Source organism: Ixodes scapularis, unplaced genomic scaffold (genome assembly GCF_016920785.2).
Source record: "Ixodes scapularis isolate PalLabHiFi unplaced genomic scaffold, ASM1692078v2 PGA_scaffold3__209_contigs__length_174095766, whole genome shotgun sequence".
In the NCBI taxonomy this organism is placed as follows: domain Eukaryota; kingdom Metazoa; phylum Arthropoda; class Arachnida; order Ixodida; family Ixodidae; genus Ixodes; species Ixodes scapularis.
In genome coordinates, this window is record NW_024609868.1 from 34,636,047 (window position 1) to 34,780,225 (window position 144,179).

Genomic DNA, 144,179 nt, shown 5'->3' on the forward strand with positions numbered 1-144,179 from the left:
CAGCACGCACGCCACCAGGGCCACCATCAAATAGACGACCTGGATCGGCAAGAAACACCCGTCACTTGCTTCTCCCGCGACACGCGCACTTCGATAAAGTGCCGCACTCGTTCGTGCGTTTGAACCGTTTACAATTGGCATTGGAGTCCTTCACCGCTTGTCATCCTAGAATATTTTTTTTTCTTTTCAACAACACAAATAAAATACATACACTGAACAAAATCCATAGCCAATGGCTATACCTTGAAGGATAAGGAATAGAAACAAGTAGAAGGAAGATGCCCCCTTTCCGACGAAATATAGTTCTGATTTGTTTTTCGCTCATTTGAACCAAAAAAATATACATTCCAACCGATTAATTTTTTTTTGTTGTTGTTGAAATTTAGAACCTTATACAAATTCGGTTTCACTCGATATAATACCAATTACCCCTCTAAGTTTCTTCATTCAGCCTGAACATGAGGTCAAGGTAAACATCGGGTTCCAAAGTCATGAAGATTGAAGAATTCGTATAAGCAAGCAATTCTGCATAAATCCCATGGATTTGTTTGCGCTTGTCTTTAAAGTAGCGTCAAATGCACCAGTGCACGAGGTCCCTGTCTCGAGTGGTCCTTGGAAGCAAATGGCGGCGCAGCCCTGAAGTGAGCGGCCCTTGGAAGAGCGAATGGCAGCGGTGCACAGGCTCGTGGCGTTTCCACAACAATGATTTGCGCGTTTCCACAACAATAATTGGCGATACTTGAAAGCGTGAATTTTATCAAGGGACTTTACTTGTGCATAGTATTCTTATGCTTCCACGGTCGTGTTTCAAGCGTTTATGACCTTGGTGTTCTTCGGTATTGCAGTGTTCAAGCTTCTGGTTTCCTTCATCCATTGATTTCCTTAGGTGGCAGCATCGTGCGTGGGGAATGGTTGCAATACAGGGTACGTTACCGAGTTAGGCTTTCCATTTTTTTAGTATCACTCGAGTCGTGTAGAACCCCGCTCGAAGTGCTTCAAGAAATGAAACAATTCCTAGTGTAGTTCCACCTACATTTAATAAAACAATATAGGTAATATCAGTCAAGTTATATGAGTCAAGACACAGCCCGCACAAAAATAAGAACAAAGACAACGACGGAAACCAGCTGTCGTGTCAGCCCTGTGCTTTTTGGTAATACTCTATGCCATTTTGTTGTTGTTGTTGTTGTTGTTGTTTTGTTTTTGTTTTTTGCGTTCGCTGACGAGCTGAACATACAGGGTGCGGCCGTAAAAACTTTCACATTTGGCACGCCTAGCAAAAATCGAATTTCAAACGTACATACCTGAAATTGGGCACACGAACGTCGTTGATTCCAAAGATATTTGCCTATTTTTTTCAGATGTCAACTCGGGAGTAGCGAATTATTAGAAAGATAACAAAAATGGCAGACGTGCATTTCCTATGGCCTATACCCGCCCGTTCGCCGTCTGCTATCTAATTCGCGACGCCGCTCCCAGGTGGCGCACTGAACGCAAAAATGCGGGAAACGCCGCACGAAAAGCTGGTGTCGGGCGAGATAATCGCGATAAAAAGTGATTTTACCGAAATATGTGAACGATTATGCCCTTTTATATGAAATTTAGAAACTGGCGGACGCCCTCGTTTAATAAAAATATGTTCTAAAGCAGACGAACGTGTGTCTTCCTTTGTCGTCTGCTTATCTGTTGACGGGTCCGTTCCCGGTGAAAGCTCAACTTTGGAATCAAGAGTGCCGCTGCTGAGGCATCTTTATTGTTCCTATTTATTGTTTTGGTTGCACTATCTTCTGGAGTTATTATCAAAATATTTTCCGCGCCGCCCTGCGATGCCGCAATACTCGGCAAGTGAGTGTGTCCAGGCAGTTAAGTAGTACGTGGAGCGAAACTCGGTGGTCACTGCAGAACGAAAATTTCGCACTGCATTTCATAAACGCCCGCCTTCACGCCCGACTATTTTGACTTGGGCGGATTGTGTTGTGAGTGGAGAAGACTTTAAAAAGAAGAATCCAGTCAGTGAACGTGAGAGCCTGCTGAAAAATGAGGAGCTCATTGAAGCGGTGCTTGCTGTCTTCGAGAGCGACCCGTAATTATCAAAACGACGAGCAGCCAGGTTGTTTGGAATTTCGGAAAAAAAAACGTACGACGGATTCTGCGGAAAAATAATTTGCGCCCGTACAAGATGCAAGTTGTTCAAGCCCTGCACGACGGCGACAACGTCCGACGTTTAGAATTTTGCAAGGCAGAGTTGTTGCGAATTAAGAGCAACCCGGGGCACCTGCAATTTCTTTTATTTAGTGACGAAGCAAACTTTTACCTAGATGGACGTGTGAACCGCCAGAACAGCAGGATATGAACTCGCGATAACCCTCATGCCGTGGACGAACTGCATCTCCATTCACCGGAGGTGACAGTGTGGAGTGGGATTTGGCGTGAAGGCATAGTGCGCCCCTTTTTTTTCGATGGCACCGTTAACGCAGATGCCTACTTGGAGATGCTGAAAACGGAAATGCTCCCTGAGCTTGAAAGGTACCGCATGACAAAAGAAAACTGCATATTCATGCAGGAAGGGGCGGCTCCCCATTACGCAGAGAGTGTGAGGGCATGGCTCAATAACACGTTCCTTCGGCGGTGGATGGGTCGGGGATCAGATTATATGGACTGGCCTCCACGATCCCCCGACTTAAATATATGCGATTTTTTCGTATAGGGATTTACAAAAGGACTTGTCTACAAGAAGAGGATCCCCAGCATCGAAGAGCTGAAAGAAAAAATTGAGGGCGCGTTCCTCGAGATCGACGATGGGATGCGCGAAAGGGCTTTCTTGGCGTACGAAGCTCGACTTCGGCTTTGCGTGTCTGTAAACGGCGGGCACATCGAATCGGCCGAACCCTAGTCGTTTAAAGGACTGCTGCAGCATCAACATTATTTCAAATCGCCGTAACAGAAGAGGCGTTTCAGAAGATGTATTTTTCAATAATAAACAATTAAATAAAGGCACAACTTCCACTTCCTGACGGAATTTAAACTATTAGTTTCCCTCTTACTTTCTCTCGTGCTGCTCGCCGCACGCGGACAGCAGAGGCTGCTGATAGAGGTACCAATGGGAAACCAGCAAAAAGACGACTATCTCTCTCAAATACCAGCCATTTTATCACCGGCCCACCGAAATGACTCCAGTGCCGTAAATATTGCTCCAATTAATTTTTTTTTTACAAATATGTCTGGCGAGATGCGTGTTAATTATACCCAAGCTGTTAATTATACCCAATTATACCCAAAATACTTTATGTGTTACAGCGGCCCTGTAAAATTCAGAATGAGATGATAACTCAAAACGAAATTGTCTGCAACGGTAGCAGCACCACTTGCTATTCCAGGCTGTAAATAAATGATCTCGTCGCATCATGGTGTCTTCTTGCTTGCATGACGATCTGTCAAAACTTGACTTGAAACAGGTAATTCCAACAATCGTTCATATATTTCGTTCAAATCACTTTTTATTGCGATTATCTCGCCCGACACCTGCAGCCTTTCGTGCGGCGTTTCCCGCGTTTTTTAGCGTTTTTTGTGTTCAGTGCGCCACCTGGGAGCGGCGTCGCGAACCAGGTAGCAGACGGCGAACGGGCGGGTATAGGCCATAGGAAATGCACGTCTGCCATTTTTGTTATCTTTCTAATAATTCGCTACTCCCAAGTTGACGTCTGAAAAAAATAGGCAAAAAACTTTGGAATCAACGACGTTCGTGTGCCCGATTTCAGGTATGTACGTTTGAAATTCGATTTTTGCTAGGCGTGCCAAATGTGAAAGGTTTTACGGCCGCACCCTGTATGTCACAATGCCTCTGTGGTGCTTTGCTCAAGCTCTTGTGCTTACGCTGAATGGTCGCTGCACAACGATGCCCTCATTAAGACAGGCTCTGGGCTTCATCTTATCATTTCAGCCAATGAGACGGGATATCATTAGATGTCCGTTTCACTGTTAACGCAGTTTAAATGGCAAAAAGTGACGGACGCCTCTGTATGACCATGGAGGTGGTACGATACGCATCACGCCTTCTCACTCGCTAATCTGGTCAAACAAAGACCAGTGATTTGCGTTACGAGTGCGTCACGAAGCACTACACATCTGCGGGAATGTCTAAGAATGCAGAGCTTTGATACCGACTTTTTTGTCTTTTTACATGTTTACTTGGCCGCGCGCCGGCGGCTACTTCCATGCAACCAACCGGTAGGCGACCCAATTCGGTGGCAGCGCGATGCTCCGGTTACGCAATGCGTAATGAGTGTAAGCGCTGCAGCGTTCGTGGCGCTCCTCTTGGCTCGCGCGGAGGCTTCCTTGACTGTATGGGTGGGTGAGGCTCGCTTCGGATATTTTTTTGGGAACGAACTGCGTGGTGCGTGGTGCGTGTTGGTAGCAGCAGCCGCGGCGGCGCCAAGATTTCTCAAAGCCGGCTTAGCTTCTTGTTCAGCGAGGGTTCGCTTCTTATAGGGGATGCTGTGTCGACGACGCGTCTCCGGGGGAAGAAGAGACCAGTCTGGAATGTTGTTGGCGTGTACCCATAAAAAAAAAGAGAGAGAAAAAAAAGAGGAGGAATTGAGGTTAGCGCGTAACAACGAGTCGCTGTCGCTGAAATTAGCGTGTTTTTGTGTGTGTGTGTGTGTATTATGTATGTCACATTTTGTTGTCGCTGCGGATGGTATGCTCTTTTTGAGACGTTTGTTTTCCCTTTTCCTTGTCATCGGTGTGATGTCATCGGTGAGCACGGACTTGGTCCTGAATTATATGCCCTCCTTGACATCCAACGCGTATTGCGTTCACAATTCATTAAATCACCCTTTACAAGCACCCAAACATTTGATAAAGGTTCGGGGTATATATTTTCGCGGTTGCTCTTGAAGTCAGGGTTGTATGCAGCGAGTTGCCCTGTTCCTGAACGTACGACTTTCTGAGTGCTTAAAATTGGCAGGTGTGATTCATAAGAAAATAAAAAAGACAAAGGCTAGAAGCGCCTAAAACAACCCATCAATAGCAAAACAAGTGTGCCAACCTTGGTATCCACGAACTCATCTCTGTTACGTGACGGCGAGGTGGTGGCGCGTCGGGTGCACTTCCGGTCTGGTGCTGTGGGCGGAAGCCGCCATGGGACACGTGCATTCCTGCGTTACTTCGGAAGAAACCGGACAAAAACCTGCCTTCTCCTCAAAAGGCCGCGACTGGGGCTTTACCAAAAGACTCTGGATAGGTTTGAAGGTCAGTTTTCATGCGTTTTCTCCCTGCTCGGTTCGTCCGAGAACGTGAACAGGGGTCGTCGGACGCCGTGGGACCACGATTGCTTGGGCGGAAAGCACTTTGGATATAATTCACGGATACTTGTGGTCGTCAGATTCATTTGTTTTGTTCCAACATGAACGCGGGAAAACCGTCAAAATGCACGGACCACCTGCGGACTACGTTAAGTGCGTCATCACGTTCAAACGACCGCCTCATCCTTCGAGCTGTCGTTTGCTCTCTCAAACGCTTCTGCTTGTCGTCTGCTCGTTCAAACGACAGCGGCCCGTAGACCAAACGTTGACCCGGTAATTGCGATAAGAAGTCCAGACCTCAAAAGACGTTTAAACTTGGAGGAGATATCCAGGAGTACGATCAATGGTTCAGTACCATTGATGTTGTGCACCGCGCGAAACTGTTAGCGCCGATGACACCAAGTCAGCGTTATTGAGGAGTGGCACGTTCCACTACACAAAAGCCGGGGTCACACTGCACATACATTACATAAAAGACAGTCTGCAAACAAGAGTCACCGCGATATCCGTGGCTCGAATGCCGTGTGCGAAGTTTCTCCTTGAACTCATTGCCGTGCGGCATTCAAAGCACGGATCTCGCGGTGCCTCACGTTCGAATCTGCATGCAGACTGTCTTTTGTATGATGCATAAGCAGTGTGACCCCACCTTAAAGGCCGGTTCAGACACTTGCGTTTGAGTGCGTTTGACTGCGTTGCGTCGAGAACCGGAAGCGAGTCACCGGCACATCTGTGCTTCGTATAAAACTTGGAATCCAATTCAAGGAATCATCTTTGCACGCGATATAAGCAGCAGGAATGTCCCGGTTTCTCGCAGCCGCAACGCAGTGAAACGCAATCAAACGCAACTGTCTGAACCAGGCTTAAAGGCCAGTTCACACAGGGCTAAACCAACACTAAGAACAGCGCTGATGCAACGCTGACTTTAACGTGACTTAGCCCTGACCCATGCAGTGCGGTATCAATGGTGCATCATTATTACAGCACGAATCCAGTGATGCATCAGCAAAATGTCAGCGCAATTTCCAGCGCTGACTAATAGCGCGGAGGCAGCGCTGTGGTGTATGTGTGAACAGGCCTTAATTGTGTTGATGAGAGCCTTTCAGTGGCAAAAGCGGGAAAATTATTCTATCGCTTGAGCGGTCCAACTGTGCCGTGCTCGCGTGTTCATTATCATCAGTACGGTGATGAACACGCGAGATGCGGCCGATCGGTGCGCCTTGCAGCAGCACCCTTGCTCTATGAAGTCGAGAGTATCTAACAGTCGAAGATGCGCATTTCTACATCCTGCTCACGCGCCGACTCTTCTGTTCATTCAGAAGAGCGCCGCTGAAAAATGCTGCAGTACCAAACGGCCACCGCTTACGTGTTCGCCCTCATATTAACGCCGACTGTACATTAGGATGCAAAACGAGGTTTATCAGATATATAGACGGTCACTTCCTCTCAATATGGTCTTACCCTCCACAAAGTGTTACGTTGCGCCTAAATAAGGGATACGCATAAGGGAAAGGGAAACCAGAGCAGAGGTGTATAGGAAATTATATGCGCAGCCAGAATTTGTTTTAGCCGCTTGTGCGCTGGCTTAAAATCTCAGCTACAGATCCTCTCACATCAAACTCGTTGCTGAATACCCTACCTTAGAGTACTCGCTTAATGTCCATAGCATGTACGTATGTTACAATAATGGCTAAATGAGTTGTTTGCTACTACATTGCTACAACACAAATGACATTGCGAGAACACAAAAACGCATGTGAGAATTGAGGTCGAATGCGTGCTTTGTTATTTTATATCTTGTGTCGCTGCCTTAGGCGGTGAGCTTTATTTTGGTAACCTTGACATCCATCCATACAGTTTTCAACGGTTTGAGGTTAATTCTGAACTCGGTCAGAAGTGAAATATGGAAACACTGCGGCTTTTTTATTTACAATATCGTTGCTATTTATGCGCACGTGAGTATTGTGCTATCTAGCTCGTGCATCTTGTATCGAAAGACGTTTCCAGTCTTTCGAGGCCTACAAACCTCTTAAAGGAGCCATGAAATAAATTTGGGCTCGGATAAATAATTTTATATTCGACTCTTACTGATCGTGGGCCAAAAGAAAGAGGGTAGAAAGTCAAAAGCCTGTTTTTCAGTACAAAAATTCGAAACTTTACCGGACTATTTCGTATATCCCTTCCTTCTAGAGCTTTCCGCCTTTTCACTGTGACACATCCGCGGTACTCAAAGCACGTCACCCTACCGCCCCTTATCGCATTGAACGCGAGCAGTGCGCAACTGGGACGTATGCGCTCGTCAACAATCAACTTGTTGACGAATATTCGAATTCGCGTTCGTGGCCAATGAGTGCCGTCACGGCACCCATCATCGCCTGCGAATGACATGTTCCATGGTGTGCTTAAAATGACGGTGGAAGCTTTGAGTCATCGTACCGGTCCCCAAGAACGTCCTGACCCCGTGATTTTTTTCATTTCAAGTTGAGGAGGAAAGCTAAGGAGGAAGAAGCTAAAAAATCATTTCACGGCCCCTTTAGCAGAGACACACGCAAGATCTCACAGAAGAAGCTTCGAATTCGGAGCACTAGGAGGAAAAATGGTAAACAAACATAACACCAAAATGACGGTAAGACAAAAAAAAAAGCGTATCGTCATGATCAAATCCACCCGGCTTGGCCCCTTTCGATTTTGGAGTACCGGTTCGCGGCTGTCGGTATCAAGTCACAGTCAAAACGTTGGTCGCTACTTGTGCCTATGTTTATCGCTTACGACCGTGCTCTCGATTGAAACATGATCGATCTCCCGACTCGTACAAAACTCGAACTGCTGATTGTGCTATTTAGGACATGGTCTTTGTAGCATCGTCCGCTCCGATGGCGCTGCTGGCGCCGCGGCGCATGTACAAACGCTTCACTTCACTATATATACAGAGATATAAAGAGAAACAGAGATATCACTTGCTCGCCTTGCAAGATGCAAGATGCAAGATACAAGATGCGAGATAAAGTGTCATGCACCAACTAGCTCGATCCAGGCACGTTACCGTTCACCAGATTGAGTGTTAATTAAAGTTGCGCGCGCGTTCTCCTCCACCCCTCGGAAATGTTACAGAAATTTTCCCCCAAGTATAGTCTTAGGTTAATGTCGTGAACAAAATACACTCACTGTAGTGTTGAGTGTATTTTAGTTATCGATGTACCGCTTGCAGGTTAAAAGCTCGCGGGTCTGAGGTTAGAGGAAGTTTGACGCAATCCCTCTTGACAACGGTAGTGTCACTTTTACTTTTGAAAACGATGGAAATTTATGCGAGTAATGAAGACGTCTCAGCGAGGTCAGTCCTTAAAAATATATTCGTTTCTTAGTGTGATACCCGAGGCAAAGCATCTATGGTATCTCGCTCGACTAATGAAAGAGTCTGTAATTAGTAGAAACATCCAGCAGGCAATACTTATAATAGCCGAAGTACATTGCGCAACACAGTTGCCGTGAACACGACATCAGCGCGTTTTCACATTTTGCTAAGATAATGTAATGACGAGCACAAAATTTTAGCGCTTAGGTTGAAGCCCCGAATAAGCACTATCTACCGGAGAATATTATTTTATCTATTATTTATATATAACCAATGTTATTTTCGTCACTCCTATCCCTATAGTTATAGACTAAGAGGAACAAGTAGACGGTTTGACGAACATTCTTATACTTGGCCTTTTCATCTTTGCTTTATTAAAAAAAAAATACTTAAAAAGCCGAGAAAATGTAAAAATAATAATAATGTTAATAATAATATTAATAATAATATTAATAATAATAATAATATAAAAATTTCGTTAGAAAAACAAAGCTACATTTATAACCCAATTCCTACAGGTTGAGTGTAAGTGATGAATATAAAGACAAACCACGATTTAGCTGTATTTTAGTACTAACTACCGGTCTTCCGTTTTGTTACTTGAAATCGCCGACCTTAATTGTTGCTTATACAAGTTGTCTTGTCGTGTATCACTACTGCGTGACGAACGCTAAAGACCCCTGGGTAGCAGTCGTACAGCATTGGCTAAATTTCTCGTCTACAGCGTAAACTAGTGTTGCCGCACCTCAGAGGCAGACCGAACTTACGGTGTAAAAGCAGAAACTTCACATTGTTTCTTTTCTTTTTAATTTCGAGTGGGAGGAGTGTGGGAGAAGGGAGGGGGGGGGAGGTTAATGACCTCACTGTCTCAGACCATATATGATGAGGGGAGCGTACAACCTAATAATCATGCAGAATACTTACTCTTGAGGTCTGATAACGAGGCTGCCCAACCACATAACCTTCGACCTAGGACATAAACTTAATCATATTTCTTTATCCATCCAAACTTCTCAACACAGCCCACTGACCCAAAGAATGTTAGCAGAAGGATGTCATCTAACCTTAGGCAGCGCTGTTCTGGACTGTGTCGTGCCTTGCGGCCTCCTGCACGGTCCAGGAACACCCTAGACGTTCCTGGATCGGTCATGCGTAAAAGGCTGCCTGAGCTTGGGTGGCGGCAGGGCGCGTCGCACGCCTAGTCGTCTGTGGCCGACCGCGAAATCGGAACGTTCCCCTCCATGGCAGATCACGCGCTATAGAGGGAGTGACGGATGAGAGGCGTCGCCATTCTCCACGCTCCCCGCCATCGTATACACATAAAACACGACGTGTTTGCACTAAACGCTACTTGTAGTACTCTTTCTAGTGGGCCCGCTGCTCTTGAAATGGCGTTCGCTCGAACTGTGGAGCGCGATGACTACTGCTCTTTTTGATGAACGGCGCGGGGGGTGCGTTCTTGTGGTGTGGCTCGATTCGGTTAGCGTCTGCCGGGCGCACGCCTTCGTGATCTAAATGATTTTTGTGTGTGTGTGTGTGTGCTTGGAGAACACTGCGAGGCATTCCCACTTTCTTAAAGTGGAGGTTAAGAGTTGTACTTAGAAAGGACTCGACCTCAAAATTATCTTAGGGTCGTTGCTTTCAGAAGTTCATTGACACTCGAAAGTAAATCAGACGCCTAGCTGCATTGAGAACGCATTCTAGTATGAGGAGCTGAGAAAATAGCCTAAATTAGATTACAATATGAAGTTGTTTTTTTTTTCTTAGTTTACTTTTTTTTTTTCTAAGCACTTACTTTGTGTCATGTGTAGAGATTTCTATATAAGTAAAAGTAGAGCTACCGTTACATGGAACTACACTTTCCTGTGAGAAAATCTCAGAGGTCATAGAGAACTGAAGACCCCTTATGCTTTGTAGAAATCCTCTCACGGTAACGACGTGCTTACGTGTTTGTTCGGGTATCCATGGAGTCGTTTGAGGGCCTTTTCGATGACACGTCCAAACCCTCGTTCGCCCTTCTCTAAGCTAACTACCACGAAAGCACTAATCATCCGCGAACCCAGAGCATTTTGCAGACATTTTTCGTCACTAAACTCTTCGGGGGTCTGCCCGCTTGACACCGCTCGGTGGCACTCCCGGCAACTCTCCGGGCACCACACTGGGTCATCGGTGGCTAAGAACCTTGAGACGACTCGAAGGCACGATGAAGAAGCATCTCCTACCTTCATGGCAGTCGTCGGAAGTAGACCGTGGGAAAGCCTCGGCGTCAGTCAACACCAACAGTGGCGACGGCACTGACAACAATGTCGGCGGACTCGGAGGCCACGAGCGGTAGAGGCGCGAGACGCGTTGTCGACTAGCGGCAGCAGTAAAGTCTCGTGGGACCGATGCCGGGATGTTCCCTTGTTCTGAGCCGAAATGGGACGATCCTCGCTCGTTTCATACACCCTGGAGAAGGCGTCTTTCTTTTTTGGCAAGGGCAAGGAGGAAAATCAGAAGCTGCGGCTGCTTGGAGAGATGCTATAAAAAGCAACCCCGCCGTCTTTGGGAAGGGATGCGCGCCTTCTCCGAGATTTGGGGCACACTCGTTTATCGAAACGCACTCTCCGTGGCTCGGGGTGCTGCTGCTTCTCGGGCTTCTTCTTCTCGCCGTCACGTCGCCCCTGGCGCGCCAAAGTCCGCAAGGGGTTTCGCCACACCGTCGAAAGCAAGATGCCGTTACCACGCCGAAGCCGCGCAGGTTACGGTTCCACGACAACCACGACGACGACTCTCGCCCGCGTTTTCGGCGCGTGGTCGCGTGCAACTCGGCGACAAGGAAACGCTGCGCGTGTCGTCTCTTTTGGAACGCCGCGCACGCTCCCTTTGCACCTCGGGGTTTTCGGTTTCACGGCTTCGCCCGGCCGCCTCGACTGGTCGCGGCCATCGCCGCGTGCCAGATGTAGGTCACGTGTGCGCGCTGTCGCCGGGGTTATCCAATATTTGCATGGAAGCCAGTCACCCCTGACCTCCCCCGACGCGCGCGGGTCAGCCGCAAAACTTGCGTTGCGAGCACGCGCGCGAGCGCTCGAGCGGAGCGTGCTCATAGGCCGAAACGCCTTTAGTGGACGTGACGTACACACGGGGGTCAAGTTCGTCGCTGGGGTGAAAAGGAAACTTGTTTGTTTGGGGAAAGTTTTTTGTTTACACGGCCGACGCCGCAGCCGCCGCCGTTTCATATGCCGAAGCCGAAGTCATCTCGAGCGGGCGACGAGACCTTGACTGACAGCCTTGTGGTGTCATCGCTCCGTAAATGTTGTGACATTCGCTGGGAAAGTATATGTATAACTAGAGCCTAAGAAAGGGGTTCGAATCAGTTGACTTATCGTAAAGCTATACTTCCTCGTACTAAAGGGTTAAAAATTACATACCGGACGTATACAAAAACGCTGGTCTTTAACAATTAGGCATTGTTGTGATGCGTTCCCGTCAGTCGTATTCAAGCACGGAGGTAATGCATTCTGCATACTTTTTGGGGCTATGTAATGAATTTACAATGTCATTTAAAACCGGAACGAGGTGCGGTAACACGTTAGGATGTTCAAATAATAAGTTGTTCATCAACTGAAGATTAATTCCTGAATAAATTTAAGCAGCGAAGTTTTCATTTCCACAAATTCCGCATAATGCAGTCCCCAAGTATGACGAGTTTAGTTTAAGTGATTATACTATTTGAGTTCTCTTCTGAAATTTTAAAGAAATTACGAAATAAACCAGATCAAAAACTTTCTTTCTAATCCGGAAATAATGGTTTCGCTGGAATAGAATGTCTTAAGACTATGATATAAAAAAAAAACATTAAAACTAAAGTGAAGGGTAATCTTTTTTTTTAACTCATGCAATGGCAAGCATATCTGTAATAAAGCAATTCCACTAGATAAGAATAAAATTGGGGGAATTATATCCCAATTCTCTAATTATTCAAGCTTGGCTTAAATAGTTATAGAAAATGTTTGTGTGCTCAATCTTTTTTTTTTTTTTTTCACCGTTGACAATTATTGTTAGCAAAGGTACACATGAATACAAGATTTCCCCCTTCTCTAAGTATAAAAATGTGCTTCAATTTTAAGAACGTTTCGTGAAAGCTTCAGCTCCTGCTGAAAATAACAAATTTAGAGGGTGTCAACTTGCCTGTGTGTTCACAATAGGAAGTACCACAAAGATATTGACTGAACATTTAAATTTCTTAGGTGGCTTTTGACTCATTATCCCGCACACGGACGTCAAATCTGCTTTAAAACATTTCCATTTGCTCGCTTTCCCCAATAGTCACGCGGAGTGTCAGTTATTGAGATCTATGGAAGTCGCTTCGCCAGCGACTACGAAAGACAAACTTTTTTTGCTTGAAGCCAGTTTTGTTCAGAATGAAGAAGCGATTAGTAGACGTGTATGCACTACCTGACAAAATTAGCGCGAACACAAAATCGGCGCTTTTAAGAATTTTATTTACACATGAGTGTAGAACACCAAACGTTACCACTCCTTGCAAGGCAGAAAACTTGTCCAGTGCTATTGTTTTATTCTTTGTGCCACATTTGTATTTTCTATCGTAACGTCAGCTACCAGGCTACTCTAATTTGAAAGCCGCCGGAAAAGTAACGCAGTAAGGTAAATCAAAGGAAAGTAACTCGTTCGTTTTGATAATTGTTATCAAGTAACGCACGTAGTTGGTAACTAGAAAGTTTTAGTATAGTGTTTCTGGCTCTTGCGTACGTATTACGCAAGGGGCTGGCGTGCACTAAAAGCCATCTGCTCGGACCTATTCTAGTTGTTCGCTCCGCAAACGTTGCAAGTAAAGTTTCTGTATGTTTTCGTTAATTCCGCGACCTTCCAACGCCACCGTGCCCCCCCCCCCCCCCCCTTCTCCCCCGCCAAAAAAGATATACTGAACATGAAAACGAAAATGCTTCCAATCATTTTGTTTCAAATTAATCCCAAAACCGCATCTGCCTGGTCACCCGCACTTTTCTGTATGGTACGGAGGTATACGATTACGGGTGCAGAGTGCGTCGCAAATTTCTATCGCGGTGTCTCCGTCAAACATACCGTGTAAACTATACCTTTAAGGAGGCTATCCTGGGAACAAATACATGACCTGCTGATGTAAAACTCAGGACGCGACAACTTTGGCAGTTTTCTTTTTTTTTTTTTTTTTAGGACTTTTCCGGTCGTCGGGGACGAACTGCTCGACGAGTAACTTTTAGTAGCGAGCAGATCGCAGCTCTCCCCGCACATTGCGGGTGGTGAAGTTTTTTTTTTTTTTTTTTTTTTAATGTGCACTAAATTCTGCAGCTTCGCAGCAATCTGGCTGGACCGCGATAGGTCACGGAAATAATTGCCGGGCAAAACCTTCACGTAAAAAAAATAGAAAGAATATTTTTGTTTGAGTATAGTCAACGCGAACATCACGTCGCCTATGATGCCACTCGAGGTAGCCGCCATCTTGAAGTGGGTGCTCTCGTTGGACCCAAAATCCCTCGAGAACTTCCCAGCGTCGCGAGAGTACACTATACACTTTTCAAAAAGTAGACTGGGTTTGCCCACACCGGGACTGCGGGTGCGTACAAAGTAGATTCGCATCAAGTTAAGCCTCTGCGCATGCGCAGTGCCGACAGCAGCGCCACCGCAGTGGCGTGACGTCGGAGAGTCGAGTTGATCCATACGCTAGCATTTATGTTGCGTTCTGCGCATGCGCACTCTCGACCCGTAATCCCCTTGCGTGTGCCAAGCTTTTCGGCGCGGTCCACTAAACATGTCTACTATTTGACACATCAACTAATAACAGCACTATGTTGTTTAAGTGTTTTTTTTTTTTTTTTTTTTTTTATGTGCACATGTCTTGGACATCCCCTGGACCGAGCGTGGACCTTGAACCACGTAGGACATTAAAATGCCAAATTATTCGTAAATAGCTGGAAATTCCTCTCACCTTTGACCTGTTAGAGCAATTCAAAACAAATTAGATGTTAGACGATCAGATATCGTGCGGCTTGATCTGCCAGAGTATGGCGACACTGGTTCAAACTGCAGATGAGAAATTTAGCCTGTTCTCTACTAATGCTAAGCTGTTCTTTTTTTTTTTCTTTTTTTAAACGTGCATTACGCTGTAGTGATACACGACCGCACGACGGTGCGATGCCCGTACAGACATTTCGGAAGAAGCAGGGCTGGAGATTTAACCCAGAATTCCTGAATTACTCACCGCTAGCTTTCACACCCCGTGCTCCAAGCTGCTGTGCTCTACGAACACAGTCTAGTCATGTAAACCCCGCTGCTGCTAGCTTTACGCTACTTTTTATGAGATCCAAAGTGAAGTACGTGTCCTTTGTATGGTCTCCCCGGCAAGCATACGCAAGTCACAATCTGAAATTCGTTTCAGATTTTGGAACTTCGACACACCCCTTCGGTTTATTCTTTCTGACTACTTTTTATATACGAGTATATCAGTATTGATATAATATTTTTTAGGAGAAGACCCAAGAAGGAGAAGATCTGCGTAAGAATAAATTGGCTTCAGCCTTAAATTAAGTTCAACTGTGGCGTTCCACCCTCTAGGCGACTGGTGAGCGCTGATAAAATCCACCTGGTCCAGGATACGATTCTTGTACTTCTCCAAAACTAGCGGAGCGCTCTACCAACTGAGCTAACCAGGAGCAGGCAGTAAGCAGAGGAAACGAATGCTAAAATTGCCATTAGACTGCTTCCAAGTGTTAAGGACCGTTTTGATATGCTAACGATTATTAACGATAACTAGAATAGAATATCGTTTTTGCCCTCCGATAGCAATACGATGTGCGTACAAAGGCGCTGGCGAAGTATCGCGTATGGTTATCGAAGTTATCAAAAAGATCTCACAAGGAACTCCATTTGGGTATCGATATCGCCTCTGCTCAAACCTGCGTTCTTCTAAAACTCCCTATAAGGCCACTTACCGGTACACAGCCGCCACAACGTCCACCAGTCCGCACTGATGGCTGGTGGGTAGGGGCGCCTTTCATCCAAGGCAACGCAAAAAAGCAGGGCTGAGAATCGAAATTCCTACCTTCCGAGTCAGCACGTAGCACGGTTTTTCCTTCAGCACTCGTATATTCGACCATGAGGACGACATTTACATTCGCCGACCTTTACCTACACTTTTACACGTTCCTAGAAAGCAACCGAAACTGTCGCGAGCGGTGCGACTTCATTTATTCTTGGGTTTGTTCGTTCTTGTTCTTTTTCCTCTTTCTGTATTGGAACGGGACCTGAAATTCGGGTTCCACACGCATGTTCCGTTGAGTGCTTGGGAAATATTTTACTCTACCGACGGCGCGATAACACGCGTTTCTCACCGGTGCCCTTTTTTTCCTCTTCGATAAAAGCTTGAACGAGATAACTGCACACGATTGCGGATAGAAAGTTTGTAGCATCAAGCGGCCTTTGAGTCGCTTGTGATACGTAAAATGCAAACTATAATGGTTGTTGCTTTTTCTTTTCTTATTTTAGAGGGGGGGGGGGGGAAGAGAGAGAGATAAAAGATAAAGTTTCTGGTGCAATGCACTTCTATTTCGAGCATCAATACTTTTGACTTTTATCCAAAACGCTAACCCGGTAGCGGCCGCTCTGATTCCATTTGACGCGGGAAAAACAAAAGAAATAAGCTGGACACATTTTGGGGCAGGTAGGTTGGTTTACCACGAAAGAGTTCGGTTAGACGTGCTGACGTTTACGCGGGAACTGTGGCCCGCGTTTCATCCAGGTGTCGAGCTGCACTTTGTGAATCTTGATGAAGGATTATCTCGAAGGATAAGCGATTATCTCAAGGCACCAACTCTCAATAAAAGGACAGATGTGCCATGGAGGCTCCGCTGCTTTTGCGCAAAGTCGCTGGGAATCAAGTCGGATTAAGCTTAAATTGGATCGACCCGATTGGCATTTTACGGGAGAGTGATAAATACAAAAGACACCGCAAACTGGAGTTAGCTGCTTCAACGTCGATCCGATATTTGAGTTCATATGACAACGAACTTAAATTCTGCTGTTATTTTTCTTTTTTTTTTCACTGTCTATGTACCAGACTTGTACGTAACTTAAATACTCTACTCAAGTTACTGTATCTTAAATACTTTTGTGAGTAACTTGGTATCTTGCAAATACTTTCGAACGTCAGTATTTAGTACACTAACTTAAATACTTTTTTCAAGTAACTTGTACTCATTTTAAAGTTACTTTTAAGTTACTTTCTATTTTTTTATTTTCTTTAGAGGCGGGAAGCTTGGAAAATATTGAACCCCAGTTATTTTGGCTAGCCGCGCGCCTGCCATTGCAGATACATTTCGTGCCAGGTAATACAGTGCACTTCCGTGCTTCTGCTGAAAGAGGTGATACGGAGAAGCAGGTGTCGCAGCCTCGAGCCGAGTGGACGCGTGTTGTGTTTTCTAACTGGGCAAAACGTCAAAGCACATTTTCTTGCAATTTTTTTTTTTGTGGCCAAGCCCAAGAGCAACAGAGATTCCGAAGCAGAAGGGCATGCGGGTGAAAGCATAAGATGTGTACAAGGCTACAAGCCAAAGGGAAGGCACTTGTGTCGGAGAGAGGGTGGGTTCTACAAGTGTCTGATAAGAGTCGACAGTAAACCCGAGTTTATTTTTCTGTGTTATGGAGTGAAAGCATATAAAAGAAAGCCTTCCAGCTTTAGAAATGCCTTTGCATCCGCACGCAGTCGCACACACCGCTCGTTCGTTTCACTAGGTTCTCCTCGCACACAAGACTCGTAAGACACAACTACACGTTGCGTCTTACGAGTCCCATCACTCGCGGCGTACGCAGCATTGTCTTCGATAGCACGAATGACCACCGGAGTCAGTCTTGCCAGATGGAAAAAATTTAAATCAGTAGATGGACACCCTAAATATCGGTAGACCACCCAAAAAATCAGTAGACTTTAAAAAATATAATCGTGTGAATTCCCGACCGCTCTTGATAGATGATATAACATAAATGATGTACTGTAGTCAGATACAGCATAAGACAGTGGGAGGAGGAAAAGAGCGGAAAAGGAAAGTTTAAGTGGATAGGAGCGACCTCCTTTTCACAACGGCTTTTCTTGTGCGCGCCCATTTTGCCCTCGCACTGTCTTTCTTACGTTGTATCTGACTGTAATAAACACACATAGAAATAATTCGTCGGCATCCCCATCATTTTTGTGACGCCATCAAGGGAGCGAAACCAAAACAAGCTTTTGTTCAATACTTGCTCGTGCCACCCTTAATGTCACGCTCACTAACCTTCAAAGATTGTATCTAAAACCGTACAAAATGAGACATTACAGAGCGCACAGGCCACCCAAGAGCAGTTTATTAGTAGCAATTAACACTTCTGTCTATGAACACAGTAACAATGTCCAACAATATGAAGGCCCCCCAAAACATTAAAGCAAAGTTCGAGAAATTCCTGTTTCTCACAATTTGTTTCCAGTCATCGTTCACCTTGTCATAGATTGCGCTAGACATTGCAGAACACACAGGCCACCCAAGAGCTGCTTGACTAGCATTCCAGACTTCTATAAGCACATGCAACAATGTCCAACAATTTGCAGAACACCAACAAGTTTAACGCAAAGTCTGAGAAAGTCCTGTTTTTTACATAAACATGCTTTTAATCATTTCTAGCCTTGTCATAGATTGAGCTGTTCACCCTCTTCAAGAGCGTGCGGCTAACAGGAAAAAATAAGCACGCCGACTGGGCGGTCATGCGTCGAATGTGAAGGATACCAGTGAGTGTGTCTGCAGTGAACTTGTTTCTTTGCTTTGTCGTCAAAACCGAAAAACTTGAGAAGACTCTTTGTACTGCTGCTTTTGAGTGTGGCAAACATAGCAGGAAGTGTACAAATCTTGACAAGATAGGAAATTCTGGGGAGCCATCTCCATGCTTCGTTCTGAGGGCCGTGCTGCAAAAGTTCTCCAGGCCCACATTTGTAGACGACGGTTCGTGTTCCACGTTACGGAAGGAGCTCCACTCTGTGTCCAGAGCTTGGAGATCTTTGGAGCCCGCAATGTCTGGGAGGCACGAAGCGAGAGGGGCAAGATTCTGTGTCTTTTTTTCCAGTGCGTTAGGAGGATCAAGCATTTCCAGAGGTTCGGTAGCCGGATCCTTGAATACAAACCTTGAGTAGATCTGCTGTGCGCTCTCGATGTAGAAGTCTAGACATCTATCTGAAGTCTTCGACGAAAAGGTCTGGGAGGTTGGTTTCTTTGAGAAGCGAGCATGCTACCTTGGCTCCGAGGTACACTTCTTTAAGCTCACAAAAATGGAGTGGGTTCTTGAACTCGACTTCTTCGACAGGCGTTTACACCAAATAACGACTCTTCATGTAGCAGTCTAAGATGTTCACAGAGCATCAGAGATTGTTTTCCCCAGTGTGTGAATTTGAGGAGCCTCCGACTGCACTGCCTGTTCGGATTCGTGAAGATCGGAAGGACGAACTCGAGGAACTCCAAGTACATTTAAACGAGTTGATCTTGGAGTCTTTGCAGAATTATGTGGGGTGCCAAAAGGCGGGATGTGCCTACTTCTTCGGTAAAGAAGCAATTCAGTAGCTCATACTGTTCTAGCACTCACTCGACGACGGAGTGAAGAGATAGCCACCGGGTCTGACTCGCATGCAGTAGTTTGTGGGGCTTACTCTCAAGAAATACTTGAAAGGCATTCAGTCTTCCCTGCCTGTTGGGGCTTGAGTGTAAATAGTTGTGGATGTCTCTAACCTGATCCTCAACTACTCGTAGTAGCTTCTGACAAGCACAGGATGCACAGAGATGGAAGGACTGGCAAAGGCATTTTATTACAAACAACTTTGGGGTATCCTGTCGCAGAAGCGTCATGACAGAATTCCTTGTCCCCATCATAATATTCGCCCCATCAGCTGCAAGCCCTATCATGTTTTCTTTGTAAGGGATGTTCCAGTCAGTGAACGCCTTGACGGCGTGCTCATATAGAGCCTGTGCAGTCGCACCCTGAATTTGGAGCAGGTCGAAGAAAGCATCCCCGACGCGATCTCTCTGGAACACCCGCGTTACAAAGCAAAGATGCTTGCAGCAATTGACATCAGTTAATTCATCCACAATCAATGAGGATTTGTTTTTTCTTAGAAGCTCGCACAAGTCCTCTTTTCTTTAGTGTCCAGTGACGCGTTTTACGACAGCCGTAGCTTCAGTTCGGTTGCATGCAACTTTTTTAGCAATACTCGAGTCCGGACACAGTGCCACTAAGAGTTTCAGCCTGCCCCATTGTGTTCAGCCGTGAATGCAGCGAGTCAAATTTCACCCTCACGGACCTGGTTGTTTCTTTAGTAGCTCGACTTGTCGAGGGCATGCTCAGTAGGGTCTGCGGGCCAACAGGCTTTTTTGCATTCAACGTGTGTTTTCTCCTTGCGGCATGTTTTTCAGATGCGCATTTGCCTGCGGCCAAGTGCGCATCACATGCCTTGCACAAAGCAAAAAAAATTACCTTTAGTACTTTAGCAGATTCATCCTCGAAATTTCAGTACTTCTTCCCACGCTGTTTAAGGGGAGACATTACCTTGAATTGCACCTTTTTTTCCAAAAAATTCATATTTAGAACTGCAGCATTTTGGAATCTATGGATAACAAGGAACACCCTCACAAAGTCTTGTCAATGTGCATTGAAAACAATGTCAAAAGTAATTCTTTATATGTTGCTGAGGTCTGCTGCACTGAGTAGCACTCGTCATCCACAAGTGAAAATAGCTGAAAGCAATGTCAGTATATCAGAAGTTTGAGGAAGACATCACCTACACTACTGGAAAGAATTTCTGACATTTAAGACGCAAAAATAAATTTTTAAAACGTCATCTTGAAACTTCAAGTGCATTTATCTCAGCTTCCCTTTTTTGCAGCAAATCCCACTTAATAAAACTATCGTTTCAGTATGAAACTATCCAGAGACTTAATATTTACGGATTACATTCCAAAATTTTATCGAGCCGGTTACTATGAACCTAGATTTTGCATTTTCATGCTCCTTTATTATGAATAATTGTAATTTGCAAAACTTCGGAAATATAAAAAATTTATATATATTTCATAATTTTTTTTACCTGAAAAATGCATATTTTCTGAAATTTCTTTCATAGTAACCGGCAACAAGTATTCCAGTATGCATTCCACCAGAAAAATATGTGGTGATCAGCACCACTTCTCAACGATAGATTCATTGATCAGATTCCAAGCAAAGCTATGCCTTACTTTGTTTGGGGGTATAGAACTTTATATAATTGGTTCACAGGGCTGAAACTTTGCATGCCCTTCTTCTATATGGCTACAAACATAAGCTCCAAATATCACGCCGATTGAGCAAAACAGTTCAAAAGGTGACATTCCCAGGTAGTGTCCCCTTGATTACTTCTTATGTACTTTTTTTTCTTTTTTGAGGGTGCCAGAGGGGTGCGGTTGCCGCTGTTTGAGTCGCCGCTCATTATAGTGTGTGACCGAAGCAAGGCAAGACCAAAGTCGTATCGGTTTTGCAAGTACGCGCGCACGCGGCTGCGTTGGCCGTGTACGGCTTTGGATGGATAGATGAATTAATCGAGCGATACCAATGTATAGTTTCGTTTTTAATTTTTTTTTCGTGCGTTTGTTGGCTAATATGAGAGCCAGCACTTCAAACTGCGTATTCTTATATCGCTATTTTTTTATCCATTAAAAAAAGTCAGTAGATTTTCTTTTTTACCACGGAATCAGCAGACAGCGTGCAAAATCGGTAGGTCTAATGAGAAATCAGTAGACCTGGCAACACTTGCCGGCGCCCACCACGGTGGCGCCCGCTTTCCCCTGGCCTGGACTCCCCGACCCCCGGGCCCCGACTGCACGGCACGGCCAGTGCACTGACGGAGGAAGCAGAAATTAACTCTCGACACGAGGGGAGCGTCGGAGGCGAGCCTCTGTGTTGAAACTCCCTCCGCAGGCGAACAGGCCCCGCGCTGCCCTCGCCTATAGGCATCCTGCGTTGCCCAGAAGGCGCTGCGAAAAATGACTTGTTAGGACTTGTTTTGGGTAGTACAAACTTGAGCGACTCAAACTGCCACACATACAGAAGCGTGCCTGCTCTGGCGCGAAGCACGATAACGAGGAAAATAGAAAAAAAAACACGAAAAATGCTAACTAACGCCGTCGAAGCACAGGTCAAAGCTAAGACGATAAGAGCGTGAACCAAGAAACGCCGCATCACGCGTCCCAAAGAAACATAGAAGGGAGGAAAAAAAAAAAACGTCGGGACGCCAGATGTTCTAACGTCACCACTTAGAGATACGAGACGCGTACCTTAGCGGTGGTGGCATGAATCCGGAACTTTCGACTGTCTTGAGGCGTTGAATGTAGCCGATTTCGGACGCCCAAAGGTGTTTTCTCCGTTCTTCTGCACTACACAAAAGGAAAAGAATCACAGCGAAGGCGCCACAATAGTGGGAGTCCCAGCCAGGGGAGCTTGTACTACCCAAAACGAGGGCGCCACAGCTTGTTCAAAGCTTCAGTGCAGGAGGCCCATGTCCTCGCAATAGCAAGGGTATAAAAGAAAAAAAAGTTGTTTAGAGAATTTGGTACGAGAGGAAAGGGTGAGAATCCGCGTTGGCGCCTTTCTCCTTCACTGATGTAGGGACGTAGTCAACGTCAACGTAGTCATAAAGTTCGCTGCTGTCTTTTTGCTTTTAACGGATGAGGCAGCTTAGACAGTTCAGAATTCAGACGACCCCGGCACTCCGGGAGAGCTGCAGTTTCCTTTCTTCGAGCGTGTTGCTGTTACGTGTTTGGCATCAGCCCGGGGCTGCCGGGGTTTCGGAACCTGCAGCACCAGCTTCAAAGAAGAAATGGACAGCAAGAGCCAAGGTGCGACGTCCGTACTGCCCTGGTCACATTTACGGATTTTTTTTTTAATGTGTTGATGAAACCGAGAAGAACTTTTGAGTGCAGTGTAAGCTCTGCCTTCCGAAGACAAAGATCCTGTCGGTCGGAAAAAGTTCCAATTCAAATTTGAGGAAGCACGTGAAGGTAAGTTCATAAGTAAGCAATCATACCTCAGTAACTATTTCAGTATAAGACCTCCCATGATGTCTTTGAATTACATTATTGTTCTCACGTATTACTTTTCCCACGATATTTGTTTTGCAAATGCCTCGCTTTGTTCTATGCAAGTTACCATGCTTAAATAGCTTATCATGCAAAGACGTAACTAATAAAATTAAAGATAGTTACTATAGCTTTTTCAAAGTTTAAATTAGAATGTAAATTTATATTACAGTCCATACATCCTGATCACGTATGCCAGCTGGACAGCCAAACGGCGGGACCAAGTAAGCGTAATCGAAGCAGCGATGCAATTTCACGCTCCAAAGATGATTGGCGCCAAAAGGCCCCTCACTCAAAGGCGTGACGAGGAACTTATCGAGGATTTTGTGATTGGTTCAGCGCAATCGTTTTCAGTGGTTGAACAAGTGTCCTCAACGACGTTTACCCATTTTTAAATTCATGCGAAAACGTTATGTTAGACATCTCATGAGCGACGCTTCTAACTTAGGGCATGATACGCTTCGTTTAAGATCTTTGGCGAGAAGGAAAACGGTTGCGAGGATACGCAGCCGGTTGATTTGTCCTCTGTGCTCGAAGATGGAGTGCCGTTCCGTCTTACTCCTCACCAAAGATGTGCAGCTCACACTTTAAATCTGGTAGCCACCACTGACGTGGGAAGGGCTGAGAACGACGCAACGTACTTTTCGCTCAGCAAGTTTGTGTTCGGCAAGTGCCAGGCTCTGTGGGCACGAAAGAATCAGTCAACTCTCGCAGCGGACGACATTCACGACTTGTGTGGAAGGTAATTTTTAAGAAAAAATATATTGCTCTGCCGATTCATCACGGCACTTAGTTCCGGATTTTTTTTTTTCTTTTCTATTTACTGGTGAACATAATTATACACGAATTTTGGCTGTTTAGGTACCTGGTTGTCCCGAACGCCACACGGTGGAATTCCCAATTGAACGCCATTAAAGGACTGCTAGTAGACAAATTTGTCAGCTTGGAAGAATATTGCCAGAGACAAAAGCTTCCAGTCATGCGGCGCACCGGGGATGTGCAGTTTTTCAAGGAATACTGCGAGATGGGAAGCACTGTGCATTTCGTTTTGTTGGCAGCACCAATAGTTTATTTTTTCATATTCTGGTTTACACATCACTCTTTCTTTTTAGGTGATGAAACCCCTTGCAAAGGCCCTGGATATCATCCAAGCTGACAAGGATATGTTCCTTGGATATTTGCTTTCCACCATCGCAGCGCTGAAGCGCAAGCTCGCGTCCTTATCTGCTATCCAACTCTGTGAGTCGCTTAGACTTGCTGTAATTGCTGGCCTTGAGAAAAGGTAAAGTTCCGTTTTATTATCCATAAATATTTGCTTTTACACATTATAGTTGCCAGAAAATGATAAATCTTTTGAAATACTTTGTTCTCTACAGGTGGCAACGTGATGAAAGAAAAGATCCTGCTTGTCAGCGGTGTTCTCCTGCCTCGGTTCAAGCTGCAGTGGCTACCGGACGGTCAACGGGAGGCAGTGGCCGAGCTAATGAAGGACGAAATCGCTAGCTTGCCACAGTCGTCTACCCTTACGACCAAGGAACCGCGATCTTCCGCAGGGCATGATGATTTTTTTTTCTTTTGAAGAGTCGGTGGCTACGGGCTCTCAAAGTGATGGTGGACAGGAGTTGTCATCATACCTGCAGTCTGACGACAGAAACAAAGAAGTGGCTCAGATCATGAAGTACCCCACTCTTCACGAACTCTTCCTTCGGCACAACGTCGCGGTGCCTTCGAGCGCCTCCGTCGAGCGGCTATTCAGCATCGGCGGACATGTGTTTAAAAAAACAGGGGCAGACTATCGGAGACGAATTTCGAAAAGCACCTATTCCTGCGAGGGAAAAAGGCTTTTTGGTAATGGCGTTTTGTTTTTCATTTTCGCAAGTGAATAAAGGTTGATTGAATGACGTTTTTATTTTTGTTTCATTCGTAGTTACTTGGGACCTCCTAGAAGACTGAGTGGCAGCCAAAGTCTAGCTAAGAGGTTTCCAGGAGATTCCTAGTAGCTGGGAGAAAGAATTTTTTCTGACTTCGGTTGTGCTTGACAATGAATTGTAGAGAAATTTGTAACTTGAGAATATCTTGAAAGTAACGAGTTACTTTTTGGAGTTTTTTGTACTTCACTCAACTACTTTACAAATTTCAGTATTTAGTACTCTACTCAGTTACTATTTTTCGTGGTACTCAGTAACTTAACTTAAATATTTTTAGTGAGTATCTTGTACAAGCCTGCTGAGTACTTAACCTAGAAAGGCCTAGATAAAAAGCGCACTTTGTTATTTTCACAGGTAACGAGGCCTGAGGGATTCGGTACATGTTTTAGGTGGGAAACAAATGACGGCATTTAGCAGCGGAACATGCTTCCTCATGCATGTTGGTTGTTGTTACTTGTAAAATATGGGTTATATTATCCAGAAACCTTGCTTCATCCCCGATCACCGGAAGGTCAACTGGCGCTCACCATGAAAAGCATTTAAAAATACTGCAATGACATTCGTCTCCTATATCTACGTATTTTTTCTCCTCATAAAGATCATTAAATCGAACCGTCTGTTGTACAATATGGTCTGCAGCATATCTACACAAATGACAATGACACTTGAAAATTTCTACATGGTGAAATTGCATAATCGTCCACTTTTTTGTGTATGTTTTACTTGAAGTATCGCCGTACTGAAAAATTCCCACCGGAGGGATTATCATGAGTTACTAATATAGTGAATGCTCGAAAACAAATTAATTATTTAATATGAGAGCCGTAGTAGCGGAAAACTACATTCAATATTCTTTCTGATTAAATCAAAATAAATCAGAGCCATACAAAAACAAAATCAGAGGCTACATAGGAAGGAAAGATAAACGGACAACGATAAGTACGTAAGCTCGGTTACGATAGGTTGGCTTCATTCGCATCACTCGTGTGCTGAACTGAAACAGACCACCGTTAACGTCGACGAGGAGGTGCTATGAGTCAAAGAAACGTGAGCGCTTTCGCTTCTTCAGTATGATGAGTGATGGTTTTCTCAGCACGTCAATTAGTTGCATCAAGTCGTGTACTAGAAAAGCATATTTTCAAGATTAGACAGCCGCGTGATATTTTCATTTGTTTGTAAACCTGTAACAATAACTGCATTTTCGTTTTGCAGTTGAAAGTGAATCGTAAAGATGGTTATATTCACTTTCTTTAAAATAGACGGAATATAAGCTTATTAGTCAGCTCACATATACATCTTAACTATAGTTGATGATATTACCACCCCATTACTTCGCATTTTTTGAACCATCATTTTACAGGTGGTAACTGGAAGTTTCGGTTGTTTGTTTGCATGGACAAAAAAAAAAACTCCACGATGACTTTTGATGTTCAGTCTGGGGCGAACAAAGCTGAATAAACAATAATTGGAAACAACAGCGACAAAAACAACAACAGCAACAACAAACTCGACAGCAACACTGAAAACCCCAATAACAACAACAAAAGATATATATATATGGTGTTTTTTTGTGTATTTTCTTTTTTTTTTTTTTTGGCGCCAACAAACGATCGGCCATAACCATTTCCAATGACACGCAGCGCAAAAATGCCAGTTGCAAGAACCCATCGGTGTCCCGCTGCTCGTGCGATCGGAGGGTCCACCAAGATGCAGAGCACTGCACGGAGCAAACCGCGTGAGCCGGCAGAAACAGGGCTGTCATCATTTGCAACTCGCCGGGTCCCGGCAATCGAAACCGCTCCGTCTGGTTCGGCGAACCGGACGAATGGCCAGCGTGCCGAGAGCTGGCCGGGGGAACCGCTGCGAGGGCCCCAAACACGATCCGGGTTTTTCCCGAGTTCAGGTCGGTCAAGCGAGGCTTTCGTTGGTGAGCGAGAAAGGCCGGGTCTCGCGAGGTGCTTAAACATCGGAAAGTACGGGCTTTCGCTCAATGCTTTGCACACGCTCGTCCGGCGCGCGGAGTGGTCTGTTTGGTTGTTTGTTTGTCTGCTTGTTGACCGGTTGTCGCTCTTGCTTGTTGGTAGCTTTGGTAATGACGGCAAGCTATATGTTGTTGTTCCCATGCGGAGGACTCTTGCGCGCTGGGGACGGATGAGCAGATGTGAGGCCCGACAATCGGCTGTCAAGGTCACGCATAAAGCGAAGTCGAATTCGTACACAAATAGAAGCGAATCTTACATACGTGAAATAGGGAAGCACTTTCCACTTCACGTGGTTTTCGCTCCCGGGTTTTTTTAAAATAAACAATTCGAATACTGCTCGCTCTTTTAAGTATTATTTCAGTTTGAGTCAATTTTAATTCACGCTCTCTTTAAATAGCAAGATGAAAATAGGCGTTAAAACGGCACGAGAAAGCTACGCAGTTTTTAATTGAATGACAAAATACAGCTATTGCATGCTTATGACGTATCATCCCAAAGCTTAACATATTTTTGAGGTCCACTAATTCAGTCGCCATTTTCTTTTTTTATCTTAGATTACCGTACGTCAAGTCATTTAAAGATATACTGACGAAGTGGCTACAATTTCGCATAAACCTTTAGTACCGCATACATACTAAGGTGTTGGAGATTACCCCTAAAAAATCAAAATCTAAAAAGTGAAACTTTTTCGGGGAGTACATAACTTCTGATCTCTCCTGGGAAACTCACACAAACTACGTAACTAACAACGCCAATCGCACGCTTGGATATCTCGAACGAAAGTTCTTACAGTCACCAGTGTCACTAAAACTCCTCTTATAAACTACTTTAGTACGTACTAAGCTTGAATGCGCATATTCTATTTGGGACTCCGGTTATAATACTATCATTGGAACATCGGAATCAGATCAAAATCGCGCAGCACGTTTCATACTCTGTAATTACCATCGTACATCCAGCGTTACTTCAATGAAAAATAGCCTTGGTTTCCCTACACTAAGGAATCATAGACGCATATTCCTCCTGACTTTATTTCATAAGATTTACCATAATAGCCCTTTCATCCGCCAGGAACTTCTAACTCCACCTATTTATGTTTCGTCTCGTGTATATCACCAGTACAAAGTCGGTATCCCTAATTACAAAACTAACACTTATTATAACTCCTTTGTTTCTTGCATTATCTCTGATTGGAATCGTCTTTCCGATGACATCGCCTCCATAACCAGTATTACTGATTTTAAAAATGCCTTGTTTGATAGTTTTTGATTCATCATTTTCTAATTTGTATTGCTGTTATAACATTGTATAACATATTTTTGAAATATCTGAGCAAGCCTGCATTAATTACTGTATTGCATTTCATTGTATCAACAACTGTACTTTTGTCACCTCCCCCCCCCCCCCCCCCTCCCCTCTGTAATGCCCTTCGGGGCCTTGAGGCTAAATATATAAATAAATATAAACAAATAAACGCACCCCACCCCTTTCCAAAAAAAAACAAAAGTCGGCATTTTCGTTTTGTTACCACTAAAAGGCTAATCACGGCTAACAATAGAAAGATCCCAACGAATCGCAAAACTGATAACACAGTTTTGTGATTGTGACAGAAGACCAATAACGTGCGATGAGGACAGAGACAATTTGTACGGCGATTCACGTGCTCCTCATGTCCCTGTGGACAAAACCTTTTTCATCGTCATTCTCTGGGAATACTCTATTGGTTCGGGGTGACTGACCTTCCCCCTACTACAGTGGACTCACAGGCCTGTATTTTAAAGAGTATAATTTAAAATACATTAAAAAAATAGGTGGGAAAGAATCCAACGTTCAAAATAGAAGTAATGTTGCGTCAATTACGGCATTATGAATGCGCCTGACTTAAATAGGTGACGTAGCGAATTTCAGACTCCCAACGCCTCCTCGTAATCTGAGATGGTACTGGACCTAATTAAGACAATGTGCCGCTCCCGAAGACCTTCCTCCTTCTAACGTGAATAACGTGGGCTCAAATAAAATACAACGTCGGTTCAAAAGGGCCTCGCAAAGGAGTCTTACAAGGAAGTTCCTCTGATGCAGCGAAAGCAAGGCAATGCTTAAATAAAGCGAACGTTTTAGTGTCTCGGAAATAATTAGTATTTTGCTTTACGCATGTTGGTCTGTCACGGCTCCGTAACGCTCTGCATCGCCCTTTCTATCTTGTGGGTGTAAACATTCTTTATTAAATGCAGGGATCGCGGAAGAAAGAAAGGCTAAAACGAATAAAACTGCATTAAGGATCAAACTTTAACAGCAAACTTAAGACGCCGCTGACTAACGTGTCCAGTCATCTACATGTGGATACACAGAGTGCTGAATGAACCGGGTGACGTTTTGTGCTACCTAGCCCTGGTACCTCACTGGATTTTCATTCGTTTCTTTATTTATTTACATAGAAATCTGCATCGCCGTTTTGGCATTATTGCAGGGTACCTTGTGTACAGAATTTTTCTTGTTACTATTACACGAAGAAAACTTCTTTTTTTTTTGATTTAGCGCAGATAAAAACTAAACACAATATCAAGCAAAACGCAATACTAAAATATTCAAAAGAAACACACACAAAAAAAAAACACAATTTTAACATCAAACACAACTTTGAAAATTCAGAAAAAATACATCCTTCGGCATTTTGTTTCGTTCTTCGATTGTTTTTTTGGAAAAAACGAAAAGGCAAAAATATCAGTATGACAAGAGTAAAGTCGTATTTTATTTTTTTTTTTCGGGGGGGGGGGGGGGGTCTGCTTTTTTTCGATACATAAAAATGGTTATGCAGACGTGTGTCCCTGGTGAGTAGAAAGCGATTGTGATATATATTATCAAGGAATTTTAACCTAAAAGATTCTCTTCGTGTGATTCACAATTTAGGGTTGCCTTCATACTGGTGACGCTTGTTCCAAGTTTATCATTATTCAAAACAAATCTAGCATATCTGTTCTGAACTTTTTCAAGTTTTTTCTATTATATTATTATAGGGGGGTCCCGGATAATTGATCGTACTCCATACGTGGGTGAATAAAAGTACTGCGGCTGGTTAGAAGAAGGGGCAGGTTCAATTATTGGTGCTATCTGTATTTTGATAATAATTTCTCAAATTATGGACTTGACAGCCGAGAATAGGCTCGTGCATGGTGCAGAGATTGTAAAGAAACCTTAATTCTAAAGTTGTGGCGTACTTGGTTTATGGCAACGTTTTTTTGTCTTATATCTATCAGTTGACGAGCTCCACGGAAGAGCCTCTTTCGAGAAGGGTCTTTTTTTCTGTTGCCCACACGCGAACAGGAACAGGCGGATAGCAATCTTAGCGCCATTACTCCCACAAGGCGACAGAGAAGAGCATTTTTTCGTGCGGCGTTCTTGTTAAGCAAACGTTATGTTTACCATAAAAAAAAATTTAGAAGTCCTGCGTTCATCCACAGTGTAGTCACGTCGAAGACGCTGGACATCGGCATCGCGTTCCCGCACTTAGGCTAGGTGGCGCAAGCTACCGCCCGTTACAAAGGATATAGCTATTGACATTCATCCATCCATCCATCCGTGGGGCTGTGGGTTGCGTGAACAAAAGTGTTCGGAACAAAATAGATATCTGTTTTGTTGCTCCAAACGCTTTTGTCTTTTTTTTTTTTTTTCGGAGCACGTGAATGCGCGTCTCCCGGCACAAGCTCTTGGCATTGACGGTGCTACAACGACATTTTGTTAAAAGTTATGTAGTTGTTTATATATATATATATATAGGGCGTGTGCAGTGGGTACTACAAAAATCCTAAGTTTATAGCGGGTTGTTAACACTCTGGCGTAGCTCAGCAGTAACGCCTCCGCTTCGCACGCAGCCGACCCAGGCTCGATTCCAGCAAACGGCAGGCGATCTTTTTCAAGGACTTGGAAACATCGACGACGTACGACCTTCATCGCCAACAACAACGTCAAGAACGACAAGGAACCCAGGCTAGCTGTTGTAGCAATTTCTCATTTACATCTGAGACACCAGACGCTCATTGGGGCTGGCTAACTTCGGGCTGTTGAAACGTACACCCAACAGAATTACAATTACAACTGACCTTGTTCAATTAACGTTGGTTTACGGGTTTCAGTCGAGCGCATCCAAGAAGCTGGGAGCATGACCGCTTCGTTCGAGGAACACAAGAAGGAACTACCTTCGCTCGAAATGGTTCGTTAAACGACTCTTTCGAAAGCAGGCTTTAGGACCAAGAGAGGCATGCGAGTACTATTTCACCATGTAAAAACCTTGATGAATAAACCTCGATTTTCAACAGCAGCACTAGTATTTGACGTATCAAATTATTCGAAAAATCGAATACCAAGAAGTCGGAAGTCGAGTCTAATTATTCAGACAATCATTATTCGATCCGAAATCGAAACTCCAATATTCGTACACCCCTACTAAATAGTTTTAAGCGGCTGGCAACTTGACGTCACTAAAACGGAAGTTTAAACACTTCGTTTTTATCTTCTCTAGCTCTGCCATTAGTCCATGGCACGTAAATTAGGCCAAGCAAACCAATCAATAAAATTACATTGCTTAAAACAAACATACTGTTACCTCATCTCTAAGGTTATACAAATGCCAACAATTGTGTAACCCAAATGTATAATGTTGCATTTCTAAATTCCTAATGCATTAGCAATTCTATCAGCCTCCAAATCAGACCAATAAACAGATTAGTTATTCAACTAAAGATGACTGATTCATGAGATAAAATTTATGAATAGGTGCACAACCCTAATTAGTTTTATTACGCTGCCAGTGGGGCATCGTCTTAGCCGATATTTTTGGGCTCGCTATGGTAGGTCGTGCAAGCAAACAAGCTCGTGGCGTGTTGAGACTTGACTCAGAGTGGGGAACCGACCGTATCGACGAGCGGCTAATGGCGACCTTATTAGGCTCAGGTCAACCACGACACTGCGTGGCTTTCTCGGCAACCACGAAAGAGGCGGCGTGATTTTTTTTTCTTCTTTCTTTTCAGAGTCATACTTCATATATGGGCCCCAAAAGGAAAAACCAGGTAATGCGAATGAACTGGCGTTAGGCATTAGTAAGTCCGCAGTGATGAGCACGTTCCCATCAGAACTCGACGAGGACCACTGTAATTCAGAAGACGAAAACGTGAGTGGAAAGGGCAGCCAGAAAGAGAGTGAAGGGCGGATGAACTACACCTGCCTTCATTTAGTGATTCCAAGATAAAAAAAGGTACGATCAGAACATTTGTGGCTATTGTTAACTTTTCGAGTGAGGCCTAGCTGGCGCATTTAGTGGCATCTGGAGGGCACGTGAAGTGTATTTGCATCAGCTGGGGTGCCTAAACTCGAATCTCTGTCTCCCTTACCCCTTCATTCTTTACGCACTCTGGGGGATTATTAACAGACGCCGAGTTGTCTCACGACTGAAAGCAAAACCGGAAAGAAAGTGAGAGGGAGAGAGAGAGAGAAAGAGTCAAAGACCAGCAACGTTGGTTGGAGAACCAGACAAAGATTCCAGATAAAAACTACTCGACAAGGGAGAGGCATCTTAGGCACAGTTGTTGTGACTGTTATTGTTGTCATTCCTCTGCATGATAAATAACGGCCTCTTTTCTGCCGGTTCCTCGGCAAAAGGTATCCCTGAGAAAAAGTGAAAAACTAAACAATAATCTTCGCCAAAATGGGCGAGTCAATATGGGTGAGCGCGTACTCTAGGCTATACAGCTCTCTCTCTCTCTCTCTTTCTCTCCGCTTCTACATTTGGGCTTCGTGCACCGCGGAACATCAAAACCTCCATTTTTAATAGATGAGAGAGAGAAAGAGAGATGAGGGTAGCAGAGGGTCCGAAAGATGAGGGAGATCCAGTTTCCGAAAATTATGGGTTGGTAGTGGCGAAGGGTTGCGTACGGACCATCCGCTGCGCTGTAACCATGATGAAGACGCGACCTTGGTGCGAGTGTTCGGATTTTTTGGCGCTGGGTCGTTTGCCTGCGGGCTTTTTAGCTCTGCCGGCACGACTGTGCACGGTGGAACAACAGTGAGTACGCTGGCGTAGGGTTGGCGCAGCAGGGCGGCCTCTGCCGCCCCGCAAGGTCGGAGAAAGTGTGACCTTGATCTCACAAGTTCTCGGAGTCTCGTTGCTTGTTGTCGAGCGGCACGTGGCTTCGCTGTGTACTCCGTTTTTGGCTTCTGGTGAATGTTTATTTATTTATTTATTTAAGTTCGACAAGGTGAAGGTTAGCTATTTCGGGGGATAACTGTGGTTTCGGCGAAAGGTATTATGAGCCGTTGCACTTTCCCCGGGGCTAATTGTTGGTTCTTGGACAACGCGCGATTAATTTGCTGTCTCGTTTGGAGCTTCGAACGGCCAGCCGTATAAGGGTACTGCCTGGTAAAAATAAACGGTGCTTTCCTTTTTTCTTTTTTTTTTTCTTGCTTGCGATTTACCGTTTAACGGGAGAAGGAGGCAAGGCCTTCACTCTGGAGCCAGTTCAATAGCCCTGTTAGAGCCTCACTGTGACTTGAATCGGGTAAACTATAATGGCGCTGCGTAAGTACTACTGAAAACGAAACAGAAATCCTAGGCGAGGGCGCTGCACCTAGAAACGTCCCAAGAAACGCAAACAATTTCTAATATGCATTATCTATTTGTATTTACAATTTTCGCCAGAAAACGCGTTCGACGTATTGTTGCTTAACTAACTTGAAAGGGTGGATAAGCTAAGCATCTTTCTTCGATTTTTTAAGTCAACAGATTTTGAATGATCCAACCAATTTCCTTCGTGTTTTTTTTTTTTTTAATTTTTATTTTAAATAAAGAAAGCAACGATTTCTTTTTTTTTTTTTACAGCACAAACACAAGTTATTTAGTTGCTAATTTTGAGCAATGGTTCAGCGTTCTCTAAACGAATCCCGGAGAAAAGCTCACCGGAGAAAAGCTCACCGGAGAAAAGCTCACCGGAGATAAGCTCACCGGAGAAAAGCTCACCGCAAAACCGGCGGATGCGGAGAAAAGCTCACCGGCCATTGAGCGTATGTGCAGAAAAACTCACCGATATCTTCTTTTTATATGGAGGCTGTTGGATCGTGCGTAACATATATCAATTTATTATCATTAAAATTCGTCAGCTTTGTAAAAAATAAAATGTCCTCTTTGTAATATTTGTGAAGCTTAATGGGTATATTTCTCCCAAATTAATAATTGCGGGCCAGTGTTTTTTGTGGCTTACTCTCAGGCAAGGAAAGCCCAACTAAAATCTTTACGAGCTTGAAAAACAAAAAAAAGTTAAAAAAAAAAAAAAACGTAATGATGACTGCCTAACACCCAAAAATCAAAGGAGTAAATGTCGAAAATCCAAAAGTGCACGCGCAACACCGCGGTGCCTGAAAGTCTCTTTGAAGCTTTTGCTAACAATTCAAAACAGGATAAAACAGTCAATAGGATATCGAGGCTTCTTTCTCCCACGGACATGCACGCTTTCTAACCGTTCGTGCTGGTGTTTCCACACGTTCCCTTTGTGTGATAGTGTCCTTCTTTGGTGCGGCCACTCATGACCTTCAGAGGTGCACACTGTCTCCGTTGTTATTCGTGAGCTATATGAGAACTACTCATTTGTAAGGTAGGTAGCGAATTTGGCGAGTTGGTAAACGTTATACATGATGAAAACCGCTCAAACGACGACGACGGAGTGACGACAACAAACACGACACGACGAAGCTGTTCTCGCAACTAAAGTTTTGTTAGTGAAATTAACAGAAAGAAAATACCGTAGCCGACACTGATTACACTAACAAAACATCTACTTATCTACTAGACACTACACAATATTTGGACCTCAAGCGATTCACACACCGCTATTCATATAAGCTCGCAAAAAACAAACCTCTTTATCTGACAGAGCTACCGACGGCGCAACCTCAGCTGTCAATAAACTGTTGGCTTTTTTACCGGTGTACGATGCTCTGATTTTATACTTGCGGCTTCATTAATTTACAGAATGGATGATTACTAATTTCTGAGGAATTAGTAAACATGCCCAATGAACCTCAAGAATATTACAAAAACGAAGACATATTTTTAATGAAGTGACGAATGCGAATTGTGTTAAATTGCCACGTTTTACGCAGAATCAAGCTAAGCCAAAAAAAGTATCGGTGAGCTTTTCTCCGCATCTGCCGGTTTTGCGGTGAGCTTTTCTCCGGTGAGCTTATCTCCGGTGAGCTTTTCTCCGGTGAGCTTTTCTCCGGTGAGCTTTTCTCCGCCGCCCTCTCTAAACAGTGTGGTTTTATAAAAGGAAAGAAATTGTTGGGGGAAAATTTTCATGAAAATGTTCTATCCTTAATGAATAAAAGAAAGAAACACGAACCCAAAGCAGAACCGTATCATTTGCGGAAGTTACGTGACTTTTAAATGTTATCTTATGAAACGCTTTGAAAGCCGGTTTTTGCTAGCTGTAAAAATCTCGACCAACTCGCGCCGCTGTGTGAGCCGTTTCCGCAGCTTGCAGTAATTACAGTTGAGAATGTATCCGTCGACTTACTGGCATGTGTAGGAAGGCTGTCTGCATGCACTGTTTAGGAAAAAGGTGATGCGTTCTGGTGATCACAATGAGCTTTGAAGCAAGCATGACAAAATGCCTCTGCCTCACTACTGATATACTGATCCTTAGGTAAGTGCCCAAGGTGTAGAAGATATACGTAAAATTATTTTATTTCCGCCTCTAATCGCGACCTCTAGGCGACTTGTGGTCTCTGAAATAATTTTCCTGGCCCCGAACCAGGCGGATTTTTATTTATTTATTTATTTTACTGACATTTTCTTAAGAGACTGGGCATTCAAGAACTCGGTTCGAAATTTTCCGATCACTTGCAAGTGCAGTGTCCTTTCGCCAGCAAACAACCTGAATTCACATCTGTCGATATGTGTGTTTGTGTGTGTGTGGATATAGCTATTGTGATCTTGAATGAAATCGATTTTCGAGTACCTCAAACAAAACAGCTGCTCAAAATTGCTACGTGTAATTATGTACATATATACAATGTACCGAAATGTGACAATGCTTTGTAAGTTTAATCGAGCTAGTAAGCAAGAGGCTACGCGGATTCAGTTTCCCCGAGCACATACCGCCAAGAATAACACCCAACGCGGGATGCAATTTATTACGACAGGACATAATTAGCGATAACACGGGAAGGCAAATGCAAGTCCCTGCGGAAGGAAAGGGTGAAACAGCTAAAAGCCGGATGTCCCACTCTTTAACAACTCATATAATTTCCTTCCTTTTTTTTTTTTTTTTTTTAATGCGGCGATTTGAGTGGCAAACGTTTTTTTTTTTTTTTTTTCTTTTTTTCGTCCCAAGTTTTGAGTTTAGCCTTGAAGTTTCCTCGCGTGTAAACCGAGAAAAATGCTTTTGCGAAAAAGGAAAGAAATCCTTCGACCTTCCACAGACGCGACGGTATATTGGGACGACCACTTATCACGCATCTGGCTGGAAGCGATCAAAAAGTATCGCGTCGACAAGACTGAAACTTCGTTGCCGTTCACGGCGAGTGTTCGCAAGTGATAGCTCCACCGCTGTTCTTTGTTTTTCTTTGAGAATTGCTAGCGACCACCAACTAACTCCGTTGTTTCGCCCTCTGGCAGTATCTTTTTATCCGGCCGATTTTTCCGCACTAGAAGTCTCCACAGCGGGAGAGTGTTTCCTCCAGCTCGGCGACCGTCGCGGCATACCGCGCGCGGAAAGCGGTCGAAAGAAAAAAATGGTCGTCCTTTCACCCGTTTTCGCTTTTCACCTTCTGTCTCTGCGCTGTTTCGTATAGTGGTCTCCCCTGGACGGCGTCTCTTCGCGAGCTTTTCTTTGGGGCACCCACTCTCGATCTTACAAGGTTCGAGAAAAGTGGCACACAAACACGCGTACAGTCAGACACGGACAGACGCACACACACGCATACACAGACTCAGACAAACGCAAAGATACAAACAGATATACACACACACGGAGAGCAAAATGAGACGGAAAGTTGAGATTTTCTCCACCCAGTATCTTTGTTGCTTTGTTTTTTTGTTTGTTTTTTGTGCGTGTTCTTCCAAAAAGGCGGAAAAAAGCGTGCCGCCCGCGGGTCCTCCAAGTGTACCAGAAGGTCAGGCCTCGCCACCCTCTGCGCGGTCGCCAGAACAAGTCCCAAAGAGGACGCACCGCGTGCAAAGAGGCGAGGAGCGATGCCGCCGCCTTCTACTTCCTTGGCTGCATCGGTGCTCGCTCTGGCGAGGTGGTATATACGCTCAAAAAAACCTAAGCCGTTTTTATTTATTTTTTTAAGCTGCCAAAAAGAGCACGTACAAAGCGATTTAGGGTCGTGGGAAACAATCCTCGTCCTAAATTGTATATTTGCTAGTTCACGTTGCGTGTAGTCCCCGACAGCTAAAGGATTTTCTTTGGCTCTCGGTGAATTTCCAAACGATCCTATCAAGAACATTTGAAAATCCGCTGAAAAAAAAAAGTGTCGGCGGATAATTGAAGTTGGAGCGTAATGGCTGCGGACTCTTAGCCGGCACGCCTGTGGTCTCCGCAAGATCTCTCGATTCGTCGACAAATTTGGAGACTGTTACCTCAACTCTTTCGAATTCCATCTCTGGCCCGGAGCCTCTTACAAGCATGCAAGCGAAGCAGCGGGCTGTTGTTCTCGCTCATATTGTCCCGCACATAGAGATCAGTGAGTTGGACGTACAGCGCACTGACGTTCAACCGATGATATCAACTTTCACGAGCGACTTGATAGCTGAGCTATACAACTTATTAAAATAGCTTAACCAAGTGTAACCGACTGCAAAAAAGTCATCGTGGTTCTCTTGGCCCTATACTACAAAACCTAGTTCTTTTTTTTTTTTTTTTGCACTGTCATCAAGCCCCTTGTAAAAGTTGGGGCCGTCAGTTTGACGTCAGTGGGCTGTACTGCGAACTGAAGTTTTGGAGTGTCGTACATGTGACAAAAGGTTAAGGGCTGCACCCTTTCTTTTTCGAGTGCGGATGGTAGAGCCTCGTTAGCTCGTGCGTGTACACTGTCCCGCGATACACTCAAAGACTCAAAGTACCAATGGGTAGTCCTTGATCAGCTCAACCAAGGACTGCGGCTCAACAAGTCAGAATGGCAGTCGGTATTATGTTCCAGTGACAACCCGGTTTTTCGATAACGCAAAGGGAACGCTTTTTTTTTTTTTTTTTTGACACGTGATGGCATGATGATTGGAAAGTTCTCCCTTACCGTTAACTCGGGAGGACGATCAATTATAGATGTTCCGTTTAGTACATGGTGTCACACCTATAGCTCTGTAGTCACCGTGAGCTGAAGAAACGGCAAGATGGGGCGTTTTTATGTTGACGCTTCTGACTTTTTTATGTGTACTTCGACCTTCTCGCCGGCTGATGGTCCAATCTGACTGGCGGAGCGATAGTAATACGCTTTTGACACGCCATATACCCTGGGCTTCTAAAGATGTCAGTGACTATGTGCATTCCAATACAAAGATCTGTGAGCTTGCTTTCCCGCAGAACACGCGGACAGCCATGCCACGGCGAACGATAACGGATCATATAGCGAATAAGAACGCTCAGAGTACGACTGGACGAAACAGGTCTGAGATGAGCGCAAGGACAATGAGCATGACGTCTTGCTTGCTCACAACCTCGCGCACGTGATTTTTTTTTTTATATATATTTTGCAGGTTTGCAAGTTATTTAGTACAGGTAATCAAATTACTTGCAACCGGTTACGTTTTTGAGCAATCTTTTTATTGTTTGATTCTATTTATTAAGAAGTGGTCAAGCGACTATTCTGATTACTTATGGAATTACTCAAATTACTCGTAATTGCAACTATTTTTTCTCTAATGGCGCCCTTGGTTTGTACATGTTTCCTACCGAAGAATCCTCGGACCAAGCCTCCGACAGAACGAGGGTTTACCAAAATTTGAGTTCGAAAGATACGTATTTTGTAATTCGGTGATTCTAATCCAATATAATAGACAAGTAATAATTATTTGTAATATAGTTAAATACTTTTAAACACCAAAAAAAATATTGTAATTGTAATTTTCTTTTTTTTTTTCTTTTTCTTTTTTTTTTTTTTTATGTGTACAAGACTAAGACGGGACTGCTTATTTTGTTCGTGCTTTGTGATTCGTTCTTCGGCGGCTTTATTCGCTGAAACTGCAATCTCACAGCCCGAACTGGGATAATAAGGTGCTTGAAACCCCGATTTCTTTAAGCTTCCAGTGAATATCAGAAGCGGACAACCGCCGCCACCGAAATTTCCAAACCACTTCGAGCGCTAGCTGCAGCGGTGCGAAGCATACGCCACCATCCAACGAATGCTCTTCGGAGAGCGAACGTCTGTTTTTCTTGTGTTTTTGGCTTGTTCTTTACAGTCAGTTTTTTTTTTTTTGTTGTTGTTGCAGTTGGATTGTCTGCGCATTTTTCTCTCTGCATGCGTAGTCTCGTTTGCGTCGTCTGTTTGCGAAGCAGGCCGTTGGGGCTCCTGCTGCCGCGTCGGATGAGCGAAGACCGGCGAACAGCCGCAGGCGCGTTTGTTTTCCTACGCGCCGCTACGTTCGCCCGCACACTGGGATGGCTGAAGATGGGGCGGCACACCATTCGGCTGGCCGAGCGCAAGAATTATTCGCGTAAACTCAATGGTCATTAGGCGAAAACGGGACTGAATGCTTCTTTTACCTTACCCTCCTCTATGTTCTCTTTTTGTTTTTCATTTCTGCCTTTTTGTGTTTTTATAGCGTATCTGGCACGTACAGACGGACTTGTGCTCGTTACTTGAAAAATGTAATGGATTACAATTACAAATTACAGAGCCTCGGATGTAATGAATCACCGCTACAAATTACTTTCGCTGAAAAGTAACGAATTACTTTCACCTTACTTTTTCCTTACACTTATCCAGAAAACAATAGAAACAATTTTGATATTTCCCAAAGTTCTGCAACCCTACTTTTCATTTCTCATACGCCCGTATTATGGTAGACCAAATAAATATTTTATTTAAGAGAAAGAGTGTAGGTGCACTCCGTTCACCTGTAAGCTGACACAAGGCACTGAAAGCTGCAACCACACCCGCCATCCCGCTAGCTTACGGCCTCCGGAAATGATCCCTGGAATTGTGCAGACAAAGCTAGCCGTGCGCATGCTCAGTAGTAGCGTCTACCTCTGCTACGAGATTCGGAGCTAAAGAAGCGATCTACGAAAGCTCCCTTTTGACTCGGGTGTTTTGCCTGTTATTCACATGAAAAGAACAACTTGGTTCTAACGTTACAACGTATGGCCAATGTAAAATGCAGGTGTGCCAGCTTACTTTGATGTGTTTCCGTAGATTAAAGTTTGTTCTTCTTGCTGATGGCAATGTGTGTTCTTCTGGCAAGCAAACTATGCACTGAAATTCTAGGTTTCCGTTCTCTTTAATGCCCTGAATTTTGAACATCTCGTTAAGGGAGGGGGAAACGACGGACATTCCATGTCCGAAAACTCGACCAGTCAGAGAAAAAGTGACGGTTACGGGTTATCGATGGTTCATCGGGTCTCAGTTTCATACCAATATTCGTGGAAGCCAGGGGAGGGGAGGGCATAGAGAGTGAGAGAAGAGGTGGCCATCGGTCTCACAAAACAATAGAGGGTCACACCACTTTTACGCGTTCTGTCTCTCTTTCTCTGTCAGCACTCGTTAGATGGCCTAACCACCCCCCCTCCCTTTTCCTTTCATGTTGACAGTTGACTGTAAAGTGAGGAGTAGACTCGACCACAATGCCAAGACATAAAAACCAAAAGAATTATCGCCCATACCCTCGAAGAAGATACTCCTAGCCTCACGCCGGGCGCTTTTCAGCCGTGCCTCAAGACTCGAGCGTGATAACATACAATAGAGCACATCAAAGTCAAAGAGAATTCGACCCCCTCGCGCGAGGCTACATCGTCTGTTACGCGAGTTGTCAACCCGCGAATCGAGGGGGTACGGACCCGCGTTTGATGTCTGTGCAGGTGGCGGGAGATGGTGAAGAAGTTGGAAAGGGTGAAACGGTCTAAAATACAAAAACAAATAATTATGAAGAGCTTCCTCCTGCCAGGGAGGAGAAGGAAAACACGATGGAAGGCAACGGACAGCCTACTCGGCGTTGTCCTACTTGATTTTTGTATTTCGTATATTTGTACATGCCTTGGCCGTTTTTCTAGTGGTTCTGGTGACCTGTCATACAAAAAATCGTGTTTTCTTTTCGGCTATTCTCCCCTTCCTGATGTTTTCTATTTCGTTGAACTTGCTCTGCTATGCTGCTGAATGTTCAGCTCGTATCGCTCCATTTACTGTATTATTCTCATATTTTTTTAAAAAGTAGCGAGTAATTAAAGTAATTCGTTACCAATATTTTCTAACAAAATTACGTTACAAATTACTTCCGAAAAAAAGTAACGTATGAATTACAAAATTACTTGAAAATGTAACGGATTACTTACCAAGTCTGCGTACAGACCACTATGCAGTTGGCACGAATAGTCGGAAATCGACAGTTTTAATGCCCCGTTGTTGTTGTTGTTGTTGTTGTTGTTTTTTTTTTGCATGTAAAATTTTAAACACTATTGTATTTTTATGTGCTTACGAGCGGCACCGACATCTATGAGCAAGTCGCAAGAAAAGCATCACGTCGCCCTAAAGAAGATTGCCAAAGTATCCGACCGTTCCTTTCCTTACAAGCATATTTTAAAAGAACGTCGAGTCATCCCTAAATGAGAGTCCATTAAACTATCCAAGTGATTAATTCGGGGAAGCACGAATACATCGCCACATATGGATTACGATCAATATGCGCGTTTTAGCAACCGGATTTTCGTTGTACCGGCCTACTTTCGCTCTATGACTCACAGGAGATGTACGATTAAGAGACGGACTTGCTGCCAACCGTTCTCTAGCCATATTACACCTACAATCAGGCCAACCTGCCCCCCTATAAACAATACCTATATGCAGGTGATAAGAACTTAGATGCAGAATATGCTCATTTGTGCGTGAACGATCGCATGTTTAGTAGAATATTAGAGTTTCCTTGCTATTCCATATAGTTAGTGACAGTCGAAGAAATGAACCGTGCAGGCGTCCTGCCATTAGGGGTATTTTTTTCGTTAATTTATCGAAACTCAACACACACCAAGAGGACTTTACTCAGCATGTATCCCGCTCAACAAGCATGTGTTATTGTTATTGCGGGAAAACATTTTTTATCTGATTAACTGGACGCTCGTTGCTCGAAGACGTGCAGTCTCAACAGTACTTTATCGACATAGACAAACAAATACAGTTGTTTTTGTTTTTTATATAAACAAATGAACCACGGACGTGTGACACATGCACTGTGTCTTATATTTCGCAAAGTAGACTACTGCTTCTTATTCAGAACGTGCTTCAAAGCATAGAAAGATGACAGCGCGTATAGAAGACAATTAGAATGGTATTGGCTTCTACTGCGAAATCGAGGGCACCTAGCGGCTAGATTGGAAAGCTGTTCCGGCAGATTCGCTAGCCAGCTTCTTCGAGCGAATCAGATTATCATGGGCGTCTGGTGGTCTAAAGACGAAGCTGTGAAGGTAGGCTCATAATTTCGCGACGAAACTTCTCGATAGGAGACTGGGCTGGTCGCAACGCTCTCCTTTTCTAGCGTTCAGTACTCTACTTGGGAGTTATCATAACGCACTTATGTTGTGGTCCGGATAGGCGGCGAAGCATTAAAGTGGTGTGTGTTTTAACGCTAATTCGCACTTGCTTCTTCTCTGTTTTTTTTGTTTTGTTTTGTTTTTTTGCTGTTTTCTTTTTAGTGCAGAAACGCCACTCAAATTTGCAGACGCGCGCACGCGAAGCGTTAGGGTGCGCGCACCCACGGCTAGCTAATTCCGCGACCGACCTCAATCTTGCAGGAAACCAATTAGGCGCCCTTTCTTTTTTTTTTTTTTCTCTCTCTCTCTCTAAAAGTGTGTCATTTCAACTTTTTTTTTTTTTTAGACATTTTCACGCGCAGACACATTTTTTGCTCGAGAAGAAATTAAAACCCGAATAAGCAGCAGAAGAAAGCACAAAGCATACACAAGAAATTGTCGACCTTAAGTTGCGGGTTGTTTTAAATATGCCCGCGGTATTGTGAAGTGCTATTTAAAAACGCGTTTCACTTGGGCTTCCCTGCTAGGTCATGGGCGAATATCAAAGGCTGTTTCCATCGCTGACGTCTAGTAACATTAAAAAAGCGAATCAGCTGCAGAAAACGCTAAGGCAACCTCATCTGCGGTACAACCATCTGGGTAGCCCTGACCTCCGAAGAAATGTCGATGGTACTTACCGCAAACCTATTTTTATGTTTCTTAAGTGTGTTCTGTATGTGGAGTAATCGAAAAGCAGTAAGTCTCCGAGGACAAGAAACGTTCTTTGCCTCTTAGCCCCTTTTATATCCTTGAGGTCTTCACAAGGAATTACATATAGAATTCGAAATGCATATGTTGACCCCCTTAAGAAGTCCGTCAAAGTAGAGTGAATTGAAGGAATTGAAACATCAAGTATTATAAACATACAATTATTCTTAGCGTTTTAAGCTGCATCTTTATGGGACATTTTATTATTTTTCTAGGTTCGAAAAAGTAAAAAAGGCGGTGAGCATGTGGCACGCTAAGTTTTCTAAAAAAAAATAGTAAGAGCTTTGAGATACCATAAGAATTTCTTGAATACGTGCGAAGTAATGGTTAAGGACAATTAAGTAACTACTTCAGAACCGGTTGTGTTCTTGTTTAGAGAATAAGATTGGTTTACTTTTTCGAGAAAAGCAAAACGCAATATCTATTGGCTGCCAACGTATTTTTCCAGTCTATAACTGGCTTGATACCCGAATGCAACAAGAATATTTACCTATAGTCCCTTTTTCGCATAACCTCATACCGGCACGCAAGTGACACACCCTCGACCAAGTGCAGTTTTGGATTTCCCTCTGACACAGGGTATGCAACCGCCAAGGGTATGGGCCAAAAAGCTTAGAAACGAAAGTCGTGCATAAATTAGTTCCCAGCAATTCTTTTTTTTTTTTTTTTTTTACCGTGTTACAATTTTCGAAAATTTACCGTTGTCTGGCTATCACTGCGTCGTTGTCGGGGGCACAAATAATTTAATAAGCATAAGAACAATCGCGGAAAGTGTGCGATGAGAACAAGAAACTGCAGCGCGAGTGTGCCTGCAATGTTGTTAAACTTCACATCTTCCGTAAGAATCCATCTTAATGATGTCAGTCAATTGCGAGCGTGAATCGCGAGGGCTTTGTATCAGACTCATCGTCACGTTTATGCTCACGACTACTTCGTTGAGGGCAAGCGGACCGACTCCAACCCGGTGCCAGTTCTCCGATTAGGTTATTGCTGCAAGGTATGCTATTACTCCATGGCATGCGAAGGGTATGAAAACGTCTACGTGCTACCACTCAAGGACAAACTCAATCAAAAGGAAACTCAATCAAAACACTTCACCGCCCGTCCTCGTTTTTTTCTTTTTCTTTTCCCCCGAGGAGGCAAGGTTATGGCCTGTCATTAGTCAGCTCGATTCAACAGGCCCAAGTTCCAGTCATACCCATCATACCCTATTCTAGTCAAGTCCCCCCCCCCCTCCCCCAACTACCCACAACGTTGCCTGCCCAGACAGCTGTGCTGACACAACCAGCCGGTATTTCAATTCTTAAGCTGCTAGACGGCGTCGTCTGCGCCGCAATTCTCAAGATGGCGGCGCCCTTAGAAAAACGTTTATACGGCGAGCAAGTGTTCTAAAATGCGTCTTTTGCGCATCGGAAAGCAAGGAAGAGCACGCCAATCAAAGGGCGACATAGAGAACGCATAGGGAACGCGCGATGACGAGGTAGCCAAGCGCGCGCCGTCATTGGTTGAGGTCGGGGCTAAACAAACGTACGAGGGGCCCTAAGAGCAGACGAACTTGCAGGCCGTATACCCACAAATAGCTTAAGAAACGCAGGGCGTGGCTTCGTTCACGCTTCTTGCCTGGTGGTTCGCTCTTGGTCGTTCTTTTCTGCTAAAGCCGCCATCTCGTTGTCTGCGGGGCATTAAGCCGTCAACCATCATTACGAATCTAGCAATGATGATTGTAATTTCTAAGCCCGAAATCCATGTTTTTATTTGTGTGTTCTTTTTGTTTTTGTTTTTTATTGCTCATCTGCCTCGTCCTTCATGAACGAGCGGTAAAGGCAATTGCACATCTGGCTCCTTTAAGGGGTAGGGAATCAATGAACTCGTCATGATGAATTTATTATGTCTTCAGATTCGTTTCACAGATTAAACATCTTGTTGCGAGCGTTGGAATGCAGGCAGCTGCATGCATTTCGCGTGAAAGGTGAACGAGCGTCCTCGAGCGTATACGTTCCCAGAGGGATCGCACTCGTGTAGTAAGCAGAATTCTAAGTTAATCGACTATCCAAGGTGTAATTACATCGTTCACGCTAGTGAATGATTCTACGATCGTTGAACATGATAATGTTGAGCGCATGCGCGTCCTCCTCCATGCCCTTGAAAACATGCGCTCGCCGCCACTGCAGACGTAAAGGGTGCTGATCCCACAACGACAGCTCTCGTTACGTGGAAATTGTGGTATCGTAAAGTATATATAAAAATAAATACTCCGGAGAAGCATTAAAAGAATTATTTTTTGACGTCTCTTGAGACACTTTATCGCAAGATTGCTTTAAAGGGGGTTGAAAAAATATAAATTAAAAGACTCGTTATGAACAGAATGTCAAGCGCAAAACGAGAGGGTGGATATTATTAGACAACACAACCGTGAGGCTGCAAGAAGCAAAAAACGACACAAACACACACACACACACACACACACACACACAAACACACACAAACACAAACACACACACACACACAATTTTAAACACTATTGAAATTTAATTTCTCTTGGAAAGTGTTTAAAACGGAAATACCACAAAGCGACAGGTTTGTTCTTTCTGAAATTGTTTTATTTCAACAACACATTTAAAAGAAAGGGTTTTAGAAATCAGCAGTAGGCGTTGCACACTCATACCAATGAAGAATTTGATAAAAGTTATATCAATTCCTTGTCCTGCGGGGCAGTTGCCATTATCCCACTTCATCCTTTCTCGTAGTTGGAACTTATGGCAACACCCCGCGTTTAAACTCTGGAAAATATGCCGCGACATACGAACGGGATTCGTCCATATTTCCACATGCTGCGAATCTCGGACAATGTGGGGAACCATAGACAAAAAATTTGACATGTACGTAACCGCTGAAGTTCCCACCCGGTGTTTGCTATTTCTGGCCGTGTATACATTATGGTGCTGTTTAGCTGCTGCTAATAAAGAGTTTTAGGGAACCGTTTTTGCACTTCCGATACCGTACGAACTGCGCATGCACTACCGCAGAATACTCGCACATGCGCAGTGCGTGCCGGAGGGCACATCGTACCGTATCGGAAGTGCCCAAAAACGGTTCCCTAAAACTGCAATAAAACGGACACCTCGGGCCCGTTAAGCGGTCCAGACCAAGACAGGGCTTTTGAGTTGTTTTTAGAGCGCAGCTCTTAGACGCCCGTTCCCGGCTTGAACGGCGCCGCCGTCGGCGTAACCGCGAGTAACCCTCGTAACCCTCGTGAGGGTTACGAGGGTTAATCTCACGAGGGTTACCCTCACGAGGATCACGAGGGCCACGAGGGTTACTAACCCTCGTAACCCTCACGAGGGTTACGAGGGTTAGTTACCCTCAAAAGGATTACCTTCACGAGGGTCACGAGGGTTACCCTCACGGGGGTCACGAGGGTTATGAGAGTTACCCTCACGAGGGTCGCGAGAGTTACCCTCACGAGAGTTGCCCTCACAAGGGTTACTAGGGTTACCCTCACGAGGGTCATGATGGTTACCCAGGTCACGTGACCCCCCCGGGGTCACGTGACCTGGGGATACCCATTGAGGTCACGTGACCCCCCGTTGACGTCATCGCCACTGATGACGACATCAGTGACGTCACTGATGACGTCACCGGCATCCCGATTGTCATCGGCATCATCACTGATGACGTCACCGGCATCCGCATCGTCATCATCACTGATGACGTTATCAGTGACGTCACTGATGACGTCACCGGCATCCGCATCTTCATCATCACTGATGACGTCATCAGTGACGTCACTGATGACGTCATCGGCATCGTCACGTGACCCCCCCCCCCCGACGTCACGTGACACCCCAAGGTCACGTGACCCCCCCCCCGCCTCCCGGGGTCACTTGACCCCCCCCCCAGTACCCTTCCCTCCTCCTCCTCAAGAGCTGCGCTCTAACTCGGCGTTACAGAGAGTTGTAAACGGCTTTCATTTTTTTTTCAGACCCTTCATTTGTATTGCTACAAAGTAAAAAGAAGAAAAAAAGTACTGTATTTTATTTGCTGTGGAAAACACAAGATTTTGTGCTGACATGTCCACGAATTATGTCGTAATATTTATGACCGGCCAATGCAAGGGTACTCTTATTACTATAATAGGGCAAGCTGAACTTAAAAAAAAAAAGGAATATAGAGAGAGAAAAAGGGGCAGATGTACAGACCAGACTTGTACGTAGTTCAACTACTCTACTCGAGTTAATGTAGTTTAACTACTTTTCTGAGTAGCACAATAACTTTCAATTACACTTTTATTTCGGTAATTAGTAGTTTACTTTAATTACTTGTTCCAAGTAATTTCTATTAAAATACAAATTACTTTCGAAATTTAGTGGCAGTTTTCTAATCAACAGACATTCATGCAAAAAAAGAGATAGGTGATATTTGCAAAGAGGGGGAAGCATGTGGCGTAGGGGGGGGGGGGGGGGGGGAGGAGGCGTTTGGAGGGTCCGAAACCGCCTCAAATTTTCACGAGCCCTCCACTGCAACAAACCTGCTACGAGGCGTGGGGAGTGGACAGACACGTCGCAAATAAGGCCGAGTAACTCCGGGATCAGCGCCGAATACTGGCATTTCTTTGTGCCCCGAAGCTCAAGGAGACTTTACACATTTGAAGAAAGGGCGCGTCCCGCTTCTCCTTAACGTGCGAACTCCCGCCCACTACAGGAGGTGTACGCACGGCATCCTCACTCAAAAGAATCAACAAAATGCAACACCTGCTCTGAAGCTCATCTGATGCTCCCGTAGTTTGTGCCGTACTTGAAGAATAGTGTACTAAAAGGCAGCGCAAAGGTGACCCCTTTGCGTTGCCTTTCCTCTACAAACTCAGATGTGGATGTTTTTAAAGATTCGAAGATTCCTCTAGAAACCTTAGTAATTCCCCCAAAGTTTTTTTACATAAAAAATGATAATAAACAAGCTGTGTTGGGGACTATTTTAAGTGCATGGTATTTAAAGTACTACTTCAAGTAGGTTTATAAAACGTTTACTTAACTTGAAGTCTACTCTCTGAGCATGTACTTGTACTTTACTAAAGTATTTTTTTCTAGTTCTTTCCGACGAAAGTACTACTCCCGACTCCAAAGTACATTCCCCAAATTTTCAAACAAAAAATGACCTATAGTCATGTGAAAACGCCCTATCGTCTTTCGAGACGTCATCTGGTCATTTCTCTGAGTGAAGTAATGGTGGCTATAAGACCTATACAAATAATGTGCCTTCTACGTCGTTTGAGTTAAATAGTTCGTCAGCGAAAGTGAAACAATCACTTTGTGGCGACTTGACATTATCCAATTTTGCCGCCATTTCCGAAAAAAAAAAAAAATGATGCACCCCCTTACCCCTAAAACAATGCATACCAGTTTAAAAAAACGTACAGGGGATGAAAGGGCACCATTAAAGATTGTGTTAAAAAGTACTTGTACTTTACTTTGAAGGTACATTGTATGTATAGTACTTTACTTCAAGTATATTGCACCTGGCGTGCTTACTACTTCACTTAAAGTACCTAATCTCTCATTTACTTTGTACCTTAATCACTTCACGTACTTTCTGTACGCACTTTACGCAACACTGTAAACAAGCAAACACTGTCTGCAAAATCAAGCTCTGGCAGTGCTAAAGATCAAAGTAGAAATGATACATCTACAGTACATCACTGACCAAAAAGCAAAAGTACAAAACAATTAGGCACCTCGAAAAGAACCAGTTATTAAAGCATTTTTGTAAAAACACAAGCTGCTTTATATTTGACTAACAGAATTTCACTAACGGTTCAAAACCTACGTACTTTTTGTTTACCATAAAAATAGAAAAGCAACTTCAAATGTAACTCGCTACTCTTTCCGGTAGTTAGTGATTTACTCAATTATTTTCCATTTGAGTAATTTCTACTCTACTCAAATTACTTTTGGGGCCAATACTCAGTAACTTAACTTATTTACTTTTTTTCTAGTAACTTGTACATGTCTGGTAAAGACGTATCAGCGGTACGTCGGTTCCTTTTTCTTTTTATATTCCTTTTTTTTTAAGTTCAGCTGGCCCTATTATAGTACTATGCACCAACAAGCTCAGCTAAACTCCAGTACTGTTATTATTGCTTTAAATAATGAAACAAAATTCGCCCAAATAAATCTAAGCATCCGTGCTATCGAGCCCGAATCAGTAGCCACATTAAAAATCGTTGCCCCCTCACATGGCAACATAAACCGTGGGGAGACAGAAGCATGATTGAGGAAGATAGGCACTCATGGAACAACAAGCTATTACATGTGACACGACGAAGAGAAACATATTGGGGTCAAAACGTAGCAAGACGTAGATACCTCGCTATTGCAGCTATCCATTCAATGCTCTAATTGCAAAAGGAAAATATTGGAGTCCCGAGAAAAAACCCGCCAACGTTTCTATGATTCGCTGATGCCAAAGTATCGTCTCTGACAGGAAGGTGAATGTAGAAAGGCAAATATATGTTACCACACTCTTTCTTGGTCGACAAGCCCGCTCTAGTAAAATCCTTCAGAAAATAGCCAAACCAATTTCTTCACAATCAAAAGAAAGAGCTCACATTCTTCCAAAACAATACATATTTTACACGAAGTTTTCAGCTTTTATTTTATGTTTAAAATTGCATTTGCACAGGTTCTATGAAAATTGCTGTTGCAATGCCAGCTCTTTTTTTTTTTTTTTTTGGCATTGGCTTATTGTTGTAGCGTTGTACGAACAAGCGTTGTACGAACGCTTCTCATCGGTATGAAGCATTTTCCAGCTACAACTAAATGAAAACACAGTGATTGTATTTTAGCTATGAACACCGAAAAACAACGCCGAGCCTTAATTGGAAATAAGCACTAAAAAATCTGCGACTTCTCCAGCAAAAAGCGAAAAAGAAAAGATCGTCGTACTGAGACCTTAAAACGAGTGTCAATTCTCCTGCTATGGTCACTGACAGAAGAAAAATGGCAGGGCGTATTTTTTAACGCCCAACTTCCAGCATGCGCTCCTTGCCTTCCGCCGTGCTTCGGCTGCGCGCACGTGAGGTGCACGAGACGCCTAAGGGTTGTCGAAGGTAGAGAAGCTCGAGCTGAAAGTCGGACAACTGAACCTTGTCTCTGCCGTTCTCGCGTTGGCGGTGACTACAGCCACAGCCTCCTTTATACCCACAAAGCCTGGCAGTTCGACGACGGAGACGGAGCCATAGTACCCGGTCGCAGATTTGGAGCGCGAGAATCATCTGGTAGCACAGGGCATCGAAGAGTCATTTCTCGGGGAACCTGGACGTCACCGCAGAGATTTTGCAGAGGCGAGGACCCGAAACACACTTTCGGGCCCTCGCGTCTCGCCGCAGCGTCTCGCGGCAGCGGCGAGACGCTGCGGTTCGGCGTCTCGCCGCAGCGGGGCGCCAGTCACGTGGCTCTCCTCTCATCCAATGTCTGCCGCTCCAGATTTTCCATTTTGGCGGCCGCTTCTCTTGGCAATCTGCCAGACTTTTTCAGTATATAGGAGGCTAAGCTACAGCATTAAATTCGGAGTACAGTGCAGGCTTGCTAGAAACAGCGTCTCAGCTGAGGAGACCGGACTTCACGTGCCACACCGCTCGTGCGCTAACCTTGGCAGTGGTCTTTCAGGTAGTCTCAGCTGAGACTCTGTTTCGAGCAAGCCGGCCCAGGTGTTGTTTGATTTTCTCTCTCTCTCTCTCTCTCTCTCTCTCTCTCTCTCTCTCTCTCTCGCTCAATTTGACATGTTCTAACCGATTTGCACAGCTGCTATAGAGATCGGCAGTCTGTACAGCAATTTATAGAAAAGGCCACAAAATTGCGATAACCACATGTTCCTAGCCTATACGAAAAGAGCCGAGAGCGCCTTCTGAAGGAAAATTAGTTTTTAACGTTTGCCTTAAATCTATGCACGTAGATGTCGGAAAAGTAGAACTGCTGAAATGCGACGTCTGGGACAGAGACGCTAATTACACCGTTCCACCTACAGCACCCAGGAGACCCAGTGGGCTTGAATCGACATTAACGACGCGCTGAGGTTGTCCTTGTCAAGCTGTCGCAAAAACGACAATCGCGTTCTGTTTTGTAGCTTTGCATATACTTCGCATATTCGAGGCGGAATCGCACAAATGACGTGAGACAAACAACGAGAGAAAAACAAGCAATCAGCACAACTCACTAAACGGCGTCATCAAAGACGAGGGTGGTAGTACAATAAAAGCAAGAAGCAAGCGTATGCGTGTACAGAGGAGTTCGCTCCGGTACAAGCAAAGGTGGCCTGGTATAAAAGCCGCCGTAAACGCCGTTTAAAGCGTCGTGATTCTGCGGTGTGCTGAGGATTTCGGCCAGACAACATGGAACTGCTTCGGGTGAGCGTTGCTTCCGTTCATTACTTCTGCCTGAGCCTGGGGGTTAGGGAATTTTAGCTTAGAAGGTGCATGATTTAAAACCCCGATGATCGTGCTAGTGTTGCACAAACTTTATCCTGACAACTCGTCAGGAAAGGTGTACAAATGTTTGATATTATGGTTCTTCAAAGACTTACCAGAAGGCAGATGGATCATAATCGAGTTCTACTCCATTAATCCCACTAGACGAGCAGCCAGCTGTCTGAGACCGAAGGAGAAGAAAGTTCTTGGGGACTCGGCCAGATGCCGTACCTATTGACAGCTTAGTTGTATTTATTGCCGATTAGCAACTGTGACGGATCTCCAGCAGTGTGTTATTGCCATCTCTACATAAAGACGTAGACAAGGGGTGCTGTGGAAGTGATATTCGAAATATTTATAACTGGTGTCCGGTTAATCTGCTACGTCAAGGGGGATAGGCTGGTGAGAACGGAGAAATAACGCATGGTCTCTATCTTAAACCTGCGAGGTGGTTTTAGATCATAAAGTGTCGCCATGGGGTAGTCTATATTAAATTATTTTATCAGGCGGCACCAACGTTACCTTCTACAACTCTCCAATTGGCCGGTATGCTGAGCACTAACGACGTCTTCGTGATTCCAGGCATCTCTGGTCCTGGCGATCGCTCTGCCAGCAGCCCTGTGTCACCAACCGCCATTCCACTCCCACATCATCAGCCTCGCTCCACTTGCAGACGCCACCGTCTTCCGCGACCGCACCGGATACTCGCACACGCAAATCCTGCCATCGGGGCCCAATTACCACCACCCGCAACGCGTGATCCAGCGCGTTGTCACCGAAGCTGTCCCCGTAGTCCATCACCCTCTAGTAGCGCATCATCCTATAGTAGCTCACCACCCTATTGTACACCAAGCCATAGTGCACCAGCCTGTGGCACATCACCCCATAGTTCATCACGCACCGCCGCCCGTCTTGGTGACGGTGCAGAAGGCGGCAAGTCCCCTCGTCTACCACAGCTACGCGCCGATCACGACGTACGCCAAGCCGACAGCGTACGAGGCCCACTACCCGGCGACGCTGACGACGACCTACAAGCAGCCGGCGTACGCGGCTGCCTTTCCGGCAGCATTCGCCTACAAGCACCCTGTCACGACGGCGAAGATCATCGAGACACAGCCGCAAGTTGTCACCGCGCACCAGGCCACCTACGTGGCACCTATACCTACGGGTCGCGCCGTCGTGACCAGCTACTTCAACGTTCCCGGAGGCGGACGTCGCGCGGACGACGCCAACTTTCCGTCGTGGACCCGAACCACGACGGCGGACACTCCGAACGGGGCGGTTCCTGACCCTCTCATTTCAGTGAGCACAGCGGGAGCGAGGCTTCGAGGCCAGGTTCCAACGTACGGTACAGACAATGGATGGAGGAGGCCCGTGGCGTCTGCTTACAGCCAGTCGGCGTGGCCCGCTAGGTTGGTGGCCGTTTCCATGAAAAGGCAGGGCCACGGCGGGTTTTACGGGTCCAGGTACCCCGTGCCAACGCGTCTGGAAGACTGGCCAGCCTCCTTCAAGTCGTCTGCTCGGTCAAGATTGGTATCCGGACAGGCGGCGATTAAACAAGGATGGGGCTACTGAAACCAGGCACAGTCTAAGTGGTCCACACTTCAAGATGGAAATAAGCGAAGCTTCGAGAACAGTGCTGGAAACTACAAATACTGATGGAGCATCATCTTCCTTGCTAAGGGTGTCCAACGTAACATAGTATTGCCAAAATGACGGGTCCTTTTTTATAATTCACACGAAAATAAAATCGTGCTTCGAAGTGGTTTCTTTGTGTACGCGCTGACCGTAATGGTGTGGCATCCTCAGTGGTCCGGTTGAACGAGAAACTGAATTCAAAATTTAATTATTGATTATTTTAAGATTTGGACACACCTGCGTATTGGAGCCACAACACTTCGAGAAAAAAAATTTATGATTGCTGTGGCCTAACGCATATTTTTGGCGCACTCATTCCACACATCTGCTTTGTGTTCGTATGTCCCACTAATGACCTGGTAAAATGTTGCTGCGATGCGTCTTCTTTCTTTTTTTTTTTTCCTCTCCACCACAGTATATAGCCCGTGGTCATAGAAAGGTTAAATGCGCAGGGTAAAAATTACAGCGAAGTCACGCGGCACTGGTAAAGCCGCAATCTTGGTGAGAGGCTGAGGTCTGATCTGGAGTTTTCATCGAAGTGTCGATAGAAAATGCTCCTAATAAAAAAATAACTCGTACTCCTGCCTGAGAATTTCAACTGTTTGACTTTAAAATATTGAATATCGTCATCACTCGGTGAAAGACCTATCAGGATCTGACACCGCTTGGCAGACTCTGATAGCTCTTTATTTGAATATAGCTAGGTTTTCTTTTCCAGTAATGACCTTTAAAATCAAGAGTCAAACTTTAATTATAGCCAAAGAAGGCTGACCTAAAAAACTTTCGAGACCATTGAGCCAACGGAGATACTGCGACATGACAGCCGTTTCTTCTAACACACCGGTGCAAAGCAGTGAAGCTTGACACGAGCGCGCCGGGGCAAAGCGGTGAAGTTTGACGCCAGAGGGCTCGTGCACAGCAGTGAAGCTTGAAGCGAGAAATCGCAAAATATTTTAGTATTCCGAGGAATGCGTGAACTCGAATAGTTAACATTGTAGCATCTGTGGCCGTATAAACTCGTGGTGCCGGTTTTTTTTGTTTGTTTTTTTACACGGATTTTGTTGCGAGTTTGAAGTTTCGAATATGCACACACCTCCATTATAAACGTATTTTTGCTAGCCACTTTTCGAGAAAAGCTAGCCTTATTTATAAACCACACCTAATATAAAAAAAAAAAACTAAAAAGGCAATACCTTATAAACACGTGCCCTATATAAGAAGTGGCGGAAGGATTTGACTTACTAAATTTTTCTTCATCTCGTTATACTTCCACTACAACAAAGCTGTTTTTTATCCGATGCCCACGAAGTTCAACGCAATAGTGACCAAGCAATAGGACGCCGGTGCCCGTCGGACAGTACTACTACTAGAATAAACAGTAGTGCTACTGCAATAACTTTGTAACCCCCGTCTTTATCGCTACTTAGATTTCTCCTTACCTGCAGGGACGTTTGAAGTACTCAGGAAATGAAGAGGGATTTACCTCACTGTCCCTGAAATGTGTACCCCGTCACGACGCCACTGCACCTGTAAAACTTTTGGACAAGTACGATACCGCCGCATCTGGAGGATTATTTGACCCAGACTTTTGAGGCTGGTTCACACATCTCCGTTTGACTGTGACTGAGTGTTTCGCGGAATCTTTAGTAATCGCTAGATAGAGTGCCTCAGGTAAGAGTGTGTTCAACTGCTCGCCCGGGGGTACGTGTTTATGGGCGCCATGAAATTGAAAAATTTTAAGGCTGGTTTTCCGAGGTAACTCAGGTTTGAATATGTTTGTTTGAATATTTTGAAGGTTTGAAGATGTTTGAATATTTTACGCGAAGAATAAAATAACTTTTTTTAGACGCCATTTTTGTTCCTATAGGATCCGTATTTTTTAAACGCGGAAAAGGGTATAATCCGCCATCTCTAACGTTGCCATTAGATTGCAAATGCTCTCCATGATTTGAGATTTGTGTTCGGTGATGCACTTCGAAGATGACGCTTCGACACAAGCGGTCAAACGAGGAGACTTGGACCTGGTGACATTCAAACTGTTTTCTGCATTTCTAGCATACTTGCGGAAAGCAGTGAGGGGCTGTGAACACTTATTTTTGTATTTTAGTTAGTTCCATCTAAAACATTGCAGTGTGTAAGCTAGCCCCATCTAGGGCAGCTATGGGCAATGGTTGTCTTGGAATGCAACGCTGACAGATGAACGGCATCGCTCTTTGCAACGTGCCGTCGGCACGCTTCGCTCTTTGCCTCGTTCCGTCTGCACCAAGACAGCCAGGATGTCGTGTTCAGGGTTGTAAAGTACCTAGGTACAAGTAACTGGAAATCGGTATCTAGGTGCTTCTGTTGTACCTGATGTACAAAGCTAGGTACTTTAATTCCTCGGTATCTGTATTTGTGTCTTAAGGCTCGTTCAAAACCCTTGCGACCGAGTAAGGCCGAGGGAGACCAGACCGGTTTTTAAGCCTTTTGCGACTTCTGAGGACCAGACCCGCTGCAGCGGAGCTGGTCCTAAGAGATCGCAAGAGGCTTAAAAACCGGTCTGGTCTCTCTCGGTCTAACTCCGTCGCAAGAGTGTGAACGGGCCTTTAGGTACATATTCCAGTAACTTGTAACTAAGTGAAGCTACTTTTTACAGGTACTTTTCTTTTCACTTCGTCAAAATGGTAGAAACTATAAATCTTCAAGTATTAACCCACTACCATGTGCCGTGATTAACATTGAGTTGGGTACGGCATTGGAGGCACTGACTTGATCGAACGACGTTTTAGCGAATGAAGCCCCGCCTATGATGTTTCATCGAACGACACACTTTAGTGAATGTAGGTGTTCATTTGAGCAAACGGTGAATTAGCGATGCCGTTCTAGCGACACCAATTTATTTAATCGATTCGGAACTTCGTTTAGGAAAAGTAGCGACCTGCTTCCTTCATCTCAAACCAAAATCGACTTCATTGAGTGCTTGAAGCTCCTCCGACTACCGTACAAGGGAGGAGATAACTTGAACGATGTGCGCAGTTTCTGTTGCCCGTATATTGTCCTGGTGGTGGCACTGTTCTACCATAAACACAATATAAAATATAATTAGAAATAAATTATAATTACAATCGTAAAGCAATGTAACATTTCATATATAATACAGTTTCCACTCAATAAATCAGACTTAAATTTTGCAGTTATCAAAACTAAAAAAGTTCCGAAAGAAAAAAAAAAACTCATTTTTTCAATTGACTAAAGAAAGAAAAAATAAAGCGAGGAAGCTTGAAGCCTTTCGCTCGTCGTCGCGAAGGTTAGGTGCATATACACTCGACTCATGCGTCTCTTCATGCGGCCGACGTCTCGCTTATTAACGTTCTTGCCCTCAGAGCCAGGGGCTTTGAGGGAAAGGACGTCAATACGCGAGTTTCGGTGGTTTCGGTGTGACATTGTAAACAGTGGAAGCTCTGGCCTTGGTGAACCAATTGGAGCGTGGGGACAAGGCGCGTGAGGACTCAACACTTATGTAGACATCGCAGTGACACCAATAAAGCACATTTATCGAACTCGTTTTAGAGCGCAGCTCTTAGGGGCCCGTTTCCAGCCTGAGCGGCGTCGGCGTCGCCGTCGGCGTCGCCGTCGCCGTCGGCGTCGGCGTCGGCGTAACCGCGCCCCTCCCTCTCCTCCTCCCCCTCCTCCTCCCCTCCTCCTCCTCTTCCCCTCCTTCTCCTCCTCCCCTCATTGTGTAGTATGGTCCGGGCCGGTCACGTGACCTCGGGGGGAGGGGGTCACATGACCCGTTTCCAGCCTGTGCGGCGTCGGCGTTGGCGTCGGCGTTGGCGTCGGCGTCGGCGTCGCCCCTCCCCCTCCTCCTCCCCCCGCTCCTCCTCCTCCCTCCTCCTCCCCCCTCCTCCCCCGCCCAGGTCACGTGACCCCGGGGGGTGACTCCCCTCCCCCCCGCCGAAGTCACGTGACGGCCCGCCCAAGGTCATGTGATCCCGTCCCCTCGAGGTCACGTGACCCCCCGGACCTCTGCCCTCCTCCTCCTCCTCCTCCCCTCATTGTCTGGTTCGGGGGGGTCACGTGACCTCGGGGGGAGGGGGTCACATGACTTCAGCGGCGAGGAGGAAAGCAGTACGAAGGTGGAGGAGGGGGGGAGGAGGGGGGGAGGAGAGAGGAGGAGGCGGAGGCGAGGGGAGGGGAGGAGCTTGAAGGACGAGGAGGTGGTAAAGGAGAGGGAGGGGGAGCAGGAGGGGAGGAGGACTAGCAGGCATGATCACGAGGGAGGAGGAGGAATATACCCTCCACTCCCCCTCCTCAAGAGCTGCGCTCCAATTCGGCGTTACAGGAAGTTGTAAACGGCTTTCACTTTTTTTAGTGTACCCTCAGTATAAAAAGCTGTACTTCCAATATATTTTTACAAATTTGGGGAAGATAAATAAAGACAGTACCTTTAAAGTATACCTGTACCTAGGTACATCTTTAAGCAAGTACCTAGGTGCGTACCTAGGTACCTTTTCGTAGGAGTAAAGGACCGTTCACACTCTTGCGACCGAACACGACCGGGAGATTGCGACCGAACACGACCGAGAGAGGCCGGACCGGTTTTTAAGCCTTTTGTGACTTCTTAGGACCGGTTGCGCTGCAGCGGAGCTGGTCCTAAGAGATCGCAAGAGGCTTAAAAACCGGTCTGATCTCTCTCGGTCGTACTCGGTCGCAAGAGTGTGAACGGGCCTTAAAGGTCCGTTCACACTCTTGCAACCGAGTACGACCGAGAGAGACCAGACCGGTTTTTAAGCCTCTTGCGATCTCTTAGGACCAGCTCCGCTGTAGCGCATCCGGCCCTAAGAGGTCGCAAGAAGCTTAAAAACCGGTCTGGTCTCTCTCAGTCGTACTCGGTTGCAAGAGTGTGAACGGGCCTTAACTGTAACTGTATCTTAGGTACATTTTTAAAGTAACTTTTACAACCCTGGTCGTGATTGGTTGTACCGCGTTTACATTGTTGAAGGTTTAATAAAAGGGGCACCGCTCGGGGAGCGCGAGAGATTTTGCCTGTACCGCCACCTCGGCGAGATGTCTCCTTGATCGAACCTATTGACGGTTGATGTCGCAAGTCGGAATCAGCGGGCCGTTCCACGGCGTAGAACCACGCTTGACAACTCGGCGAGTTGTGCCTGACCGGCCACCCTTCGTCACTGGTAGTCAGCTCAGCATAGACTCTAGATCAAGAATGAGACAAGGCGGCGTTGTTTGCGGACCAGGGGCATTCCCCCTTGAGCATAACAAACATCTGCAAAACAAGTACGATAAATGACCATTTTCGTGGGCTTGATAATTTTTTTTAATTGATTGTGGCTATGTTTATACAGCCTTAAAGTTATTGTCTGTAAGCTGTAGATGAGCAATTTCGCCAGTGCAGTACAACCGCTAGCCTGGGGTCTTTAACATGCACCACGCAGTATAGTGATACAGGACCGCACGCCGGTACGATGCTCATCCAGATCGAAACCAGCAGAGGTGGGGGTTCTCGATTTCGGGGATAATTCAAGTGCACGAATTTTCGCGATCGTGAGAGGTATGCTATGTATTCATTATCATGGGGTGGATTATCCGCGGAACTCATCATGTTTTTTGTAAGTACTGAAAATAAATAAACAAGCTAAAAAATATGAAAGACGTGAGCTCATATTTACAACCATATTAAGAAAACATATTTTGGTTCTTCCACTCCGCCTAGATGCTTCTGTAATATCTCAAAGCTAACTTTAAAGTTATAATAAGATATACAAGAAAAAGGAACCCAACGTGTCTTAAGCGGCCTTCCCCTAAACAATAAGAAAAACAAAACAATTTTAATTGTTTTGTTTTTCTTGCAATACGCAGCCCAAAAAGAAAGAGCACTGCTTGCGACCCTTCCAGCGCCGCCTCTTTTTTGCCCCTTAGATGGCCGCCGACCGGTTAACCTGGCTTTACCCGGTCGCATGGGAGAGTGTGGGAGACCGCCACTCCGTAAGTCTTATAACCTCCTTGGTTGAGACGTGCACAACATGTTGCGCCCGAGCCAGACTGGCTGGACCATCTGTTGAAGATCGACTTTAGAAGGTATATCCCCAAAACTGTTCCACTTATCGGAAGACCACTTTGGAGAAATAGTAAATCAAACATATAGTCTGTGAAGTTCCGAATTGGGGAAGGGGGGGGGGGGGGGGGGGGAAACACTGGTCTTGGAGCTTTCTTCCTTATTTTTTAGCCAAGCCCAATAAAACTGTACAGGCTCGTTTAGACTCTCGTGCCAATTTCACATTTTTCAGGGTGATTATAATGAACCAGACTGTTTCTAAAAACAATAGTGAAAAACCATTCATAACAAATAATGCTTTAACATATGGTCACACACTACAAGTTTTGAAGAATACTATGTTGGAAGCATCTTTAGATTGAACCATTACTAATGGCTTTACAACTCATTGAAGATCGGTGCTCAATGTGTGGCTACCAAGCAAGAAAAGAATAAGTCAGTTAAAAATCTACTTCCAACATTGTATGCTTTGAACATATAGCTACATGGTGCGTAAAAAGTTATATTTCTGTCTGCCCTAGATGCAGAGATATCCCGCCTGAAATTTTGTAAGGAGTCCAAGATTTGTGTTTTGAGAAAGTGTTTTAGCATCAGCTTCAGTGTGATTTCAGCACACATCGATATTACGAAGTCGTGTTACGGCTCGAATAATAATCTTAAAATAAGCAACTCGGCAGATCAAAAGATAAATAGCTGTAGACTTAAAAATCACTAGTTCCCCCACTATCGTGTCCGCAGAGCAGCGGCATGTCAACACAAAACTCCAGACAGCTACTGCCATCTATGAGAGACAGCGGCAACCAGACAAACGGCTTGCCGACTTGCAGCCGGCCAATACTTCTCCGTGGACAAGCGGCGTGTCGACACAAAACTCGAGCCGGTTCACCGTCACCCTCACTCGCGTACGACGAGGAGAGTCGCCCCATTGTGTTCCGTGCCGTCCCTCCCCCAACCCTTCTCGTTCGTGCAATCGAGCACGTCGGTGATTGGCGCGGCCCTACTAGAACTAAACGTCTTTGTCTCGCTTACCAATACAGCTTCGCTCGCCTTCCTTCTCAACCAGAGGAGTGGAAAGGCTGAAAGTTTTTATAGAACTTTTGGGTCCAAAGATTCAAGTCTCCCCTTAAGCAAATCTTTAGGAAACATGCATGCCACAGTCAACATAGTAAAGAGTTATGGCACAAGGATGACACATGACAGAATTTACATTTCTGTTTGCTTACTGTACTGCTGCTTTCAGTTCACAAAAAGTGGAAAACTCATACACAAAAAGGTGCTATAGAACTACATATGAAATGTATGGTTATCCAGTGAACAAAAGTTTTCATCGAAAAATTCTATGGGTGCATCCATGCCCAATTCTTTACTATCAAAGCTTGTAGTGAATCACACATTCGTGCCTAAATGCGCGAGAGAAACGACACACAAAGTTGTCTCAAAATGACATAATAGCTGTCATTCTTTTACTTGCAGATTTCAAGAGAGAAAAACGAAGAAAAATGGCAGCAGTCTATACAAGTAGCATTGCATATAAAAGAGACATGATGAAAGAGATGGAAGACTATGATTCAGTTTAAAAACTTGCATTAAAACCTCTCTTCTTTCGACCTCAAGAACACTTTTCTCTACAAATGTTGCTCAAGGCAAGGCTGGATACCAGCCAAAATAGAATATGTATATATATATATATGGCAATTCGGAAACGCTTCGAGACGAAAACTGCATCCAAACTCCGGAAATAAGTTAGGAGGAATAGACGAGAGAAGTGGCGGTGGCAGAGAGAGAGAGAGGAGAGAGCTAAGTAGTAAAGTCTCCACTCCCGCCGACCCCTCGAGCAAGATCGTGCAAAACTCCTAAGAGGACGAGGACAGATCTTCTTCAGAACTCTCTTCCAGCGAATCGAGCGAAGACGCAGTGGAAAGGGACTCCACGCTGCTCGTGAGGGCGTCGGTGATGTTTTCAAAGCGGAACGACATCCCCAGCTGCTCCTCGATCTTCCTGAGGTGAACGTCCAGCTTCTCCACGACAGAGTCCACGTTGGCTCGGGTGAACACCATGGGCGGCTTGAACTTGAGCACGTTGCCGTACCTGCCCTCGGTGCTCAGCAAGACGCGCTGCTCCTTGAGCCTGCCAAAATGAAGGGACCAACATTAAGAAAAGTGAAAGCCGTAGGACCCGAATTCCATAAAGACACGAAAAACAGCTTAAATCCATCTGTACTCTGTCTCACTTTATATAACACAAACTAACTGCAAAGACTACAAGTGCGAGAAGGCCGCTTAAACCGGTCTTCACGCCACACGAGTGGTCGTACGGCCGAGGCACGATCAAATGCACCAAGATTGCGTTTGTTGTATTTCTGCTCAGGCCGCACTGAGGCGAAACAATGTGTAGTACAGTAAAACCTCATTAATTCAACCCCCACTAATTCAAAAATTCGGATAATTTGAACTGCCGATCCGGTCCCGTCAAACGCATGTATTAGTCAATGGCAGCAAACGCTTATTAATTCAGAGAGAATGCGGCGCCCTATGGTTAATCAGTATTCAGTCTTCAGTTGCACCAAAACCCTTTTGCATCAGGGCGGTCGCTCCGAAAGGAACGTCGCAGGCGCGTTAAAAGAAAAAAAATTGTTGATATGACGTAAATAAAGAAAAATAAGAACAGAAAAAGAGACACCACCAAACATTTGTGTCCACCACTTGGCCCATAGCACTCTAGCCCGTAGCCCCAGACGGTCTGACCTGGCTTGGCTCCCAAGTTACCCATTCGTCCGCTTTGGCACCTTAGCTACACGGCTACACTACAGCGGCAACACTGGTCACAGACTCTCACAAGTCACAACAGCCGCCGCGGTCTCTGTGAAGTCACGACATCGAGACAAACTAATGCGCGGACTTGAATGAAAGTTTTTGAGGTGGGCGGGCTGTGTGTCGTCCTGGCTCGCTGGGGCCCGGAGGGCTCTGGCTTCGGACTCCTTAGCAGCGCGGACGAATTCGGGAGGTGGCGCTAGCTACCATACGTTCCAATGGGTGTGACCGCTATCCATCCGAGGTGCACACATGGTTTTTCCGGTTTTCCCGTGGTTCTTCGCTCTTCCGGTTCTCCGTGTTTCGCACCAGTTTTGCTCTGGATTGCCGTGCTTCAGCGCACTACTCTCCTGGCATGGAAGCGGCAGAAGCATAGCTGCAACCACCGTGGCTGCAACGCAAAAAGGGTAGCGCAAGTGACCGACGGCCGGAATGGCAACATCGCGACACGTGGGGCTATTGTTCCCGAGCGCGCCGATAGCGAGAGTGACCGTCATGTTTCATGCCTCAACACGGGGATCCTAAAGCCCTCAATTTTTCGCCGACCACCCCCGCGTTGAAAAATGGAACGTGACTGGCACTCTCGCTATCAGAGCGCTCGGGAAAAATAGCGTCGGGTGTCGTGTTTTTGCTGCTCCGATGATTTGTCAGTTGTGCTACTTGTTTTCTGTTGCTAAGAATTTAGCGACGAAAGTGGAAATACTAAGGGCCTTGAAGAACGGCGTCTCTCGAGAAGCGATGGAAAGTTACGACGACAAGAGAAGCAGTTTGGCCACGTACGTGAAAATTGAGGCCGATATCCTACGGGCTTTTAAAAGCGAGAAGTTCAACGCAAAAAAAAAAAAGCGGCCGTGGAAGTTGATGCACCCAAAACTAGAAGAGGCCTTGCTGTGCGAAATCGTCAGCGCACGGGATGCGTAGCTCCGACAGTGTGAGTGCGGTGGAGCACTCGACTGCGCTAAGGAAAATGGCCGTCTCCGCCCAAGTGTCGTCCAAAAAGCAGGCGGTAATAACAGATTTCTTCTCAAAATAAAGGTATGTCACAGGGAAACGTTTTCGCGCAGTTTTCTTTGTCCTCTCGATATTTCATTCGGATAATTCGGACATTTTTGCCGGTCCCATGAGATCCGAATTAACGAGGTTTTACTGTAATGTCCCAAAAAAAGAGAAGAAGGCTGCAATAAATGCACGGAATAACCAGAGTGTCGGCAACAACAATCTTGTTAGCAGGAGAACAGCAACAACTTTTTGCCGAAAAACCTCGTAACTTCACAGACATCAATTCCACATTTTGCAAAAATATCAGTAACATTTGAAGTTTTCTTTCCAAATACATACAACGTCTCCAAGCCTTCACGAATCTCTCGAATAATTGCAGCTTTACGCATGCTACAGCCACAATATCACCCGGAGTCTGGACAATGTACCTTATTTACACAATTGTAAGTCAAACCATTTTTTCAATTTCTTCAAATTTGAACTGGGGAGGGGGGGGAGTGGGGGAAGGGGGGGTCGACTTATAAGCGGAACCAAAGCATCCCACCACCAGCGAAGACAAAACGATTGCGATATCAAGAACACCTTGGCCTGTCACGAGTTCAGCTGGCTGTACCAGTAGCATATTGCCATTATATGAGCTCATTTTACAAGTTCTATTTTCTTTTTCATCTGCACGAAAAAGTATTACGATTACGGTGGTCACGATTCCCAAATTGGTCTCAATGCACGACGGTCAACGGCGCGCAATACACTGCACTGCGCGACGCAGCCAGGTACCAGGGGTAGCAGCACTCGATGCAAGAGCTACACTGAAACAGCCATTGGAACCCCCCCTGCTTGTTTTCGCACAATGCATGGTCATACGTCGTTTGATAGTGTCGAGATTGTGCAACTGTACTGGAATGCCGACTATGTTTCTCTGTATCGACACGCGTGGCCCAGGCAGTTCAGATTTTCGATAATTGTTATCGGCCATTCTTCATCCGAAAGCAACCAACGACTGCGTCACTGGATGCAAGTTCGACCTGATGGAGAAAGTGGTGCACCAGTGGCATCAGCAACAGCACAGGATTGTTTCACTGGAAAGGCAAACGAAAAGGCTTCCGCGGGCCAAATTTTTAATATGTCCGGATGCTTTCTGGAGTTGAAGGTCGATTTTGCAATGTATGTCGTGGAAGTGCACGATCAATTCCTACCCATGACGTGCGACGCGATTGCCGAGAGAGTGCAGAAGATGCGGTCGTTTGAAAAGTATGAGATTTTGTTGGGCAGCGCTGACACTGTGTTTTGGGAACATGGCAGTGATGACAACGTGAACAACAGCACCAGTATGGACAAAAGACAGCGGGAACTATGGGGAGGAGTTTCAGTTGTCTCGCCTCCAGCAACAGCTTCCAAGTTGGATCAGGCTTTGGCATCGAGTGCATGCTGGAGGCCGGGCGTTCGAAACAGGCGCCCTGTCGCTCTCCCATGTTCGCCATACAATGTATAATTATTTTACTATTTTATGAAGCGGAGTTGACAGCGTCTGTAACTGCAATAACACGCAAAAGAAATGCCCATTCTCCCATTAGCTGAGCAAAACGGCTCTTAGATAGCCATTGGCGGCTGCTTCACGAGTGCGCACCGCTCTTGTGTCAGGCATTGCCGGAGGGGAGGAGGGGGTAATGGCTGCAGCTAGTTTTGTGCGAATAGTGGATTTTGAGTTCGAAGTGAATTGGAAGCGAATACTGGTTTTGGCCGAATATTTTCGATTCGAATATCAAATAGCTTTTCCACGCCTTTCACTACCGCTGCGTAATGCTTAGACGAAAACCCAGCTAAACTTGTGAAGGTTGTTCCACTTGTTCATTTATAAGCCAAGTTTATCTATATTTTAGAACTGTGTCTTCATAAGGTCTGATGTCTTGGGATGGCAAGTAAATGACGGATTTGACATACAAAAGAATCCTATAGAGATGGCCAACTATACCCAATTGAGTGAATTTACAAATATTGCTACATAAAATATTCCTTCTTTAATTTCGAGTTAAAAACAATTGCGCATGTTGAACGCAGGTTGCAAGGGCATCTCCACCTAATATAGTATACTCATGCATAACAGTCAGTTTAATTTTGGAAGTTTTACTGCAATGTAGATATACACATTTATAAAGTTTCCATTTATTCCCAAATACAGCCGGCACGTGTGCACCATCCCGCTTTGAATGTATGCTTTTCTTCCAAGCACGCAATTGCGATATTTAGACTTTTCCTAGTGTTTATCGTGGCGGGTTACCCCGATGAGTGCACTTCTTACCGAGCACCGATGTAATGCAGAGAAGCAAAACCCACGGAGCTCGCTTCCGTAAGTATTGCTTCTCTGCTGTGCACCGGTACTCGGAGAGAAGCGCACTCAACAGGGCTAACCCACCGCAATCAACACTTTAAAAAAATGCAAATAGTGCAGTTCTTCTCGAAGCGAATATCAAATAGCCTATTATTCGAAACTACTATGCGAAATTTCGAATATTCGCACAACCCTAGCCGACGCTGCTTTACGAGAGCGTGCGCTCGGCAACCTCGGCAGTAGCGAAACGAACGTGGCCGTCCACGCCAGTACACACCGCAGACGAACCAAGGGAGCGGAAGAACAACATCCATGCTTTTGCATTCACAACTCAAAGAAAGTGCTTAAACGTCCTCAGAATATTTTCTTTTTGGCATGCAATCTGTGTGTGTGTGTGAGGGGGGGGGGGGATTGACTTACAATCACGTTTTACGGTTACTACTCGTGGCCCATTGCTGTTCCGGCAGCCGTTACTACATCCCTCATTAATCTGTCCCAAGAAAATGACAACTAGCAGCTGCAATATAGCAGCACAAAATTTACGATTGACGTCTCCCTCAACTTTGGCAATTTTTATAGACTCCCAGGCATTATCATACCCGGACTTTTCCCATTCCAGGTTAAACCTATTTTCTCGTACGAGCACTGCACGAACACGACATTGATGCTTTTCTGCGCATTGCTCTAATACAATGCTTCCTAATCTCTGCCACCTTGCCACCCACTGAAAATACGAAAATATGAGCGATTGCCGAGCAAGTGCGGAAGAGTGAAGTTGTTCGCAAAGTGCAGGATTTCGTCGGTACAAGCTCACCTCAGAGAAAGCAGACTGGCTTCTTCTGTTGCAGGCTCTCTCGTGTTGCGGTCAAGAACCAATTCAACGCCAACGAACAGGCCATGACCCCTGCAGAAAAAGAAACAGTAGGAAAAGTTGGCTCGCTTGCTTCGTCTTGGAACCCAGATAGCAACACACTGTGCAAGTATGAAGGAAAAATTGATCTCACATGTAGAAATATTAATACCCTTCCAAAGCGCGTATGCTCATGGATACGGAGAGTGCTTTTCAGCAATTTTCCTGAATCCTGACAGTCAAGCGCAGCAACAGCAAGTTGCTGAGCTTGAATCGGCTTACATTCAGTGCCAAGTTGCAAAACTCAAATAAGCTCATATTCAGCATTACGCTGCCTGAACTTACCAGGATAATAATTTACCTCAAGGGGTCACAGGGGATTGCCTTGGGAAAGCTAAAGCAAGGGAACTTCTTCAGTACCTGGCATCCTTCTTGTCTAAATGGTCACTCGCTTACACTAAAAATAAATAAAAGGCACTGAAGGACTTGACAAGCGTCCCTTTTTATCCTTCCAGCGCAGCATATAAAAGATATGTCACACATAAAAATTTCCACTTGCCTGACATCTCCTATGAGCTGATGCCTCTGCTGAAGCTCCTTCAGCGAGTTGATCAGGTAGTTCCCAACATCCTCGGCATGCTGCTGTAACTTTTCATTCTCGATCACATCCAGGACCGCAGCGGCAATCGCGACAGACACCGGGTTGCCGCCATACTGCATTGGGAAAAACGAGAACAGCCTTGTTAAAAGATTCAGACAACTCCTCCGCTCTTGCTGCGCCACAAAACATGCAAGTAGCGAACACTGGCCAAGCATATAAACTGAAATAACTTAAAGGATAAACTGGGAATGCCAACAGCCTGAGCAGGGATGGGCAAAATACTTCCAAAAATGTACCAAAATATAAAATACTTTGACGAAAATGTCTTTAATTATAGGTTCATACCCGCCAAGTTTTACGATTTTATTGTAAAGTGCCCACTTTCCAACGCTTTCTTACGGCTATCATATTGACAAAAATATTTGTATATTTTTTCTGATCCCATCTAAAAAAAAAAGTAAAAAATTGTTTTTGCTTGAGCTGCACCTTGCCAGTTTGCAATACGGTGTTGGCAACACTGATACATTGACTTGTATGCTAGAGAACACAAGCTACCGCTCATTATAAAGAGTACAGCCACTGACATCCACCCATCCATCCAAATCCAAAATAACTTTATGTTTAGAATATCTCCTTTTACCGGAACCGGAACCTTTGCGCATGATCCCTTGAAACCACCTCTACAACAAGATGTCAGGGAAGAAAATACTTTCAAGCGTTCATTCCTAGCTTCTCAACAGACTTTCCATTTATCAAGACGTCGCGCAAGGGTAAAAAGTATGCATTTTGTAGTCTGTGCCGCTGCAATGTCAACATTTCGCACGCTGCTCGCCGGGACAGTCTGTGTCATCTCAGTACGAAAAAGCACAAGGACCCCGCAAAACTCGTTGAAACCAACGAGAAGCTCTGAGGGTACTTTAGCCGCTCAACGGGTCACAATACTACCCGCGCAGAATGCCTTTTTATGTCATTTTTGATTTAACACAACATGCCGTTCATGGCACCTGATCACGTCGGAGACCTCTTTCGGAAAATGTTCCCAGGTTCAAAGGAATCTACTAACTACGCATGTGCTCGAACCAAGACAGCTGCGATAGTGAAGGGAATGGCTGAATAAGAGATGGGCAATGTTAGTAGGTAGTTGAAGAAGCATGTTCTCGGTCGCAACTGACGGAAGCAATGACGTTGGCAACAATGCCAAGCGTTATCCCATCATAATCTCATCTTGTGACTAAGTTTTGAAGAATAAAACAGTTTTCATATTTCTTCACACAATCGTAGTGTTTTTTTAGAATCCCCTGTAGTATTTTTAGCATTGTAGGGTTGGCAGGTCTGCAGGTTCAATAGCACTTTAGGAAAGTAACTAGAAGATACAAATAAAACGAGTATATCTGATCACCTTCAAATACTTTTACAAATACATTTTGTTCCTATAGTCCAACATCTCGGACCTAAATTAAATCCTGGGTCAAAAAAACAATTGAGCAATCCTGTGTTACTCCACAGTACAGACACAGATGCAACACGTCGCGGCGAAGTCGTTGGGCATCGGGGTCGCACTCGCGCACCGTGGGGTAGTGGGGCGTGTGAACAAAGAGTTTGGAACAAAATCAACATTTGTTTTGCTCCAAACGAATTTTTTTTTTTTTTGTTTCCTTTCGTTTCGAATGATGATGTTTTTTTTATTCCAAAGCGCGTGAAAGCGCATCTCCCAGCACAAACTCCTGGAATGTCGTTCTTCCACTCCCTTGGCTTCCTCTTTTTTTTTTCTTTTTTTCAAAGTGAGTGCAGTGGGCGCTGGGTACTACGAAGAACTTTAGGTTTAGAGCGGGTTATTAACGCTGTGGCATAGCCAAGTGGTAATGCTTTCACTTCACATGCAGTGGAACCAGGTTCGATTTCTGCATGCGGCGGGCAATCTTTTTCAAGGATTTGGCAACAACGACGACAGACGCCCTCCATTGCCAACGACAACAACAACAGCTACAACAGCTACAACATCAAGAACGGACGTCATTTCCAGTGGTGGGAAGAGCCGATAACAGCTATCGCTGTAAAACTCTGTGCCTAAATAAAGAGTGGAGTCTTTACATACCAAGAATCAAACACTAAAAGGTAGCTGCAGCTCTAAAATGAATATTTCTGTCGTGAGAGAGGCACTTTTGAGGAAACACTTTTGAGTACGAATTTAATCTAAAAGTCTCAGTTGAAGCAATAAAGCCTTTTCAAACTACATGTTAATGAGACATCTAAAATATGAAATAAGCCAACCAAAAGGTCAAGAATTGTATCAACTCTGCAAAATCAATGGAAGAGTAGAATGTTTTTTTGTTTTACTCTCGCATTTTTTCTGCTGTTTCTAATGCATATGACTTTATATATCACTCCCATCATTTAGAGTATAATGTGATGACATTGCATTTGATTGCAAAGGTCAGTGCCTACAATTGTGTTTGGGCAGTATTTGAGATACAACAATTTGAAATACTCTATATATAGTGCTGAGATACAATTGACAAATGCATTAGCCGATATGTAATTAAATATTAAATACAAAACACTCAAAGTATTTTAAATATGTATTTAAAATTATCGTATTTGAAATACTGCCCCTGTATTTGAAATAATCCCTAAACCAGAGTATGAACTTTAGCTTCTGTCCATATAGTCCAACCTTCTGAAGACCCATCTCCCCCCTTCATTTCTCAGGATTCTGCATACGTAAGCACAACTCCATCAAACGTAAGCACAACTCCATCAAGCAAGCAAGCCCAACTGCAACTTAAGTACAGATCCTAAAAACAGAAGCACATGCAGTAGGCTCGTTCAATTTATTTGCATCTCCTGCACCGGTGCAGAAAAGTGTAGCGCGGTGTGCTTCCGATAGTGATCCAAAACTATAGAAAAATTGACTATCGATACTTTTTCCAAAACTATAGATAGTGCTGCAGAACTATCGATAGTCGACTATTGATAGTACTATCGATAGTTTTGCACCACTAGAATGAACACAGTTGCCGCATCGCCGCTCGCCTCCCCTTCCTCCTCTTTTCGCCCAAACTCCCGTCTTCGTCATCACTGAAAGCTGAACTAAAGTTGGGATTGTAAGTGCTTCGGCTAGTTGGTGTCCCATTTGAAAGAATAAAGCCAGAAAAAGAAGAGGGAGCGAATGCAAACTACTAGAGTTGCAAAACTATCGATAGTAAACCGACGACAGTACTATCGATAGGTTTACGATAGTCGACTATCGATAGTTTTCCAATAGTCAATTAACGATAATTTTTCGACAGTTGACTTTGATAGTATTATCAATAGTACTATCAAGTTTTTTTACTATCAATAGTCAGATTTCTGGCGACTATCGATACTATGGATAATACAGGGGTGGAACTTATGAAATGTACTTGGGAGCAGCAGAAACAGTTGTTTTGGAGCAGGTTAGGAGCAGCTAAACCTAAACTCTGGAGCGAGCTAGGAGCAGCTCAGATCAGTTTTCATTGCACTTCAGCTTGTGACTTAGACAAGCACGGGAGCAATTTCAATTGTGCTTAGCAGCGCAGATGAACATGAGCGGTTAGGGGCCTAGGCAGATGGGATAACAGTGTACCAGATGTGAAAACTTAAACTTTGTGAGCCTTAAAGGGGGGGTGCAACGATTTCCGGACTTCGGTGAAAGATTTCTCGAAGTTGCCCTCTGACACTTCTGCAGTCGAGAAAAGAAAACCGATTTCGCCTGCGTGTCCTAGTTGTTGCGTAAAAAAAAGATAAATATTGGCATTTCGGGCACCCCTCAACTCAATCCTGGCCTTCAGGGTCACACCTGGTCTCCCTCCTAGTGACGTCATTCGGAGTGCCGTGTAGGTTCCTGTATACTATCTCGGAGGACGCTTCCTTTCCCTCTCTCTGCTGACATTAGCGGGCGTTATGCTGCAGCTTAGAGCAGAGCGAGGTCATGTAATCTTTTCGCCGTAGTTCCTTCGGCTGCCACTTGAGGCTGCAGGTGGGGGAAAAAGCTAGACTTTTGCTTTGCGATTATGCAGCGGAACTGCGACATCTGCGCATTCAATGAAACATCCCTGCTCAGATTGAATTTCAAATCTAGCAGATGGTGCAATTGTAGCTCCCCCTCAACAGAAACAAAAACGTAAGAGTGTAAGCTCCTAGTGTCCCCAAGATGCTCCTACAGCCCACCCCCATCCCCACACAGAACCATTTTGAAAAGTGATCGGCTCAATCTGGCAAAAACCACCATCAAAGTAAATGTAGTTGCCCACAATTAGACTATTTTCAAAGCTGCATACAGTGTAGACCGCATATAACGTATGTCTCGGGAGTCGCGAAAATCCGCACTATAAGCGGTACCGCACTATAACCAAAACATCAATTTTTCAGGCCAAAATACATGCCATCAGACAACTTACCTTTGTAAAAGAATTTATTTTATGTTAGATGAAAAAATAAGCTTAGTTTGAGGAAAGTCTTTATTTCAATAGTTATGTCAATAGTTATGTCTCAAGTGTGTCACACATTTTAAAAGGAATTAGCGGCTTTTGCCTGGCGCAGCCTTTTAACGGCGTCGCGGGTTGCGGACGGACGTTGCGAGCGTTCAGGATTGCTAACCCTAATCACATTTCTCCGGAGATGAAAATGCGTGAAAATTCGCATCCTTGATACGGTACGCGCCAGTAATACCTTGAACTTGAGCACACGCATGAAATGCGCCAAATAAGAAATCCGGGCGATGTTCGAGGACACAAATGCTTAGAAATCACCACTGTAGTCGAAGTAAACAAACACAACGACACGGGCGTTTCTGCCGTCTTGAGAGCGTCGCCAGGACATCGCCGCACGAGTAGGTGGATCTTCCCTTCTAGTACGTGGTGGGTTATCATAGCGACACACAACGAAAATTCACAGTCAAGGATAGCACTTTTACGCAGAACGATGAGATGCACGCTGTTTACGACGAGAATCACAACCGACGCCATGTTTGCGGAATAGAAGCAGCCGGCCCACGACCGGCATGCAACGCACGCGAACACTTCTCCTCGACTTGCGATTGGTCTGTCGTTGCGGTTGTTTGTTTCTTTGTTTCCAACGCAGCGGAGGGACGCACGCACGTGAACGACTCGTGCGTGCGTCCCTCCATCGCTATGGCAACTGAAGCCTCTCTCTTCGCATCTCCCCGCGTTTTCGAGCAACCTCCTTGCTCCTTGCCCCGCGAGTGCAGTTTGCGGCTCGCGCCGTCAGCGCCGTTATCTAGTGTCGCACAGGGAAGCGAGCTCGCTGCTCCGGTCGTCGGCGCGGTCGGCGGGCTGTGCCAAAAACCGCACTATAACCGGTATTTCCCTTCGCGCGCCTGCATTTTAAGCGGTATGTAATTAGATGGAGTTCTATGGGAGGTGAACCGGTGGTTTAAAAAAACCGCGTTATACCCGGTCCCGCACTACAGTATAGACCACTTACAACGTAACCGCTTATTGTGCAGGACCGGGTATAACGCGGTTTTTTTAAACCACCGGTTCGCCTCCCATAGAACTCCATGTAATTGCATATTGCTTAAAATGCAAGCGCGCGATGGGAAATACCGGTTATAGTGCGGTTTCTGGCACAGCCCGCCGACCGCGCCGACGACCGGAGCAGCGAGCACGCTTCCCTGTGTGACACCAGATAACGGCGCTGACGGCGCGAGACGAGCCGCAAGGCTGCAAGCGGCACACGCGGGGCAAGGAGGTTGCTGGAAGAAGCGGGTGAAGCGAAGAGAGAAACTTCAGTTGCCATAGCGACGGAGGGACGCACGCACGTATCGTTCACGTGCGTGCGTCCCTCCGCTGCGTTAGTTGAGGAGAAGCGTTCGCGTGCGTTGCATGCCGGTGGCGCAGCTGCTTCTATCCGCGAACATGGCGTCGGTTGTGATCGTCGACGTAGACGGCGTTCATCTCATCGCGTAAAAGCGCTATCCTTGACTGTGAATTTTCGTTGTGTGTCGCTATGATAACCCAGCACGTACTAGACGGGAAGATCCATCTACTCGTGCGACGATGTCGTTGCGGCGCTCTCAAGATGGCAGAAACGCCCGGGTCGTCGTGTTTGTTTACTTCGACTACAGTGGTGATTTCTAAGCATTTGTGTCCTCGAACATCGCCCGGATTTCTTATTTGGCGCATTTCATGCGTGTGCTCAAGTTAAAGGTATTACTGGCGCGTACCGTATGAAGGATGCGAATTTTCACGCGTTTTCGTCTCCGGAGAAAAGTGATTAGGGTTAGCAATCCTGAACGCTCGCTACGTCCGTCCGCAACCCGCGACGCCGTTAACTCTTTCCTTACCACGGCAATATGCATCGATCACCGGTGATCGACGGACGCGAAGCGCTATTTCAGCGCTACCAGCGCGGCCGTGGACTTGCAGCGCCATCTCGTGGGTTGCTTAGACACTAAAGTTTCGTTTTCTGTGTAGTTTTAATTTTTCCCGCGAGGCGGCGAATTTCGAAACGCACTTGAATTCAAGGTTTCTGGCGGTTGGCGCGCGGCATGGCGTCAACTTCGGGGACGACGCGCGCTCAAAAAACTCCTCGTTTACGCGATTCCGCTGCATTTATTGCTGATTTTGACGATGGGTCAAGCAGCAGTGACCCTGATGATGATCCTGCATCGTCGGATTTTGACTCCGATGACGAACCTCAGCCCGGAACGTCGGCAGCTCACTGCCCGTAAGTTTCGTTTCCTGCTCATTGCCTCTTTGCTTGTTCCTCAAGCCAGTTCACGCGCCGCGCTAATGTCATGAATAATATTTCTGTTGCCTGCAGTGTCTCGACATCATATGGAGGGGATTCACTTCCCCAAGCTCAAAGAAGAATCGAGTTTCGGCCAAGTAGGACTCCGGGCGTCGATCTTGGACTGACGCTCCGAAGCGGCCCGAAGCGGTTCTCGAAAGCTGTCGACTTCTTCCGGCTTTTTTTCACTGTGGAAGTTTTAGCGACGATCTGCCTGAACACGAACAAATACGCGTGGATGCACATCATGGAAAAACCAACGTACGGCGAAAAGGATGGCTCCTGGAGAGAAGTGACGCCACTGGAGATGGTAAAGTTCATTGCTTTGCTTCTCTACATGGGAGTCTTGGAGCTGCCGCGTCTCCATATGTACTGGAGCACGAGCCCCTTACTTTCCGGCCTCCTTCCATCAAAAATCATGTCGAGGCGGCGTTTCACATCAATCTTGGCTATGATTCATGTCTCAGACCCATGGCTCAACAGTGCAACCGCTCCCAAGCTTGGCAAAGTGTTGTGGCTTCTAGATCATATCAACGAGCGCTCTGCAAATTTTTTTCAGCCACACCGCGATCTTTCGGTAGATGAGAGAATGGTGAAATCGAAGGCTCGGTCTGGAATTCGGCAGTACATGAAAGATAAAATTACGAAATGGGGCTATAAATTGTGGGTATTGGCGGATCCGAGAACAGGGTACACTATTCAGTTCATAGTGTACACCGGAAAACGCGAAAAACCAAGCTCTAATGGTTTAGCCTTCGACGTGGTCACGAAGCTTTGCAGCAAATACCTTGACCAAGGTTACTTTGTATACATGGACAACTTCTACACATCAACATCCTTGTTTCTACACCTTCTCGAACGCAGGACTTTGGCTTGCGGTACCACAAGAAAAGATAGACGCGGATTCCCTTCCGAAATTAAAAGCACCGCATGGGAAAGGCAGGCTACGAGAGGAGAAATTCGTTGGCTGCGGGACAAGGGAGTTTTGTACCTTCAGTGGAAGGACCGTCGAGTGGTGCATTTGGTAAGCACGATACACACCGCAAACCAACATGTGCTCGCCAAACGGAGAGAAAAGAAAGAAGGAAAGTGGCAAGAAATTTCCATAAAGAAACCCATGCTGGTGCACGACTACAACGTCAGTATGCTTGGTGTGGACAAATCAGACCAGCTGATAGGATCATACAATGTTTTACAAAAATGTGTCCGTTGGTGGAAAACTTTATTTTTTCACACCATTGACATTGCAGCTGTAAACAGCTACATTTTGTTTCAAGAGCATCGACTGCAGCACCCAGGGACACCAGAGCTTTCCAGGGGATCTGGTTATGATCAGCTCGGTTTTAGAATGGAATTGATTCGGCAACTTTTTGAAATTGAGGATATGGCCCCAGATCACACCCCTCCTGCCCCTGCAAATGTCCAGCACAAACCTGAGAGAAAAGAAATGCGCCGAAACTGCAAAAGATGCTACCAGAACGACAAGATTGAGCACAAAACAAACATGTACTGCCGCATCTGCGATGTTTACTTGTGCTTCACATCACGAAATTGCTTTTCTTCGTGGCATACTGATCAAGCGCGTTAGACTTTGGAAGCTCATTCTTTGTGCAAGTTGTTTTTGTAAAAAATCAAAGCATTCTGCAGCTTTTGCGTGCATTTTCTAACATATTTCATTTTCATGTGAGTAGATTGTCATAACAGTTATGGCAGATACATACTTTCTTTCTGTTTCTACAATTTTTTATTTGGCTTGTCCTGAAGTACTTGTAGGTAAGACTTATAACGCTGAAAAGTACATTTCTCATTATATATTTTGAAATAATGTATTGTACTTTGAAGATGTTTTGTGTGGTGTGAAAAATGTCTAACGAGGATGCACTGAAAATAGCCTCCTTTCATATAGTGTTAGAAAATTTTTTTCTTGTTCTGTAAGTTTTTGAAGCATGGTTTTATAAAATTAGTGGCTTGTCTATAAGCATATAAGAAACATTTTGTATGTTCTAGATTTTTTTTAAATATTTCTGTTCAAGAGATATGGTTGTATCAATATATTTTTTTCCTCAATTTTTGACTTTTTTTGTGTTTATTTATTTTTTCCACAATTCTCACATTGAATATTTGCATTGAAATAAACGTGTTCCGAAAGTACATTCTATTGCCATAGTTTTCATGCATTTGAATTATTTTTACGCATTACACATTTTGCAGAAAAAATTTTTATTTGACACCTATCAAAAACGGTCACTTTTCCCGTGGTAACGAAAGAGTTAAAAGGCTGCGCCAGGCAAAAGTCACTAATTTCTTTTAAAACATGTGACACACTTGAGAGAGAAGTGTACTAGTCTGGTGAAATAGACTTTTCTCAAACTAAGCTTTATTTTTCATCTAGCATAAAATAAATTCTTTTACAAAGGTAAGTTGTCTCATGACATGTATTTTGGCCTGAAAAATTGATGTTTTGGTTATAGCGCGGTACCGCTTATAGTGCGGATTTTCGCGACTCCCGCGACATACGTTATATGCGGTCTACACTGTATAAGCGGTTACGTTGTAAGTGGTCTATACTGTATTAAGCTAACGATAAGAAGCTACAAAAGCCACGAGAACAAAACAAAACAGAACTAACTTTCGAAAGACACCAGAAAGAAAACCTACCGTGTTGAAGTACTCGGCACCCTGTGCCTCAAAGCTCCGTGCAATCTCTTTAGTAGTGACGACCACGGCGATGGGGTGGCCGTTGCCAATGGGCTTGCCCAGTGCCACAATGTCTGGGCACACGTCTGCACAAACACGAGTAGGAAAAAGAAAACCGTCAGTTGTAAGGTCATGCCAACAAGAATCGGAAATCACTTCGCTATATCCGCTATTTCGTTATAACCGACTTCAGTTAACGAAGTGCAAAAGGGAATGAGAAATTGTGATCGCTTCGCTGTGGCCGCTATTTCATTATAACTGACTTTGTTATAACAGGTCTCGACGGGACCAGATCGACTTTACGCAACCCTTTTCTTATCAGAAGAGTGAGGCCCAACAAAAGGGAAAGTCTCCACATCCGAAGAATGCATTTACTCTATCGTTTTCAAAATCTTCAAGAGGTGCAAAACTTCCACCCAAGTTGAACAGCATCCCAGCTTTTGCACATCAAAAGGGAGGCAAGCAAGATAATCTCGTCTCTGTTGCTGCTCTGAAGGCTATGAACAACAGAGTGGATACTCTGTCGTTCATAGCTCACTGATACATTCTCTGTGTATACGTTTTCCCGATCATCATGTTTACAAACACCGGTCCAATTCAATTCCCGTAGGGATATCCGTACATGAATGAATGAATAAACCTTTATTTAGCGAGCATCAAAAGTGCAGATGTTAGGGCACCTGCCCGGAGGGCGTATAAGCAAACCATATCCCGTACAGCACCTGACCACGCCCCCTTGTCACGTGACATGACGTCACTTCCGCTAAGGCAATTTGTCATGTCACGTGACCTGACGTCACTTCCGCTACAAACCGAAACCAGTTGTTTTATTGGTTAGCGAATTGTCACGTGACATGACGTCACTCGCACCGCTGTGGCAAGGTAAACATGGCGCCCGCCGCCGCCTGAAGCACGAATCGTACGCGGTCGATCATCGGTGCAGTCGCGGCTGAAGCCAGAAACGCTTGAGACGGGAAGCCTACGTGATCGACGCAGTCGCGGCTGAGACGCTGTGTACGCGGTGACGCGAGGGACTCAACACTTGGTGACGCAACTACGCGACGCCCGCAGTATGCGACGTCTCGCATCGTGCTTCTGCACAGGAGTGCGTAAAAGGCGCAAGTACTTCTCTTAGCGTTCTCAACTCGTCGCTTGATAAGGGCGAAGCAAGGTTACTACCAACGCCTACCGCTGGTTTCCGAAGTCGAGCCTTCGGTTTCCAACGTCGGGTCTCGATGTCGCCGCTATTCTTGCCGCGCAGGTTCGTCGCCGACGCGGCGGATGTGAACCATGTCATGCATGAACGCTTGCCTTTTTCGACACGAAAATATGCTCTGTCGTCACGAACGCTTACGCCGACCCACAAGCTGAATTTGAAGTATTGCCAGCATTTTTATTTCGCCTGTACGTTGTCATCGCATCACCGTTACTCGCGGCGACGCAGATCTTCGTGCTTGCCTTCTAGCGGTGCCGCGGCTCTCCCGACCCAAAAAAGAAAAAGCTGCTCTACGCTCGAACCGCAAATTGGGGAAGTGGTAAAGAAATTAGCTTAGTACCGTCAGAAACACTCGTATGACGATAGGCATGCCCAGTGGAACTATGAAGAGAAAAAACAAGAGTGCATACTTTGAACTCGAAAAGTTTTTATTTCACCACATTAAATATATTGTTGCAATGCAGTGCTGGTTTCAAAGAATGCTATTTCCTCAGTCCCTTGCAAAATGGCAAGTTCACACTGAAAGGTAACAGTTTACGTGTACAAAAAGAAGTTCCCAAATGGTAATAATAGTTTCTCTCGAGACCTAGGGTAAAGCAAACGGGCATGTCGCCTCAAACGTATAAGGCACATGAAAGCTGTAACTTTGGAAGCTACTACAGCTTATTCATGTAAAAGCAGCTTCACACACTTGCAACAGCTTATGACCAGTGGCTGACCAGTCAGTCACAAGAGGCTTAAATCGGTTTGAAGTCATTCCCTTCGTAAGCAGTTTGCAGGTGAGTGAAACAGCCTTAAAGTGTGACACCTTTCGCTGTAAACACCAATTGTAAACAATGAATAAACCTCTTCTGTTCTTACTTAATTTGCACCATGTCGGAATTTTACATCACACTTGTGTGCCTGTGAAATTGTGTGTGCATGTGACAAAATGTGAAATTGAGCCCGAAACTGACACGGCTGCAAAATAATTAGTTTTAAGAACTCGTGTCGGATTCAAAATTGCACCCAAAAATCCTGGACACGGAGCAGACGTTTGATTGTATCTGTTCGGATGAGCAGCCGTGTTTTTCCTTTCATTAATCCAGACAGTTCGAATGGATGTAACCTCTGCTTTTGTACATAACATGTGTATATGAGCATAAACAACAGGGGAGGCACCCAGCATTAGCATCAGAAGAATGAAAACAGGTTAGAGAGCAGCTGGACTTAATTCTACTTGTTGGCTGATGAGTTCGTGGACGACATGAAGCGTGGAGTCTTCTGCCGCGCATGTCAACCCTCTGTGTACGCCCCTCTTTCAACGTCTTTTTTCTGACTCCGCTTTTGAGGAGACTTGGGGCTAAGGACGTTGGCAACAAGTCACCGGTTCACACTCGACAAGTGCTTCCGGGGAGTCTGTGCCCAACTACATTGCTGTGCTGCGTCGTGTCGCTCAGCACTGCGAGTAGACATAGTTTTCGTACAAGTTTTGTGACCGGTTAGTTTGTTGGGTGTGTGAAGAAGCGATTTAGCGACACCTTCTCGCCACACCAGATCTCGCTTTCGCTAGGGCTGAACAACTTGCGATTGCTGCGGAGTGTGCGACAAACGGAAAACCCCACATTTCCGGGCTCCAGAGACGGCAGAGGTTCGCCACATGGACAAACACCACCTACACAAGGCATGAAACGGTTCATCAATGCCAAGCCACAGCCCTGGCGCAGGGAAGACATCTTTGAGTACAGCTAGAAAATGTTGCGCACAATGCAAGTAGCTATAATTTTAAACACGCCATTTCTGTGGTGGAAAGGGACTCACCATACATGCGTGCCGTCAGTAGTTGGCCAAATCCAAGCACCACGCTCCGGTAGTGGAATCCAATCATCATCTGGGATCTTTGAACCAAGGTAGAAATCGTCGAAGTTCAAGTAAATGAAATTTTTATCTGCATAGATGGTGAGGCTTGGTCAACAATTGTTCTAAAGAGATAGTGTCGGCTTGGAACGGCAGCAGAGACTTAAACCTAAACTGCTCTCCGAACGTATCCACAATGTAAGTTGGTGGTTCTGGGAAGTGTCAATTTTTCCACGCGGTTCAAGGGAAAGGAGCGTGAGCCACCATTGCTGACCGTGAAAAGACGTGGAGCAAGCCTGCTTGAAGGAAACCGGTTTGAAATATTCGATAAGCTACGTGATGCGTGGGCAACAGACCTTTCTGGAAATATGTGATGCCCCCAGCGTCTACTTTATGCACTGCGACGTCCAGATGTATGGTACGGGTAATTGTCCAAAAAGCGAAGACGTGGCAGAGGGAGAGCAAAACAGAGGGTGTGATGACCACTTTTTTTACCACTCACTCAATTTTTAGCATGTTCTGAGCTCCTAATGATGAGAAAGAGAATCGTGCTACTACTACGATATACAAAGCATTCGAGCCGGCACGAGCATACATCCGAAGAGCCCCACAATTCCTCCCTTTGCAAGGTCTTTTGCGGAAAGGTCTATTGCGCATTCAGAAGGGGAGAGAGAGAGAGGGGGGGGTCCAAGAAGATGACAAATTGAAACACTCTTTGTCGAGGCTTGAGAAAGGACGGTCTTGTTCTTGTCTACCGCCTAACACAACACAAAGCACTACTATTTAAGGTGTCCTTCAATTAGCCGAGCCACTCCTACAGACTCAAGGACTGCCAAAAGTATTTCCAAGGGTCTTCGAGTAAGGACTTGGCGGACCCACATACATTCACACTAAATCTAAACTTCAAACCCAAGTACCACAAGCCTCGACTTGTTCCTTTGGCCCATGAGTCAAAGGAGTAGTACACCATCACGCAACTCGTGCAACAAGGAATTTTGCCTTGGTGCAGAAATCTGCATGGGCTACGCCAGTTGTACCTGTGGGGAAGTCAAACGGCGTGATATGGCTATGTGTATGTTATAAACGCATCATTAATCCAGTCTTGAAACAGAAGTCGTACCCACTGCCAACAGCACAGCAAATGTTGACTCAACTAGTAGCATAGTCCTTTATTACGCTTTTGGTCACAAAACTTCTCTGCAACGCTATAGAAGGGCTTGGTATGCGACTACGTGTGACACTGGGGTTGACAAGGAGCCTGAAAGATGCAAATCTAGCCAGCACCACTGGGAACTGGGCTATTGTAGTTCCGAACCCACTCTGAATGAGCCAGCTTTAGATCACGGTGATGCATCAATGCACTGATAGCATTTCTCACAAGTCTAAGTGTCTTTGGCTCTGTACGCTGAGTCAACTGATCAAACTTTAAAACCTTCATTGCAGGTGCTATTTGTAAACAGTGTGATAGCCGCGTCCCACTAGAGCGACAAACAGCAACAAACGACAGCGACACACGACAACGAACGACAGACGACACCGACAGACAGCCTGTTTGTCGGAGTCCGCCGTCCCACCTGGGCGGACACGACGCAGAACACGGGGGCAAGGAAACTTGTTTCCTAGTGGGACTGGAGTTGTCAACAAAACACTTCAAAATACACAGACAAACAAAGTCTGGTGACGCGGTTTTCGTGTTTTGCTCTTTGGGCATAAAACGCGCCGACAAACACGGTGAAAGGCGCGACGATTACTTTATTTCTTGATTAAATCTTCAGCTTCTCATCGTTTGCTGTTGGCGACTTTCCGTAAACAGTGCTGACAATCGACACCAAACTTTTTCCAAACTAGAAATACCTGAATCGTTACTTTTGTGGGCCGTTCGAGGCATTCTAGGTGAGCGCCACGGAGTTTCACGCTGATTTTGAGGATGTTTATAACTTTATATTCGAATGATCGAGGGAAAGCGCTCCTTTGTGGACAGTACGGCATCCCGATTATCACAGAACGTGACGACAAGTCTCTCGTCTGCCGGAGTGGCTTGCCGCGGAACGTCGTGTCCTACTTCGTGGTAAGCGGTCTTACTTTGGTCGGTCCTCGCACATGGGTGTATCCATCCTGATGCAAGGGCGTAGACTTCGGCGTCTTGAAGCACCACCTTGCACACCAAGTTTTCACGAGCAAAACCAGCCAGAGCAAATTCGCTTTTGCAACACGACCGCCCGGCACCAGCCAGCAAGCCTCGCCCGTGACTACTACATGCAACCGAGGGACCGGAACTGCGGGGCCGGGAACGAGGAGTGGCAGTGGCCACCAAGGGCTTCTCGTTCCGGGAGGAAGGGTAGAAGGGTGGGAAGGGAGAAAACAGAAGGCATACACGGGCAAGGAGGATAGGTTTGTCTCCGAGAGATGTTCCTCAGTGGGACTGCTTGCTGCACTTCAAGTCCAACGACAGACAAGAACTCGTCTGACGTCAATCGTTTGTCGGCGATTGTCGGCGACACAGAACTTTGTGGTGTCGTCGGACAAAAACCGGTGTTTGTCGCTCTAGTGGGACGAGGCTATGAATGTTATATTCGGCGGCAACACTTATAAGAACACCGTGCAGAGTCCAAGTAACGTCGCTCTCACGGTCCCCCTCGCTCGGATCAAGTATTGTCAGCGCCAGGAAGCCACGAACATAGATCAGACTCTCTCAACAAACGTCGCAGCATTCTGTTCATTGCACCGTCCTTTTAACAAAAATTCATCAATGAAACGCATTTGATCGCAGTATGCGTTCAATTAACGACGGGGAAGTTTCTGGACCCCCGAGGATGGACGACTCGGCTCATCACGGATGAATTATAAAGCTTTCTCCTGGTAAAAACTGAAGTTAGTAGTTGGAATGTCTCGAATCGTACTTCGAGGCTAAGAACATCACAAGCTCCGCAAAGTAGCAAGCCGTCTTCCTGGCGTTCTGCATGAATAAACCTATGACACCGTACAAGCCCTGCTCGCACCGAAAAAGCTTTCAGATCGAGGTTGAGTTTGAGATCGTCAAGCGCCTCAATGAACACCATGACCCCAAGCCAGCAAAAGTGCAGAGTTGGTTCAAATTCCATCAACGGAACAAATCAAAGTACGACGGGCTCCGTTCTCGAGTACGTGGCCGCACTTCCTCCGCGATTATCGACTTTTCAAGGATTAGCATCATCAAAGGTCGCGGCGAGCTGTCGACACAAAAGACGGTTTGCCACGGTGCTGACGGCGAGTGTAACAGTGGAGGGGGACAGGTTTTGTTCACTTTCGCATATCACACATCAGTTCCGTTAGCCACCACAGCAACTGCAGATTGGCAAATATTTTCTTTTCTTTGCGACTACGCACCGGAATAGCGGTTTTTCGAGACAAAGTGACACGTTTTTGGTCACTTGAGCTTGGGTAAAAAATATAAAAAATACAAACTGCCAATTCTTTCAACACTAAAATCGTTGCACCACCCCTTTGACGTGCATCACGCAGTAGTGATACATGACTGCGTGCCACTATGATGTTCATCCATATTGAAGCAAGGAGGGACGGCGACTGAACCTCGAATTCCTGGATTCTGCAGTCCAAGCTTCCTGCTTCATGTGCTCCAAGCTGTGGTGCACTAACACGCTCGGCCACCGATCCCCTCAGCAGTGCCATCGAAGGGTTATGCGCCTCGGTCCAGCCCCACGAGCTGACCGCTCGACCAATGTCAGCGACCTTAGTGTAGCTGCATCAGTGTTGGCAACCGTTCTTCGTAAAGCAGTCCTTGTTAACGAGATGAACAGCTTCACTCTGGTTAGTCTAAAACGTTGAAACGTGCCACCTGTGAGAAGGGTGTGGGTTTCCACGGTAAGGTTTTCCTAGTGTGCCACTGCGAAAAGCCCTCTTTGTGTCGCGACTTGGCTCAGGTTGCCTTTCCGGTTGAACCTTTTTGGTGTATGTTACTTGTACCCTAAGATTTCTTAGCTGACGCGGGAGTCTGCTAGCCTCCCATGCATTATGCACTTATTATAAAGTCGCATTCACTTAAGACCTGACTGCTTCTTCCAACACATTTCAAATCAGAGACTTGGGTTGCCAAAGGCATGGTAGCGCTTTTTTGGACGAGGACAAAAGAAAGAAAGACGAGACAGACACGAGCGCTGGCTGCAACTATTTAATCAACATGGAAATGAGGCATATATACACCCTTCGATCCTATCGATCAACCAACCCCAGGCCTAGCCGCCACTTGCATGAACTGCACCTCCTTATCGAAAAGGTCGATAGATGCAACGCTGACACACCCCAGCCCTGCCCTTTTTATTTCGTCTGCTTCGATAATCTCCCTAACAGTTCTATTTTTATGTTTAGCGAGTATGGAGCATGAGTCAAACAAAGGTTTGCACCCGCAGTCATGGCAATGCATTGAAAGGTGGCGATCCCGATAGTTTTTGATGTTTAGACTATGTTCTCGGAGCCTATCGTTCAGGCATCTCCCAGTCTGACCTACATATTTCTTACCGCATGTTAAGGGAATCTGATATACCCCACCCTCAACACAAACGACAAACGGATTTGTCGTTTGTCGTGTTGAGGGTGTGGTATATCAGATTTCTGATATACCACACCCTCAACTGTTAGAACTGTTAGGGAGATTATCGAAACAAAATAGAACTGTTAGGGAGATTATCGAAACAGGGAATCTGATATACCACACCCTCAACACAAACAACAAACGGATTTGTCGTTTGTCGTTTGTGTTGAGGGTGTGGTATATCAGATTTCCTTAACATGCGGTAAGAAATATGTAGGTCAGACTGGGAGATGCCTGAACGATAGGCTCCGAGAACATAGTCTAAACATCAGAAACTATCGGGATGGCCACCTTTCAATGCATTGCCATGACTGCGAGTGCAAATGTTTGTTTGACTCATGCTCCATACTCGCTAAACATAAAAATAGAACTGTTAGGGAGATTATCGAAGCAGACGAAATAAAAAGGGCAGGGCTGGGGTGTGTCAGCGTTGCATCTATCGACCTTTTCGATAAGGAGGTGCAGTTCATGCAAGTGGCGGCTAGGCCTGGGGTTGGTTGATCGATAGGATCGAAGCGTGTATATATGCCTCATTTCCATGTTGATTAAATAGTTGCAGTCAGCGCTCGTGTTTGTCTTGTCTTTCTTTCTTTTGTCCTCGTCCAAAAAAGCGCTACCATGCCTTTGGCAACCCAAGACCAATACCAACTAGCGCAACATACAGCTTTGACAAATCAGAGACATGTGAAAGAGGGTTGTCCACTTACGCATACTAAGGTTAAATGAGTTTTATTAATGAGTTTCGCTTGAAAGGACGGTGAAGCGAACTGGAATCTGCGACGTTCGTTGAGAAAGTCTGATCTATTTCCAAAGGTCATTAATCCACCAGGAGCGTGACAATAATCCACGACGAGTCCCCTTCACCGACGCTGCTCATTGCAGAGGTCTCCATGCGTCTCGCCTTTACTGTCAACCGACGGGTACGACTTGACGAGCATTCCTTTGACTTTTCGTTGAACTCTTTGCTTGAAACACGCTCTTCCAAGTGTCCCTTGTGGAAAAATTTGCATGCATCTTTAGCGAGCTTGCATTTATCAGGTGAACGCATACCTGCGCAAAGGATACAGGATTTCTTTGATGATCTCGCCCCCTTACTTGTGGTTGCAGTGGAACTGGGCACATTACCTTGTTTCCGCATCTGGAATTGCTGGCTGGCGGCCGACTCTGTTTTCAATGCGAGTGTTGGCGCAGTCTAAAGTGATGTTCCGTTCCACTAGCAAACGATGAAGGTGGGAATCCTTGATGCCACAAATTAATCGGTCCCTCATCATCACTTCGAGCGGTAGCACAGCGGAGAATTCTCTCGCTGGGGCTTGCGGGACCTGTCGAGTCTTTTGTGGTGAACTGGCATTTGACACAAGCATGGCTGTGGTGGCCGTTGCCAGAGAGGGTGTGGTCGTTGTGGCCGTCACTGTACCGAAGTTGCAGTCGGCAGTGATTTTTTGCAGTGCGGCCACATCCTCGGAGACGGAGCCCATCGTAGTTTGATTCGTTCCGTTGATGGAATTTGAACCGACTGAGCGCTTTCGCTGGCTTGGGGTCGTGGTGCTCATTGAGGCGCTTGATGATCTCAAGCTCGACCTCCGAAGCTTTTTGTGTGCGGGCAGGGCTCGTACGGTGTCGTAGGATTATTCATGCAGAACGCCAGGAAGACGGCTTGCATCTTTGCGGAGCTTGTGATGTTCTTAGCCTTGAAGTAGGATTCGAGGCATTCCAACTACAAACTTCAGTTTTCACCAGGAGAAAGCTTTATAATTCATTCGTGATGAGCGGAGCCGTCCATCCTCAGGGGTCCAGAAACTTCCTCGTCGTTAATTGAACGCAAACTGGGGTTAAATGCGTTTCATTGATGAATTTTGGTTAAAAGGACGGTACTATCAGAGCATTGATGCATCACTGTGATCTAAAGGTGGCTCATTCAGAGTGGGTTCGGAACTACAATAGCACGTCCTGGATGCCCAGTTCCCAGTGGTGCTGGCTAGATTTGCATCTTTCAGGCTCCTTGTCAACCCCAGTGTCACACGTAGTCGCATACCAAGCCCTTCTATAGCGTTGCAGAGAAGTTTTGTGACCAAAAGCGTAATAAAGGACTATGCTACTAGTTGAGTCAACATTTGCTGTGCTGTTGGCAGTGGGTACGACTTCTGTTTCAAGACTGGATTAATGATGCGTTTATAACATACACATAGCCATATCACGCCGTTTGACTTCCCCACAGGTACAACTGGCGTAGCCCATGCAGATTTCCGCACCAAGGCAAAATTCCTTGTTGCACGAGTTGCGTGATGGTGTACTACTCCTTTGACTCATGGGCCAAAGGAACAAGTCGAGGCTTGTGGTACTTGGGTTTGAAGTTTAGATTTAGTGTGAATGTATCTGGGTCCGCCAAGTCCTTACTCGAAGACCCTTGGAAATTCTTTTGGCAGTCCTTGAGTCTGTGGGAGTGGCTCGGCTAATTGAAGGACACCTTAAATAGTAGTGCTTTGTGTTGTGTTAGGCGGTAGACAAGAACAAGACCGTCCTTTCTCAAGCCTCGACAAAGAGTGTTTCAATTTGTCATCTTCTTGGACCCCCCCCTCTCTCTCTCTCCCCTTCTGAATGCGCAATAGACCTTTCCGCAAAAGACCTTGCAAAGGGAGGAATTGTGGGGCTCTTCGGATGTATGCTCGTGCCGGCTCGAATGCTTTGTATATCGTAGTAGTAGCACGATTCTCTTTCTCATCATTAGGAGCTCAGAACATGCTAAAAATTGAGTGAGTGGTAAAAAAAGTGGTCATCACACCCTCTGTTTTGCTCTCCCTCTGCCACGTCTTCGCTTTTTGGACAATTACCCGTACCATACATCTGGACGTCGCAGTGCATAAAGTAGACGCTGGGGGCATCACATATTTCCAGAAAGGTCTGTTGCCCACGCATCACGTAGCTTATCGAATATTTCAAACCGGTTTCCTTCAAGCAGGCTTGCTCCACGTCTTTTCACGGTCAGCAATGGTGGCTCACGCTCCTTTCCCTTGAACCGCGTGGAAAAATTGACACTTCCCAGAACCACCAACTTACATTGTGGATACGTTCGGAGAGCAGTTTAGGTTTAAGTCTCTGCTGCCGTTCCAAGCCGACACTATCTCTTTAGAACAATTGTTGACCAAGCCTCACCATCTATGCAGATAAAAATTTCATTTACTTGAACTTCGACGATTTCTACCTTGGTTCAAAGATCCCAGATGATGATTGGATTCCACTACCGGAGCGTGGTGCTTGGATTTGGCCAACTACTGACGGCACGCATGTATGGTGAGTCCCTTTCCACCACAGAAATGGCGTGTTTAAAATTATAGCTACTTGCATTGTGCGCAACATTTTCTAGCTGTACTCAAAGATGTCTTCCCTGCGCCAGGGCTGTGGCTTGGCATTGATGAACCGTTTCATGCCTTGTGTAGGTGGTGTTTGTCCATGTGGCGAACCTCTGCCGTCTCTGGAGCCCGGAAATGTGGGGTTTTCCGTTTGTCGCACACTCCGCAGCAATCGCAAGTTGTTCAGCCCTAGCGAAAGCGAGATCTGGTGTGGCGAGAAGGTGTCGCTAAATCGCTTCTTCACACACCCAACAAACTAACCGGTCACAAAACTTGTACGAAAACTATGTCTACTCGCAGTGCTGAGCGACACGACGCAGCACAGCAATGTAGTTGGGCACAGACTCCCCGGAAGCACTTGTCGAGTGTGAACCGGTGACTTGTTGCCAACGTCCTTAGCCCCAAGTCTCCTCAAAAGCGGAGTCAAAAAAAAGACGTTGAAAGAGGGGCGTACACAGAGGGTTGACATGCGCGGCAGAAGACTCCACGCTTCATGTCGTCCACGAACTCATCAGCCAACAAGTAGAATTAAGTCCAGCTGCTCTCTAACCTGTTTTCATTCTTCTGATGCTAATGCTGGGTGCCTCCCCTGTTGTTTATGCTCATATACACATGTTATGTACAAAAGCAGAGGTTACATCCATTCGAACTGTCTGGATTAATGAAAGGAAAAACACGGCTGCTCATCCGAACAGATACAATCAAACGTCTGCTCCGTGTCCAGGATTTTTGGGTGCAATTTTGAATCCGACACGAGTTCTTAAAACTAATTATTTTGCAGCCGTGTCAGTTTCGGGCTCAATTTCACATTTTGTCACATGCACACACAATTTCACAGGCACACAAGTGTGATGTAAAATTCCGACATGGTGCAAATTAAGTAAGAACAGAAGAGGTTTATTCATTGTTTACAATTGGTGTTTACAGCGAAAGGTGTCACACTTTAAGGCTGTTTCACTCACCTGCAAACTGCTTACGAAGGGAATGACTTCAAACCGATTTAAGCCTCTTGTGACTGACTGGTCAGCCACTGGTCATAAGCTGTTGCAAGTGTGTGAAGCTGCTTTTACATGAATAAGCTGTAGTAGCTTCCAAAGTTACAGCTTTCATGTGCCTTATACGTTTGAGGCGACATGCCCGTTTGCTTTACCCTAGGTCTCGAGAGAAACTATTATTACCATTTGGGAACTTCTTTTTGTACACGTAAACTGTTACCTTTCAGTGTGAACTTGCCATTTTGCAAGGGACTGAGGAAATAGCATTCTTTGAAACCAGCACTGCATTGCAACAATATATTTAATGTGGTGAAATAAAAACTTTTCGAGTTCAAAGTATGCACTCTTGTTTTTTCTCTTCATAGTTCCACTGGGCATGCCTATCGTCATACGAGTGTTTCTGACGGTACTAAGCTAATTTCTTTACCACTTCCCCAATTTGCGGTTCGAGCGTAGAGCAGCTTTTTCTTTTTTGGGTCGGGAGAGCCGCGGCACCGCTAGAAGGCAAGCACGAAGATCTGCGTCGCCGCGAGTAACGGTGATGCGATGACAACGTACAGGCGAAATAAAAATGCTGGCAATACTTCAAATTCAGCTTGTGGGTCGGCGTAAGCGTTCGTGACGACAGAGCATATTTTCGTGTCGAAAAAGGCAAGCGTTCATGCATGACATGGTTCACATCCGCCGCGTCGGCGACGAACCTGCGCGGCAAGAATAGCGGCGACATCGAGACCCGACGTTGGAAACCGAAGGCTCGACTTCGGAAACCAGCGGTAGGCGTTGGTAGTAACCTTGCTTCGCCCTTATCAAGCGACGAGTTGAGAACGCTAAGAGAAGTACTTGCGCCTTTTACGCACTCCTGTGCAGAAGCACGATGCGAGACGTCGCATACTGCGGGCGTCGCGTAGTTGCGTCACCAAGTGTTGAGTCCCTCGCGTCACCGCGTACACAGCGTCTCAGCCGCGACTGCGTCGATCACGTAGGCTTCCCGTCTCAAGCGTTTCTGGCTTCAGCCGCGACTGCACCGATGATCGACCGCGTACGATTCGTGCTTCAGGCGGCGGCGGGCGCCATATTTACCTTGCCACAGCGGTGCGAGTGACGTCATGTCACGTGACAATTCGCTAACCAATAAAACAACTGGTTTCGGTTTGTAGCGGAAGTGACGTCAGGTCACGTGACATGACAAATTGCCTTAGCGGAAGTGACGTCATGTCACGTGACAAGGGGGCGTGGTCAGGTGCTGTACGGGATATGGTTTGCTTATACGCGCCCGGAGGGGGGCATCTCCACCGGGCGGGTACACAATTCGTACATATTGCATATTCGTTGTGTTAGTCTTCCCGGTTTTTACATCCGGAGGCTGTCTCCTGATGCGACCTGCATGACTCGTTGAGCCCTTTGGCCGTGACCAGTCTTGTTCTTTTTTTTCCACGAGGAGCGCACTTACGTTGCGCTCAAAAAGTGTTAAGAGCCCATAGGCACAGCTTTACGAAACTTAGCAGTTACTCGTATGCATGTGCTATGAATGTACCTTGCAAATTTCATAGAGAGAACTCTAAAAATAGAAAAATTTAGGTTCAATGCCAGCTTCCCCCCTCATTGTGCCGCCAAGTCGCAAGAATGGCCTAGGCCGCAGAGCAGGTGAGCACGGCCACACATCAAGAGTAAAGCTCATGAATCACGGCTGCTGAATCGCTGTTTTATTCGGTCAGAAGCACATCGTATTGAAGTGAGGAAACAAGCAGGCCGACAGATAAGAAAGGATGCACATGCACACTGCCCGGATCTCAGTAGCGGGCACCGCAACATTGGGGAGCGCGGTAATGCTATTTGGTCGGCACTTCTATGTTAACCAAGCTTTTGCTCCGCACTGTACAAGGGAGGTTTTACTGTCCTCGATTTGTGTGCAGCCTAGAAATGTTACATTATAAAAATAGAAGGGGTGCTCAGAATTGCAGGTACAATGCTATTCCCCATTTGTGCCCAAAAAGTTGGCTGCCTTCCAAAAAAAATTTTTCTGGAAGGCAGCCATTTTCAAAGCCAAAGTTCTTGCCAGGAACTCCTCATTTTCTTGAGGGTTCTGCAGCAACATTTAGGTTTGGGCACGCCAGTACATTGTACAAGCGATAGTATAAAAGCAGCGCAAAACACGGAGGGACGAGGAGAGGAAAAGGGACACGTTCACAGTGCTGACTCTCAACTCTTGTAGAACTGAAGTAAAAGAAAACAATTGCGAGTCAATGCTGCGTATCTGTCCCCCTTGCTTGCGCTGTTTAGAAACGCTTATTTCTCGAGGGTCAGCCGAGGCATTAACGCAACAAAGACAACGTTGTCTACCTATATGCAATAAAAAAGCAGTTGCCACGTCCCAAAAAAAAATTAAGCAAAGTGAACGAGTCTCCGCAGTGAACAAAAGGGACTCCTCACCTTCTCCTTGGAGCTGGAAACCCCACATGTGCTTGCCTATCCTGCCAAACCCAGTCTGGACTTCGTCGGCAATGCACACCCCTCCGGCTTCCCTCACATACCTGCAAGACATTGAGTACCAAGTTGGGCCGTTGTCAAACAACATCCAGCAACGGGGAACAAACTTCATTTCGCGGAATGGACTTCAATGCTTCCCGACACGGCAATCGCAAAGTTTGTCTGCCGGACACAAGTCCTGAGTAATGCTCGTGCACTAACGATTGAAGACTACTGTGGACAATAAAAGCAAGTTCCTACTCGAGCTATTGACGCATGTTTTTGTCATTTGATCTTCGGATAATTCGACCAAACTAAGGTGCTGTCAAGGTCGAAGCAACCAGTTCAAAGCACTACTACATTCATTTTGATCCCCTTTTTAAATAACAGAAATCGTATGGTAAAAGTAATTCTGTCACTGCAACCACGAGCAAGTGGCCATGCGGAGCGAGCAAAGAATTATCATCCTGGGCCGCGTCAAACAATGAAGGGAGAATGTGCAGATTCTCCAAACAGAGCCTTCAGGTGACTCTAGGGTAGGCAACAGATTTAGAATGCAGTTTAAGCTCTGCCCCCAGCATGCGCTCGTTATCTTGAGTCACGTTTTGGCTGTGCAGAATCACTAGACGCCACAGTATTATAGAAGGTATAAAGCTCGTACTAGAGGTCGAGCCTTAAAAATGATACTGAAAAGGAAAAAAAAAAAGGTTTAAACAGCCTGGAAAAATCAAATATTAAAAAAATCTTCACCAAAAAAAGTTTTTTTTTTTGTCAAAGTATTTGCAGCGTTAGATTTGTTTAGTTTGTGCTTCCAAATGTCCATGCCAGAAGACGCCAAGGCAAGCCAAAAGCAGCGTTTTCGTCCTCTTCTTACCTCTCCTCCGCATTGCGAAATCACGTGCAAGAGAGAAAAGAGGAAAGGAGAGGTAAGGCACGCTGAAGAAAGGTAAGGAGAGGAGAGGTACCCAATGAGAACGCTGCACTTGGCGTGTACATGTGGCAACATTATGTACACATTTTCGGCGCACGCATCTGAAAGCTGTGAACTAAAAACAAGTCTAGCGCTGTAAATAAATTTACAAAAAAAGTACTGTATTGAAGAACATTTTTTTGTTGCTTAATATTTGTAATTTTTCTAGATTAAAAAAAAAAAAAAAAAATTGTTTTTTTTTTTTTCAGTGCTTTTTTAAGCTGTCATTGACCTTAGAGGGGGAAAGGGGGTGGGGTTTATGCATCACAGCTCCGAGCACGTGGGGCAAAAGCTAACGCCGCAGAACCCAGGGTTCAATCCCCACCCCTGCCCGTTTCAATCCGGACGAGCACTGTACCGGCGTGTGGTCATGTATCACAGCTGCATGATGCACGTTAAAGGCTGAACTGCATGTAAGCAACTTTGCGAGCAACGAGATGAGCGACAGCGCAAGCGACGAGAGTCAGCGACGAGCGACGGAAATTTCTGACTGCCGCTCGTCACATCAGTCAGTTTTTGGATTTTAAGAAAACGTCGCTCATCTCCTCAGACACTTGCCCTCGTCACTTTCATGCGGTTTGCCTCGTCGCGTGACTGACCGAGCGAGGGAGAGCGAAGCGGGTTGCCGTCGTTTGTTTTGTCACTCACCAAATTGCTTATATGCAGTTAATACTTAAGAGGGACACTGGCTAGAAACTTAACTTCTGAACTACTCAAGTGATAGAAATGAAATTTGCAGGTGAGATTTAACATCAGACGTATGTGTATTGTGCAAACTTTCAGCTCTCTAGGGCAATTTTGCATACCTGCATAAGAAGATGTGTCACTCTTCGTTAAAAAGTCAATGATATGCAAATGAAGCTATTATGTACCGTTTTGACTGCTTGAATACAAAGTTGGGGATATAGGACTTTGGGTTATCTATTTTTTTATAACTCAAATGTAAATATTTCAGGACGAGTTATTACCTCAAAATAAAAGATGCATATCTGTCCTATGTCAGATTTCGAAACACTAGTTTTTTCTCAATGAGGACTTACACTTAAAACAAAATGAAGTAGATAGCCCAATTCCCCAGTAAATTTCAGTTCAGGAACATCTTGATTGAGGTATCAGAATACTTTTACCTTCGAACAAAAGATTCCTTTCCATGAAATTTGCAGCAAAAAGTGGAACTGAGAAAAGTGCATTCAAACATTGAACTCCTTTACTTTGTTACTGCCTCACAATGTGTTGAAAATATTTTATATTAACGTAACTATTTGGCATATGGTTATCAAATTTAATGTAAGGGTGTATAATTAGTTTCTGGAACCGAAAACCTCAAATTTAAAAAATGAAATTTTAAAACAAGTTTTAAGTTTAGGCCTATGTCCCCCCTTAAAGGGTAACTGCAAAGAAAAAAAAGTTTTTTTTTAAATAGCCTAATTGGGACAAGCATGTCAAAATTCCGCGAGAAAAAACATTTTTTACAGCAATATTTATTGCGTGAGACTCATTTTAGTTTGCGGCTATTTCGTCCGTTTTAAATCGCGCGCCACGAAGTTGTGATTATGTGACGTCAATCCCAAAAGGTTCTCATTGGCTAAGAGTTTGATTGAAAGCTTAGATCTTGGTTGTTAAACCTTTGTTATATGTTGCAATTTCCTTTTGAGCAGCATATTTTTACGTTTAAAGAATAACCCATGTGATGAGAGTTTTTATTCTTTACAAAAGGTTTACAAGACGGGCACTTCCGTTTGGATTCATACAAACAAAAGCTTCGCCATTCTTTCATGGCCGCCGAAGTCTGCTCCCGCCTGTCTCGCCTACCTCGACTAATCGTTTCGCCGAAGTGATCAGTGTTTCTTCGTTTCGTGCTGACCCAGGTGCTTGAGTGAGACTTCTTGAAGTGAAGTAGTGTCTGTTTAGCAGCTGTCGCAGGTGTTAGTGATAGGAAGCGACGCGCAGTTTTGGCTTTCATAGCGCGGTTCTTTCGTTTTCCTCTTTGCTTGCTTAGCGTGCCTTTTTTTTTTTTTTTGCTTGTTTGCGCGTGCAAATGCTGACTTTTCGGAGATGTCAGATGCGTCCGACAGTGAGCCTTCCAGCAGCCATGTCGCCCCGAAAGGAATGCTATTTGGCTGGAGGCGATCGGGCGTTCGCGTAGCGACCAACGTGTCTAGTTACGTTCTCGTCATATCGCTCTGGAGGCCGCCGAAATTCGCCCCGTGTGCACCTAACGTCCGCGACTAGACAGAAAATAAAGAAGCACTATGTCCACTACGTAAAAATGGTCTCAGTTCATGCATTTGTAGGCAGGTACGAAATCGTGCCCAAATTTATTCACACCGTACGATGCAACACATCGCTGTGCAAACGCAGTCCAACACGAAGCATAAAAACAGCAGATTTAGGACAACAATTCGGAGTCCATTGTTCAATTAAAACGACGTAATTTTCTTGAAAACGCCCGCAGCTTTTTACTCACGGTATGCGTCGGGAAACTTCCACATTTCTAACAGAACGAGGCAGATTTACTTTTAAAAACGCTCCCAGCGTCCTCCCGGACCAGTTTGACTGGATCAGCTGACGACGACGGGACTTAACTGGTTAACTGGTTGAACGTCAACCCCACAACAACCAATTTGCGCTCCGTGTTAGCACCGCATTACACACACCACGAACGTTTCAGCTCTGTCGCATCGCCGTGTTGCACCAAACAGAACGAGATCGCCGAAACCAACGCAGCGCTGTCGTGAACCTTGGCTTGTGGTTGCGCACTCGTGGATTCTGTGACTCCCTTCGCTTTCAAAGCGCGCACGACGATTACGAACGATACTTTCCGTCTTCCGGGAACATCACAGGGGGACTTCTCCGGTCACGTCTTCGCTACATGTGCTCGCAAACCGCGTCAAACCAAAACTATACCGCGGCCTGGCGTAGTTGCCAGATCTTGCCGGAAGTCGAGACGCTGCGTCGTTCAACTCCGCAACGCAAGGAGAGAGAGGGGCGGGGCGTACTGCTCTTCCGCGGAGGTCGAAAGAGCGGGAGTTTCAAATGTGGAGAGGTTCTGACTCTACTAAATTACGTCCTGTGGCGTAAATATTGATAAAAAAAATCATTTTTTGCGCGGAACATTTGTTTTGTGACATGCTTGTCCCAATTAGGCTGTTTAAAAAAAAACTTTTTTTTCTTTGCAGTTACCCTTTAAAGTCCCCCAGCTAGCAGCGATACTGCACTGGCGGAATCTCGTCAACAGCTGGGGTATCCGACACCCATTAGGTCAGACTCCCTTCCCGCCATCTAGATGTACACACAACACAATTACCCTAGAAACCACAGGTTGACTTAGTGCGAAATAAATGTAAAGTAGGCCTACTTGTAGGCGTTCCTCAGGTAGTTGTCGGGCAGGGGCAGCTGGCCGCCGCAGCTCACGAGCGATTCGCAGATGAAGGCGGCGATGCGGCGTCCATCCGAGTGGGCCTGGTTGATAATGTTGAGCACCTCCTTGGCATACTTGAGCCCCAGGTCTTCACCCGGGTGGTCAGAGGCTCGGTACTTGCCCCGGTATGTGCACGGCAGGGGAGCCTGAAACAGGGAGACGACACTGAAATACCACCGTCAACCGTGCGGCAGGCAGCGGTTTCTTTGGGTTGCAGCCATTTGTATGGGGGTATACGAATTACAAGTTTGCCGCTTGCACACCTGGTGGGTTTGCTTGGCCGCCAAATGCATCCACATGCTTTTGTTCCCCGCATGTTCGTTATTTCTCTTCAATTGGGATTCCCCTCTCTGCATTTGAATGTGCCAAAGACACATTCTGGAACACTTACTTGGCACGTTAAAATAAAAAATTAAATTTACATAATTGTACGTCAAACCAGCAAGGGGTATCTGCTACACTCCAGCAGAGGACCGAGATCAAATCAGACAACCTGGGCCCATTTGTTTAAAGCATGGTTATCTTTGATGGGTTTAAGGTTGACTGCAGTCCTACGTAGTTAAAAGGACCTAGAATAACAGGGAACAATTGGTTTGAGGTATGAAAGTCTCATGCTCCATTACTGGGCAGTAACTTGTGCCACCTAGCGATTATAAAGATATTTACCGGAGTGGAAATATTGCATGCCACAAACAGATTTACAAAATATTTAAGTCTCTATACAAAGCCGCTTCACGTTTTGTTGCCTGCAGACTGCACCATTTTAGAGCACAGCTCTTGGGTGCCTGTTTCCAGCTTGAGCGACGGCGGCGTAACCGGACATTGCATTATGGGTAAATTTCCCCACTAAATGTAGCAGAAAAATTTGCCCGCTAAATATATCGGAAAATTTCCCCACTGAATTTAGCTGGAAATTTCTTTCGCTACATTCAGCGGGAAATCTAGCTAAAATTTCACATTAAATGGGAGGGAAGGAGGAGAGGAGGAGTAGCATACCCTTCCCTCCTCCTTCTCAAGTGCTGCACTCTAATTCGGCATTATGGAGAATTGTAAACGTCTTTCATTTCTTTCTAGAAACCCTCTTTCCGTTGTGAGCCAATTTAAACTGCCTGATTTCCCAAACAACCTGACCAGCTTGCCGGCTGACTGCCTTGCAAGCTGACAACTGCACTTAAACCACGTGTGCACGACAATTGCAACAAAACACTGCGACTGACGAGACTGCTTATGCACGCTACAGTTGTTATAGTGGGAACCTGCACTGTGCGGCCAATTTAACCCCACGAAGAACTGCAGCATTTCCAGTTTGGTGAACTAACAGGACACCACGTCTCATTGTCGGCATACTGCAGTCAATGTTCCGTAAGTGCAGAAAGAGTGGGAGAGGCTCCGGCAACTTCAATATTCATTGAAACGAGTCCTGAACTTCCAGAACATTACACGCGCCTTTCCACATGTGTACAGTATGTCTGCATTTCTACGTCAACACCCATAGAGCTGAACGCGTCAGCCGACCCCCAGCCACTGACCTAAGAAACTTCAATCAAAGTTTCTGCAAGCTGTTATTTTCTTGGCGTGAGAGCAACACAAGTTGGCATTGTAGACGATTGCACACATTGAATTATCTATTGTTTCCAAGCATTCAACTGCCGACCCTGGCCAGTTTGTTAAACGAAATGCCCATAAGAACCCATTCCTCAGCATTCCTCCTCTACCAGTCACGCGACCTAAAAGTCACCCACCGAGGGCCTGCAGTTAACTTCTGACCTTGATTACCCGTCTTTCGAGCAAACGGGCCTGGTAGTCCTTTTTGACCTCAACCGGAAGCTCAGTTACAAAGAGCAGAGAAAAGAGGGTGCTAACAGAAAAAAGAGCTTGCATTCAGTATGGGGGTGTGCGTACAAAAATAGGCTTGTTCTTCGTGAATGAAGCGCTTGTGTTCACTTTTCCACAGTACACGCACGAGACAATAGCGCTCGTCAATTTATGGGATCCAGCCATGACTAGGCAGTAATAATGTTTGGACTAAGATACATAGCCCTGCAATAGGAGACTGATCACAACATTCATGAGAATGGCAGCCCATATCACATTTCTAAGACCCAACCTCATCAGTGCCTCGTTGCTCATTGCTCTCCTTCCATAGAAAGCTACGATTTGTTTTCTGTACGCTCAGCGGGAAGGTAGGCTAGCTTCGTTGATAACAGTGTCGACCTTTCTTCCCCGTTATGCAGATAAAAAGCACTTGCCATATATACCAGTCTAACCTCGGTAAAACGAACTAGCATCGGAAGCAGGAATTTGTTCACTATATGCGATATTCACTATAAAAGTACACACAAAAATTGACGCGAACGTGCCCGCAATCGAGCCCGTGCAAGAATGTGCACAGCACTAAGATATAAAAACGCACTATTGCGGACCACGAGATCCTTGCCTGTCACTAAGCAGCATTAAAAAAATAGATTGGAGTATGAGGATAGCAATTTTTAACACGAGAAACGACAGTAGCTAGATCTATTATTTCATTTATTTGAAGACGTGATTATGGGCTGGTGCCTCTTCACCTGCAGCCACCGCGCTGGAGCCAACCGCTGCTCGCACTGAAATCCTCATGCCCTGACAGACGTGCCTGAATGATTGCTTTTGTTTTAAAAAGCTGACCGGACACCGGCAAATTTCGCGCCGTTACGTCCTTAAACCATGAGAACAGAGCCTCTTCCACATTCCGGTCAAGGCAAGGCCTAAGACTCGGTCAGTGTTGACGGTGTTGCGTTTTGTGATATCGTGATTGGTGCAAGCTGGAAGTCCCAATGATGTCTTTTTGTTTCCGACCGCTGCCCACCGCCCTCAAAACCTTCACTTTTGTTTCCAGAGAGACAGTTTTTCGCTTCGTCGCCATTTGCAGCGCCGCTATGAGTAGTCTGGTTGGCGGTCGGCTTTACTCTACACTGGTTCTTGATGCCTCACATAGAGGCCAGCAGCAACGCAACCGCCGCTATTTGCTCGGTTCATAGATGGCACTACCTCCCGAAATACGCATTTTTGAACATCGGACGATCTAAACTTTCAAAATTTTTCATTCAGAAATTACTTTCGATATTTTGTCTAATTTTTAATGACCTTCGTAGTATTTTGTGATGCAAGAAAAGCAGTAATTGCTTTGCTATAAACGATAGCACGGTTTTGGTTTCGTTGTATAACTAGAACTCCCATCCAAATAAAGCATGACCAACCAAACTTCACGATTAGTTCGCTATATCCGATAATTCGCTGTATCAGTGTTCATTATGAAAAGGCTCAACTGTATATGGTGGTTTTGATCGAGTTCTTAGTAGTAGATTGGGGTTTTATGGTGCAAATACAACTAGGGCAATGATGCACCAAAAAATTAGCAAGTTCTCAGCAAAAACCTTTGTGACAAAGCAGAAAATCAGTGTTGCTTACCGACGGGCAACATGCATGAGGAAAGAGGTATACGTACCACGTGCACCGACTTCTTTTTCTGCCAGCCCACGATGTGGTCGAACTTGTACGGACTGATGGCCGTCGTGGATTGCAGGTGACCGTGGTACGCACTGCGCAGAAAACAATGGCAACCGACATCAAGCTAGCGCACGACTAACAATAACCTGGATTTGATCGTGTTCATCTGCTGGAAAACTGATTACCTGGTACAAACTGCCAGTTAAGGTCAGGTACAATTCTGCTCTCAATGTTCATCTGCACAATATAAGGTTGACTGTCCACAATGTTTCTCAATGGCGTCGATATGAATCATTTCAACTAAACTTTTTTTTTCAAGGAGTACACGATATTGAGCCCAGAACAGCAGATAAATTTCCCAAAATCTTTTTATATGATTTTTAATCGTAGAAATAGACTAAAACCGAAACTAACACGCAACCTTACTGGTCCGCCATCCTGTCGTTATGTTAGATGTTGTATAAACACCAGCTCACGAGCAGCTTGTGCCTATTTCACCCAGCAGCAGAAGCAGTCGGAAGGCCACCACGGTCATCCGGGGGAAACAATGAACAATGGTTTATCGAGCTTGTCCTCCAAGTCCAGCAATGACCGGCCAACGTTTCAAGATTTTCAGCACGAAATTTTGGACGATTGGGTGTTTGCATTCGGTCTGCCGCCATTGCCTCAGAGAGAACCACCCGTGGCGGCTGCATTTGCAATACACGGACATGTGGACTTTGATGCCAATTCAGAAGTGGAGTGGTACAGAAGGTTTTGTCTGCCAGCACAGTTCAAACTGTCAGCCAGCACAATGCAAACGCTGGGAGCCAGCGTTAACGTCGGACTGCCCGGACCCATTTTTTGTCGCAGAGACTTCTCGGTCGGAAACCAACGAGATATCGGGCTGCCATATTTATTTGTGGTGTTATTGCACCCCACAGCAAAAGACAGAATCCCTTCACACCCCACTGCATAGTGTAAATACCCCAAATCGGACACAACCCGTAAAACCATACAGGCCCACAACCGTTTCAACGTGCAACATCACAAAGGAGGGAGAGTCTGCTCTCGAATACATTTGACGTTACGATGATCCCAGCGCCACCACTGCTCGTTGTTGCCAGTAGAGCGGAAGTCAGCGATTCGTAGGTGTACGTCTAAACTTCAAAATTCATCTTCTCGCAAGAAAATGCACATTTTTTTTTTTAGATATTTGGTATACATAAGCAGGGCCGGATATTTAGCACATGGGGAAAATTTTTTACCAGATGTCCTTCCCCTTCAAAAGGATACTACAACGAAATTTCGGCGCTCATTTTTTGGCCTATATGTGTTCAAAGGAGCAGCATCACATCGAACATACCAATATCTTGTTAAAAAATTAACGAAAAGGAATTTTAAAAAGAAATTAAACGTTCAGCAAAGAGCACCTAGTGGATGTCGCAAACACCTCGCTTGTAATGCCCGTCTAGGAACCTTGACAGCTGGTGACGGAAGAATTGTCTCGCCTCCGGCCACGACGAGAGAAGAGGGGAACGAGGAACTCCCCTCGTCCCGAGAATGCCTTTTGTGTGTCGCAGAAGTCGCTATTGTCCCCCTACAAGATTATAGAAGATTAACCCGTCACTCAAAATTCGTACAAAAGCAGCCGCTTCGGTGGTTGGAACGACTAGGCCATCCTCTCGACGTCAGCCTCGCCGTAGCTTAGCTCGTCTTGAGACGACCTACGTCACGATTGCGTTGGATGTCACGTGGTCTCCGCTGGGCCTTCTCCGAGCGCTTGCCAAAGTGGGCCGTTTATAACGAAAAATACAGCCACCAGGCTCAAAATACAAATGTGCGATTGTCATTTACGGATATTGTGGATCATATCGAACCTATTTTTGAACACGACGGGAATATTTCAAATATTGTTGAAGTATCCCTTTAAAAAGTAACTCCACACCATTTTTGTTTTTGAGAAAACTCTGCTGCCCTCTTCAGTATCACCCTAGAAGACCACACGTCAAATATTGCGATGTAGTTCTGCCTAAATGTTTCTTAAACAGTCCAGAGAAATTTGCAACTCGCCAAGTTGCCACAATCGGCTGACTCGAGCGGGTGAATCGAGGCGCAACAACCAGCGCAGTGAGGGCTGCAGCATGGGCATAGCTAACATTGAGCGAAATGTCATAACCATCACCCCCTTTTTGTTGGTTTTTACTTCTCCAGGCAAGCGTAATGAGTGACGTAAGCAATGTTTCCTCTTGGCGCGCCTGTGCATCACACTTCGTGGAAGTCATCAGGCCGCCCCGCTGTGGTCCCGTCGTTACCGTCGTCTCTCGTGTCATAACCACCATCGTCGTCTCTTTGCTTGCGACTGCATTGTCTCTGTGAGTTTCATACCCACTACAGACACTATGCGCACAGACTTATGCCACAAATGTGCAGACGTCGTCGAATGTCGTAAGCACCAAAACGTGGTGAAGTGTGCGGTGCAGATGACACTCGCGCCTGGCACTTGCCAGCCCCGATCCCGCTTGTCCTTGCATAGAGGAGGACATGACATCTTGTACCACGTGATAGCCATGTTCTTGGCGGCCCAAAGCCAATGTTGCCAGACGGAGCTGAAGTTCCGGTTTCGATTTGTGCTCGTGTTTAAAATTAGATTTCAGAATAAATATCCCATTTTTCACGAAGCAAACGAGGTAGTGTCTTTTACTAAGGCTTTTTAATCCAAAATTGCTCATTATCTCGAAATATTCGGAATTGAGCGGAGTTGCCCTTAAAGGTATGCTTCGAGCAACTAGTAGTTCATGAAATATTTAGGATTTATTATGACTAGAGCTGCATTTTTAGGGTAAATCTAAAAAACATCCGCAGGTCATATTTATGCTAATTCAGATTTTTCTGACCTACTGCAAATTTTGAAGCCACAATAATTCAGATTTATCCGATGTATAGGTACTCCAAATTTTGGTCACAATGTTTAAAAAACACAAAAAAAAATTAAATGATAATCTCCGAATAGGTTTGGTAGAGGGTCAGTCACTGATCCTGAGTAGAGGCCACTCCAGTTTTCGCGGGACATTTAGTAAGGCCTATGGCAAAGGTGCCAATGCCGAATCCAGCTGGAGAAATATCCTTTCACACAAGCGAGTTCCTATGAACTTAGTGCACTTTTATCTCTGAATATCTTTTTCCTTTTTGAACAACAACACACACAGCAAAATTAACCTCTGAATTTCCAAGAATTGTAAATTTAACAGAAATAAACACCGAAGAACTGAATGTACAGCAAAAAATAGAACTTCAAAAATCACCCTCTGAATTTCACAAAAAATGATCTCCAACAAAACAGAACTCTTATTATGACCCAAGAATGTGCCTAATAGTAGCATTATGCATTTTAAGGGGGGGGTTTTGGGGAACCGACTGTTATGGGGCGTACTTAGACGCCCATGTCACTGTCGGAGGGGAAGTATTTTTGTCTGTACATGTACATGCAAACATATATATATTCACTATATATACACATGTCACAACTGACATTGCACCTGTTGGCCACGTGAGATGTATCACGCACATGTAGGCTATGCTTGCTAGAGGCAAAGCAAACATACTGAAAGGCACCTTTGATTAAAGTAGTGGCCCACTGTGCTTGTGTGCACTAGTGGACATGCCACACAGTTGAATTTAACAATGTAGTCTCAGCTTACACACCCCTCGACAACAGTGCAACATACTTTACAGCAGAGCTGTTAAGGGCTAGTTTCCCCAGTATTGTGTCCACCAGCGAACAAATGATGACACAAAACTCAGCTGCCGTCATCTATGAGCGACAGCGGCAATCGGAAAACCAGCTTGCCGGTTGTCTGGTTGCCACTGTCGCTCACAGATGGCAGCAACCTACCTAGCCTTTTTACTCTGGCTTGCCGACTTGTGGCTGGCCATTAATTCATTCCCACCATAGTACAGCTTCGCTGGTTGACCTTCTTCACCAGAGTAGAAAGGCTGAAAGTCTTTTTAGAGGACGGCTACAAACCGTTCAGAGTAAAATATTGAAGTAAGCAGCTTAAATTAAAAACAGGAATGACAACCCAAGATTGCTCATGTGGCCTACTTGTGAGATAAAATAGAATAGCCTCAAACCCCTGGAATGTGTTCTACAAGGTAGCTCAGAAACAAACCTACCCGTCCAAACATATGATGTCTTTGTTCTTCGTGTAGCACCGTGCAAGTCGCATGGCCAGGTCATTGGCCTCGGATCTGAATCATGAAAGCAAGCACAGAGTATAAAAAAACAATGTAAGTACATAAAAAATCAGTACAAGCACTAGTCTGCATTGGGAACAGCATGAGATAGGAGCTACAAACATAGACACAATCACTGCACATGCAGCTACGCTGTGGCGACTACTACTTGCTAAACCAGAAATAGCTGTAGACTGGCTGCAGATTGTAGTCCAGTGATGGAAGTGACATTTCACCTCGTGTAGCAGGTTTTGTAGCAGGCAAAATATTGGTCTGGAGCAGCCACTACAGTCAAACCCGTTTATAACGAACAGCAGGAAACGCTACAATCAGTTCGATATAGCCAGTAGTTCAATATAGCAAAACCCATTTATAATGGAATTCCACGATGCGTTCGTTGTAAACCGAGAGCTTCTCTTTTTTTCTCATCTCTTCGCTTCCGCCTTGTAACAACGCGCTGTAATTTTCTTTTCTTTTCTGCATGCGTACAGAATTTGTTTTCTTAGCTTTCTCCCCTTCTGAATCGCTTATCTTAGTCAAGTTTGTTTGTGGCTAGAGCTTTTAGAATTTTCTTTCTTTCCCACTTTTTCTAGGGGGAAGAGGGAACAGGCTAGAAGACGATTGTTTGCGCGTTTGTGGAAGCCTTTCCGGGGGGAAAAAGTTTGATATAGCCAATATGATGTTCGTTATAAAAAGTACTTTCTACACATATTCCTATAAAAATTTCCTCGAGGTCAATATTGACAATAATTCACTGTACATGGGTTTGTTCTAAACAGGTTTCACTGTATAACACTTTTGGAGCAGATGCCAATATATGTTAGCACAACACTTGAACATGAAAAAGTGATTGCAGTGCTAAATGAGTTCATATTTAATAACAATTGAGGGCTCATCTTTTATACTGGAGCGTGTCACTTATTAGCTTTTTATGATGAGTAGATTGGACACAAAAGGAACACAGAGCCTTCTTTTTAGAAATAAGACTCTGGTCAGAATAGGCTGCATTTAAAATGGGTACTAGAAAATTGTTGGAAAATGAATCGTAGTGCAACTTTTCAGTTCAAGTAAAGCCCCTCTACCCTTACACTTTTACACCCGGTGGTAGTTCATTCTGCAAACATAATTGCTGTAAAAACCAGCATAGCCGCTAACATGTCTATCAATAAGAATGCACACCCCAACTTTTATAAACAAACCAGACTCATGACTAATATCATAAACTACAAAAACCACCACCCACAAATATTATGAAAACCTACGCTTGTGCTTAAAGAGATGCTGAACCAAAATTTGGATTTCGCAAAATAAGGCCGCAGAAGCGTTGAACAGGACGCAATGGACTCTAAAACATCATTCAGATCAAAATCGCAAACGGATGGCCGTATTTTTGGAAAAGAAGGGCATGATCAAGCAAGGAATGTGGCGTTATGATTCTCTTTGAACAGTTAACAATGAGGGGAAGCAACCTCGCTTCTCTCCTCCTTGGTTTGGTTCACCTGCTTGTGGGGACGAAGCAAAGAGGAGAGAGAATAAGAACTGCGACGTCGCACGTCTTGTCGGCCGTGTTCAATCACGTGCTTCTTTTCCCAAAATATGGTCATCCGTTAAGAGATACCGCTGCATGAGTGATGTTTTTGGGTTCTGAAGCGTCCCACCTATCGCTCCAGCCCTGTTTTGCGAGCTCCAAATTTCAGCATATCCTTAAAAGTGACACCATCCTTTAGTGGCGTTGAAACCAGGGTGAAGTGAAAGGTTGCTGCTCTTACTATCGACAGCTGCACGGGAACAACCTTGGTTACCGCATATATTCAAACAGAGATCCGGGTCTTTTTCTTTCACGACGCAGCGTTTTAAAATTGGAGATAAACCTACAATCAAGATCAAAGAAGGTAGACCTGTAACAGTACCGAGCATGTCAGCCACTCCTCCTAGCACCCCAGTGCAAAGCAGCGAAGCTCGATGCACACAGGCTGGTGAGAGGCGGCGAGAGGCAGCACTGAGGCATGCGGCAGACATGATGATAAAGCAATTTCATCGGAAGTATAAAACTCTGGTTCTGTCTTATCACAGTAGCCGTTCATCCTACTATTATGGGATGTTTTTTTGCGACTTTTAGCTTCTGGCATAGCCTAATTCTTAAGGAAATTTTAATTTAGACTATGCCGGCGATCAACTTGTCAGCGCGGTGGTTGAGCAATTTGTATGCTTCATAAAAAAAAAAAAAAAAAATGGTGCTAAAGCAAGATCCAACTAAAATGCCACTGAAGTGCACACTTCATTCAACTACTATTAATGTGTTCCAAACTTGTGAATTCTGCAAATCATGCATAAAGAGCTCCGATTTGACCGGACAAGCGCCCATGTCTAGATTAATCCTGTTTTCAGTGAGAGTAGGGTGGGCACTTCTCCAGTATTTCACGGTAACGGAAGACACTCATGAAATAAGCAAAGACAGGATTTCCCAGAGAGCTTGATAAGCTTTGCCAACAGGTCTGTAAGCTTTTATGTAGTCGTAATTAAAGTTGCAGAATATGCTATACTTTAGAGGAAGGACTGTTTGGCTATATTGGTGCACAGAATCAATGCTGCCAGTTGACCCAGGTTTTGCTGGCATGCCCGACAAAAAATGCATCAGGTGTTTTCCATCCATGTCGGAACCAAACCTTGGCAAAAGGTGCCCTTGGGGATCCCAGCACCCCAGTGGAGGCATTGCAAAGCCATTGGCACGTAAACAAATGTCACGAGACCCGACGAACGACCGTCTTGGCAGGACAGCATTGGACAATGGGGGAGGGGAAATGGTGGGGTGGGGGAAGAGTGCCGACACGTCGTGCGCATCTTTCTAGAGACTCGATAGTCCATTGCAGATTAAGAAAAGTGGGAGTATCCCCTCCCGCACAGCTCTCTGTTTAGTTTAGCAGAGCCCAACCTCCTGCCCACAACCCTCCAGCATTTGCTCTGATAAAGTGTAAAGAGTGGAAGGCTTTGTGGGAGGCACTTATCCTGCTCTTCTTACCCCAAAATGGACTCTAGCCATAACGAAGGTTAGCAACTCCTTCTCACCCAGAGTTGACAAAATAGCAGACCGAGAGCTTGTTGGGGAAGTAGTTGGTGAGCCGCTGGGCGTACAGCACCAGGTTGTCGTGCAGGTAACGGCTGTTGGTGCTCAGCTGAGACATCTGCTCGGCTCCGGCCTTCACCACGTGGGGATGGCAATGACCCACTGAGCAAAAAGATGCCATGTTGCGCTCGTAAAACGTCCCTAAGGCCGCTACGCGAGCGACAGCTGCACACGATTAGAGCTTCCAGATGCAACACAACCCATAAAAACGGCTTCTTGTAATGAACTACTTGTTTAACGTAGGCCACCGTGCTGTCTAAAAACAAGCACTCGATCCTTTGCCACGTCAGCACACCGGGTATGAGTGCCGTGCATGTGCAGGAACGAGCATTGCACATGAACACAACTAGAGAGTGGTTTGCATAAAATTGACATTATAAACTTATAAAAAAACAGATAATATGCACTTATAAATACCAGATATATAAAAATATGAATATCCCGAGAATCGCCACACCCCCAAAAGATAGTCGACCTTGGTATCTAGCACGATTTTCTATATATGCAAAAGCAATGAAAGATAGCCCACACCTAGAAATCGCGCCCGCCCATGGACCTCAGCAGAAATCGGGTAAGCTATGGCAGGAGATGAGCAGGCAGTGGGGACGGGAAACGGTCATCTTTGATCCAGCAACCCCCGCCAATGATAACAAGTTTGAAAGCCCACAGGATTTACAAAAGGAGACCAGTCCACTCAGAGAAGAAAGGCAGCGAAAGTTTCTTACAGAATTATTAGGCAGGCTCACAAAAAGAAAATATGTCTACACGCCTCAAAGAATGGTTTGCCCATGTTTTACGAGGAGGCTGACAATCGGCCCAGAAACCCACGATCGACGAAGTTGGGGCCCAATCATTCCAGCACCCTACGGCAGTCATGGGCACGTTATTGCTAAAATGTCACGGTGTTACAGTTAGTTACCCAAAGGAAAAAAGTAACCCTTCTACAGTTACAGTTACAAAATTGGAAGAGTAACCTGCTACAGTTACTTTGCTAAAGTAACGCCATTACTTTAACGTTACTTTACAAGGGATGTCAGAAAACATTAAAAAGGAACCTTTCTTAATATGCCTTTAAATTAGCATAGATTTTGCATAAGACATTGTGTCGTTCACAGCAGTGAATATGATGTTCTTAGAAACTAAGATTTTCCCAATAACCAATATAAACATGTTTGGTTATTCCTATTTCAATTTTTGTGGATGAATAGCTCCCTGCACAAGATCAAGAAGATCATAATTGAAGACAGTATTGGAGTAAATCTACTACATGATAAAATATTTATAATTTCTTATTTGGCAAAATTACAGGAGACTTTAGTTTTCCTCATTTTTAAGCTAGCATATACCTGCCAATGATCCATGAGGAACTTTAAAATAAACGCGACCACCATAAGATATACACGAATACAACAGCACACGACTACATCTACGGTATACCCAGTCATGGTGCGAGCCATGACTGGGTATACTGTAGAAATAGGGTGGAAGTAATAAAAAGCTGGCGACCAGCTTTGTATTTGTTTTTCATACCATTCTAACCTATTCGTCGGTCGAATCGTTTTCTACTGCGTGCTCACTGTCTTTCATAAAACACAGCTTCTCTTAAAAACACAGCGAGCAATGTTGCAGCAACATTCCTTCAAATGCACTGAACACAGCAGCAGTGAAAAAAGAGGCACTGATCAAGATACAAACGACCAGTGTGTGTGGAATTCCAAACGCCTGTTGCCATCTTTTCTACAATACTTCCTAACCACATCGGTAACGTTTGCACTCTTCCATCTCACCACCCAAGCTAGAAGAGGCTACCCGGAAAGCCCACAACAAACAAACAGAACGACACAGACGTTTCGAGCGAATACTATTTCTCAAGTGACGGGGCCCGAGAAACAGAGCAATGGGGGACAAGTGGGCGACGGGAGGGAAGGCCGGTAATTGGGATGCAAAAAAAAAGGGAAGTGAGAGCCAATGGGCCTCAAGGCGAGACCATGCAAGACTCCATCTGGGAATTGGACCTGCATTCCCTATTCTTCTAGTAGGCTACAACGCTCAGCCAGCAAAAAAATTAAGTTTCCGGCAACCTGGTGTCACGCAACACATTAAAGGCAGGAGAATTATAGATATCGGATACCCTCAGCATCTAATCGGAGGGAAGAGGGAGTGGACCCCATGTTTCAGCCGCCTTAAACCTCGATGTCCTCAAGATACATGTTTTTTGCAAAACTCCACTTCCGAGTGGGTGAATACTAACGATTCATGATCAACAAAGTATGGTTTCATATTCAACTGCGATGGCCATCTATTTCTGCCAGTACATGAAAGGCTGGGTTGTCGAGTGTCAGTGAAGCGACCCCTACCACGTATTGTTCGAGCCTGGTTGTAGATGAGGAGGAAAGAATGTTTGGAGTACCCACCATGTGCGACATTGTTGATGCAGTCCAGGTACTCGTTGCCACACTCGTCGTACATGTACTGTCCTTGACCGCGGACTATCTTCAGGGGCCCGTTGGACTTGAAGAACACTGTGCACGACTTCCTGCGGAAACGAACCCACAGGAAGGTGCGCGGTCAATCTCTGCACTTCATTCTTCAAGACTCTTGTCACAAAAGGTCACTGCCTGTTGGGAGACAGCTCCACAGTTCCGGTTGAAAGCTCAAGCAAAAGGCATTCAGTGGTCAAGCGACAGTCGGAGAAACTCGCGTTCCGAGAGCTGTTTCGCAGCTGACAGGGACTACAACTCGCTTGCGGCCATATGAGAGGGGAAGGGCAATGTCTGAAAGAAAACGAAGGACGAAACAAAAAAATGTCGCTGGAAAAACAAGCACGAAAAAGGGGGGGGGGAGGGGGGAGGCGGGAGGAAAAAAAGCTCCGCAGACTCGTCGGCAACGCTTGGCCGACCTGGCTGCAAAAGCTAAAAGGGAGGGACTGGACAGAAACACGACGCACAGCTCTTGCACGCACACAACCAGACACGTGTCCCATACGCTCTCAGTTCATTCGTGCACACACACTCGAAAATGAAAAAAGAAGAGAAAAGATCAAAGTTGTTTACCTTCCCCTCTTATGCCGTGAAACAAGCGTTTACCACCGGACGATGCGACGTGAACCACCCGCACTGTGGAGGAAAGCCGGACACGTGCCAGCCACATGGAGGCAAGGCCAATGCCGCTCTAACAGCAACAACCTAAGACTGTTCGTCCGTCTGCCAACGGGTCCAGTGCGACGGGAGGCATACCCAGTCTCTCGTTCTGCCTCATTCGAGGCACGGCGTCAGTTTCTCTCGGCGCACCCGCGCTAAGAGAGTCTGCGCCTCCCGTGGGGAAACACTGCAAACAGCCTGGGAAAAGGCGATGCCCTCCCGAGGAGCTGCTCTTGAGGTCTTGGTGGGTGGAGGTGGAGGTTGCACGCAGAAAGGAGGCAGCGTTGGCGGTGGTAAGGGCTCGGTTGCCTAAAAGGAAACTAAAAGAGGTGAGATGGTTAGTGGATTGCGGGGAAAAAAATGGCAGAGTGGGGCTCGCTCTTTCTACAGGCACACACACGCACACAGAAGAAGAAGGCACCGGGCTTTGTTCACAGAGACCCTCAGGTCTGAAAAGACAAGAGCCAGTTGTCTAGGAGTTCGTCACGAAAGGAACCGGGTTCAGCTGGAAACATATTGGTCTCCAAAATGTCAATGCAAAAACAAACTAGGGAAAGGAATGTTGCAAATAGGTCGGTCGTATCGAACCTTTGGAAAAGCAGCTTTGCTCGACATCGCAAATGTGTTCCCGCGACTGTTTTTACGGCCGAGAACCACAGCTGGCAGCTGCGCATTATGAATCGTTAGCCACAACAAAGGGACTAACACAAACCATGCAAGGAAGTAAGTACTACACGGGTCTCCTGACGTGCTGGCGGACTCCAGTGATTGTTCCATCTATGTATGGCTTTTGTCGAAGTCACTCGTGGCCGCTGGTGAGAAAAGCTACAACAGGTTTTGCAACAAATTGGTTCGCTTGTGGGCCTTGCGTCCTCCGCGTCATGCAGCTAGAAAAGGCCAATAAGAAAACGGGGAAGAATTCAATGACCTGATGCATCTAGTCGGTGAGCAAAGGACCACAGCGGATGACCTGCATATTTTTTTTTTCTGGAATAAGAGATAGGTTTAATGCCAGACCTACTGATGTCCAACCTCCAATGATGGCAAAAGGAGTACGCACTGATTGGCAAATTCATATTTATTTAGAGAATTCGACAATTTACATGAAATAGCACTGACGCAAACTTTTTTTTTTTTTCTTATCTACGATTGCGTCTTTCGCTACAACGAAAAGCGAAAATTTTATTGTAGTCCACATTGTTTAGAGCACAAGTGTCAATACGAGCAAGATGTTGATAGACTGCTGAGGGCATCTCAATAAGCGTGTCACATGTGAAGATACGTCAGTCAAATGGGAAGACGAGGAAGCTAACTGAGCCAGCGCTTGACGGTTTCACTGGATTGACTAAGATGTAAAACATTGAGCTGCTCAAGACAAACGACAAAGCATACTTGTCAACAAATTCCGCTGAAATCGCCGAACAGTACATAATCTGTTCTGGCACCAAAGGAGGTGTGATGGAAACTTTTTCACAGCCAAGGTCGACCATCGAGATGGATCGCCGATTACGCGCGCTAGAGCGAACTACGAACAATCACTGCGCCGAGTTCGGAAGTAGCAGGGTGCCAACTTTTTCCACCATGGTTCCATGCAGAGAAAAAAACGAACGGCTAGAAAACAAGGAACAGAAATAGCACGAGCATTGCAGAGGGAACTTACCCGATGTAAATGTCACGGAGCCTAATAGTTTCCTCTTTGCTAATTTTCTCGATAGCGGCTGTACCGACCTCCATCGCGACTTCCACTGGTTCGAAAATTTTGCACTAGTGTACTTGCTTCGCTTCCAGTAAGCTTTCGGCGGGCGCCTAGCAGCAGCCTAAATCCGCCAATCTTCACGGGATCGGTCACGACTCCGGACCACGACCAACTCGGCTCCGAACTCTAAAAACATTGCAGATCAGCTTATAATGGAGGGTCCGCGGCTCGCTAGGACGCTCGCGATTGGTCCGTCCTTGCCACTTTCCCGCCGGGCGCCCAATCAAGGCCCTCTATCCCCGTGACGTACTGTTGCTATGGTATCTGGAGGTGAACGAGCGAGCGCAGCGAGCGTTCCGCGACGAAGAGCAAATTACGCAGAGGCGATAAAAAAAAGATCGCCTTGCGTTTGTAGTGCCGCCGGGTGAAAACTAGCCGCGTTGAACCAAATAAAAATGCCCACAGAGTCTCGATCTGCGACAAGCGGGACGTCCTCCCATCAACAACCGCCTCGATCCGGCTCGAACCGCTTTTCGCGGCGTACCGCGGGCGTAGTACTCCTACCACTCCTACGGGTTCGGGCGATTCAGCTGATGTAGTTGCGCTGCACGCTCGGAGCACGTGGAACTGTCGTGTCACGTCGTGGGTGTGGCGGCCTCGCTTGTCTTTGGTTGGGGGCGCGGGATGTTGCCTTCCGCGGTTTCCGCGGTTGGGGGTGTGTGCGTGGCAAGGAGAAAAGGTCGTTCCTAATCTTAGTTCTATTTGCTCTGAAAGAGATTTTGTTGGGAGGCTTTCTGGCTTTCCTTCACTGGGTGTAGGGCTCGGTACGCAGAATCGATGGATGACTCGCGCCTGGCGAGGGTGGGCGAAAATGGAGGAGGGGGAAGCGGGTCGGGTGTCAAAACGCAGCAAAAGTCGTTGACCAACGACACGTGTGCAACGTTGTGCCTTATTTACACCCGAACTGTTTTATGCCATTGACTCTACACGTTCCAAAAGTAAAAAAAAAAAAAAAAAAGTATATAATTTAGCATTTTTTAGAACTTGAAAACTACTTAGTAGAAAGTAAGAAGTGAAGTCCGTTGACCTAGATCTTCCTCCCCGAACTGAGGGGAGAAAAAAAAATCGAGAACGTTTAAATCACGATCTACAATACGTTTTATATTTCTTGGATTCAGACCTTTGCCGGAAAAAAAAAAAAATATATATATATATAGAGAGAGAGAGAGAGAATCGAAAACACTTTTATGGGCGGCGGAGAAAAGCTCAGCTGAGATCAGTGGCGAATCCCAAGGGGGCGGGGGGGGGGGGGGGGGGGGGGGGTGCCGCACCCTTCCCCCCTCCCAAACAAAGTCGACCCCCCTCCCTCCCCCCTCTTGGAGGGCAATTTTACATGGGTGGATCCCCCTCGCACAAAAAAAAATGCCCCCCCCCCCCCAAAAAAAAAAAAAAAAAAAGACGGTGTTCTGGGTTCACCTCTGGCTGAGATAAGCTCACCGGAGAAAAGCTTACCGGAGATAAACTCATCGGAGAAAAGCTTACTCGCGAGCGAATTTGTTCAACTGAATGAAGCATGTTCAAATGCCATACGTGCATGCGGTCATTCTGCAGTTAACTAAAAATTAAAGTGTACTTGTAAGCACACTTTAATTATACCAGAATCGGTTGCATGACAAAACTAAAGAAAAAAAATCTATAACCCGATAATTGAAGGATAGCCGGGTAACCAGTGTAGTAGGCTGCAGCTTGGGTAATTTCCTTCTATAATTGTTATATGTCAACTCGTGGGGTTGGGCACCTAATCGAATAACTTACCGATTGATCGATTAATCATTTACCGTGATTACATTTTTTAATCCGCATATCGAATAACATTTGACTAACAAAAAAAAAAGTAAAAATGCAACGCTGTCATCACGCAGATTTGGACGAGTGCACCTGCATGAAGGTAAACATTATGTGAAATTTTCACCTAAAGTAAATTGTAGGGTCGAGATTCGTAACTCCAAACAAGTGGAGAAGGTTATACGTGTCCCAGACACTTGAGCGCGCTGTCCGCTTAGCGTCCGCTTAGTGCAGCAGAGGCTGTTGTGGACAATCAAGGGAGTTAACGAATCAAAATATTCTGGCGGGCTAGTTGGTTATACATACTAAATTACAAAGAGCGGTAGGACTAGGACAGACGAAGAAGTGGACAGGACAGGCGCCTGAAGCAAATAGTTAACGAACCTCTCTGCTCCAGGGTCTGAAGTAATAATTTTTGAGTGTGAGTGCCCTTCGACTGTTCTCAACATTCACTTCAAGGTTGATTTAAAGACCGAAATTGTACACTGCGCCGTTGATCACATATTCAGCAAAGGCAAGAAATGTAATCTTGACTTTTTACATCTATTGTACACGGGAATGAGCGAAACCGATTAATAAATTAATTAATTGATTTAAGGGTTGAGATTAATCGTGTTAAAATTTTTAATCGACGCCCAGCCCTATACATTACCTTTCATGTAGCAGCCGATTCTACATTTCTAAAACTTTACATTTCGACATTTAAGAAGGCACGCTTTCGATATTCTGAGCTCTTGCAATGGGCAATTAAATAAAACTGATATTTCGTCTATCCCGGCTACGCCACAATTAAACATGGCAAGGCTCACGCGAAAACGGTCGACATAAAAGCGGAACGAGGGCTGCAACAATCAAAGCGCCTTGCGTTGAAATGTATAGTGCCTGCATGAGACACGCCTGTAGATTTAGTTCCACTCCTGCTCCTAAAAAGTTGAACCTGGGCCAAAGATGTAGGAACAAATTGTTCACTTCATGAAATAAACATTGAATAGATAAGACGACCTTGCAACAAAACAAAAAAAAGGATTTCAGGTGAGGTTTTTTTCTGGTCTGTCTAAGGACTGGCGAACTTTCGGACCTGCACAGAAGTAGGTGAGATTTTTTCCGGTGAACTTATCTCCGGTGAGCTTTTCTCCGGAGCGGGAAAGAGATATCTCCGGAGAGATATCTCTCCGGAGAAAAGAGATATCTCTCATATCTCTTATCATCGAGATATGGAGTCTCTGCCGTTCGGTAGTACCGAATGGCAGAGAACTGTTTTCATCAAAAGTTACCACTTTTGATGAGAACACTTATTTGTAAATTATATCGAAGTAAGACAAATTTGTTAGGTGGGAAGGAAAACCTAAAGCGCACACTTTAGGCAAAACACACTTGCAATTAAGTAGGACTGGGAGAGACGCAGCGCATCCGGTCCTACGCCGTCGCAAGAGGCGGAGAACCGGTCATCTCTATCAGTCCTGCTCGGTATAAAGTTTGTGAACGACGCTCAACATGGTCACACTTAAAAATCACAATGCAGCGTTTCAGCATAAAAACGTGTTTCTCCGTGGAAACGTTTATGTTGCATCGTTTAGGCCTCGGATTTAGGTAAGATGATATCGGTTTTCACCAGCTGTCAATACATCCCCACTTTCTTGGACATCAACGCCTCGGTGCATGAACTAAAATTAGAATTTCAACTGAACACCAACAAACATCGCAATGTTCCCCGGAAATATTTTAGATGACAGCCATAAAATATGAGTAAGCGGTAATAAAACTTTTAAGGGCGTATAGTTTTTATACGACATTAGATGTTTTTGGATTGAATTTTATGGATCACATTCACCAAATGATCAATTTATGCTTTGCTGACAAGAGGTAGCAATGTTCTTGAGGACTGCAATTGCCTGGGTACCATAGAAAGAAAATAAATACAAATTTTTATATTTCTAAAAAAAATTAACGGAATGTTCCAGAAAGTTGGCCATCTTTACCTTAAGTGGCTCATATTTCTTTATGTTGAAGGATAATTGAATAATAATCACAAATGTTTAAACACACAAATAAGTTTGCCCATATACTTGGAAAAGCACGAAGTGGTTTATATCCATCATCAAGAGTGTTTCAGTGAATCGTGTTTGAATGTTTAATTTTGTTTTGAAAGAATTACTTTTCGTTAACTACTCTTTAGCCAAACTATACTAGGCAATTCTAATAGCATATCGGTTTATTGACACTCTGTATTAGTCTATTAGTTGTATTAGCCTAATAGTTGAATGAGTCTAGCCTATTGGTTTTAGTTATATCAGCATGCTATTTACCTACTGCATTACGTGGCTTGCTAAATGAAAGTACACGGTGTCGTTAATTTCAGATTTGATTTAATGTACCAATGATAGAAATCTTGAGCCTCCTAAATCAGCTATCTTCCTAGCCAGAAGCTTGTTCATAGTTGCCTTCCGAACCTTGCGTTTTGTCTCTTCAGTGGTTATCCACATAGTGCCCAAAGAAGCCTGAATAAGATAATGACTCGAGAGTTGAAAGTAACTGCATCCATAAGACATAATTTGCAGAAGCACCGAAATGGCAACACATGCTAGTTGAAGCCAGAGGAACACAAACTTTTTGGGCCTCCAACCACTAAACCAATTTATCACCATCTGATAACCCTTAATAGTTTTGGAAGCCCTCTCGGGCTCCAAGACCCTCACTTTGTGCATCTCTGATTTAAGCAACCGAGGACATAGATGGTAGCTTCCCATAATTAAGAAGTAAATCAGTGGAGTTAATATTTTATTTGGGCAGGGTGGTCATGCTATTACATTTTCTGTAAGTTTTAGGATCTTTACTTAAATCTGTTTGCACATGTGACCTACACAATGACATTGATATAAAGACTCTACTGTAAACGACAGTGACGGTAAAAAAAAAGAAAAAGAAACATAATTCATTTTTAATGCGCATCAAATATAAAATATAGTAATCTCAGAGTAAGAACTACTGGCACATTCGTAAATTTGTGGCAACCTGCTTCTAAAGGATTTTAGTTACTCCACTGCTCTGCTCTATCTACAATTTCAGTTAAATACCTTTTCTTTTTCTTTCTTTTTTGCTTTGGAAAGGCATTGTGGCCCTGACACTTATTTCCTATTCCTGGTCTAAACTTCCTCTCACCAAAAAGATCCACCCAACTCATACATTACAGGAAAATTAAAGAACTTAAAAAGGAGATAGAGTCATGCTCTTGGTGGATAGGTACATTAGGGGGAATTTGCATGGTTGGGGAGGCCTTAGAAAGTTGTCAGGACTACACAAAGAGGGCATTTCCTTTTGATAAATGAATGGCCCAGTGTTTGGTCAAAGTTCATACCAGTGAACGCTCGCAGCCCAGTAGTATCCAGCGCAGGCTTTGGGACTCTCTTTATCCTGTTGGTGGATGTTCCAGTGACGCTCTTCCCCAAAGGGCAAGCTTGGTATTTAATAATAATGGATCTGCCATGACTAATGGAAGTATAAAAAGTTAAGAAAAATTAAGAAAAAAGTGACTTAAATTTGACATTTATATATATATATATATATATATATATATATATATATGTATGTATATATCGTAAAAAGGACGTAAATGCTTCAAAACGTATTTATTGGACGACGTTCCTCTTCACATCAGGTCCTAATGTGTGTGCATATATATATATATATATATATATATATATATATGACCGCGCACCTTACTTTTGCCTATATATCAACGGAAGCATCTGCAAACATTGTCCACTTATATATATATATATATATATATATATATATATATATATATTTATAAGAGTAGACGTACCTCGAAGCTTTTAGTGGAGTTTTATGACATATTGGTCGACGTTTCGGCCTGAGTCAGGCCGAAACGTCGACCAATATGTCATAAAACAGAAGCTTCGAGGTATGCATGTTTACTCTCTTATACACTTTTCGTCATCCTACGAAACAGGTTTGACTTTATACAGTATATATATATATATAGTAATAGTAATTAGAATATTTTCTTTTAACCCTGGCCCTTAACATTGCACTTGTCACGTCGTAAAACTTCCGAGACCAGATTAAAAATAACTGTAAAAACTGAAGTAGAAGGAAAAAGACACATTGCAGATTGGTTCGGACGTAGACTCCTGCTTTCCTTTCCTCCTGATAAACGCGAAGAGAGAAACGGAAAGAAAACGAAAAAATTTAGAATTTTAAAATTAAATCATGGTAAACTTTGCGCGCGCAGAGATGCGGACAGACTTGACGATCGGGATAGGTTCCATGAGAAAAGCGGCACGCTTGACCGACACACAGGCCACGTGACCTCATGCGACTCGGTTACATCATTAGTTTTACGTCAAGTTCGGTTGTCACGTGACATTCTGACGTCACGTGACAACATTGACATCACACGCACACACAAATACACAGTGTGCGCCCAGCTCAATCGTAACCCATCCTGTGCGTTTCCGTGTTTTTCCAAATTGATCAAAATGCTTAATTATTCATACGTGTGCTCACATTTTATTTCTCCGAGCTCCTTTTTTTTTTTTTAATTGTCCATTATTATTTTAGACACTTGGGGCCTCAAACAAAAAGTCTGAAAACCCGTGAGTTTATCTTGTAAATTAAACGGAACATTGATGCAGGATTCATAATTAGACGAATATGCAGCTGCCCGCTTTATATTTTGCATCCTAAATTCCCAACTGGCGACCCCTATCTGTATGTCGCGCTGTCGTTCTTGTCGGTATAACCATTCTCAGCGTAATTTACTCTAAGCGTGAATAACCAACAAAATGATCCCAAGCACTCCTAAAGCACGATGTAACGCAGCAATTATGGCGGAGAGAGGCGTCAGAGCGGGAATGCACCTTCAAGAGCCCTTTTTTTCTGGGAACAATAAGATGATAAAGCAAGTCAATTGTGTTCTCGGCCAACTGTACACTCATCACGATGAAATGACAATCGCTTTGGAGTTTGTTCGGTTTCGTAATCAGTCCTTTTGAAGGTGTAGGTTACAACGTAAGAATTGCAATCGGGTATCTTGCATATCGTATTGATCTAGAATGCAAGCGTCCTTACACTGATGCCAAGAAAAAGAAACACATGCTGTAAAATAAATGACTAATTTTCGTAACTTTATAAACATATTTACCATACTGGTTTAATGCTTGCTAATATAAGCTTGCCTTTTTTTTTTCTAAAGCGCAATTTTATTTATTGTTTATATAAGCGGGAGCGAAGACTTTTGGAAATTTGTTCAGAATAAGTAACTCTTCACGTTTATTAAACATAAAACAGTATTGTGGGTTTTATTGGGTTTGTTTTATTTTGTTTGCACGTGTGCAACAAAAGCTACTTTCTCTCTCTCTGAGAGAAAAAATATTTTAAAAAGCTTTCAGCTTTAGCTTAGAAATAAGACAGCATTGATCACAAGGCCTCAATACAATGCTATATAAACACACACACACACACACACACACACGTGTACACACACACACACACGCACGCACACACACACACACTTACATTATTAACTGCCCAGTACGTCAACTTCGCAAAGAAGGCATTAAAAGATTTCGTTGGGGTACCATTTAAAAAATATCCTTGCCAAAGTAAAAAAAAATCGTAATAAAAAACTCATTTATTTTATTTAAATCAGATTAAGTTGATTTAAATCACCAGTATAGAAAATAGTGATTCTTTACCGCTAGATGTGTTTTTCAAAACGGCAAATTGATGTATCAATCCACCCGATTATTGATAACAATGCGAAGTAAAAAAATAACTGTAAATATAAGGTACACTTTAATTAACAAATCTTTATTACTGTAATTCCCGCTACTGGAAAAGAAAAACTCGGCTTCATAGTTAAAAATCTTTATTTTATTTTTTTGTTTAAGATCTGACTTGACGCAATAGGACATTACTTTTTTTTTGCGTTCTGAATTTGTTGCAATAGTACGTTATGTAGCTGAAGAATCAGTTGAAAGGTAGAAATTAAAGCTCAACGCTCCAATTTTTTTCAAAAGAGCACTTTTTTTTTTGCTCGTGTTTATATTTTTTTTGCTTAATTAGAAAGCATCAAATGAAGACAAACGGTAAAGAAAAATATATTTTCGGAAACATTTTTGGGGGAAAGGTTTGATTTAAATCATCATAGTAAAACTGGTCAGATATAAATCGCGATTTAAATCATGACCTAAATCACAATTTAATCATATTGATTTTTATTTTGCACCCTGATTCCTACCGAAACTGCCAGATCATTTCTTGGCAATAAATGACCCGCCGGTTTTTGTATTAAAGTTCGTGAATGAACCGGGAAGGTGTAAGGGGTATACTTGCGCAATGTAAGTAAAAAAAGGCTGGAGAGCAACGGTTAGTTCTTATTGTGTTTTTTACCAAGATTACTAGTCGAGACAAAGAAGACAAAAAATCGTGGAGCTCGTTTTATCAGGTTATTGCAACAAGTAGATAACATATATTTTATTAGCACAACGCGCCCCATTATCACGCTGCTAATATCTGACAATCACCAATGCCGGGAGGTTCTCCAAGGAGTATTTTCTGAATATCGTATAATGTCATCGCGACGAGTGTACGAGATATAAGCACGAGGCGATAAATCAATCAATATTTGTTTTGTTCTTTTTTTCTAGAAAGATAGCGGTTGGGGCAAAATGCTGCGGAAAATGCGGCTTAACAAGCTTTTCTTTTCTTTTTTTTTTCTTTGAGAACCGTATTTTTGGTTCGTGTAAAAATGGAAGGAAGATCCATTGGTGGATCCTATAGGGACTGCGTTAGCATGACCCTTGAAAAAACTCACACATCCCCTTTGAAAAACGCTAACGGAGACTCCTCCAATTTTCTTTTCTGGCTTTCTATTTTGCTTCCTCTTTTTGCCTTCGTTACGGAGTCTGAAGTCAGCATTAGCGTTTTCCAAGGGTCAAGCTAACGCATTCCCTAAGTATCCACCAATGAATCTTACTTTAATTTTTGCCGCTATACTTGGACCAGCGCTAGTACTTGGTTCACACTCCATTCTGTAGCACAAACCAAGGCATACGCGCTCCGCACACCTGCAGGTTCAGACTGGCCAGAGCATACGCGCGCCCATTGGCTTCCACCCCGTGACGTCGCCTCCCTCTCACCTCGCTGCGCGCTCACTGGCTTCCGCCCCGTGACGTCACCTCCATCTCGCATTTGTCCTTCACTACTCTCCTCCTCTCTACGCGGTGCGCTTCCCTTTCAACTGTTTCGTCCACAGACAGACGCCGTCAGTTTTTTCCTCGTCATGTGGGTACTAATGCTAACGCGTTAATAAACTATGCGTCGCAGAAAGATCAAACTTCGTGAGAATGTGACGCTAGTGCTGGGGTTAGAAGGCGAAAGTTTGAGAACGTGACGTCACCTGGATTAAAAGAAAATTAACGAAAACGAAATTTCTCTATGAGCCGTAGTCCATAAACCTAATATCGTCGAAACAAGAACTGACAGTGTGGACGCTTGTGGGACTTAAATCAGTGAAAAACATGTGTCCGCCGGAAAGAGAGAGAAAGTTTTCTTTCTTGCCGGCAAGTTTCTTTTCACAGAAATGGATGCTATACAGGCGCCCACAACCCCATTTCTTGTTTTCACGATATTAGGCTTATGGACGTCGGTTCGAAGGTGTGCATGTGCCCTCTCAGGGGCGGAAGCACGGTACCTTTAGAAGTGTGTGTATGTATGTGTGTGTGTGTGTGTGTGTGTGTGTGTGGGGGGGGGGGGGGTTAAGGTACAAAAAAAGGGTAAAAAAGGACGAAGTCACCGCCTTTTTTTTATCAGTGATTTTTTTATTAACTTATGACGCATTAGCCCCACTTGCTATTTTGTTACCATCTATTATGAAACATCAAATACAAGCACAAGAAGGGGGAACAAAAAAAAGTCACGCGAAAGATGAACGGGGAGTACTCCGACTGACTGGTTGATGCGCACCTACTTAACATGCTTTCAGCTCCGCGCGGCGCTGGTGAATAAAATAGGCGCTCCTCTGCTCCGAGGGAGTCGATACTAATTATGATTGCTCCACTTTGGTCGTCCTTGTCCCACTTTTCCGCGCGCATCAATGAGCCAGTGGGCACGCGCCCAGGTCCCGTTTACAGGATGCGTGGCATTGGGTTCGCCTCCGGTGGTTTCCTTCGCCGTGTACTTCGCTTCATCTTACAATAGACCGCAAAGAACGCTACAAGCCACAGGAACCAATCAATCCAATGCTGTGTGACTGTCACGTGACCATCAGGAGGGACGCAGAGATGCGCGGGACATACGGTCACGTGATACGTTCGCAGCGTTGGATTGCCCTGTGGTTCACCGTATACAGGTGAAGCAGAGTATCGGATCAGGAAGGCGCGTTTCCCGCTCCTTTCCAATGTGACACACGCGGACGCAAACAATGGCGTGCTGGTTCGGGTAGCTGTGAAAGAGAAAGCACGACCGAAGTCACCCGCGTTGGCGTGTTCTGTACTATCGACTCCACAAAAACATGGAACGGAGTACGGAAAGCCGCACTTCGTGCTGTTTCCTACAGCTAGTGCGTCGCCAGCCGGCTCTATGGTGGACGAATAAGACTCAAAGATTCAATATTCATCGTGCGTGTTGTCTGTGCTTGTGACAATTGCACCGTGACTTTAGAGCGCAGGCCACCTAAATCGTATATAGCAACGCGCGGCTTTGACGTACGTCACGCCACTAGGGGAGGCGCTGTTGTCGGTGCGGCATGTGAACAGAGATAGACGCTTCACTCAACGCAAATCTGGTTTCCGCGCAGGCGCGGTGCACAGATAAGGTGTGGGCAGACGCTGACTGCTTGTGGACGGCGTGATGGTCTTATGCAGTGTCGCTACAGTATACGCTCGTTCCTGGCCCAAAAACAGGTTGGTACGCTTGCAGATCGCTATTGACCATTCCAACAGTAACCTTCTGCGCGCTGCCATCTATACTTGCCCGGCTGTATAGTTCACGCGGCCAAACAAACGCAATATTTTTTTTTTTTTTTTTACGATATATTGTGCGTTGCGTTTGCGTCCACGACCCGGTGAGAATGAACAATCTGCAGTGATGTTAAAACCAGCCGTAGACTATCAGTCTAAAATGATTGCCTGCAAAACTTTTTTTTTTTTTTATTTAGCGCGCGGGTGAACATGCCTATTCGGAGGGTGTGCTTCTCCCAACAACCAGGGTGCGCTGTGGGGAAGGAACAGCTAGGAGCAGCGAGGCAGTCGATTGTGCTGATATCATGACAGATCACAGATCTTTGAGTTAACTATAGTAAGTTACACGTCAAGGAGGTAGGGGCAAATGCCCCTCAAAGAGATTCATATATCCCTCCACCACCTCCGCATCCAATAGCGTCCCATCGTTTCCGTGACGTCGTGGCCAACGCGGGAGAGGGTTTTGCCTTCCTGTAAATATTTGCTCTATCTTTCGACTTTGACTTAGCGTTGTGGAAGCCCCCGGGAGGGAGATTAGAGTTTTCCCCCTCCGATGGAAACAAATACGGCTTTGGAGGGTTAGGTTCCCCCTCCGATGGATACAAAGGCCACTTTCATGGGCTCGGTTCTCTCTCCAAAGAATACAAAGGTCGCTTTCCTAGAAAGTGGGGGTCGGAGACAAGTTGCCACCACTCTGTAGCCATTCATTGAACCGGAACAAAGGACGTTTCCAGTGAACTATTCTTTCGATTGCGGATGGATTTGAAACGGGCGCATCACGCTCCTACCTTCTTGACTTGTAATCGACTATAGCTATAAGTTATAACATTCATGACGCATGCGCACGATTTCATACGTCTGAATGCATGTTAAGCGAATGTTTAAAAATATTTTAAAAGAACCGTCTGTCTTTGCACAACAGACCGGGGGGGGGGGGTGAAAAAAGATTAACACCACGGACAAAGCGCGCATCCGAGACTACGTTACCACGTGGTCTTGTTTGACCTTTGACCATGCGATGTCACGGTGTCACATGACACGGTGGATTCACGTGACCTGAGTTTTGCAAACCGTGCACCGCCCTTTGCGGTGCCGAAAGGAATGCCAGGAACTCGAGGTACAACCGGTTGTAGCAGACGACAGAGGCGACCTTAGAAGCGATGGCGAGCGGGCGAGGGCCGGCCAGCAACCAGAGGTCGGCATTTTAGGTTGCCCTCACTCACCCTCACCCTCACAGCCACACTCACCTAATCCCCTCACTCACCCTCACCCTCACAGCTACACTCACCTTCAGCCCCTCACTCATCCTCACCCTCACAGTCACACTCACCTTCAGCCCTTCACTCACCCTCACTGAACCTCACGGCCCTCACGCACTCACCGCCCTCACGGCCCTCACCGCCCTCACGGCCCTCACCGCCCTCACGGCCCTCACGCCCCTCACTCACTCATGGCCCTCACGCCACTCACCGCCCTCACGGCCCTCACCGCCCTCACGGCCCTCACGGCCCTCACCGCCCTCACCGCCCTCACGGCCCTCACGCCACTCACCGCCCTCACGGCCTTCACCGCCCTCACGGCCCTCACGCCACTCACCGCCCTCACGCCACTCACCGCCCTCACGCCCCTCACGCACTCATGGCCCTCACGCCACTCAGGCCAGCTTCAGATGGGGCGATTTCGCCCAGAAACTTCACGTCGCAACACCAGCAACACGGGCCGCCCGCGATCACACGCAGCAACCAATTGCTGCAATTTGCCATCGTCATCATAAAATTTTATTTTTATTGCACTATTTAGACACAATTACGCGTTATAAACGTGTTTTTATGCATTTAAATCTCGTTAAGAATACTAATGCACCTTTATGAAACAGTTTATTTAAAAAAAAACGATCGATTTCAAACCAGAACCAAGTCTTTCGGTGTCATCATCACCGACACGAGGTATCACGTGAAAATTTTGCGTCCCTGATTGGATGCAGCCGCTTCAAACGTATTCGAATTGCTCCCAGTTGCTTGCTTATTTCGAGCCGGACCCGATCTCAGCAGTTCGTGTCGATCTAGGGAAAGCTAGAGAACAACCCGCCATTAACACCAAAATTGCTGTGAAAGATGCTCGATCTGAAGGGCGCCTCACGCACTCACCGCCCTCACGCACTCATGGCCCTCACACCACCTCATGCACTCACCGCCCTCACGGCCTTCACGCCTCTCATGTCACTGCCCTCACGCACTCATGGCCCTCACACCCCTCACGCACTCACCGCCCTCACACCACTCACGCACTCACCGCCCTCACGGCCCTCACGGCCCTCACCGCCCTCATACCCCTTACCGCCCTCACAGCCCTCACGGCCCTCACGGCCCTCACGGCCCTCACCGCCCTCACGGCCCTCACTGCCCTCACAGCCCTCACGGCCCTCACCGCCCTCACAGCCCTCACGGCCCTCACTCACCCTCACACTCATAAATTTTCCTGATTCAGAAACTCACTCACCCTCACCTCACCTGTGAAGGTGAGGGTGAGTGAGGGTGAGTGAGGGCCCTCATGAGTGAGGTTTGCCGAGGTATGCCAGCAACTGTACTACCCTTTTGCTTTCTGGGGGCCGACGGGGGGGAGGGGGGATGGGGGGATGGAGGGGGGTGCACTTGGCGCGTGGCAATTTGGTATTTGCGCAAAAGGTCCGTTGCGCCACCTCTGCGTTAAGCATCAACATGGCGGCGCACACAAGAAAATCGGGAAGGGGAGGGCCGATACTACTGTGTCCTAGAAGGGGGAGTGGTGGCAAAAGCAAGGCCAATGCCAATGGGAGGCTCTGTGCCGAAAAAAGCGGACGGCCACTTGTGGCGCTGCAGTCGACAACTGGAGCAGAAAAAGAAAACTGCTGCAACGGTTGCTTACTCTCGCGTTAGCAGCCATCCGGTGCTCTTGGCGGACGCCGCTTGTCCAAATGTTTGGATGTGCTAATTACTCCAAAGCACTAACTGCTGAAGTGATGGCATTTTATGTTACCACGAGCCTGCATTTCTTTGTTAATTCACTCGATCATGCCGGAGTAGAGAAGCATGAAGCGGAAAAATACCCGAAGCTCGATCAGGCGATCCCATAGCTTTTTCGCCCAATTTTGTCATCAGAAGTGTCCATTACTTTGAGCAAATTATACTTTTGTAATTGTGCAATGCGCTTCTGTGCTGTGCAACTAGTTGTATTATTTCCCTGTGTGATTCCGTGTAAACCCCTTTATGTTTTTTGTTTTTTTTGTATTGTCATTTTGTCATGATGTTTACCTGGCGTAATGTTTTTCTCACTTGGTTCGGTTGTAATATGCATAAATTCGAATGCATTTCTGAGTGTACTTGGATGCAGTTCGAAGTGTATATGTTTTCAACCAAGTTTTTTTGTTTGTGTGTCATGGTGCTAGCAACATAGCTTTCTGACTCAATATCATCTTCATGCAGAATTTAGCCATTTTCTTGAGCCATTGGAAAGCGAATTGTCAGAACTTTTTCACTTCATTATTTTGGTCGTGTTCTTAGCAGAAGTTGAAATAACTGTTACTTGTGGTCAGGGTGGAAAAAAGCAGCATTTTTATTAAATTAAATAAATCAAATATTTTTTATTTAATTCACGTGATTTAAATCTCTTCAGCAAGAAATTTGTGACTTTTTTAACACTAAATGTGCGTTGTCTTTTTTTTTTATGGCTGCCTGATATAAATATTAGCTGCTTGATCGTCATTTATACACATAATAAATAGAAAGCACACTGATAAGCAAACGGTAAATAGAAAATGTTTTCAGTATTTATTTTGGGGAAAAAAACGTCCAATTTATTTCATCATAGCCAAATCGGTGCGATTTAAATCATGATTAAAATAACGGTTTAAATCATCTTGATTTATAACCACCCTGATGTGGTACAATTATATCAAAAGATATACTGTAATTCGTTGTTTTTCTCGCTGTGGCAAAACAATCAACAAAGAATTTTCATGTGGGAGGTAGGCTATAGATCAGTGGAATACCAAGAATTTAAGAACGCACGTTCAGCAACCTCTGCATATATTAACAGTGAGCAGCTAAGGAAACCAGCCATAGCTTGCATTTCCTTCGGCAACTTGTAAGCCAAACCGCCAGCAAAGAACATGACACGGAAATAATTTTGGTGGATCACTAAAGGTTTAATTAATCGGGAAGGAGTAAACTGAAGAAATATACCAACCGTGTTTTTTTCTCGTCGCAATAATAAGCTACTCATCACCGAACCCTCAATTTACATCGGAATCTAAAGCTAGCCGTTGGGATCTGTCGTAACTGGGCGTATATGCTTCAGAAGAGAATTGCAGCTAGCAGAGCGCGTGAATGCATGGAGGTGAATATATTTGCGAGTGCGCCTTAGTCTCTACTTTATTGTCCCTATGTTGTTTGGCGCTTACACACGTTAACGTGAATAGCGTCTAGGCTTCTAGGAGCGGGCCATTTCTTTTTTCTTTTTTTTTTATTGAAAATATTTAGACATTGTTTTTAACTCATATAACGTCCAGCTTTGAAACTTGGCATATAATCTGAACTGCTAGAGCCAAATTCGGGTGGAGACTGAGCTCACTTAGCCAATAGATTTTGTTGTTGTTGTTGTTGTTTTTTTTGTTGTTTTTTGTACCGGCATATTTATGTAGTGTTTCAAGCTTGCCGCTTCTGTCGCGTTGAACACCAAGAAACACATCGCCACTGCACGACGCATTCCAAGCATTTGAAACAATTTTTGTTCAGTCGACGGCCGTAAAGCTAATAAAATAATGCACTTTTAAAAAAAGAATAAAAAAAAAAAACATCACGAGGAAGGACCGAAAGTGATTAGCGACGGCTCATCTTGCCAGTGCTACTGCTCGAGGAAACTACACCAGCGCCACACAGCGGCATCCGCTTCCAAGGCCTTACGGAGGGCGCGCCGTATTTGCCTCTACACTACACCCCTTTTAGAACACTGTATCGATACTCTGAAGCTTAACTTATTCAGGAGCTCGAGCTGCAATATCGTATTCAGTGGCTCTAGCTATAATATTACCGACCGCGGGTCACGTGGTTTCAGTTCTACGCATTGCGCTGTGGTTTCCTGTTCATCTACTCTGCCTCAACGATGACGCGACCAAGCGTCGTTTTAAATAAAATCTCTTTCCAGCTGTGCCCTGCACCTTTTTTACCCCCATAAAATAAAACAAGCGGGTGACTATGCATGAATCATGTGAGCCCGTAACAACACGTCGAAATTCAGCGTAGCCGGCAGCGCCCCTCAATAACTCGCGCGCGTGTATTGTAGAGATCGCATCTAAGGGTTTTCCAGAAACTGTAAAACTCTTGACTTTGTCGGAGGGTATTGTTTGAGGCGCGTGGTATCGGTTGAGCTCGCGTTGCCTCTCGAGTGCCGCTCAATCGTATCCCCGTTTCCAAATCTGGACTGATTTCATGAAAAACCGTGTGCCTCGTTGATATCCTGTTGCTCTGACATCCACAAACCGTTACACTCGATTCGACTGAGTGTTTTGCTATATTTTCACAATGACAAAAAAAATAAAAATAAAGAAAGCTTTGTCAGCTGTCAGCTAGCTGCACAAACGTAGGACAAGAGGAAAAGTAATGAATTTATCGTTAAAATAAATCATATAAAAAAAAATTCCGTCCACGTAGGTATATCTAACAACCGCATCCATTCGTAAAAAAAAAACAAAAAAACAGCATTGCACGTACACGTACCACCAAGCAAAATGTCCATGGAAGAGGTATGTGAGCGACAAGAAAAAGCCTAATAATCATCTTGCCGCTGCATGGCTGAGGAAAAAAATAGTGGACATGGTACGAGGTGGTGGAGAGCAACTTACGTTCCTCCCCACCGTCGGGAACTTGGCAGCTCCATCCTGAGAATTGAATTATTGCACCAGCTCATTCCTTGTATCTGGTTCAGATCTTCTTGGCAAAGCACAGTACTGCTGTTGTTCGTAAGACCCTTTACCCTTCCGGCATGGCTCCTTGTGATTTCTGGATTTTCCCCGGGCTAAAAATGTCTTCGAAAGCAACCTGATTTGAGTCACGAGAATACCATTATGCGAAATACGACGGCCCGGCTGAACTCTATTCCAAAAACGACATTCCAAAAGTGCTCCCTATAAGGGCGGGACCGTTGGGAGAGGTGTCTGCGTTACCAAGGAGAGTTCTTCGAAGGGACTTAGGGTTTCAGACCTCCAGACAAATGAATTACTTTTTTTCGACCGAAGATGCGAAACTTTTTGAACAGACCTTGTGTGTAACGTTTGGTAGATTTAAATCAAAAGTATTTGATTTAGATCCCACTTATTTTATTTAATCAAATGTGTCTTACAATAATAGTTACTTATGTGATTCGATATCTTTTGAAACTTGCCAAATCCATTCTTATCACTTTCAGGCAATGAAAACAACTTTACTTAACTGTCTATAAATTTAATTATTCGGAAAAAGCGCAATTTATGTTGGTAATCTTCGTCACTCACTGGACCCACAGAAAACCAATTTCCGGTGAATCGATCGGTCAGATTCATACGATACCGCGTAGATTGGGAGCATTTGAGGTATAACAAGTAAACAGGTAAACAAATAAATGAGTTGGCGGTAAACCACCAAACCAGTGACGTAATGACGCCACGAGCACACCAGTTGTATAATTTATTTTTTCTCTCGAAAGCAATTTGATGCTAACCTGCAGCAGGACACGACGCCGGTGGTTCCAAACTTAGCAAACCGGGACCCAACCCATCGCGCGCTTGCAAACGAGTTTCGCCGCTGGGCTTGTGGTTATATTTGTGTGGCGCTTTGGAAAAGTGCCGACTAGGTGAGTTACGTCATCTCGGCAGCAGTGGGCGGGTTTAGGAGGCAGCCACAGCGTGGACCAGATGGCTTTAACCCACTCGAAGGAAATCGTAAAAATCAACTTGGCATGTTGATTTTTTACGATTTCTGTAAGTTAGCACGAAAGTGAGGCTAGGTGAACGATTTGTTTTGTGAAATTATCAAAGGCAACACGTGCTTAAATCAGAAGTTACAACTGAAAACGAGTCCTCCAATGGCTCGATCAACCCTTCTGAAAGTTAAAATCCCTTCCTGTGGGCCGATTGACCATTCAACTGGACAAAAGATGGAATGAGAGCAGGTCAGGGCCATCTTACTTCCTATATTTTTTGTTTACGTGAAACTAAACATCATATTGATCCGCAAATTTTTTTCGATGACTCGGACATTTAGCCTTTAAATTCCAATTAATAAGTTACCAAAACGCGAAAAGCAGGGTACAGGCTTTAGGGCATGTTACAATGCCCTAAAGAGCAGGGAAATGTCATACGGCAGTTGAATTCAACTAAGCTGGAAGAAAACGAGTGGGCCTCCAAACAATCAAAGAATTATCAGTGACGCAACGCAGTCTCAAGCTAGTACAAGTTAGAAAAGAAGCTTACGACGGAGGATGTGGACTATCTTTTTTTTTGTTTATCGTCCAGACGTGTGCTCTCCGCTTTTTTTTTTCTTTCTTATTTTTTAAATTGTTTCTGCGAAGCGCCCACACATTTAACATAAGAGGAAGCTCAAAACAAAATAGTCGTATTTTCATCGCGCGAGCTGTAACACCGTGGTTACCACAACCAACTCACCAAACTAGCTAGCAAACTCTTGAAAGGACCCAACTATTGGAGCACCTTCTTGTACTCATTTTATTGGTAATCACCCTATTTAATACATTTCATGCTTCCGATTGCAAATGTTACACAGCCCAACAATCTGGCTTAATCGGCAACGAACCTTCGGTCAACTTTAAGATAATCATCTGTTTCGTATCTTGTTGACGGGTGCATAAAGCCGAGTGAGAAGATAATCCAATCAATCTCCGGATAGTCGTTTAATATAGTATCATGTACTTTGTCTCCTCTCCGACTCTAGGAAAGCACCGGTCCCATGGCGGCCATCTTGAACGGGTACAGAACGGTTTTTATTTTATTAAAAGAAATCTAGAATTACCTACTCAAAAATAACTTGAGTAACATACTCCCTCTGTTTTGGTGGGATTGTAGGGCAAGCTAATACATTCGTAGGTTAATTATCTAATTAGACAATGAACGAGTAAGTATAGCCAAGCACTTCTCATATTTCTCTCCAATGTTATTGTTGAAAGGGTCACAATTTTAATTCGCGTACTCAGTATCCCCGTAAAGAAGTCGACGATATCTTTTTCTGAAATTACAGTATCTCTATTTCGTGCCACAGTTTCAGCGATCCCTATTTCCGCCTTACCACATCATATTCCACTCCCGTGATATAATTTTCTCCAACCTGACCGAAAAATACAATTGCAAGCTAATATCGCCACAAAGTCGCGTACCTTCGACTGCATAAAACGAATGAGCAAGTATAGTGAACTTCCTTCGTACAGCCTGCTACGTGCATCGTTTTAATGTTGTCCTGTAGTTTCTTATGAAAATATCACCGAAGTGCGCTGTCTCCGCCTTAAAAATACTGTTTGGATTAGAAGCGTATATCGTGCCGTGAACCCGAGACTTCAATCGGCGTTGTATTAACTCCATCGGTGTTCATGTCGGGCAACTCAAGAATGAATTTAACAAAGGACATTGTGACTTTAACTAATTTCAATAATTAGAGGGTATTGACTATTGAGTTACACTACAGTTTGTTTGAGGGTACCTGCTTAAAAAATCTTCCCCTGAATATAAAAAAAAACTTAAATATTCATATTTTTAAAAAACCTAGCCTGCGCCATAACCCTTATTTTCTTCATATTTATCTTGCGCGAAACCATTGTTTTCTCGAGCCCGTTGGCTCAGAAGTGACCGTGGCATCAGAACACGAGCCGTTTCGTCGCCTCTCCTCCGCGCTGCTTAGCTTCTTGGCTCCTCCTCCCATTGACGCATTGACATGAAGCAGAACAGAGGAGAGGTTTGCCTGTTCTTCCGTACCGCGCGTTAATACAACTAAAAAAAACAGAAAAAAAAAACATTGCGGTTCTAATTTAAAATGTGAAGGGGGTTGACCAGTAAGGTGTGGTATCACCCAAATGATTGACGAAAGAGAAGTAAATGGTTTGTACCGAAACTTTTTGTTATATGTGAAAGACTTCGCACGCTGCCGTATGTCGCCGCAGCTTATGCAACCGCAATCATTAACGAGAAACGCATGCGGGGACCGCCACGTGCTTCGCATTGTTAGTGGGGCTAGATACGTCACTCCACACTTTGCGCTCTGCCGTTGTCGCGGCAGCTTATGCAACCGCAGTCTTTACCGAGAAACGCATGCTGTGAACGCTACGTGCTTATCATCCTTCGCGCGCGCCTTATCATCTATCACGTGGTTTTTACATTTGTTTTGTGGTTCTCTTATTGAAACAAGTGTCGAAACCGCATGATAGATGATAAGGCGCACGCGAACGATGACAAGACGCGCTCGATGGTTTTCTGTCGACGGACACGAAAAAACCCGACCAACGAGTCAAATACAGCTTCGCTGTAAAATATTTTGTGCGTGCATTAGAAAAAGACGCGCAAGAAAGAAGCGAAAAGGAGAACTGACGCTTTAATTTTTTTAAGTAATTGCGTTGTGTGTTTGTTAAGACAGCGGGAAGTCAACCAGCATCAATGGGCGTGCCTCGCTGTAGATGAGGCAAGGGCAGTATGACAACGAATGCTAGCATCGTCACGTCGCTCGTCGTGTCTTTGTGCGCTTGATGTACGTTACAACAGGTATGCCGGAACACATCTAAAAACAGTTTTAATGCGAAAGCAATAACTGATTTTAATGCTTTTGCAGAAGCGCCATCAGTTTGAAGAGCGAAAACGGCTACTCGTTTCCGCGATCGCCTTCGGTTCCATTGGCTGGCGCGCGTCGACGGGGCTCCCATTGGCCGCTGCGCCATGGCCTCCGAGATTCCGAAGCGCAGCAGACGACAAAGGGAGCGGACGAGCAGACGACAAAGGCAGCGGACGAGCGGCTTGCATGCTTTCGCATTCACAACTCATAAGAAATGCATAAGTGTACCGCAAGCTTTTTTTTTTTTTTTTTTGAAGGACTCAGAAAAAAACTGCAGACTGTTTTTCGTATGATGTACTAAAAATAGGAAATTGTAGTAGACCGTTTCCGCAGCCCGCTAAGCACTCGCGGATAGCGCTCCGTAATCCGCCACAAGACCTTGAACTATGCAGACAAGGCTAGCGCCGCGCATGCGCAGTTGCGGCGTTTTCTTCGGGGATACCGTAGCGGAGGAGAAAAACGATCTACTACTACTCCCTATCAGGGAGTTTTAGCGTGTCGTTTCCGCACGGTTCGTCCTCCAACGTATCGCCGACGTTACTGCGCATGCGCACGCAAGTCGTTGGGGGTTTTAGAATCGGGAGGCTGTTCTCGTTCGTTTCTCCCATTCGGGCCATTCCGGCAGCTGGAGTCGTCACTGAAACGCAGCCAGCGCCGTCCACGACTCGGGTAAAAAAACATGGCTGTCGGTTTGGCGACTGACACAGCCGAGCGTTAGGCTTAAGGACAGCGGGAGTCGGTTTGGGGGGCCATCCTATTACACTGCTTCATTTGAGAGGTTGAACCAGATAATTCCGAGGACTGCTAACAATGGTAAGCGATCATGAATGCTGTAAACTACGAAGATAGTAAATTTTTGCGCGGGCTGACTAGCTGCCGTGGCGAACGCGAGCAGACGAAATGATTTGGTTCGTAGGCACACAACGTCAGCGATCATTCAAGTTGACAGAAACGTATACCACCTACCTTTGCGATCGTTGAGACACTTTTTACTCTATATAGCTTCGCGAGTCTTAAAATTTCGACCGATAAATCTTACGTCGGCCGTCTAGTTTACATCAGTCGTACGCCGGAAACACAAGCCGCCACGGATATGCACGCTGCTGAATGTTTCAGATGCTTACTAGAAGATGGCGCTGCCAGTCAAACGCAATCATCATCATCGTTTACAAGGTTGCGCCAGTTTTACGATTCGCTCAAACACGTTAAATTTCACGTAAGGTTTCACGGAATGGACCAGCTGCACCGTTCACGATTTCGGAACCGTGCGCTCCAAAAACGGCTCGCTAAAACGCCCTAATAGTTTTAGGAACCGTTTTTGCCCATACGATACAGTACGATGGGGAGTTTGGTGCGAACTGCGCATGTGAGAGCCTTCTATGGTAGCGCATGCACAATTCGTACCGGAGGACCCATCGAACCGTATCGAATGTGCAAAAACTGTTCCCTAAAACTGTCTAGTGTGATAGCGGGTCAGGGTTCTTTTAACGCTCCTCTTACAGTGACGCCACTCTTCCTAGTTTTCTAGTAACACAAATGCTTCTGCGGACGTCCTCGGTATGTTTTGATGTGTACGTGTAAAGGTTCCGCCTGGTGCTGACAGCGTGCGATCAAATGAAGAACAGAAAGATATACCACGAACAAAGATGGTGCCATATAGCACTGAGAGCTGAGAGCTCGAATCAAGAGACCCTCTTTCACGCGCTTCATCAAAAGAAGCATCGTGCTCCAAATTTATGTAGATTTTCTAGGCACCCTATAGGCTTAATGCCCTAATGCCTTATACTTGTGGACAACTTTCTGTGGTTATTCAGCGAAAGTCAAGGGGAAATGCGCGCTTGTCGCCGATGAACGCTATGCACTCCTCTCTTCGGAAAACGTTACAGAAGGTTGTCCCCGAGTTATAGCATCCTATGGAAGACGGGTTCACATTAGGGCACCCTCGTGCGTGTCACACAATACGAAGCGGCTAGAGGGACACTCGTGTATGACCGATAGAGATTCGCCTAAGGAGACCGCGCGTCCAGCAATCTCGGAGCGCGGTAGTGTGTCGCGCAACTTGGAGGTCACACGACAGGAGTCTCCTGGCTCAGCAAACCGACGCCGCTTCATGATACGGACAGGCGTCGTAGAGTGCGCCGATGTCAAATGCCAGCAAGCTGCAGACGGAGTGTCTCCCTTCGCTCGATATCGGGTCGTGTTCCCCTATCTCCCACTTCCTCCCCCTCTGTGTGTGTTTCTCTTTGATGTTCTGTTCTTTACGTGAAATATGTTTTTTTCTTTTTCTGCACATGACTGCTCTTCAGTCCATCGCCGCGTTTTGTTTTTATACTCGCGCGTGCTCTCGCATGAAAAGAGGCGCACATGTTAGGAAGCCAAACAATGCACTTTTTTTTCTGTTTGTGAATGAGTTGTGGAGACGAGTGAAACGGCACAGGATGAATGGGGCTTCCAGATCACCGGATTCTGTAGTGACTGGCAGGTCGAGAACGGCCGGGCGTCTCTTTCAAATGCCCGGCCTCCAGCAAGCGCTCGTTGCCTTCCTTCGTGCTTTGGCTGTACGTGGACGCTCGAAGCTCACGAAACGCTGAAGCGTTATCGAAGGCAGGAAGTAGCGCTGCATGGTGGCGGGACACCTGAAGCTCCTCCCTGACGTTCTAATCCTGTCAGTGACTAAAAACCAATCTTAATAAGCCCCGTCCAAATTCTCTATTTGAGGGTCTACCAGTCACCAACAATACGCCCATGCTAACGTGAGAGTCGAGATACATATACTATATACACCAGGGGTGGCCACGATGACCCGTCCTAAGAGCCGCGGGGGGGGGGGGGGGGGGGGGGGGACTTTTATTTAGAACTATAAACAAAACTCGAACCACTTTCGAACTATCCGAGTCAAAAGCAGTCCGGCTGTACATAAGGTAGTAGTAGCTCAAGACTATCAAACCGCCACCTGTCTTTTGATTTAAAACGTGTTCATTTAACTTTTTGGGAAAGTGCTCGTGTGACCGGGAGGGAGGCGGGGAAGTTGCGGGGGGGGGGGGGGGGGGGGGGGGGAGCCGCGAGTCACTTTAACATGCAAAGAGCCACAGCTTGGCCTCAGTACCAACCAAACAAAAAAAGTAACCACGGGATAAATCAGCGTGGTCATTGGAACACCCCAAGGGCCAATAGGGCATTACACAGGGGGAGGGCATATAAAATCACACTGAAAAATTTAACGTATTAAGAGTACAAACAAAGTAAGCAATTTTCTTACACAAATTTGTCCGGCGTGTTAGCAAAGGTGGTTAGTTAACGCCTCTTTCAATAATTCAATTGATAGTATGTTTACCAGAGGTGCCAGAGAGCTGCTGCAATCAGATTACACTCTTGGTATGACGGAGTCGATGTATGCTGACGTTTGACAATGAAGCATGCCGACTATAATATTATGATCAACTCAGGCAGGAATAATTTACGTTTTAGTGAGAATGATACATTTTGTAGAAAAGGCATAAACGAGATATTTTACGACGTAAGGCAAGGAGTGTTAATACGCTGGTGCGTATTAATCATGATGTTTAAACATCGCGATGAATACGCACCAGCTCGCCTGCGATTTGGCCATTTTTTCGCTATTTAAGCAACTTGTTTTTGGTGACCTGTACTGAATTTAGTTCTAAAAATCCCACGAACCATGAGATAAAGTTAGCAATCTGCTTGGGCGCTCGCCCATCGGCAAAATTTAGGCCCCGGATCGTTTGGTTTATGTCGATAGCCATGTTTATTGTGGCGTCTCGCTATCTTCACGGACGGCACACGGACAAGCTCTTGTTAAACAAACAACTCTCTCACTATCCGTATCTCCTGTCTCCGGCTGCCTCCCGGAATGCGATCGTGCCAAAGGAGTTCCTCCCAGCAGGCTCTCTGAGACGTTTCCTGGCCAGCACGCACCCTGTAGCGACCAACGCGACCACCCAGACCCCCTTCATAAACAGCCGGTGAAGCAGATTGACCGAAAAGATTACCATCACATCGTGTCTTGTATACTTTTACGCACACCACGTGGTTTGATGGCTCTTGGCGAGACCGCCTGTACCTTTGGCTAGTGATGTGATGTTTTACCGCCCACACGTGTGTGAGTGCGAGTTAACCACATATGCTCTTGTTGCAATTTGTAGCTTATCTTGCTGCTACGACATTTTGTTGCAGCAGGAAGTGGGTGCCACTGGCAGTTATTGGAGAAGTTTTCCACGAAGTGATAGTTGCCACCAGAATGTTTTCTTCCCTCGCTCTAAGTCAATTATCGCCTCTACGCGACAACATTCGTTATTTTTGCGTAAGCACATCGTGCTCAAGTGTGGTGTTTACAAAGAGGCGATGTGTCGCAAGTTGTTCACATTTCCTCCAGCCGAGGATAATTTACCGAATTAATATTTCGTTCCTGTTGTTTCAGTATGAAATTTTGCAAGAATCTAAAATACTCAAAGTCGTGAATAATAGTAACATTTATTGAACGAAATTTCATATGGCCTAATTAGGAAATATGACGCGATTGTGTATGATGTACGAATTCGTCACACGACGCGCTGTAAGACGAATAAGAAAAAGAAGTCTTAAGTTATTAAAAATTCTAAATAAAATTAAAAAAAAATTTTTTGCGCGTGTTTATATGGTGCATCGCAAAATGCATGTTTCGTGCATCTTCGCCGAGTCCTCTGAGAAGGTCTTCTAGCGAAATCTGTAGGTTAAGTAGTAATAAGTAGGTTTCAGGACATCGAACGCAGCAGGCGTATAGGTTCATATGCATATGTGTAAAATAACGGGATGCTGGTTCAAAGCAGGGTAGTAAAAGTTACTTCAAAAATGTACGTAAGATACAGTTACAGTTAATCATACGAAAAGGTACCTAGGTACAAAACTAGGTACTCGCTTAAAAAAGTACCTAGGTACAGGTACAGTTACTTTAAAGATACTTACTTTATTTTCCCCGAATTCGTGAATATATATTGGAAGTGAAGCTTTTTATACTAAGGATTAACACAAAAACGAGTTCGATAAAAGTGCTTTATTGGTGTCAATGCGATAAATCAGGAAAACCGTATTCACATGAGCCGGCGCTGACGTCGAAGGGCCCAGAATACGTCGGCCGCATGAAGAAACGCATGAGTCGAGAGCATATGCACCTAACCTTTGCGACATCGAGCGAAAGGCTTCAAGCTTCCTCATTTTTTTTTTTTTTTCTTCTTTCGCTAGATTGAAGAAAAATAAGCTTTTTTGTTTTTTTCGGAACTTTCTCCGTTTTGATAACCGCCAAATCTGAGTCCGATTTATTGAGTGGAAACTGTATTATGTACGCAATGTTACATTTCTTTACGGTTGTAATTATAATTCATTTTCAATTATATTTTATATTGCATTTATGGCAGAAGAGAGCCACCACCAGGACAAGATACGATCAACAGAAACTGTGCACATCTTTCAAGTTATCTCTTTTAGGAGCTTCAAACACGCAATGAAGTCGATTTCGGTTTGAGATGAAGGAAGCAGGTCGCTATTTTTTCTAGACGTAGTTCCGAAGCGACTCGATAAATTGGTGTCGCTTGAACGGCATCGCTAATCCACCGTTCGCTCAAATGAACACCACCATTCGCTAAAGCGTCGTTCGATGAAACATCATGGCCGGGGCTTCGTTCGCTAAAACGTCGTTCGATCAAGTCAGTGCCTCCCAGGTCGTACCCAACTCAACATTAATCACGGCACATGGTAGTGTGTTGGATTTATAGCTTCTACCATTTTGATGAAGTTATAAATCCTGGACTTCAGGATTTACAGCTTCTACCATTTTGATGAAGTTATAAATCCTGGACTTCAGGATTTATAGCTTCTACCATTTTGATGAAGTTATAAATCATGGACTTCAGGATTTATAGCTTCTACCATTTTTGATGAAATGAATAAAAAAGTATCTATAAAACGTAACTTCACTTAGTTACAAGTTACCATGGAAAATGTACCTAAGACACAGATACAGATACCGAGAAATGAAAGTACCTAGGTTTGTACCTCAGGTAAACAAAAGTACCTAGATACCGATTTCCAGTTACTTGTACCTAGGTACATTACAACCCTGGTTCAAATTAGTTCATAAATAAAAAAAAAATATAATAATATATAACAAATACTTATAGTAGTTCCAACGTAAAATGATAGGATGTTGGTAACCGACATATATAGCCTTTGATTGAACTCATTTTATACGTTTTTCTTTTTCTTCTTTAGGTTTCGCTCTGTAATTTCTCATGACTCGCAGCATTGATGTAGCAGCACTTCGTATCCGCACTTAGTCACTGTTCGTTCTTTCCGCACACGTTTATCTCAAAAAGCTAAAATTCCACTCTGTTGCCATGCAACGACAAGAACGAGCGGACGTCATTTAGACGTGGGATGAGGACCAATTACCAAAAGGAAACGTGATAAACAAAAACAGGTTTAACGAGATTGGCCTTGACTGCTAGGTAGGAAGGACGCCTAAGAGGCTGCGTTCTTCCATTTATGATGTACGTTAAATCTGGCGGCAGAAGGAAAAAAAAAAAGAAAAAAGAAATTTGTTTACTCGTTTGCTATTCATGGGCGCAGAAAAATATTTTCGAAATATTATCTGCTAGCCTTTGAAAACTGGGGCGTGCACGTGATGCTAGAGGACGCGCATACGGGTACCACCACGTGTTTTTGCGCTTTTTCTTTGTTCCGACTTTAGTGAGAAGAACAGTGCATGTTTACAAAACGCTGCGCAGATGTCACGCAGACGCCGGCTTCGTTTTCATGTTTATTTGATCGCGTGAAAGTGTTTTTTTGTTTTTTCGCCTCCGGCGGTACGCCCTTTGCGAACGCCTGTACTGTCATCGACCCGTACCCGCGCTCCCGACGTATAACTGTACAGGTGTCGCGCAGTATGAACGTGATTCAGTTGCCAACCGCGATGCTCGGTGCGATACGAGGAAATCACGTTTACTGAGATGACGAGAACTCTGGTTGTTGTTATGCAGTTCAAGCTATACTTCCTTACTGTTCGAGCGCAGTCGAAGACACGAACACATACAAACACGAACAGCGCACACTAATGCCCACTTGAGCGACAAACAGAAACAACCGACTCCGACTTGCTTCAAACACGTGCAGATATATAGCACGTGAAGGTATCTTTGGCAGGCTTGCAATCCCTCGTGTTTGTTTGACGTGCACCGAGAAATGGCAAGTCTGCCAAAAGGTTTTCGTGGCTTGTCGGTGTCAATTGTTTTTGTTTGTCACTCTAGTCGGACTCGGGAAAAGCGCAAGCTCTGGGCTGGTCGTCAGCTGTGTCTAATAAGTGGTGAAACATCTTTGTAAGGGTTCTGGAGCAAGACGGGTGGCACTCAGTTGGTCGAACGACGTTTCAACGAACGCCGACTTTTCATCGAAAGAGGCATTAGCCAATTGTCGGCCGCCGCGAATCGCCGTTTACGGGTGGGCCAAGTTGGTTAATATTTTTGTGATGAGCCGCCGCAGACCGCCACCGCGAAGCGGCGTAAGCGCAGCGGGGGGGTGTTAACACGCGTTTCCGTTATTCGCTAAAACGTCGATTCACTCAAACGGCGCTGTTTGCTAAAACGTCATTCGCTCATGTGATATGGACCCAACTTGTTTTGTTTGTCGAACGAGGAGGTCTTCCCCAGTGGACTTTGTTCTCGGCCGCGTACCTTTCATACATGTTTCTGTTTTAGTTGCGGGGGTCGGTACGTCCCGAGCCACTACCGAAATCCGGGTCCAATCGGGTTCCCGCAGAGGCGCCGTGGTGGCGGCGGCCGACTATGCAGCGGTCTCCATACTATTCTCGTCGGAGCTGTCATCCGGGGTCCGTTGCAAGCAGTGGCGGATCCAGGGGGTGGGGGCAGTGTTGTACACGTTCCTCAAAAAAAGGAACGAAAGCTCGTTCCTCGTTCCTTCTGATTTTTGGAACGCGTTCCCGTTACAAGTTCCATCTGTGAGAAAGGAACTCGTTCCCGTTACAGTTAAAAAAATGGAACGCATCGTTACACATACGTTACATTTGTATTTTTTGCTAATTACCATATTTAGTTAAATCAAGCAGAGTTTTTTTTTTATTTTTTATCTATCCCACTAATAGTCAACATACGAGTTTGTATGTCGTGATGGAAAGGCACCAGGGGTAGAAAACACGCGGAAATAGGGTTTCATTTGTTGATATATTCATGTTAAAAATCTCAGCTATTAACCATGTCCATGTTTGTAGTGTACAACTCAGACGAGCCAAATGTACTTTTACCCAAGATAGCACGAGCGTTTTACAACAACCTCACACGCTTCAATTTAACTGAGTCCCGTGCAAGAACTTAACAACAGTTGCTTCTCGATGTTGCTGTCCACAAGACGAGCAAGTAAAGGAGAGGGTAGGACTTTTGGAAAGTCAGTCTTGAAAGCTACAAATACTTTGTTGTGAAGGTTGGATTTGTTGTTCAGTTTGAAGGTGGGGGACAAGAGAAGGAATAAAGGTTATTCTTTGTGTATCTTTTAAGTGAATAGTGTTCAAGATACAAGCGTGAGTCCGATATCTGGCAATCTGTGATCTTGTTGTAATTGTAGGTCTCGTTATTGAAGTTCAAAAATTGCTGTAGTCGGAATAAGATTTCTGGGTGTATGAGGATTCGTGGAACCAAAGAAAGTAGCTGAGTTTGAAACAACCCTCTTTCTTTGTCTTTTCCTACGACTAAAAGTTCTGCTTTTTGTACCGCAGTTTCGGGCATTAAAAAAAATATCAATGCCCACCAGCTCTCCTGCACCCGAAACCGTTAGCAAGCGAGGACCACACAAAATAATCCATAAGATTGGTAGCCAAAAAGTTAAAGAGATCCTGCACTTCGTAAATATAATGTTTTTGTACTTTCATACTTTCCCTGTTAGAAACAAAATAAAAATTACCCCACTGGACGAAAAAAGGAACGCCGTTTTTTTTTCCGTTCCAGTAAAAATGTAACGCGTTCCCGTTCCAGTTCCAGTGATGGAAAATGGAACGGCGGCGTTCCTTCGTTCCCCCTAAAAGGAACGCGTTCCAGGAACGCCGTTCCGCACAACACTGGGTGGGGGCCAGGCGGCCAGAGCTCCTCCTGAGACATATCAACCCCCCCCCCCCCCCCCCCCCCCCCCTTCCCTGGTTGGGTTGGGGTTTTTCTTATCCAAGGGCCGGTTGTGATAAAACTGACTTGGTGGTTATTTTTTGTGGTTTATCGGGATTTACCGAAAAACCTACACCATAGTCTTAGGGCGTGCAACTTCGGCATAGAGGGGTACGGAAACAAAAATTGAAATATTCAGATTTCGTTCGGAAATGAGTCAAGCATGACGGATAATAACCGTAAATGATAATCGCACGCTTGTTTTTTGAACGACTGGCAATATTTTTCGTTCCAAACGATGCACTCGAGCAAGCGCTCGAAGAGAAGCGAAAGGAGAGCGCGATGCGTCATGGGATATCCGGCGCAAACAAAAACAGAAAGATTTCCCGCTTTCGTGGAGTAGCAAGGCTGGCGTGGTTATGAGCTTTGCTCTTGGTGGCGTTGTCAGCGTTGTTGTGGTGTCAATAGGGAGTTTTCGTAGACCGCGCTGCCCCCTCCGCTAAGCGTTCCGCAACGAAGAAGTTGCTACTGCGCCTGCGCGCCGATAGCCTTGACTGTGGAGTTCCCGCTATCGTAGCAAGTTGCGGAGGGCTTTGCGGGACGGCGAAAACGATCTACGAAAACTCCCTAATAGCGTCAGCGCGTTACAACCGAGCCGTTCAAAGTACCCGTAATGTGACGAGCGTGGGGCTGGTCCAAGGAGCACGTAGCTTCCACAACACTGTCAGCTTAGGGCTGAATGGGGTGGGGAAAGCAACTTTTGTTCGAGGTTTGAGCCACGGGCTAATCTTCTAGGCGGAAAATGGCTATGTCCGGTTGCACGAATGAGGGTTCGAGAAAGAGGGGAGTCCTTCCTTTCAGTCTTCTTGAACCGTTTGGTACAATGCGCGATTTGTGAGTTCAGGAGGAAAGCTAAGAAAGAAAATGTCGAAATTCCAAAGGGCAGCGCTGCTCCAAAGGAATCTGCTACGTCACGACTACGTAGCAAGTTCCCCAACGTTGCTAGATTACCTCCCAAATAGGCTCGGCATGCATCCACCAGGTGCAGATTGAAAGATTGTTTATTTAGCTTTAAAATTAGTTTTCTTGTGCCTTTGAACGGAAGACCGGTGTTTTTGAGGTTAAGGTGCAACATGCAACACATTCAAGCTAGAAAATGAGCACTCGGATTTCGTTTCCCTACCCCTTTAAAGGGATACTACAACGAAATTTCGGCGCTCATTTTTTGGTCTATATGTGTTCAAAGGAGCAGTATCACATCGAACATACCAATATCTTGTTTAAAAAACTCTCGAAAAGAAATTTTAAAACGAATTAAACGATTAGCAAAGAGCACCTGTTGGATGTCGCTAACGCCTCGCTTGTAATGCCCGTCTAGGAACCTTGACAGCTAGTGACGGTGAGTGTCTCGCCTCCGGCCACGACGAGAGAAGAGGGGAAGGAGGAACTGCCGTCTTCCCGAGAATGCCTTTTGTGTGTCGCAGAAGTCGCTATTGTCCCCCTACAAGATTATATAAGATTAACCCGTCACTCAAAATTTGTACAAAAGCAGCCGCTTCGGTGGCTGGAACGACTAGGCCATCCTCTCGCCGTAGCTTTGCTCGTCCCGAGACGACCTACGTCATGACTGCGTTGGATGTCACGTGGTCTCCGCTGGACCTTCTCCGAGCGCTTGCCAGGGTGGGCCGTTTTCAACGAAAAATACAGCCACCAGGCTCCAAATACAAACGTGCGATTGTCATTTACGGATATTGTGGATCATATTCAACCTATTTTTGAACACGACGGGAATATTTCAAATTTCGTTGAAGTATCCCCTTAAATCAAGATTCCGTTATCCCCCGCTTCGGAGCGGGAGATAACGGAATGTCTTGAACCGCGACACTTCGTGTTGCTGAGGAGGAAGATCCAACACGCAGTGAGGTGTGCAGCGAGTGTTTCCCCTCTGCCCCTCCCCCCCCTTTTTTTATTTTCTTTTTAATCCTGCCCCCCCCCCCCCCCCCCCACTTCCCCCTCGGATCCCTCCTGGATCTGCTCTGGATCCGTCCCTGGTTGCAAGGGTGACGAAAGGCGGTGTCGACCGCAGGTCCGTGAGCGTCACGTGCCTTCGTACAGGTTGAACTCTTCCCCGTTGGCGAGGATATATGTCGGAGCCGTCAAAATCCCGCGCCCGGGCGAGAGAATGCGATTTCTTGGCTGTGATATTGACCTCGCGCCTTCGACTTATATGTTCAATTCTGCCCCAGTCTCAGGTTTATTCAACATGGAGAAATCCCATACTTTGTGCACAAGAGACCGTGTACATTGTGTGTATCAAGTATTGATATAGATATACTGTACATAAACAGTTTTGCACTGCATATACGCTCACGAAGCCTCCATCGCACTCCTCCGATCCTGATCACCGAAGGCCTCATCGACCATCGCGGCCCCGAAACAACACCCGTGTGGGGCCCAAGCATCAGCATCGTGGAAACGAACCCACTACCCTCTACCTCAAATTGGTGATCATTTAACGCGGTGGAAGCCGCTTTATACACTCCGTTTCACTGTAGGTATACGACTGCATCCGATGCTCCAATGTAGCCGATCAAGCTGCGCCAAAAATGCATCATGGCGGCGCTCGTCGCCTCGGTGCGTTTGCTGTATCCCCGGCTCAACCAATCATGAACGATCTCCGTCATCCTGCGCTTAAAGGCACAGTGTTCGCAACGGACGCGATGACAAAACTATCCCGGACATGCCTCAAGCATATGTTCGAAGCACGGAGACTGTCTCCACTCTGTCCTTTGTATACGATAGCATTGGGACTGCCTGCTGAAAGAAGACACGGTGGAATCGGCGACGGCTGCCGCACGCCCCCTTTGCTTGGTGCGGGCCGACTTGTTGCGAGACCGTCACTGGACGGAGCGCAAGCTTGGCTGACGGTGCAAATGGCTTCAGCAGGCACGTATACTGACTGCAACGGTGTATGTACTATGTACCATTTAGTTTTCACAGCTTTCTACGGCTATGCAGTGAACCGTGAAGGCTGTATACGGAGCCTCTACCAACCAGCCTATTTCTAGGGATTTTTGAAAGTATATGCGGAAACAGCCGCAATAAAGTAAGTAGCCGGCGCTGTTTTTTAGCTGCTAATCTCTTTACAGCCTACATTTGGTTTTTCTCTTTCTCTCCCCCTAAAACAACTAGTATGTTGTTGTTTCTTTGTTTTAATCACCGACGGGAGAACGAGTTGAATAAACAAGATCTTGTTGCCTGAGGCTAATCAGTTGCGCGCCCTCGGCTGGCTCGTTGACAACCTCGTAGATACGGTTTGCAAGTCGTTTTGTCGGGGACAGGCGGTGTCCCTGACGCTTTAGTGCAAGGTTACCGAGGACGTCTGCTCTTAGAGGCCTGTGGCTATCTTACTACTCCTTACCGCGTGAAAAAGAATACGCCCAGTAAACCGTATCGGCATA

General features: G+C 45.3%; 1 protein-coding gene across 3 annotated transcripts; it reads right to left on the bottom strand.

The window, feature by feature from the left end:
- Positions 1-60,762: 60,762 nt before the first annotated feature.
- On the bottom strand, positions 60,763-111,556 carry LOC8030734 (5-phosphohydroxy-L-lysine phospho-lyase). 3 transcript variants are annotated; one of them, XM_040211296.3, is made up of 12 exons: positions 110,860-111,061; positions 109,113-109,519; positions 108,474-108,595; positions 106,002-106,161; positions 102,876-102,950; positions 98,719-98,812; positions 95,172-95,380; positions 90,808-90,908; positions 76,354-76,478; positions 66,880-67,034; positions 66,285-66,374; positions 60,763-61,459 (listed from the first exon to the last, which is right to left on the bottom strand). In XM_040211296.3, exons 3-12 carry the CDS (start codon positions 108,526-108,528, stop codon positions 61,186-61,188), a joined length of 1,338 nt encoding a protein of 445 aa, XP_040067230.1. In that variant the 5' UTR covers positions 108,529-108,595; positions 109,113-109,519; positions 110,860-111,061; the 3' UTR covers positions 60,763-61,185. The 3 variants fall into 3 exon arrangements, with proteins under 3 accessions (XP_040067230.1, XP_029830852.2, XP_040357194.1); XM_029974992.4 differs by lacking the exon at positions 109,113-109,519 and having other exon boundaries at positions 110,860-111,556; XM_040501260.2 differs by having other exon boundaries at positions 108,474-109,519.
- Between the last annotated feature and the right edge of the window lie 32,623 nt (positions 111,557-144,179).

Bases quoted from the DNA above. Each gene is read 5' to 3' on its own strand.
- LOC8030734 (XM_029974992.4), bottom strand. From the start codon at position 110,933: ATGGAGGTCGGTACAGCCGCTATCGAGAAAATTAGCAAAGAGGAAACT. The intron at 98,813-102,875 runs GTAGGTTTGTTT...TTTTCTGCGCAG, and splicing joins GACATCATATGTTTGGACGG to TGCGTACCACGGTCACCTGC. The intron at 76,479-90,807 runs GTGAGGAGTCCC...GTGTTTGTGCAG, and splicing joins TTTCCAGCTCCAAGGAGAAG to ACGTGTGCCCAGACATTGTG.